Source organism: Gymnogyps californianus, chromosome 4 (genome assembly GCF_018139145.2).
Source record: "Gymnogyps californianus isolate 813 chromosome 4, ASM1813914v2, whole genome shotgun sequence".
NCBI lineage: Eukaryota > Metazoa > Chordata > Aves > Accipitriformes > Cathartidae > Gymnogyps > Gymnogyps californianus.
The window spans coordinates 30,984,186-31,128,364 of NC_059474.1; the positions used below are offsets into that span (position 1 = coordinate 30,984,186).

General features: G+C 43.0%; 1 protein-coding gene across 1 annotated transcript; it reads left to right on the forward strand.

The window, feature by feature from the left end:
- Positions 1-57,538: 57,538 nt before the first annotated feature.
- On the forward strand, positions 57,539-115,246 carry KIT (KIT proto-oncogene, receptor tyrosine kinase). Its single transcript, XM_050896333.1, has 21 exons — positions 57,539-57,605; positions 76,219-76,458; positions 80,101-80,379; positions 83,883-84,019; positions 86,673-86,832; positions 89,687-89,876; positions 90,593-90,708; positions 96,057-96,171; positions 97,390-97,583; positions 98,794-98,900; positions 98,993-99,119; positions 99,379-99,483; positions 99,571-99,681; positions 101,339-101,489; positions 103,274-103,362; positions 103,712-103,839; positions 107,085-107,207; positions 110,721-110,832; positions 110,915-111,014; positions 111,665-111,770; positions 112,930-115,246. The coding sequence occupies exons 1-21, from the start codon at positions 57,539-57,541 to the stop codon at positions 113,053-113,055; spliced, it is 2,883 nt and encodes a 960-aa protein (XP_050752290.1). The 3' UTR covers positions 113,056-115,246.
- Positions 115,247-144,179: the final 28,933 nt, after the last annotated feature.

The window sequence follows — 144,179 nt, forward strand, 5'->3', positions numbered from 1 at the left end:
CATTAGCCATAATTCTGTGAAACCCTAAATGCATTGTAATTATAATAAATCCATTGGGTTTTCTAGCCCATTAAAAACACAAATGAGAAAAAATAAGTTTCTCCCTTTTCCCCTTTCCCCAGAGGGCAAAGAGTTTTTGAACTGGGAGACAAACAGATATTTCAGGAACTCCGGGTGGCAATCTTAACGACTTTATCACTTCTGCTCGAAAGCATCCTATCGTAACAAGTATAAAAATATGAATGCAGACCGATTTATAACCAATAATACCACATCGATAAGGAAATACCTTTGTCAAGAACAGTTTTAATTACTGGCACAATGGAATTGCTTAAATGAGGAAAACCTGAAGGGGCAAAAAGGGAAAAAAAGGAAATTCAAAAGGAGAGGGAAAGAGTTACAAGGGAAAGCTGTGCTACCGTCTCAGAAAGAGATTGTAAACTAGGTAATATCTTCTCATTTCAGGGTTCACTGGAGTTAATAATCTTGAATGTTCTGCTCATTCCTGGATCTTCATGGCCAAGTAGCAAATATCTAACCAAGGCCTTTTGATGTGAAGCAACATTAAAATGCATTCTACACACCAATATTAACACCACGTCTCACTTACGGCTCCAAAGTCTCGGTCACATTTTCATGCTGGACACTGCGTAAAAGCCTTTGTCCATCCTGGCTGAACTGCTGCACTCTTTCAGCACAAAGCTTCTAGCTGTATTGGAAGATGCTCCTTACAGATCGGCTTTTGGTTTAATTAAAACAGGTGAAGCATTTGTGAATTTTGAGTGTTTGTCCTGACAATGTCAGTCTTCTGATACGCCTCTGCGTCAACATTGCTCAGATTTGAAAAAGTAGCAAGGGTGAGAGTACACCCTTGGGTACATCTCCATCTCCATATGCTTCCAGCCTTAAATTTTTCTGGGTTATGGAAGCATAGTATTTATGGAGCATGATCCCTCTGTCAACAAGGGTAGGCTTTTCCAAATGATATATGTGAGTTGTATAGCTTAGCCCCATTCCCAGTAAGGCTCTTCACCAAACTGCACTAAAATAACCAAGGTCCATCTTGGCTACCTGCAGCCCAAATGAGAATCTGGTGCTCTGTCTACAAAATAGGTTTCCTTGGGCTTGTGGAAGTATGAGAGTCTTGAAAAGCCTATTCAGAAATCTGCTTCATGTATGTAACCGTGTTTTCTGCACGAAATTCAGATACTTCTTGAATCCTACCTGGAAGTGCATCTAGCTCACCTCAAGTAGCATCCCTCAGACACCACCCTGACTTTGAGCTTGAGGCAGTACCTGGATCCCTTTGGGGAGTGTCTACTTTGCATTCATTTCTACTCAGCCGAGAAGCTGGAAGTGCATTGCAGCAGGCTTATTTCAGCCAAAAAGGTTTGGGTTTTTTTTTTCAGTTCCAGAAGCCAGCCACATGATTTATGGCAAATGCTCCTGCTTTTGGGTTGTCTGGGCTGCTTCTCCGCCTTTCGTCCAACTGTGTGAGCTCTTGCCACTAAGAGTCCTGCTTAACTTGATGTAGGTAGCAGTGCGAGCCAAGGAGGGCTGGTGGTGCCTGCAGCTCTGCAGTGGGGTGTCCTTTTGCTCGGTTGCAAACCTCCTGCATCCCTGGGTAGGAAAAACACCAGGTCCTTGCAGAACCTGGGGAGCCAGACCCTGCAAAGGAGGGCAGCGAGGGTGGGAGGCCAGGGCCTTGCATCGGTTAGCAGGGCTGGGGAAGCACCACGAGAAATGATTCAGTAGCTATGTATCATCTCCTTTCTGAGCTGCACCAGAAGGCATCTCTTTGCAGGGTTACATCATAGGGTATGATCTACCATAAAGCTGTGTACAGTAACAGCCCTGGTGATTCACGCAGAAACCCCCTCGTGGCAAAGCTTTCCCTTTGGGAGCAGAAGCCAATGGATTTTGGATGTTGTGTCATGTTGCATGTGGCAAAAAGGCTCAATGTAACCAGTGACCCTGTTACACAAGATCTTAGCCTCTCAGTAGGCATCTACTAGAATACACCAAACACTCGATGAATGGTCAATATCATTGAAAAGATAGGTGTACCTTGAGTGGCTTTTGAGGTACAGCTTGAAAAGACCAAACTCTTATAGGAAAAAAAGCAAAAGGCTGGCCTTCAAATATAGATAGCCCACATATGTAGCTGCAAATCATTCTTGTACTGGTTAGTCTAATCCCTGCTTCCATGAAAATCTCCCAGCTGAACTAAACATCCAGTTCTTCCACAGATGATGTTTCTCAAAACTGAAAGGCACTGGAGGAATTAATTATAGATGAAAAGGATATATCTAATCTATAAAAGTAAGTATTGGATACTAAGCAAACAGGCCACATTTTTTATTTATTTAAAATAGCAAGATCCTATGTTCCTGAGGGTAATAATAAATATTTTACTGCAGTGACTTTAGGTAAAATTGAAATACTCTAATTGAAAGTCACTGAGGACATATTTATTGAAAATTCACCTTCCAAGAGAGTAGCAGTGGCTTTTCATGGTGTCAAAACACACTTTTGTAATTTTCTAATCCCAACTGACACCTATAAACAAAAACCTGTCCTGCAGTCAGCCACCACTTTTTCTTCAACCTTCCTTTCAAAACCTTAATTTTCTACACATCTGTGTTGGTGCAGAGGTACCTTAGCAATTACAGTCACTTGCAGATGTGTGTTTTATAGTGTGTTGTAAAGATTTTTTTCCTAAACATCCTTTTGCTCTGCAGCATGTGTCAACCGAACTGAATGAATTTCTCAGTGTCTTACTGGGCTCAGCCATTCAGAGTAAAGGCTCTTCCTCTGTCTTCGCTGATGCTTGTGCATTGAGCATTGTTGCTGCATTTCTATCTTTCACAGATGGATTGCTAGGAAATGTGTGAAACTGCCTTGGGCACCAAGAAAGCAGGGGCATCAAGCCAGGACGTTAAAAGACTATTTCCAACAACTGCAGCTGCAACGTGCCTTGCTCCACACTGAGCTCCACTCTCCTACCCTGGCTGGCTCACTTCTCCTTTATCTAAGAAAGAGGGCACGTTTCAAGTACAACCAAGTTGGGGAATTACAGTAAAAATGCAAAATGCAATGTCCTCTAAAGCATATGCAGATTCCTCGCTCAGCGCTGAAAATCTATGTATTCCCACATGTGAGATGAGCCATGAAAGTGCTTAGACCTGAGCATCTTTCTTCAGATCCCTCCCTGTTCGTGCAGAAGTGCAGAGAAGGCAAAGAGCAGTACATAAATGCCAAAATTAAACAGTGACTGGATTTCAAATTTTTTTTAAACCCTATTTTTCGCTTTTTATTTCTCATCATTTTATTAGAGTGATGGTCCCCAAAACAATTTGAGAGGAGAAATTGGGAGCAGGAGAGCGGATGAGCCAGCTCAGCATCAAGCTGTAAGGAAAAGATAGGAATTACCATGCCATTTCAATGCTCAGCAGACCTGAGGCACCTCACAAGCGAAGAAAGCAGTTCAAATTTGGCTGTAAATTAGAAGTGTGGGAGGCTGCAAAATCAGCTAATAACAGGCTCTGAGAGGTGTACCTGTCCCTGGAGAAAAACAGAACTGGGAGATAAAAGAAATCTTGCAAAATTGTAGCTAAATGACAAAATTGCAAATACTACTTGAGCTTTTAAGGAATTCTTAAGAAAACAAAAAAGGATATCTCTGATGCCAATAGAAAAAGCATAAATGCAATCTATATCACTGTAAATTATACTGTAGCAAGTCCAGGGCATCATTTGTCTGTCTTACAATATCATCATCACTGTATTCTCTGCATATTGCAATTCATGTCATCATTCTGCATCTCGAATGCAAAAAAGCCAAGGATACCAAACTGGAAACAGATGGTATTCCCTCCACCTAGATTAATATTTACATTTCTAGCCACTTAATCTCAAAGAAACAGCAGAAATGGAAGGGGCATAGGGCAGTGACAAAAATGAGAAGAGTACACGTAAAACTGCCCTGGTAAGAAAGCTGGGTTGTAGAGGAAGAAAAAAAATATGGAAAATAAACCAGTAAATCCTGTTTCATATTACAAGGACAAGAGAGGGAGCCAATGGAACTGAAAATCAGTAATCAGAAAGCTAATTAAATCACCACGCTTTGTCTTTACACAATGCATAATTAATCTATGTCACAGATGTTCTAGAGTCAAGAGAGATTAGACGATTGTATACATAATATGAACATCTGCAGCCATGTGATATAGGATGGAATCCCTCATGTTGTACGATATCACCCAGGTACTCACTGCTGGAGTTTTGGATCAAACTTCTCTTACTAACAGGTTATTTTCTACCTCCTCTGCACTGGGTTTGCGGTATCTTTAAAGCAGCTGGCAGACAGCTGTCACACCGAGTTCCTGATGTGCTAAACTATTTGGCCTTTTCTGACCTGTGTCATTTATTCTACTTTGATTTAAAGACAAATATGTATATATATATCAACGTCACATAATAAAAATCTCTCCTGACAGAAAAATAAATATGACTTATTTCTTTGTGTGGCTTAAAGCAAAGATTGCATCTTAAAGACTTTGATTAAAAAACGTATATTAATTCTGCATATATTATACAGAATTAATCATACGGATACAGATCTCTTCCCTCAGAAGGCTGGCTGCCTTTAAGCAGCTTTTCCTTTTGAAAACCCTGAACTCTGGATGTGACAAAATCATTAGTTTGTATTTTAAAAGAATTACAATGAACGCTAAAGAGAGACACCCACTTCCCACATACAAACTTTCTAGCGATAAAGAGCCTTTTCAGACTGTATAATCCTATTTACTGTCCTTAATTGGAGAACTGTGTTTGTCAAAAAGTACAGAAGTCTTCAGTTGTTTGGAAGTGAGTCTGGCTCATCAGCTCCCAAGGGAAGAAAAGAACTATTTATCTTAACCGTTAAGCCTAAATGCAAACTGCACAATAAATCTGTCTATCCAAATACTGACCTATTTCATGTAATGTCAGGAAGAGGCTAGCCTTGCTGTATAAGGCTATTGTTGCTAATAAAAAAAGCAAACCCTATTACGGAGCCCTGGAACTAGCTTCTAGGAGGCGGCAGGGTGAATGACTGCCAACCCCACTGCCTCCCTCAGCTCCTCCACGACCCACAGCCTGCAGGGAGGCTGGAAATGAACCTCAATTACCCAGCTCCATCTAGTGTTTGGGAAACAAATCACTCCTCAAAACCCACCCTGCACATTTATATTAAATGTCACCGTTTTTCTGTTTTCACAAGGAGAAAGAGTTTGGCAGAGCGGGAGGCAAATGGTGGTGCTGGGATGGGTATGGGTGCCCACGTATGGATGAGCATGGCCAAAATCACAGTCTCTCCTGTCTGGCAAACCCAAACCAAATCCTTTTCTATGCCAAGGAGCTTACTCTGTGACAGTGGGGTTTTGCTCCGGTCTGTGAACCCCTGGATATCGGTAAAGTATTTCCAAGGTGAGCAGGCAAAGCTAGCTCATACGAGGAACATATTGATCTGGGCATGCTCAGCTTGTTAAGGGATCTGCATTTCCACTGGAAAATTTGCCAGGATCAGCGACAGAAAACCACTGTTTCACATCCAAAGAGGTGGTCAGGAGGAGATGGTTTTGAAGCTTCTCAGAAATGCACTGAGGTGTGGTCTCCAAGAGGAACATGCCTCTGGATTTCTAGACAAAAGACAAAAAGGTCCAACCCAGTCTTATCTCCCTTTGATTTCCCAAACCAAGGCCAGCCTGTAGAAAGCAGAACCCAAAGAAATCGCAAAAGAAAACGTTGTCTTCAGGCCCTCCTAAGCCCAAAGATCTCGTTTCTGAAACTGCTGGTAGTTCCTCTCTGCCTACTTTCTCTGGCTCACAGGTGATTTCTCTTTGACAGCCACTAACAGAGCTCCCAGAAAATGTGCAACAGCTCAGCTGCCAATCACATTTCTCTCGTTTGACATGTTTCAACTGTATTTCTTTAAGAAGAGACAACTTAGGAAAAAGAAAACCATGGCACATCCCTGTCAGCGCTCCAGTCTGAGCATTTTGAATAGTGCTGAGATAAAGCAGTTTAAATAAACAACACGACACCGTTTTCAAGAATGAACCAACCGTAAGGAGTTTCCAGTTGTAAAATTTCATTAAAAATTTCCATTTAAAGCCAGTTAGTTTTCCTTCTGGTCAGCTCAGAAATAAAGTTTCTTGCTTTTTTCTCTCCTTAATACTTTTACTTGACTTGATTGGCAATGCACTCCTGCCAAATTTCCTGGGAGATTCGCAGTTTGGTCCAGCAGAAGCAGGACTATCCCTCCTCTGTGGCTGCAGATCTGCAAGGCATCAGGCTGGCCGCCTTCTGAATCGGCTGCGGATGCTTCCATCAAACCTTGCCTTCATACTGCAATGGGCTTTCCTCATCGGGTGCAGAGATGGCTCTTTTCCTGAGTCATAACAATAGTTGTAACTCCACAACAGCAGTTGTGTACTCTTTGCTTCAGGGTATCTGATTTGCATAACTAGAGAGATGGTTATTGTGGAAAAAAATGGGCTGTATGCAAATCCCCATACTGCGGGAGGCCGGCAGCCTTGGGAACCAATTACAGAGGAGAGATTTGAGTAACTGCTGCACATGTATTTTTTTAGGGGTACATTGCCTGTGAGTTATTTTAAGGTGGCACAGCTACAGGCCACCAACCCTCCAGCCTTCTGCTGCGTTCCCAAGCTCTCTTCCTGGCCCTAGCCCTCATGTTGTTTAGGAAAGCCCAAGGAAGCCCAGGTTGCTCCCCAAGGCACAGCTGGCTCATACACTAGGTGAGCTTGGGCGTTTCCTTGCCGCATGGAGGAGCCTCTCAGCTCCAATTCCCAAATCCAAGAAGTGTCAAGCGCCTCAACCGCACCTCCAGGACTTCCATGCAATATTGCAGGACTATTAATGCACAAGCCTTTTGCCACAGCAACGTGTTGCTCAGACCTCCTGCAGCATGACTGGATCTGCAGCACCTCCTCCTTTACCCCCCACTGGCCCCATTGCCTCTTTCTCTACAGTCTCCTTTAATCAGCCCACAGCTAATCCCATCCATGCCTAAATAAATGCAAGGTAGTATAAGCTGCTTAGGTTTACTTAATGGCCCATAGCTCCTCCTCCCAGCTTCCTTCAAACTCTGTCAGCTAAAAGATAATTCTCTTCACTGTAATCCATGAAATAAAACACATTTGTAGTTCTTTAGTAGTCCATTTTTGCAGATCTCCAGAGTTAACATTTAGCCTCTAAAACATGAAAATCAAAAGGGAACACACTTTAAAAACATAATTTTGCACTCTTTTTCTGCTTCTCTCTAGGATTAAGCTAGCAGACAATATTTAGTCTGGTGAGACAGTAGCAGGAGAGGTTTCAGAACGGATTTTTTTGGCAGAGAATATGGAACGAATTGCATCTGGACTTGCATTTAGCATTAAACTGACCTGACATGAGCTGAAGCATTGTACAATGAGGGACAGTCAGCATTACTAAGCTTTTCTAACTATTATATTTTTCTACAGAGATAAGCATCAGTATATTCCTTTATCTAGCAAGCTACTGTAGGTATCATGAGACCTATTGACTCATGATCATTAGTAAAGTCACAAACCCACAGTCACATTTATCTACAGTAAAACATTTTGCCATCTATGCTATCAAAATATAGCAGAAGTCAAAAGAAAATATGTAAATCTTTATCAGAATCTAAATTGTTTTGTAGTAATTACAGTTCAGTGAAAACCAGATTGGAAAATGGCTCACACACCCTTAGGTTGTTGGGTGTTGACTTGCTTACACAGATGTCAGAGCATCATTTTAACATGGAATATGGTTGTTCTTGAGGACAAGTTTTTGCAAATTTGTAAATGATAGTGAAAAACGAAATGGAGGAATAAATCTGAACCTTTGACAAGAACATACCCAGAAGAATTTCACATTTCACTGTCCCCACACTGCAATTTTCTCATTTCTACACTTCCCAGTTTTGACTAGCAATCGCAAAGGCATACTCAGAGGGAAGAGAATTGGGTTTGCTGGTATTTGCTCAGAACAGACCAGGAAGTATCAGAAATCTAGATAAAAAAGAAAGTCTGAATGTAGGAGATTTCCAGATAGATTTCTCAAGCTCGAAGTTTCAGATCAGTGTGGCTAACCTTAAGAGAAGTATTTCAGCTTGTCTTAAAAGATAAGGTCTTTAACCTATACCGAGTAAAACTGAATGGAGTGCTTTGGTGTGTTTTGGATTGGGCTCTAGACTGGAGAATAACCACTGGAAAAAACTCTTCATTGTATTAATCAGCATGAAGAGTACGTTTGTTGCTATTTTAATAACGTTTCCTAAGATCCCTGCTTTTGCATAACAGAGTGTTGAGATAATGCATCAACTGAAATTCTTAAATAGAACATAATATTCTTCTGTTAATGAGAAAAGTGAGATATTACAGTGGCTGCCTGTGTGTCAGCGCAATCAGCCGGTCCGCCTGGGGAGCTGCTGGCTCTCCTGCCTGTCCCTGTCAGCCCCCAAGCCAGAGGCAGAGCATCGCTGTGGAAGCAGGGGCAGCCGCCCCAGCCCTGGGCTACCTACGTGCCCCAAGCACAGATCTCAAAGTACAGCAGCTTTTGCAACATTTAAAAGAAAATCGAGGTGTTTCTAGACACCCTGAGGGGCTTAGTCACACTCCCAGGATCCTCCAGGCAAATCCTTCAAATTCTGGCATATGGCACCATTTCCCAGGATGTTTCTCTAAGCAGAAAGGAGGGGAGTGTTCTGCTCTTCTTCTCTCCTTGGCAGGAAGGCTCATAGCTGGAAATGAGGAAAAGCATCTCCAAGGCATGGGAAGCAGCATTCCACTAACATCTGGAGAGTACCTCCATAAAGGAAAAAGCAGTTGAATTCATGCAAGAAGTAGGGGCGACCACTGGATGATATTTTACTTCTGACAGCCAAAAACTCCAGCTGTAGGTCTGATGACTGACTTCCCCTGGGTGGGTACCAGAACCAGCTGATGGGGTGAAGTTTTCTGCCGTGCTGGTGAGAAGGATCAGCAGCCGAAGCCAGAAGGCACGAAGAGACTTTACCAGATTTCCAGAGTGCTCAGCCCCTGACTTTGCGGCCTTGTACCCTCCTTCCCCCAGCCTGCTGTTCTCCTGGCTACTCTAGGAAGCTATTGAAGCAGCATGTGGTTGGGAAGTCACCAGCAAGTGCTGTGCTGGCATTGTGCAGTAGCAAAAGCACTGGAGCTTCAGCTACCACCACTCCTAAGCTCTGCCAGAATGAAACTCTTCAGTGAAAACTGTGGGTAGACTCTGAGTTTTCACATTGCCGGGAAGTCTAGGAGTATATGGGCCAGAAAGAGATACTACTCAGCGCAGTCCAGACTTTCTAACGGAAGGCTGAATTCCATTAGGAAGGCTGAATTGCACTGGCCATGAGAGGAAGTTTGTCTATAAATAATCCTTCCAACCTTTGCAGGGCTCCTGCAATTTCTCCTCTGATGCAGATGGCAAAGGGTCAAAATAAACACCCGTGCACCTGAGGATCAGCAGAAGTTGTCCATTGTGGTATCATGGCATTTTCATTTTGTCCTGGTTCATTGTACCCACACCGAGATGCTGACTGCATGAAATACTTGAGGTTCAGAATGGCAGCAGAATGTGACTTTGGGAGGCTACAAGGAAATTGGAGGTGTCTGCTCCGTGACTAATGTGCTGATTATAATATCTGCCTGCTGAATTTTGCATAATACATGGGCGAGAACTACAGAAAAGGAAGTCAATAGACTTGGATCAATTTGTATGCAAACAGCTAGGTGATCTGTTGCTGCTGAACTTACACAGCTTTGGACAAGACGAGGGCATCGTGGTACTAAGCTGGGCTTGTTCTGTACATGTATTTTCAGACCAGTGCTGGTAAACTGGAGATAGATGAGTGAAATTAATGTTACATTTGGTTTAAATGTGGGGGGGGAAAAAAGAGAAGAACTAATTATATGTTGCTGGCTTGATCTGTGCTTTACAAATTTGCGTTTATGAATTTTTTTCTCACGATTAGCAATTTCTATTTGAGAGGGTGAGGAAGTGCTTGGAAGAGTGAATTACTGCTCACCACTGCTGCCAAGTTTCATGTTTTAATTTCAAGTTTCATGATTTTTGATGCATTTCTTAAAACTTACATTCTTGGAATAAAGATTCTATAACATTTCCAGCTTTTTTAAAATATAAAACGTGAAGAAATTTCACCTAGAAGATCAGATCAGATCTAAAAGGCAAATAAAAAAATCCAAAATGTGTTATTTTAAGCATGCTTCATGATTTTAGGTCAGTCCGATGGGATTCCTGAGGCTTTAAGGAAATCCTATGCTTTATTCATATGAAAAATAATACATCAATTATACAGGTACTTTTTCAAAACCAGTTGCGATTGCCAAATGAAGAGAAACATTTGCAATGACAAGTACAACAGAGACGTTGTTTGTTTTACATTTTCATACAGTCCATTTTGGTTAGCTCTCAATTTTTCTCCTCTTTAACATGGTAAGCTATCGGAAGGAAAGGACCTGAGATGGTCAGAGAACAGCAGTTCAAGAAGTACAGTTCTGTACTTGGGCAGGCGATGTAGGACCAGTTGGGCAGAGAAGTTTTATTTTCCATTTAAGAAATCTTTGGAATTCTGGAATTTTTCATTCTGGAAGCATTTCTCAGCTGCTTCCCTCTTTTCTGTCTCAAGCTCTGTGTTCTTGCAAAAGTGGCTTATTCAGAGAAATGCTTTTGATCTGAGCTCAGGTTCATCCTGTCAATGCATAGACAGGAATTAGGCTTTTATTTTCCTTGGATCTGAGGTTTCTTTTCTCCTTCTGCTACAGATCCAATTTGCCTACTCCAACCAAGTCTATTTGTCAGTGATTACTACAATGCATCAGCTGTTACTGTGTAACTGAAGAAATTAATGCAGATTAACGAGTACATTGCCATAGGAATATTCCATTCAGTCCTAGAAAGACTAAATGAGTGTAATAGAAACAGCATCTTCAGGCCAGTCCCAGTTTCTTGCAGCTACCTTTCCCATTTCATTAAAGGTAGAAGCGCATTTAGTGTGGAATATGCAAGAATGCTAGAGAGGTTTGTAAAAAATAAGATGAAAGGAATGAATTAAAGGGAAGAAATAAGACGGGGGAGACTTTCCTCTTATCTGGGCTGATTGTGTGAACACAGCGTGGTGTGTTATAAGAGTCAAATGACTGTTAGTGTTGCAAATGTCTCCACAGCGTGTCAGACCAAGGTCAAACCCTCCGTTTCTAACAGACAGTTTGCTCTAGGTCAGCGTTGATTCTTCATGCAAGCAAGCTCAGATTCTGTTTTTTTCTTTTTATTCTTAAAGGTCAAATATAGATACTGTAAGCTTTGCTTCCCTGTGTCCTTAGTATAAAAAGAGGCTCTTCTGCTCCCCTCCCATATCTGTTTCAGTAAGCTTTTCTTCTAACTTCCTAACACTTTTTTTCCATAGCAATAGTGCGCTAGCCCTCAAGCTGGATGCAGTGCAAGCATATGATCTAACGTGATCCTTGTTCCCAAGAGCTTACAATGTAGGTAAAGCAGAATTATGATCCAAGAAATGCACTTGGAGAGCAGTTATAAAAAAGCAAAATTCAAGTTCTCCTTCAGTGAGGGATGACTGAAGTAAAAAGGACGGTACATGGACAGATTTGGTCCCTGAAATACCTCTGTCACTTTTTGCTGGCTCTCTTCTGAAGGCTCAGAAGAGAGGTCACTTACTGTTAACCAGGCTGCATTTTGCCACATGGTCAGGCATGTCCTGGCCGCTACAGGTTTCAAGCTTTTCTTATGAAAACATAGCTGTGATCTTTGAAATTTGGGACCTGAAAGAAAGGAGATACAGGTGTGATAAGAAAAAATACGGTGAAATAATGTAAATATTGAGGTTAGGACACATATATTTCATGATCACACAAGGACAAAGATGGCTCTGCTCAAACCAGGTGCAATAGTTTCTGCCCTGTTTACAGGGAGTCACCAAATCTGGGCTCTTATCTTGGAACAAAAAAGTCACCGAGCCTACAGTTATTTAAAGACCTGTGTCATGAAAGCAGTAGGGAGATTAAAACAAACAGATTTTCAGCTTGTTGGCTTCTCACCTCCTTTTGAACCCCTCTGTTAAATTATGAGGCTCTATATTTTCCTTTCTTTAAAGTCTCTTTTCAGCTCCCTTTTTTGTTGTGTGAAAGACCCACACAGAGCAACAGGGGAAAACACGCCATATAACGGATATACAAATAACACTATCTGATGCACAGATATAAAACATTATCTTTTTATATCATTTCTCAGAATAACCTAAGCTTCATGCAGCAGAGCAAGGTTTCTTAGAAGTCACAGGAGGTCCTGTGAGGGCAGCCAGAGGAGCAGAGCTACTTCTTCTGCCGTCCTCTCGCCATCCAGAGTAGGAATGAGGCCGATGGGGCTCCCAAGTCCTTCCCCTAATTTCTGAGCTCCAGCAGCAACCCTACAATGACAGGCAAAGGAAAGAGAGATAACATGGTTTGATATTCTTAATGGAGAGCTTATACAGCTAGTGTAAAAATATATCACAGAACAAAGGACCAAAAAGGAATTAAATCTTCACACCTGTCTCTTTAGGCATCATACTCACTGACCTCGGGATGCTGCTTTTTTCATCCCCAGCAAAACTTTCCAGACTATAACTTACCTTGCTAAGTGTATAATTACCATGGCAATGACAAATAAAAATTTTTAATGGAACTAGTTCAGAACTGAGCATTTTTTTTCTTTTTCAGCTTTGGTGCCTACATGTGCTGGGGTATGCGTTGTGCTTTTGAGACAGGGAAGGGGAGACCACAGTTCCTACATGGAAGGATTGCCTGTCATGTTTACCCTGATATTCTTGTCTGCAGTTTGTTTTATGTTGGGGTGTAATAGCAACAGCTAAACTCAAAGGTCACTCTGCACAAAAAAATACAACAAAAAAGATCAACCCTACTCTGATGATCCTATGGTCTAAATGCACAAGGCAACCAGGACATGGGAGGAAGAAAGCATCATTGTTACTCACGGTATATACGCGTATTTATGGAGAATACATTTTTAAATCAGTGAAATGTCAGAACATGGTATTTCTTGCTCTAAGATATATTTGACTCATATTTCACAAAGTGGTTGGAAATGTAGGGTGTCTCTCCATTGGAGTATCCACACAGAGACACCTTAAGTAAAAATGATTTTCACAAGGTAGCGATGGTCAGAGTAGCTTGAATGTATCTTCAGGTAAGCATCTGGAATAGCTCAGCCTATCTCACCAGACTTCTGATGTCTACCAGCAGTGAATATATTTCTCTCATGCCTGTTGCTACTGATGGTATTAACACTTTACTGAGCTAAGCAAAGTTCACCTTGTTTGGTCTAAGCTGCATTTACAAGCTGTTGCCTGCGTGGATGTCAGTAATGGAAAAAAAGTCATATCCTAACTTAGGAATAGTGCTGAAAACTCTACTGTAGACGTAAGCCCATGTTAAAACAGTCCTTTTGCTAGTACAGTTTATTCTGACTGGCAAAATAATACCACCTGGACTGACACAAAACCTCTTTTCTGAACATAAACTGACCCACAGCAAGGAAGATGTACTGCTCTCATAAAAAAATATTAAACATTTTCAAATATAAACAGGGTTTGGAGGCCAAATGCAGAAAGATGTCTAGGTACTTAACTCCATTGAAAGTAGGTGGGAAAATTGTTTAGCATAGTTTCTATCTGCAAAGAAGCTAACAAAGGCATGCCAAAGGTTATTTCTGCAGCCAGAAAATACCGTTAAAATAGAGATTGCAGAACACATACATGTTTAAGGAAATTCATTAGGAGACCTTAAATCTTCTGACAACATATATTTTTTGAGCTTGCAATATTCTTGCAGTATCCGCATAGGTTTCTTTGCACCCTGTTAAAGACAGCATCACAGACTGGATTTGCCTGGTGGGAATAATATCACGGGTACCTGCGTAACCTTAGCGTAGTCCTGTCGTCTCTTCTGCCTGTTGCCATTCCTGCCCTAAGACTGCGGAAGCATTTTCTCTTCTCTGTCACTGCAAGTCATGCCTCCTTCAGGGATGGATTTCTGGTAAAAACCCAATCCCCAAACCAGCATAAACCAGCAAACAAGGTGAGAAGAGGCAGCACCTGCCCGCTTATAACTTTAACCCCAGCTACATGTGGATTAGTGGGCTGAGTGGAAATGCCACGTCTGCCGGTTTCTGAATGCAGACAAGCATTTCCTCAGACTACGCTCCTGCAGCCGCTTCTGATTTGTCAGCCATTTCGCCCAAATTGCCCGGAGATCCCGAGAGGCAATAAATTCAAAACTAAGCAGGAATGACTGAAACAGAGAAATGAGAGTAATCGTGCACTGTGGCTAGGAAATCCTGGCTGAAGTTATATCTGAGTTTATCTGATGACTCTCTGTTTTCAGTGTTCAAATGTAATTTAAATGGGGAAAATCAGGTACCTAAACATAATGCCTTTGGAGATGACGGCAGTTGCTGGAGTCATCTAAATGTGTTGGCAGCTTTGACACAGGATTTATGGCAGGATTTGTGCCCTGCTGGAGCAGCAGCTGCAAGCCAGACGGGCTTCTCAGAGCATCTAAAATGACATTAGACAGCTCTTCTTATATTTAGGCACCTGAATCTCTCTAAATGTTCCTTTCTTGGAAATAAGTGTTTTAGAATCCATTCAACGCTACTTCTAAGTTATAGGAACGGTACAATTGTGTGATCAAATACAGAACAGAAAATGACTGAAAGAAGGCGCCTCAGGCAGTCTTAACATGTCTTCTTGCAAGTATGCATCTTGACACAGTCCTTAGGATATCAGATAATTTTTCCTACAAAACTCATGTCACATTCAGTCTTCGAAAGGTAGATACTTATGCAAACCTTTCCATCTTTTAATTACTGTGTACCTTTCAGACTCTGCAGCAAATATGAAATTATACATTTCCTCATGGAAAATTATTAATGAATACTAATAAATACAGCTTTACAGTGGCTCTCCCTAAAACAATTACCTCAATTCCCAGTTCACTGTGGTAGTTGTGATGTCAAAATTTTTAAAGTGAAAACAGGGACAAGTAGTGTGGACAAAACACCTTGATGCTGCACCTGTGTTGTGTCCATATGGGTCTCGCTGAGAATACACTGGAGTTCATAGATTAACAGAAGGCTTGTCTGATTAATATGTTTCACAGTTGTATGCTGCATGCTATTGTAACTTAATAAAGGTTTCAAAAGGTGTGTGTCACCTTACCCTGGAGAGGGGTACTAATAAAAGAGGATGATAAAGTTCAAGTCATTAAGTTTACATTTGCAGCGTAAGCAAATTAGGAGTGGGAAGAAAAAATAGTGTAATATAAGAGCTAGGATGGAGATAAATGATTCAGCCGAGAGGAGGTAGGCAGGGAGAGGGGAGGACAGGAGATGGATGGCTGTAGGAACACTCACTTCCCATCTCTGCAGCCTGGACGTGTTGGAGGACTCTGTGGTGACACACATTGAAATGGCACAGAGAGAGTGTTTTTAAGTGCAGAACAGCACTGTGTTTTACCTCTGATTTGATCCTGGAATCTCTGTTTCTAATATTAAAATGATTAGTCCTAAAAGCCTTAGGTCCCAAATGTGTCTTATACTTAAAAGGCAGGGTGAGCCTCAGGGAAACTGGAGATGGTGGGGTGCAGTGCCTCAGCAGCAGCAATGAATCAGCAGAGAGGAGGAAGCTGAAGAGCTTGCTCCTGGCAAAACAGGAGATCCTGCCTGGGATGGATGCCCTTCTGTTGTCCCCGCTGCCATCAGCACAGGGCATTGAGATGTTCTGCAAGGCTCTGGGTGAACCCCGAGATGCTGCAAACATCAGGTCCAGGGGAGACGGACAAGGTTAGTACGCACAAGCCTTAAATCCTTTGTAGACTCAGTCCTCAGTCCTCTAGGGCAACATTCAACTGCCTCAACTATAAGCCTGTCCTTTTTGCCTGTGAATTACTGTCTCCTTCACAATATGTCTTTCCAGTATCTTCAGTAAATGAAATGGGTCCCATGGGGCGAAAAGAAAGTGTTGTAGAGACCAAGCTATAAAGTATGTGCATAAAGGGAGTCAAATGAAGGCTGTACAGGAACTCTTAATTCTCCCATTTCCTAATTTCTTCACTTAACTTTTTTGCAATGTGGTATTTGAAAGAAAAAAAGCCATTTCCTATTTTTGCTTAAAAAATTTCCAGACAAACCACAGAAAAAAATTAATTCCATGATGTGACTCGGTCTTGACTCCTACCAGTGGGGTTGGGACCTTTTTAGATCCATAGCAAATCCTCTATCCTCTTTCTGTTTTTTGCATTAGGGTGAAGGATTTTGTCTGCCATCTGCACACTTCTGAGGCAGGAAAAGATTCAATTCCATGTCCAGGAGGGCAATACAGTCTAAACGCCTGGGGATCCCTGTATCTCCCCTTCTCCCCCATCTCCCCTACCATTCCTGCACATGTCCTGCACTGTCCCTGCCAGTGTCTGCCCCTTCCCTTGTTGCTCCTGATTAAATTGCTCTAATAATTTTTGTTGCATGTGTGAAGAAAGATTTTATGCCACATGTTGAGAAAAGACTATTTGTTAGATTTCTGTTTTCTTTACAATGTTATGCTGTTGGCTTGGCGAAAGGCACACAGTATTTGCTCCAGAAGCACATTTCCTGTGGCAAATTTAATATTGAATTAACAGGGGGCTACATCCATACAGAGACTGAAGCTTCCCAATGCTCAGTGTTGTAATGACTGACCAAATCCCAGGCTTTTCCCGAGACCCAGAACAAGGGTCCAGACTGTTTCCACAGCCCATTGTGCTCTTAGACTGTGATGGCAGCCCTGGAGTGGTCCTCCAGACCCTTGCAAGGAAGGGTTGTCTCTTCTGCCTGACATTAGTGCACTGGGACGTGGGAGGGCTGGAGGCTTTGCAGGGTGTCAGGGCCATTTACACCACCTGTAAGTGTGCATTAACGAGAGGCAGACAGACACACTGCAGATTGATCCTGGGAAAGTTCATACTGCTTCTTGCTTTTAAAAAATAACAGTGCTGGAGATATATTTCTTTGTGGCTTTTATCAGACTCCCTTTTAGGAGCTCAAAGAGCAACTGAGCTCTTTAAAGCTACTGTACATGGTGTTTGGTACCTTCCTTTTGCTCTCCTGCCTTAGCAATTTTTCACTTGGTCACGTATTTCAGTGATTGCTGGGGCCCTCCAGGGCTACTGCCAAGAGGACCTAGGAGCTAAACCACCTCCCAGTGCTTGCCTCAGTGTCACAGTATATGTAAAACGACAGTTGCAGCCGCAAGGTTTGGCATGCACATCCCTGAGCAGTTGCGGGAACTGCACTTACTGCATCCTTGATGTTAGGACCTGAGCCAGCTTCCTCGCCAGGGGTTGCACCCTCACCACAGGGCTGCACATCCCTCTGTGTCAAATTACAGTCCTTTTGATGGAAAAGGCTGAGCAAAGCCTGCTCCAGCCACCCTTTGCTTGTGGTTAGTGTGGGAGATGTGGACGCACTTCTCTCACCCAAAACAGGGTGACGATTTGAAGCTAGTGCCTCAGTGCCCCAGTGGTGCAGATAAAGTCACATTCCTTGCTGTCATTTATGAGTCACTTAAACCTACCAAGACAAGGTAGGAGAGTCTCTGCAGAAACTCTTGTTGGGATTTTTGCTGTGAACGAGGACTGGTTCTGGGCAACTTCTGGCAATTTGTACATGGCCACTGGGAAATGTAGCACCGGCAAAAGCTGAATGTGGCTTTTGACATTCATCAGCAGGCTTCAAACTAGTAGATAAATACATAATAAGATCCAGTGGCAGGAAATTGATGGTCAACTTGGTAAGACATGAAATGTGCAAATTTTTAAAGGTGAAAGTGATTAACCACTAGAAAACCTTGTCAGAGGATCGGTGAAACCAATCATAAGATTTTTATTTTTATTTTTAATCAAGAGTACCTCTTTTCTGAAAGGGATGCTCTAGTTCAAACAAGAACTGACTTGAAAATGTCTGGTAGTTTGGCCTAGTAGGTTCCACAAGACATGAGGCCAGATGATCACGACTGATCCTTGTTACCCTATGATTATTTGAGAAAGAGGCACTGGATACTTAGCTATCTCTGGTGGGTTAGACCACTTCTTCTTTGCACCTTCAATGCTGTTGTGTGAACTCAGAGAGTGATTTGAACATACGTATGTAATGTTGTGCTTGTATCTTCCTGGAAATTCTTCAGCAGTTCCTTTTGAATGTCCTTCCCTTAAGGCAGATGGCTATCAGCTACCACCAATTAAATGTAAATTTTGTTCAGTTCTTGCTAGTCCAAGTCCATCTCAATTAATGACAATAGATGAGAATTCCTCCTCTTGCCCCGACTCACCTGGCTTGTTTCCTCAAGCTCATTTCCACTTTACTCAAACTCTGTTCTATAACATCCTTCTTCCGCCAAAAGGAAGTCACAAAAATTGATATTGAAGAGCTCATGATTTTCTTCAGGCAAAAAAAGTGCAGACAGATTTCTAAATCTGATATGCTCCCCAACTTTGTATTTCTTCCCTTAGATTGTAAAACTGAAATATCTCTGTGAGTAGAGGTGAATGTGTTATAGCTAAATTTGCTACAGACCAACTGATCAGGCATCCATGTGTCATCATGCGAACCTGTGAGGAATTTCCTGAGTATGAAAGATACCATATCAACCCACATTTATTATTTTGGTGAAATAGAAGTGCGACACTTTTAGATGCCTTTTTTCAGTAATGCAGTCCTGAAGTTTATTATACAAAATGTCATTCTTATTTGCAAGTGGATAGCTAAAATAAGTTTTATTTTCCTTTTCTCTTTCTCCTACAGTTTAAGTAATTAGCTATTGCACATGCACAATCTGTCTTACTTAGCAAAATTGTACTGTATAATATTTGTAGTTCCATCTATAGAGTTAAAGCAAAAACCGAGATCTTTGTGAGACCTTTTTCATGGCACTTATGGATAGCTGAACCGTATTTGTTAATATCCTGTTAAATTCCCCAGACAACACCTTCCCTCACATTAGAAACTGTCCTACCTATTTTCACATCAGTCAGCCAAGTTTTCTTATATACTTGCAGTACAGTTCCAGGCCATGCGATAATTTCCATAGAGACCTATGCAACACCTTTTCTCCATAGGAACACTATTTACTTGAACCAAATGATTAAAAAACAAGTTGTAGCACATGTTAAAGCACAGTTTAGGAACTAGATTAAACCCACTGTCCATCTAGTCCAAACCCCTGGCTTAATAAACGGTCATCATGGCTTATTGAAAAACAGTGAAAATCTCCAGCAGGTAGTAATGGTGTAATCAGCTGATCATAGTAGTTCTCGCTATTTGGTGTTGGTATACATTGCAACGCAGGACACAGAACAGGAAGGAATGCCTGAACCATTTAATTAGTTTTCTTGCACTCATGCAATCACATTCAGAAATGTACAAAGTTCCATCTTAAAACCAGTTTCCTCTTTCCCATCAACTCAGTTGCTGATGGAGGCTGTTGGAGAACCTCTCTCTGCTGAGGATCAGCTCTCCTCACCTCTTTTAGGATCTCCACTGGCCATGCCTGCCTCAGCGAGCTGGTCTGAAGCAGTAGTACAGTTTGATGCAAATACTCTGACTGTTCCTACTTACTTTGTGTCACTTGGGTTCCTAAAGGGAACCAAAAGCATGAGAAGGAAATGATGCATGAGAAGGAACTTAAATGACAAACTCTGTAACAAATGTATTCTAACACTTGTGCATCATTGGTTCAAGGTACACATATGAACTATAGCACCATGAGATCCTCTAGGAGGTAAGTCCTTGAGAGTTCCTGTGACAGCTGATAGTATGTGCTACAGCACAAGGACCAAAAGCCACACACACTTTACTTGCTGCTGACTGCCAGACATCAACTTTTTATTGCAATCGGACTCTCTCTGTCACATTTGCCAACCAGACGTTGCACCTAAGAGAATACTTAGTCTGCATCATGCCATATTGCTATGTGGGATAAAATAGCACGTAGGCACATTTTAAATCAACAAATTCCTGTTGGCTGTCCAGTGATGGGGCAGGCTGGAGAGGCAGCCTGTTGCGTATGGTTAGATGTTTGTGTGTTACGATTCCCAGCCCTCAGGCTAGATGGCCAGCAACACAGCATGGATGAGATGCACAGCAAACACAAGTAGGATGTCCCTGTTGTGCTCAGAGGCTCCATCCAGTGCTTTGCAACACTGGAAGCAACAGGAGATTCTTGACTTCTTCATCAGTGCAGACTCCAGAAAAAAGGGTTCAATATTGCCGTGGAGGCATCTCTCTGGTCTCCCTATGTAGACCCAAATCTCCTCTTCCCCTCTTTCCCTGGACAACCCCGAATAACCCTTCCCTCCATGTCCCACCCTGACTTCCCTGCCATGCAGAAGAAGAGGTTGCAGAAGACAGTTTTGTCACCCATGGCACAGAAGGAACATACCAGTCCCTGGAGCATTGACCTCTTCACAGTTGGGCTTTTCCCAGCTCCTCATAAGAAATGGGTTTATCCCAGTAATCCCACAGAAAACTCTGTCCTTGACCACCTGGGGCTGCATCAGGGGTAGCCACTGGCAAGGGCACCGTGCCAAGTATCCTTGCAGGACTGCTGGGTTTGTGTCTCTCTCCTCTATGATGAAGAAGAGGCTGCAAAAACCTTTCTCCTATCCTTCTGTGCCTGGTCCCCATGCTGGAGCGGGCAGGAGACAGGTACACCTGGGAGTCCATCCTGGAGGGAGCACTGCTGCAGCAAGAGATGTTTCAGAGGAGGAGAGAGGGAGGAGAGAGGCAAGGGAGACCAAGGTAGAAAAGCAGCCTGTTCCTGCAGGGCTGGCAATAGCTCCTGCCTGCTTGGTGACAGACCAACAAAAGCCTGGAGAGGAGGTGTGAGGGGCAGCTCTTCCCCTGTTTCTCAGTTTATAGTCCACGTTGTCCTTCCAAAGCCCTTCCCCAACCTTAGGAGCTACGGACTACAGCGGTGCTCAGGAAATTGAGTTTTTCTTTTTGAGCATTTATGTTTGACTGTGGGAGTTCCCCCATTCAGATTTTCAGCCTTTGCTTAAAGCTATGTGCCCTCCTTGCTTGTGTGTCGTGGTGGGGCACCAGCAGGGAGCCAGGGCAGGTCGTGTGGCCCATGGGCTGGGTCTGCCATGAGATGGGAAGGCCACTCCCATTCCCAGAATGTCTTCAGTCTTTGCATGTGGGATGGGTGCTCAGGGTGTGGTCCAGGCAACTTTTGGGAAGCTAGTTCTTGATCTTTGCTTTACCGTTACAGTTTTCTTTCTTACCTGTTCCTCTTTCTTTCATGCAGCTGGAGAACCTTTTGCTGTGTCTTTTAATATGCTTCGCAGGTCTGACTCAGCTCGACTTTTGGCAATACTTTCACTGAACACGGATTTCTTTGCTGATCAAATGCTTTTGCAATACTTCTGAGCTCTCTGCTACTCTTAATATGACTTCTGAGATGCTGACTCAGTTTGCTTAGTCTGGAGCCCTTCCTGAAAGATTTTCTTTTGCTTGGGATAAAAGGTTAAGATACTATGGCACCTTTGGCTTAAATCCATTTCTTTCCATTCATGTCTTCCATATCTTCAGTTATTAGAATTCATTTCATTACACAAAAGTATCCTTTAGAAAGTGAAAAACTTTTAAGTCTTCCACTGAATTTAAGCTGAATCAAGTTGTGACCACAAACCATTTTATAACCAGAGAATACAGAGGATACTCTACAGTTTCTGACATCTTCCCTATTATCTAAGCACCTTTCCTAAGCAAAACATGAGGATCTCCTTGTAGCCCCTTCCCTCCCTTCCTTGCCCCATTGCGAGTGGTCCAGGCTCCCCTCCTGTTTCACTCCCCAGGGGTGTCCTGTGATTCCTCTTTGCTTTCCCCAGAAAATCCTGCCCATACACCTGACCACAAAACCTGATGAAAAGCCTGCTGTCCTTCCCTCTGGCTGTAAACTGGGAGCATTTGATCTCTCATCTGTACATAGGAAATCATGTCTCTCCGTAACACGTTTCCCAGTTGCGTGGGCCAGCTGCAACCCGTACTTGCACGCTGACCTGAGCCCGCTGGTCTTGGAGCAATGAGCTACATGAACCATCTTTTTCCTCCCCACAGGTCTCTGACCCAAACATATCCTTACCCAGGCTTTTCCTGCTTATTTCCTGTGGTCCAGTACAGCAAGGCACAGCCTTTCCCACCTGAGGTAGGACTGGAGCCGGGGCTGGGGACAAGTGCTCCAGCTGTAAGACAATGCCAAGGAGGTTACGACATTTTTATCTTATTTCCTGATGTGTCTACTAAGACCTGATTGAAGATTGTGATTCTGAGGATGGTGTCTCATCATTAGCAAATTAGATGCTGTAATCTGCTTCTAAATGAATCTTCTTAGGGGGCATTACTCAGGGTCAGATTAAAACTAAGTGAGGGAAAGACTGATTAAAATGTAAGGTGAGCTTCCGTCCTCTGCTTCTGGCAGGTGCGACACAAACCCCTTGAAAGGGCAGAGGTATTTTTAAACCACTTTTTTGTGGCCTGCCCCGGATCAGTCTCTAAATTACGATGCCTCACAGATCCCATGGTGATGTGCATCTGGTCCTTTCCTCTGGGTGCCAGTCCCCAGGTCTGTAGGAGACCAGGTCTGCCCGAGACCATGCCTAGAGAGGAAAATATCTTCACCGCTGAAGGGGGGATTTAATGGCTGCTGTAGACACTTGTCCTGGGGCTGCAATCAGCAGCAAGAGTCCATCCCGTACTTTTCCAGCCACCCTAGCATTATCGTGCAGGGTCGTGAGAACTTGAGCTAGCCAAGGATTTCGGCTACACTAGTGGTGTTTCCTTTAAAATACAGGATCCCAAGTTAGATGATGCATTGCTGAGGGAGAAAAAAAGGTAATTCAAGGTCTTCTTGGCCTAGTTGTTAATTTGTTCAGTCTTGCTCTGATTTCTGAGGGGGAAATAACCCAAACCAGCAAACAAGAGGCTGTGAGAGGCCAGTTGCACTTTACCAGGGACCCAGCTTATCCGGGGGCGTCTCATGGCCGCTTTTGTGCTCCCTGACCTAGATCAACCTTTATTTACCTTTTCTAATCTCAGATTAATTCTGACTGGATTCAGATGACTGGGATGCCACGCTGATGCCATTAGGGTAATGTGGAGCTCTGCAAATGAGCCAATAAAAAATATTTGCTTTTAATTTTGACTGAAATAAATGACTTAGCGAGCCACTGTATTTCAAAGCTTTGCTATGGCAGATCAAAACTGTCCTGTTAATTAACTGCCATGTTAATTAATTAGACGTGTGTGAGCTGATGTTTAGCTGCAGCCAAATAGCAGCGTATTTATTTTTCTTACGCTTTACAAATGGCATTAGCATTTCTAGTTTCTTGTCTCATATCTGCTGCCTCATTTCATGACCGAATATGAAGGGTGTTTATGACAAATAGTGCTTTAAACTATTCTGATGTGCTCTCCTTTCTTCTCCCTCCCCATCCAGTGGCACCAGGCTTGTGGGCTTCTTCTGCTCCATGCCCACCGTCCGTCCCACATGGCCCCAGTGCCACTGGGATGGCCTCACTGTGTGTGCTGAAGGAGAGCTTCCCCAAACGTCTGAATACAACCTCTTTTACCCAAGTTGATTATTCCAAGGCACCGATTCCCACCTCGGTACTAAACACTGCACTTGGTTTTTGCTTCTTCCATTCTAGCTGCTAAAGCTCCTTGTAGTCTTGGTAACTGTAGGGGACGTTGCCTTTCCTCACTGCCGGCCGGTCTGCACAGGGCTCTCCCAGCCGATTACTACTGCCTTATTTAAAGCCCTCCTAATCTAATTAGATGTCTCTTGTGAACATACTAACAACAAAGGCCACACACCCAGAACTATTATTCGATGCACAGAACAAAGCCCGACTGGTGATTTTTCCGTTCAGGGCTTCTAATAGCCGAGCTCCACATTTCCCGGGTTAATACATTAGGTTTTCATGCCAGTGAGGCATGATTCAGTTCCTACTGGAGTCCATAAAAAGGCCCCTGCTGACATTTGGCTGGGGCTCAAGACCTACATCTTTATCAGAAAGCTTTGTTGTCTGCCAGTTTTTTGAGCCTAATGCACAAATTCAGGCAAATGCAGGGACAACTGCGAGAAGCATGCTAACGAAACCAGGCAGGTATATTGATAATCCAGCTTTAGTCTTTTTACCTGAATATTTGACACAATAGATTTTAGCCTTTTCTCTGAAATCTCTGAAAAACAAGTTTAAAATCTGGCTAATTTTCTAGACATCATGACAGCATTACTATTTATTTCCAGCCTAGAGTATAATGTTGTTGCCTTTAAGAAAAGACAAATATTTGAAAAATTTCTGTGTTGTCACTTGGTCTGAAATGAGGTGTTAGAAGACAAAAGCAAGATCTTACCAAGAAACGGTGATAGTTATTCCAGATGTAGCGTTTTCTTCTTGGAGTCTGCTGGAAGTATTTATCTCCACTGGGAAGTGCCCAACAGCTTCCGATATTTCTGTTGTCTTTTTTTTCAGTGTGGATTTGAATTATATTAAAAGTTTACTGTGTCATAATCATGTACATATATACATAAAGTACATATAAGATTGGATCAAATATATAACTAGTAGATGTAGGGGTGTGTGTGTTCATCATAAGCCTCTCTATAGCTCAATTTGAAGTGTGGAAAAAAACCCCAGGGATATCAGCTATCAGGACAGGATGAGGACAGGTTCAGATGAGCCTGTGCTCATGAAAGTGGGGAATAAATGGAGGGGGACAAAACAGGCTGAACTCAAAGAACAGAAAAGTAGTTCTTGTTAATAATTTTAAACACATAAAGACCACTAAAAGCCTATCCACCAAACAAGGGGTGACATTACAAAGGTCCCAGCTATTGTTAAATGATAAATAAAGAGAAAAGGGAAAAACTCCTTCCTTCTTAGGAATGCACATATAGGCAGACACATTCAAAATCTTAAGAGACAGTAGGAAATACAGACTTTTGAAGGACACGCTTTATGAGGGCTGCAAATCAAGTCCAGGATGGGCAGTTATGTCCTGCCAGCTCTATGCAAAATGGCTATGGCTTTGAAAAAAGCCCATTTTGGATACTTTTTTAATCATATGTTTTTGTGACTATATGGAGGAAGGCAATTGGAGCATGCATAAAGCTTTCATGATCAGGGAATAAATGGTCCAGGATGAATTAATTAACTCTGGTAAATGACTGGAAGAAGTTACGGGTTGGTTTGCCTCTGATTTCCACTGGTATGAAGTAGGAATAACTGCACGAATGTCAGTGGGCTAAATTAGTGAGAATGGGAGAAGAATTAACACCTCAAGAATATTTCTCAGTTTCAATGTCCTACTACATTTCAGCAGTGCTTTGGGACCCAGTGAAATAAAATGTGCTGTACAAATGTAAATGTGTCTTATTATTAAGTGTCTGCTAATTTTATTCAGGGAAATAACCCTTGCTGCCCTGAGTTCAGCAGCGATTTGCGCAATCTCAGGTAAGTGAATCAGAGATGTCTTTTAAGAAGGAGGCTAAACACTAAAGAATTTAAAACTAGAAAGGACATTAAACTATTCAGACTCATTTGAATTGCCAGGTGCTTTTCTTTATATTTCGTCTTTCCAGGGGCATCTTACTCCAGCTGGGTGAAAGGAATGGAGGAGGGGCGAAGATAAAAACCATAAACAAAACCCAAGCAGAACATTTGAAGGAGAAGTGGCATAAATGAAGATTGAAGAACTACAAAGTAAAAAAACACCTCTGAGAACAAGCATTGTTCACTGAGCATTTTAATATGTCACAGGGAAATTACATTTACAGTGTCATGGATAGATGGAGAATTTTTTTTTGAGGCCAAAAAAACTCCTTGAGCTCCATTCTAATGCCATTATTTTTGCTTTGGCATGTTTTCTGTTTTTTAGGGCATAAATCCCCCTTGACCATCCTACCAGGTTCTGCCTCTTTCTCGGAGACGTGGTGACTAACAGCAAGCATGAATGCATGAGTGTCAGAACACTGAAAAAAAAGCTTGAAATCAAGGATGGTACTCATCTTGACCTCACTGAAGCCAGGATATCATTCAGAGAGTAAGATTACTGAACACAGCACAACCCTGCATGTACCCTGGATGTTCCTGCCATCAACTAATTGCTTTAGATTGGCTCCTGCAAATTTTACAAATGGCAAAGAGTATCTATGAGAAGCCAGAAAGGAACTATCTGGCTTCAAATTGTTCTTTGATGGTCTTTGAGCCAAAAAAAAAGTGTTTGGCGTCTAGGTGAAGAAGGGTGACCCTGTCTTGAGGCTCTAAATATGCATGGCTGCTCTTTTGGGTTAGTTTTTCCATCATTGACAATGACCCTCTTGCCAACAAAATGTGGAGCTTTCCTTTTTGCCTGTATTCTTTTAAAAGGCAAATGCAGGACACACTAGGAAGCTGTCTACTGTCACTTAGTCACAACAAGCCCATCTTAAAAACCTTAGACATCTTGCTTCCTTGCTGCAACTGGAAATATATTCTAGGGCACCTGAGGATGAGAACTTGCTTTTTAATTCCCACTCCAAATTATTCATTGTCACTTTCCTCTCATTTGTCCTTGTGCCAGTGTTGCCATCTTACTTAAATAATTCTTAATTCTTTAATGACTACCTGGTGATTAGTCATTTAACAGATATATACAGAGCAATCTTAACTCCGTATTCTAGTCTAAGCCACTCATGCTCTTTTATTCCATTCTTGTGGAATGAATGTTCCACTTCTCTCTTCTTTTTAATGACCCTTCTTTGCCCTTCTCCCACCTGGAATTCACATTTTTGAGTATGGGCTTGTACAGAGTAGTGTAGATTGGATCCTAACAGTCACTTGTAGAACACCATGAGCACGTCTCCAACTACAAGAAATATTGAGCTGATGCACCCCACAATTACATCTGTATTTTTCTGGCTGCATCACACCGATTGATCGTATTCATCCTGTGATTGCCTAAATACCCAGGACTTCATTTTCCTCAGTCTCTTTACCCTGAAAGTTTTGGTTTTGTGTGCCCAGCCATTTCATCAGGAATGACACGAGGTGTAAGCATACAGCATGCAATCATCGAGTTAGCTCCTTTCATACGTCACCTGCCAGTAATCTGAGTCTTGAGAGTTGAATCCAGCCTAAGGAGAAGCTCACCATGGAATATGGCATTGCCTTGTTGTGGCTGTACCTCTCATGAAGATCACACACAGTTCCCATTTCCTGGAGCCGTATGTGGAGGAATCACACACCAGAAGAAAATTTCTGTGCTGGCCGCTCCAGTCTTCCTTCCAGGCAGTGCAGAGGTCTCTCCCAATGTTTTTCCTGGGGTTGCACAGCAAGTGCTGTCTGTGGGGCTTCTTTGCAAGTCTTCCTTGATTATTTTGGCTCCTGCTGGGCTAGACATGTAGCTCCACCAGAATAATATTCACCTCCCGCACTTGCATGCATCGTCCCCCAGTGAAAATCTCCTGTCCATCCAGCTCTGAGTAGTCTTGTCCGCAGCCTGTGTTTGTGGCTTTGGGTCTTACTGTAATTCAAAGAGGAGGTTTGTTATTATGACTGAAAAAGGTCTGTTATGGGAAACCACAGAGGTCAGACAGGCTTCATTTAACCTTCAGAAGGGCAAAATTGCAAACTTGGGGGAAGAACCACAATCCCTTTTACTCAAAATGCTACTACCAAGCCACATGTACCTAGACAGGAACCAATGTAAGACCATGAAGAACTCAATACGTTGTAGTATCAGGCTCTACTGGTCACTTTAGAAGTTGTGCTGGCACTCAATCTGCCATCGTGGAAGTCTGGGACTTTGGGGATGAAAGTTGTCACTAGACTAAGAAATAGGAAGAGGTTCTTGACTGTAAGACACTAGCAATGAGGAGGTTACTCATACAGCTATCTCTAAATCCTGCTGCCTGATATTGTGTTCACAAAGACTGCCCAAGTGCCTCATTTACTTTGCCAGTGTTCACATTGTTTAAAAACCCCGTGCAGGCAGAGGCTGCATGCTATCCCTGTTAAAACCCCAAGGCAGTGCCCCTGGAACTGCAAGTGATAGATACTTGGTAGTTCAAATATGTTTGAGAAGATTTCCTGTTATCATCCTTCCTTGCTCCTGCTGTTCTGCTACCATGTTCTTACAACACAAGAGGTTTGGGTTCTTAAAAAATAAGGAAACCGTTATTATACTTCAGAAAATGTCCAGCATTGCTTCTGGGAATGTTATTTAGAGTGAGCATCAGGAGTCTAATCCAATCCTAGTGTAAGTAAGTAAGTCAAGGGAAAGTCAGACCTAGCTGATGCACTGATGCAAAACCAAGTTGGTAACTTGTAGTTAACAGCACACATGGCGAAGGTTGCAAAATGTTGATGAAAAAGATAAGCTTAAGTTTCTTCAGCATAAATCACAGTAGATGATAACCTAAGCAGGCCACAGCCACATTCCAAAGCGCAAATCTCAAAGGAATAGCTGCTATCTGTTTTTTATAATGTCTTATTTACCCAGCCATTATAAAGACAGTAATGATAAAATGGAAATTATAATCTCTTCCACTTGAAGCAATGCCAAGCATGAGTTTTAAGGAAGATAATGAGCTTGATGGGAAGGCCATTTTGAAAGGAGCTTATGGATGGAAAGGCCCATCTATGGGGTCTAAAGTACCTTCCAGATCAGAAATGAGTCCACTGGTGAGGACATTATGTGATCAGACGTAGATGGCTGCAGTGAAAACATCTGTATCTGAGCTGGTTGTTAAGCATATTCTTTGGAAGAAAAGAAGCACTTTGGGTGTACAATTCATTTAATCCTCAAGCAGATATATACAATGCTTCTGACCAATTACTCCCTAAAAGTCCCTCATTTTCTCTATCGACTCTTAGGGGTTCCTAAACTGGTAGCCAGGAGGAACACATCTGTATTGTAGATATAAAGATACATGAGATGAGCTTACCCTGGTGCCTGCAGCTCATTGACAGTTCAGGAAACCTAGAATAGTTATTGCTGTTCAACAGATAATCTCCTGCACTATCTACCTTGTGAACAATAAGACCGTAGAACTTGTGCAGAGTCCTTCCACTGTTTCTGCTTCTCCTGCAAAGGGACTGATGTGCTATAAGTCACCAGGTACCATGACCTAATTTATTAGCGAATTGCATCCAACACACTTTCCTATCCTTCATCCAGATAGTAATGTAATTTTACATTGGATCAAAGAAACAGACAATATGAGAAAGGCAAAAAGGAGTTTATGCTGCTTAAAATCAAAATAGATCAATACTATTTTGCTTTTAAGACATCATGTGCATTCTTTGAAAGGATCTCATGGTTCTTTAAAACAGTAAATTAAGTGTAATTTCAGATAGGGAAACTGAGGTTAAAGATGTGATTTCCATAGTATGTCAGCTTGAGTACCTCATGGAGAAGGAGTATTGCACTGGAGTCACAGAAGCATATTCCTCAGTTGTGGTGTCAGTGCGAATCTACCATAAAACTTGCAGGAAAAGATCAAGTTACTTTCCCGCAGCAGAAATCACAGAAATAGTTACGCTCTTCAGCAGACCACAGTCAACCGTTACACTGTAGTCCAAAAATGCAAGTATGACAGGTATCGTAACTGCTTGGGGTTTGCAGTGCCCCTCTGTACAGGAAGTAGCAAAGGGAAAAGAACACACATCTCCTGTCAAAAACAACGTCATTGAGGCATAATGGGAAAGGTAACACACCACAAGAGAAATCCATACTGAAAAATACTGGCTATAGCTGAACAAGGGTCCAAATGGTACATACACATACATGCTTTTGTCACAGGGAAAAGGAAACTGCTACTGTGAATAAAGCAAAGCTTAAGAGAAAACAAAATGATATTTTTTCCTCTCTTTCATTTCTTACAGATGCGGCAGGTAATGAAAGATATTTGTCTTTGAGCAAGAATGCCGCTCCATCAGCCCCAGAAGGTGAGAATGGCCTTGTTTTCTGTGCTGTATGTACTGAGGAAGCAACCTTAAAACTGAGGGTTCACAAATAATCAACTAAAAAAGGACAAAGAAACACTGATACCAGTAGCTATAAAAACATAGGGTTCCTCTTATTCGTTATCCTCTTTTTTTCTGCTCTTTGAGGCTTACAGTATATGCATGGCCCATATTTGAGCTTTTATCTACAGTCATTAGGACTGGAACTTTTCTTTTTTAAATGAATGCTGAGATTCTCACAAGAGCTGGGGAAAACATCAAATATCACGAGACATGTGAAACACATCTTAAGTTGGCAGTACTGCACATAAAAAGAGACAGCTCTTGCCTTGATGAGCTAGAGTCCAAACGTGAGACAAAGAGTGGCAGAAAGTAGCATTACCACAATTTTACAGATACAGAAAGATTAAGGAAAAACTTGTCAAAGGTGAAACTGAGCACAAATCTGCCGCAGCTGTTTAGAGCCCTAGTTATAGGAATATATTTCTTCTTCATTATACAGCCTTAATTGTTGTAGGGAAAAAAAAATATTTTGCATGTTGCCAGAGGATTGTATTTTCCTTCCTAAAACAGGCAAATTAGGCTATTGTGACAAATCATGCTAACATATTGCTTCAGTGGGCCATAAACTTCACAAATAGAATATATCATGTTATGGGATATTCGTATTTTTCAGTGAAACCAATGAAAACAATGTTATAGCACCCAGTGAAAGTAATTTTGAAATAGATTCAGTGAGTAGTTCTCAGATTATTTGTGTGAGTGTGTGTATGTATGTGTGCAAAAGCAAACAAAACCCTGCGCCCTGCAATTCCTCAAAGCATCAGGAAGGTGACAGACTGCGACCCTTCTCCTTGCATTGCTCTGCAGAATATTATCTAAGCACTGACCAGAGCATCGCACATAATAAGCCACTTTTACCCATCGCAGTCACTGCGTCATTTTCACTACGGCGTTAATTTGCTTTAGTTTGCCAGATTAGTTTAATCAGAAACCTAGCCAGTTCTCAGCTGTAGCTTATTTTGACAGTCAATGACAACAGAATGTTTCTTCAGGTTGTGGCAACATTGATTATGGTGGTTATAGAGATGAGATAAAGCTATATGTACTTGTTCTGTATTGTTTAATGAGTCATTGAAATTAATAACTGTCGTGTTCTTATCTTGCATTACAGTTGAGAAACACACTGGTTATAGCCAAGAGTAAGTTGAAAAGCTGGTTGTTTTGTTAATGGATCTGTTGCACTTGTGAGCTGTACAGTCATCACTCAGTCCCCAGAATTTTACTGTCTTTGTGTTCTTTAAAAATCTCCCAATATCCAGAGGCTATTTTTTAATTACTTGATTATACCCTGTTTCAAGTTAATGGAAGTGCATGCATCTGTGTTAGTATTAACATAATTCAATTAATCATATTTAAATTTATTTGCTGGTATTTGCATGGAATAATGAATTGATTAGCATGGCAGCATATGCCATCTTCATCAATGACTGACTTAAAAAATAAAACCAATACTGAAGTGAGACTTTGAAGCTTTAATTCGTGTAAAATCTCTGAACGTTTTATTGATCAATGATCTTACAATAAAACTATTGAATCAAATACAACCTAACGCTAATTATACTGTAGCCCTTCATGGCACTTATCACTCTGGCTTTTGTTGCAGTCTGACTCTCTTCCATTTAAGCTTTTATTTTAAGCATCAGATGATGAGTGTGTGAACTAAAACTATGTAATAATGACTTTGTGCTGCTTTTTCTTTGTTCATGTAGAAAAATTGCCTCTGAGAGTTCGGAGTGATGGTGTCAGAGCCTGTGCTGGCAGGGCGTGCTGTATGAAACGCAGAGGACATCCACTCCACCAGAAGCTTGGCCCGGGTGACACTGAGTCTGCTCTGCTGGCTTCGTTCAGGGGAATTTGATCTTTCGAAACAGGCCATTGCCATATCTTTCCTTCATGCACTGTCCTGCATGAGCAGGACTCATGGCTCCACGCTAGAGTCCCTGATAAAAGCACGCTGCGAAAGACTTTTGAAGATGATGGAGCACTTTTAAGTCCTTTCTGAGGTTGGGTTTGTCTTTCTTTTTAGACTTAATGGCTAAGTATGTCTGAAAATTGTTTCTTCAGTTGCCATAGAAAAGTACCGTAAATAATCCCCCACAGGTAAATAGATATTTTCACACCAGTGTTCACTTGCCCTCCCAATTTGCGCAGCCCAGAGCTCTTCCCGCCTCCCCGTCCCCCGCACACAGAGCAATACTCTGGTCAGTCAGGAAATCTCATTGCTACAAAGTAGGCGAAAGAATTCGCTTCCCTCAAGAAGTCAATCTGATTGATTTTTCTTTCCGTGTCTATTGATTACCAACCTTAAAGAACATTGCTATTGTCATGGTTGCCTCAATAAGCAAAGATGGAAGGGAGACATAACAACAGTCTTCAGATATGTAAGACGTAGCTGGAAGGAGGACAGAGCAAACTCTTCCTCTCGTCCCAGGTGGACAGGGCAAGAGGTTTAGGGGTTTAAACAGCAGCAAAGGTGATTTACGTTAGGCAATAGGAAAACTGTTCTCAGTGATGAAACATTGAAAGACATTGCTAAAGGAGACAAGGGATCCCTAGACATGTGCCTGGACAAACTTCTCTGACAAATTGTTTAGGGAAAGCTAAAAGTGTCTTAAGACAGTGGGGTGGTATAAATGACCTTCCAGGTTTTTTTCCAAGTCCTGGTGTCCAGTGGGAGACAGGCTCCATCCATGGACTGTCCTGAGGTTCCACTAAAAGTTAATGTCAAAAAGGCTCGCTTTCATCACCTGCGGCCAGATTTATTTTGCTGAGGTGTCACCACTGGTGGCTACAGCAAGCAGCAGCACTGGTGGCAGTCAGGCAGCATGGCAAGGAGGTGGCTGCAAGAATTTTTACCCCCCCTTTTCCCTTCCTGGGGACAACCCGCTCCTTCCACAGCACCCATCCTTACACTGTATGTTCTACCTCCCACACACCCAAACCCAGGTTCATGCCCACTGCCGCCCCTTCAGAGCCGCAATGCCACTGCCCTGCTTCCCACTGTGGTGGACACCCTGACATTTTGCCATTGACTTGCATGGACACAGGACAAGGAATCTAGTGGAAGTCATTACCTTTGTGGTCTGAAAGATAACAGAAACCTTGCTTTCTGTGCCAGACCATCCCAGCCCTCTGAGGTGGTACGTGTGGCACCAGAACCCTCTCTGAATTTTTCACTCCACTTCACAGCTGGGGAGACCTCAGCACCTACGTGCTTGGTGGCATCGGCACAGCTTCGTGGACAACGTCAGCTGGCAGCCAGGCGCTCGCTCCTTTCCTGACCGAGCATGGTGCTTTCCCACACCTGCAGCATCTGTGCTAATATTTTTCTGTATTAGACCATGGGTTGGATGTTTTCATATTCAAGGTGCCCCCGTTCTGGCAGTGAAAGTAGCTCAAACTGGGATGGTGTAGTGGCTGTTGTCAGACGTCTCAACGCTGTGTGTTGAAATGACATCTCATCATCACATGTAGACAGGAAGCAGCAAGCAGGCGAGAGAGAAAATATAACAAAAAGGATTTCTCTGTCTGCCAAGGGAACAGTCCATGCGCAAAATCCTGGCTGCTAAAAAGGTAGACAGCAGTGTCAGAAACGACAGCTTTGGATTTTTAGTGCCATCTTCTTATCTGAATTTTCATTATGTATCTATTAACTAATAACATGTAGGTGAATGCAAATGTCACTTGAATATTTTCATAGGTTTCCACCAATTAACTTTTTCTAAATAGTATAGTATTTCTACATCTGCTTCTGCATTTATGCATCTAGGTTTTAGGTACCTCTGTCACACTGGAAGCACATCACATTTTCTCTCTGTTATTCAATGGATGTGTTTTTTAAAAACTAGGTACGTTAAAAATGTGAACTAAAAATCATTCCTTTTTTACTTTACAAGCGGAATAAAAATTGCCAACATCCTCCTCCATTTCTGTTTCACCTCTGGATCTAAATTCACACATTCCTCTTTTGCTCTTAAAAAATTTCCATAAATTTACTTTGTGGCAGTTGTAGTAAACTGTAGCACTTTAGAGAAGACCTTCTGTGTTTTCTTTTAACATGGATCCTGTTCCCAGTAAGATTTATGCATAAGCAAAAAAGAAAATCACACTAGGTTTTTTGGTTAAAATTTCCCCGGTATTTTAAGCACTAAACTGATCATAGCCTGAAAACTTCTGAAAAATGAAAATCTCATGAGTTTTATCCAACTTACAGCCTTCCAAAAAACGTTGGCATTTTTTGAAGCAGCCACTTTTGCAAAAAAAATTCTATGTAAAACTCCATTTTCCTGATGAAAAAGATTTGGATGTTATGCTTGTCACCTGCTTACCCAGTTCCTCAGGCACATTAGAAAATTATTGCCTTTAGTCAGAGATACTGAGGGTTTGGGAGAGGAATAAGCAAGCCCATTGCAGGAAACACTTCATGGGCTGGGACTCAAGACTTCTGAGGAATGCTTTGTGGTGTTCTGTTGCTCTCTTCTGTATCTCAACTCTGTATCTCCCTCATTTTATTTCAAGACCTATTTGAAGAGGGGTTTTTTTGTCCCAAATAGAAGATTTTTTTCATACAGAATAGTTTGTATGGGTATGCCGCTCTTTCAGTTACAGCTGGAAGACAGAAAATGCCATTTTGTTTTACACAGAGACATTTAGACACGATGAACACACCTAGCTGGTGTGGGGCCATGGACAATATTTGCAGCAGCAGCAGTGCAGTGCACTAAGGGTGAACTGCAAAGCAAATCTGTTCTGGTGCAGAGGACCTGATATTCATGATACACAAGTTTATGGAGATTTTACTTCAGACTAGCTCTAGTCTGATCGATTCCCCCTTTTGCGGGTGGAACCCCATGGGCGTGCTCCTGATCTGCACTGTCTGGTTTAGGTTGATCCCAGAAGAACCCAGCTTGTGCTTTCCAACACTGCTTCACAAAGCATGCTAAACTGGGACGCACAGTTCAACAGCACCTTCCTGATCTGAATGGAAACACTAGGGCAGCTGCACCCTGAGCTGCCTTGGGGTACACCTCAACGCAGGAGTAACGGGACCACCAGTAGAGTCCGGTGGCAAGTATCGGCCATTTTATTAATTTAAGCTATCCTGGCAAAAGCTGTCTTCCAAAATAAGCTGTGACTCTCTCACTAGTGTTCGCTAATACACCTGTCCTGGCTGTACAGCTATGTTAATGACCCCTTTCTTACGCAGGTAAGGAGCAATCCTCAGTGAGCAGTGGTTTGGCTCCATCTCCAATCTCCAGCGACACCCATGGGAAGCTGGTATGAGGTAAGTGCCCAAGTACCTCTGTAGATCTCAGACATGCTCCCTTTGGCTGGCGTTAGGCGGTGGCAGGCAGAGGTTAGAGAACTGGAGATGTGACCACCCTAAGCCTGGGCTTTCCAGACCAGTGAAAAGTGAAATGAACTCCACGTCTCCGACCTTCATGGTGGCAACTCCCAGCCAAGGAGCAGCAACTTTTTACATTGTGATTCCTTGATCCTTTGTGTTCATTGGACTGTGGCTGCATTTCATGGGGTCATCCACAACAGGAAACACTGGTATCAGCCAGTGAAAACTCTCAGCTGAGACTGAGGGGTGATTGCTACACCCACCAGTGAATTAAATCAAAATGCAATATGACCAATTTCATTCCACGTGGGAATGTCTACACAGGATTTTAGCAAGGATTCATTCACTTTGCTCAATTTACAGGTCTGGTGAGTTTGGACCAACGTAAACCCAACACCTCTACGAATGTATGCACACAGGCTTGCTCCCATCCTCTTCAGTAAGAGTGTGACCATACTAATTTCCTCTGCTGTCTCTGGCAGTGGGGAAATGCAGCCATTCTGCCACAAATTAAATGAATCCTTCATAGATAAGACAGTCATTGCAGCTTCCTGCATGCAGCCCAAAATTTTCATCCTGTTTAATAATCAGACACTGTAAAATGGCATTTTAAATGTATTCACAGCTTTCAAACATCTGGTGCATACTGCTGATGTGTGGCAGATGACTAACTTGTATTTATTTTGGAGCATAATGCCACAGTCTGACTATTTAAGAGAGAATATATGAGAAAGAACATCCCAAACAAAGGCTTATTGGTGAACTTACCTGCCACTGCCCTTTACTTATTTGTTGAAACAGTATTTGTACATTTGCATAGCTTGAGCTGCTCAGCAGCAATCAAAGCCATCACTATCCTGCTATCATTAGTTTCTGCCTCATTTATGCAAAAACCCATTTACATGGGTGAGCAATATGGATCTTAACCTTTTCCTATGTTTCAAAATTGATAGCAAAGGAGAGAAGGTTTTGTCAGAAGTGTTTAGTCATTTTGGAAACCAAGAGCTATTTCTATAAGTTTTGGCTAAGCAATTTAAGTATTTATTTCTCTTTTTCAGTCTCAGTCTAAACATGGAATTTCTGATGCTTTAGAGTTTCTGCAAAAATAGCAGTTACGCATCTTCTCCCTTTACTTTAATAACTTGTCTCCAGCAACGGTCAGTCTCATTACAAAAAGATATTATTTTAGTTTGACAAGATCTGTTTTCCATAAACCAATTTTGATTTGAAACTGTTTTATTTCTCTCCTTAAAATCAAGTCCTATACTCACAATTCAACATTTTGTTTTGCTTCCAAATAGTTCTGATATGCTTGTAATATCCAAGCTTCCTGCTACAGGTTTTTAAGATACTGACATGCCATTGACTTTCTTCCAGTCTTCCAGGAACTACTGGAAGTTTTCCAGTATGCTGAAAATCACCATTTTTGCTCCTCATTTCTCTTCACTTAGCTGTCTTAAAAATCACAGGTGCAGGTTATCCAGACCTGCTGATTTTAAAAGTTTAGTCTTTGTAGCTGCTGTTTAACATCATCTAGCTCCATGCTTGGAATGACAGTCTCCAGAGAGAGCTGTGATATCACCAGATTTAAAGTAGCACAAATTTGCACACACACTTGACCAAAAGGCTTTATCAGAGGTAGCCCGGTTTTGAGATAAAAGGCTTAGCACTATTTCTAAGAGCTTAGACTGGGCGGGTACACTGATCTACAGCGTATACATACACCTCAAAATCTAGCTTGTCTTCCTTTTTTGTAAATAAATAAGCCTTTTGCTGTGAGAGCTGAAAGAAAATCCTGTGAACGTGAAATGGATGTGTGCCTAAAGCTGAAGGGAGCCTTGGACAACTGCTTGGAGAAGCCAGAGGTATTTTGATCCGTCACAGTAAGATGTGAACTGTGATGGTGAGGGACACTAACCCTTATCTCAGCACGGATAATGAACTTGCTCTGGAAGAGGAGAGCCCACCTGACTTTTGTCAGAGTGTTAACATAACCATCCTGGCAGTACTTTCCATGAAGATAAGCCGTGTAAGAGTTATGTCCCCAAGGTACCTGACACAAAGGTCTGTCTCATCTGGCACAGTCTCCAGCCACCTACCAGCAAAGCTGTGACTTTGAGCAGACATAGCTGAACAATTTCAAATGTCTTAATCCGGAGAGGGTACCTCACTGTCATATACCCTTTTTGATGGTGTTGTGCTTCCACCTTCTCTTCCCGCTTGCCTTTGCAGGTATATTTTCCTCCAAGACATGGTGAGGACATGGGTAACCTTGCACATGGCTGTTTGCCTCTCCAGTCAGAGTGGCCAGGTCCCTATTTGCAACATGACGTGGGAGTCAGCATATGTCCAGAACAAGAACCATATCCAGGTTTCTAGACAGAGCCAAACATCTTCTGTACTGCCCCTACTCAGACAAACAAACAATCCAGCATGTCAACAGCTAACACCCCTGCTCCCCAACACACATACAGTTTTATTTGCAAGCACATAAGGGGAGTTTAGCAAGTATATGGGTTTAAGCACTGTTCTAGACAGTCAACACTTTAGTGACACCATAGGTTATGATGAGAAAAAAAAAGATGCCTCTGGGTCACAGTTCAGGCAGTGCTAAATGTTACATGCTGTTGATGCTATTCTAGTTTAATGTGGTTTACCTCAAATACTTAACGCTGGGCATTATGTGTTGTGTACAAAACCCCCAAAATGGCTCCTTTTAACATTTTAGACGAGACATCTGACCTAAAAACTTCCCAGCACGCAGGTCTTGCCATAGCGTTTGTCTTTGAAGTGAAACAAAACTGCAGTTGATAGGGAATGTTTTGATGAAGCATTTTCTCATGAGAAAATGCGGATTCATAAACGTGGAAAATTTTCATGGAAACACATGGGGCAAGAAGATAGTTTAGGGCCAGGATAGAAATTCTAGGTCAGAGGGAGACTCCCACAATGGTTGAAGTGTTGGCTGGGATGGGAGGGATAAGTGCCTTTCAGGTAGCATCCTCAAGTGTATGAAATGGTAATGAAATAAACACTCAGGCAGAGCCAGCACAGTCAAGTGCTCATTCAGTGCTTGAAAATGGCAGTTAAAGTATTAGACGGAAAGTTTTTCAGCACAGAACTGGCTTTAGGTGTTGCCGATCAGCAGTGGCTAAATTTGTGGGTCTAACAACTGAATTCTGGTGATAGTGAGTATTACTGAGCATTTCCCGTGAATAAGTTGTTGGCCCTATCCTGGCTAGGGAAACTTACCACTTCAAGTAATGTTTGACACCTGCAACAAAGCAGTAATGCATTCCTTGTCCATGTTTGCAAGTCATTCAACTACACATCATATTAAAAAGGCTGTATATTATGGAGCTGAAGACCATCAACTGGAATCAGTTGAGTGTGACTGAAGGTGCTCGCAGAGAGACCTAAAAATTAACATCACCAAAGATGCTGTGGGAAGGGTGGTGGGAAGAAGCATCTTATGATTTTGCCTTGCCATGTCTCATCAAAGCAAGCTTCTCCTCCAACCAGGCTCCCATCACTCATGCTGGTTCAGCCCATGAGTGGCTCACTTGTAGCCACAGAGGTAGCTGAGCCCCAGAGGCATAGCCAGGACTGCACCAGAGCAAATTAGTCCATTTGAGATGGCTGAATTACCTCTGTAGCTGAGCTTGGATCTGTCCTGCCAGCTCTAGGTGCATACACAGCTAATGTGTGACTGCCCTCACCAAGCTGGCAAGCCCACAGATTTTCATCAAAGGGCGTCTGTGTAATGATAAATGCTAGAGCCATGGAAAAATCCATCTTCAAATCTTTCCTCCAAACCTTGTATCAAAGATAGTTGGAATAGGAAGCACCCAAGCCTGCACATTTGTGGGATCTTGATTCGAACAAGTCTCAGACTCCACAAAAACAGGGATAGAGTATATTGGTAACTTTTTCTCACAGTTGGCTCTTTTCTATGTGGATCTAACTGCTGAACAAACTTCAAACAGGGGTACTAATAAATGTCCATGCACATTCAAAAATCCCTCAGTCACAGGAAACTCCCATTTCCTGAGACATCTCTAATCCCTGAGATGTTCCTGAGCATCATTCCTAATCGGAGCAGCCTGAGTTGGCTCACAGCAAGGTCTCCAGGTGGGCAGGGCGGGTGGATGCAGCTCCATGTCCAGCCCCACCAAACTTGTCCTGTATCTGAATGACGGGCCCTTGGATGAGCTTAAAACACTGAACTGCTTCTGGAGGTCAAAAAATCAGTCCCCAGTTTCCGGAAGAGTTGACCCCTTTGGTCTCTGGGCCTTACAATGCAAGGGCAAAAGTATTGTCCTCTTGACAGCTTCCCTTCCTCTCTTTTTTCTGTGAGTATACTTGTTTAGAAACACAGTGTTTTTCTTCTCACCTCTCCAGACAAAGCAGTCAGCCTTTTCCTCTAGGTAAAGCCTCTTTAATTGCAAGCAGTTAACATCAATCATTGCAACTCTGTTAGAAGTAACCTGCCCTTTACCTGGCATTGGGAAGATCTGTCCCATTGTACCCTGTACCAGGTTAGAGTGTTGACTATCCATACAACCTCTTGCCTTGTTTATTTACATTATAGAAGGGAGTGAGTAATTCTGCAAACATTTCAAAGGTGAGGAATATCTTTTTTATTCGCTTAAGTCATGATTACTGCACTGTAATGTATCACTGTCCAAAACAACTACACCTGAAAATACATACCTAATTTGATATATATTCATAATAAAGTGTATTTAACTACAAAGATATGTAAGTCTGAAGGTATACTTGCTACTGGAAGAACATCTGAGCCTTATTGCCACAGGCTCTGGAGATGCAGAAAATGCTCAGCAGTCCAGTGACATAATAGTGATTAATAATACCTGCTTTTCTAAAGTATCTTTAACAAACTTCAAAAGGGGTTGCTGGGAAAGCTCTTCCTTTGAAAATTAGGGCTCCTCTTCAGGCATGCAGACAGGAACAGAGAAGAACATGTCTGAAGACTTGGCATCCTGTGCATAAAATGTATTTGTTTATTTATACTAATCATAAATGGTATCAACAATAATTCTATTCAATTCACACAGGATCAAGTAGAGGAATCTGATGTAGGGGATTTTGAAACAGCAAGAAAAATGGATGAGAATAAGCTGTGTGTCTGTCAGAGACCTGAAGGTGTTCCAAACAGCAGAATCCTGGCAAATCTAGAACTCCCAAGGGGTCAGGCAATATTGATTTGGCTGAATTCATCAGTATAGGAAACCATACTGTGATTGCGTGTCTAGAACAGTTACAGAGCCTATAAACTTTTCTAAAAAGTCTTGAGTTCTCATGTCTGGACCACAGCTCTACAAACAAAGAATTACTGTGTTTTGGAAAGTTTTTCCCATGGAGGAGGAAAGGCTTTTTGTTTGTGAAAACATTATAGATGCCCAGTTTGGTCATGCTTAAGGCTTGTAGTTTTCAATTTGCACAGCAATTTTTATGCCCAAGCTATCCTGAATTAATTTTGAGAGTAAGATTTTGCAAGGCGCTGTATCAAACATTGTTGCTGTTTTTAATTCAAATCACCGCTACCATGTTTTCTTCAGTTGCTAATTCACCAAAAGAATTAAGAGCCAATGAAGAAAAGCTATCAAGTTGCCCAAGCGAGATTTGATCTTTACGAGAAAATGCATGCTTAAGTTTCATCCTTATTAAACACTGCTGAGCATCCAAAGATAATGAAAATTAGGCTATGTCTTCCTGATTTCAAATGTGTAACTCAGAGGTGAAGGGCGCTTTGAGGACGTATCACACAGACACTGGATCTGTGAGCTTGACATTAATCGTATTTTTTATGTCATGCTTCACGCTTGCTGTATTGCTACATTATTTGCATTATGCAGTAAGCCTCAGTCGTAAACAAATATATCTGAAAATCTGTATTGTGAAGGCTCAAGAACTGCTTGAAGATGTAATTCATACTGTAACACTTAGATGCATCGGAAAACTGCTAGTAATTGCTGGAAACCTTTTGAACTTTGCAGCAATTTCACTTTTCTCCCACCTTTTCCTTCTTAATCCCTTCCCTTTGATTGAATCTCTTACTATTTTAGAGATGCCTGCAAAAAGCATTCTACAAAACCATATTATAAAGTTTTCCTCCAAAACTAGGTCTGCTGGAGACACACAACATATGCAGAGGGGAAGTTAATAAATTACAGCATATCTGAATCCAAATACGACAAACAGTGCCTGAAGAAGCTGTGAATGCCGGAGGATCTTCCCCAGCATGTTATGATGCTGGACATGTTTGAATCAGAAGTTCAGTGCCTTTTCCAAGTGGAGGAGAAAGGTAACTTCAAGTTTCTTTACAAAAATTTCTGCAGGAAATATATGCTGCAGAATCAAGCCGCCCCAGGTGTATGACAGCTTAATAGGCAGGAAAATGTAGTAATTTGGAAGCTAACCAAGCTTTTCTCAGGTCCTGTGGTAGAACAAATGCTGGATTCGGGGCTTGCTGCCTTACTGTTAAGACTCAGAGGGCCAGAGCTGAAGCTCTGAGAAGGGCTTTTAGAAAGAGTCTCTCCTCACTAGTTTCTATCTAGGAATTATGAAAAGTCTTTCAAAATATGGCCTTTCTGGTGCAGGAGTTAAGAGAAAAATGAGGAAAGACCCTGCATGGTTCACACGTAGAAAGTAATTACTGCCACCTTTCCATGTATGTATCTACGTTCCTGGCAGCAGCCACCGGTCCTACTCATTAAAAAGACTCCATAAAATTTAAATCAATTTGAGCAAATGAGATTCAAGCAATACACCTGCCCACAGGCTCCACCATCACATCTGGAGGAATAGATGTAATTATTAGCTTCCTTTATTCCAACCTTGCACCAGGGGTATGAAAGGCCAGGACAAATGATCCGCAAGTCATTTACAGTACAGCGCTGCTTTCCAAGCTTGAGTGAGCTCGCAGCAGCTCTTTGCAGGGTCACCAAACCTAGCAGAAACTCAGCTGTTTATGCTAATATTTGAGGTTGCAGCGGGATTCCCATGGGGAAGCTCCCGCAACTCTGTCATATGATATTAACAATGAAACAACGCTGCCAAAGTGCATCAGCGAGAAGAGTAGCTGCTAGAATCGTTATTTCTATAATCTGTGTCCTGGTTTCGGCTGGGACAGAGTTAACTCTCTTCTTAGTAGCTGGTACAGTGCTGTGTTTTGGATTTAGTGTGAGAATGATGTTGATAACACTCTGATGTTTTAGTTGTTGCTAAGTAGCGCTTATCTTAAGCCAAGGACTTTTCAGTTTCCCATGCTCTGCCAGCAAGCAGGTGTGCAAGAAGCTGGGAGGGAGCATAGCCGGGGCAGCTGACCTGAACTAGCCAAAGGGGTATTCCATACCATGGAACGTCATGCCCAGTATACAAACAGGGGGGAGTTGGCCGGGAGGCGGGGATCACGGCTCTGGCATTGGTCAGCGGGTGGTGAGCAATTGCATTGTGCATCACTGTTTTTTTGCCTTCCCCCCCTCCTCCTTTTTTGTTATATTCCTTTTCATTACTATTATTATTATTATTATGTTTCATTATTACTATTGTTAATATTATATTTTACTTTAGTTATTAAACTGTTCTTATCTCAACGCACGAGTTTTACTTTTTTTCCTTTCCTCCTCCTCACCCCACTGGGAGGGGGGAGGGGGAAGCAGCTGCGTGGTGCTTAGTTGCTGACTGGGGTTAAACCACGACAATCTGACATCAGTTTTAGTAAACTTTGCCTGTCTAATGTGCCCAGTGGGATTTTGCAGAGGTTAAATCCTTCTCACACACAACTGCGGCCTTGGGTTTTGCTTGCAATTTAGAAAAATGGCACTAATGTCATAGTTCCTTAATTAACAGCCTCCTAAAAATGTGAGCAGGAATTGCACCATATACAGATTTATATTAATATGATCATAATTTATATTATGTTACTAAATAGTTTTTTGTTCTTTTCATCCGATTTGTGTGTTACCACTTTAAAATGTGTGCTGTGTGTTATTAGTATGCAACTTAATCTTTAACACATTATCCGTAAGATTTAAACACAATGCATGCTCTCTTAATTTTGGTTATAGCTGCTGTGACATTTATACCTACTTTCCCTTTCTCCTACGCTGATAAGTTAAAAATGCCCCCAAGCATTCTGCAGTTTATGTCTGTGTGTTTGTTTCCGTGGAATTACACATCTTGTGTTGCAAGGAAATATATTTATCTGGAGACTTAATAGCTGGGTTTTTTTTTATCTTGCAGATATCAATAAAACCAAACCTCTCTGTTTCCCTTTTACGTTAAAAAAAAAAAAAGTAATTCTCTTGCTGTTAATGAACATTATTAGTGGTGTTTTCAGTCCCTCAATTTAATAGTCACCTCCTGTGTTTACAACTCTTTCTTCACAGAACAAGGGCACAAAGCATCTCATATAGGGAGAGCCTATAACAGATTGCCCCTTCGCTAATGGGGGGTCCAGATATATGACTGAAACATTTACATCAGAAATGGATTGCCTGGACCTAAATTTTTCCCACTTCAAAGCCTGAGGGTGACCAGATCAATTCACAAATATATCTTCCTTCTTTCATGTCCTTACTGTGTCACCATCATGTGAAACTTTTAAAGGGTTAGATCAGAAATAATTAGGAAATTCTTACTTATAATGGAGTACAGAAGCCAAAAAAAAAAAAAAAAAGATGAAAGAGACTGAAAAGAAACTGGGGGAAGTCCCCTCTGCTTAATAGGTAGGAAACAGGTCAAACAAAGAAGGCAATTCATGTGTGTCTGGGAGAGATTTCCTAGGGCTAGCAAAGATGCAGGCTTGCTAGGCATACTGGGAATAGAGGGGTTTACTTTCTCCTACTTGGATGTACACCCGTAGTCAGGATGGGGAGCAGTCTCACACATTTGGCTCACAGCAGCATCCCACCCTGAATGCCTGCAGAGATGTTCATATTTATCAGGAGTTGAAATAACCTGGGAAAAGTCCTCACTACTTCTAGCTTTTGAAAGTTATTGTCAGTGAGGCAGTGTGACAGGAGAAGGGGCTGGAGAGGCAGATGGGAGGCTGGGAATGAGAAAGGAGAGGCTAGAAACAAGAAAAATCACAACCAAGTGAGGCAGCAGGTGGAGGAGAGTAATGGGTAGGTCCTAGCCATCAGTAACGCGAAAGACTGAGCTCAGGTCTTGCCCCACCACAGAGCACGGCTCTCCGAGACAGACCCGGGAAGAGACATCTTCCTGCAGCAGGAGCTGCGGAGACCCAGAGTAGTGCAAGAGAGAGCTGAATAACCCTGTGAGCCCCCCATGAGTCACGGGTAGTATTAAAGGTAGAGATCTAAGACTATAATTTTAGGCTTTGAATATTTGACTTTTTCTACAGCTAACCAAGGACGGTCATGTGCCTCTCATTTAGCTCATATCCAGTCTTTAATCAACACTGACTAGTGCCAGAGACATGAAAGTCCCAGATACTACAGCCTTCCCCTGGGTCACAGGTAATGCTCCAGTTCTTTAATACCATCTGGGGGAGGAATTCAACACAACTTTTTTGGGGGGCCCTGAGGTCTAAGCATCATGCTGAAGACAATACTTCCACAGGGGCTGAATTTTTGACCTGGGTCATCAATGGCTGAGAAATCCACACAATTTTTGGAGGATTTTAGCTACATGCAGTTTAACCTTTCTGTGCTGGCTGAGTGTGAAAACTGCAGCGCCGGTTACAGCAAGAGACAATGGTGATATGCTGTTTCTTTGTCTAGCAAACCCAAAAAGCAAGTTGCTTTTCAAAACTTCATATTTTGCCACAGGCTTTATTCTCAGAGAATAATGATATATTTGAAGAAATAGCAAAGTTATATATAACTTATGTGTATATATATGCAATGTGTAGTCCTTTAAAGGCATGCTGTAAAGGAATTTAGGCCCAGCATGTAGTTTTGTAAAAATAACTGGAGCATTGGTCTATCTACAAACTTAATATTCTACAAGGAAAAAACATTTGTTACACATTTTCTGCATACTATTTCCATGTGTAAAACTGAATGTCACTTCTGCGCTAATTCTGTTGGTTTAAGCTCCTAATCGCAGCATTAGCTGGGTCCAAAATTTTTGCTGGAGTAATGATGTCAAGGAGGAGTCAATAATACACAGCAACACAGTCGTGTTCGTAAATGCTGCGGGGCTGGCAAAATTGTTCTCGGTATTGCTGCTTTTGTTCAGAAAACTGGAACAATCTCTAGTGGGAAATCACTATATTTTGGTGCAAGCAGTAGTTCCTCATGAGGGTTTGCCAGCATTTCTCTACCAAAAACCCCCCACTTCTAGTGTAGACAAAGACTTTGTAGTCAATTCATTTTTTTTTGCAGAGATGTCTTACAATTCTGCATTGTACTTGCATGTCTTGACTCTAATGACATTCTAGTTAAAAGTAAAAACATTCCCCGCTGCCTGGTTTGATTTAGCACAGAAATTAGATACAGTTTGTTTTAAAAAGAACTTTTAATTGTAGCTCAAAATAGAGTGAAATGGCATAAAAACTGATGTCACGGTCCAAAAGTACAATTCTATTTTGAACATCTAAACAATATCTTGTCTTATAAATGTTCAGATTATCATAAAAGTAAAAGAGAATCAGAAGAACAGTGAAACTGCTCTTTTATAGATTGGGCAAAATCTATAATAATTTGCTTAACAAAAAGATGCCCTCTAAAGATATGCTTGCTGTTAAAATTGAGATACTGTGGCATACTTGGCTAAAAAGGAGTTAGCAAACATTTTCCTTTTCATCCAGCTGCAGTCAATCAAATAGTGCAAGAAGGCTATGAATGAATATGAATTAAAGTTGTCTGTGGAAAACATAACATATAAGTTGAGCCTTTTCAGAAACATCATACCTAGGAATGTACTAAAGTCTACCATCAATTTGTGCACAAATGGTTTGTTTCCATGGTCCTTCCAAGACAGGTTTACTTCCGATGATGCTCTTTAATGTAGTGACATCAGCATAAACAGGTCATACAACCCGGGGTAAGAGCTTTCTGGTAATACCCCCTGCAAAGGGGATCATGCGGACAAGGCACAAGTAGCACTAAGGCTCTGCTCCCAGCCCGCCAGTGAGCTGATACAGTTGTGAGAGCTTTGGGCACACGTTGGAGCGCACTCAAGAGCTAGTGCCAGGAGGAAATCGCTTTTTGAAACATGTAATGCTGCCTGTCTGTTGTGCAGAGCTTCCTGAGGCCAGACCCTTGCTGCAGCTGTAGGAAAGGTAATCCCATAGTATTTCTGACTGCTTGGGGAGCCATCTTCACCCCCTCCCCTTCTCCTGCCCCAAAGTGTATCCTGCTTGGGGATGCTCTGCCCCTGCCGGCAGTAGATTCAGTGCAGATGAGCTGAGAAGAGCATTCCCTGTGTCTCCTTTAGTATGTCTGTGAAAAAGGAGCTGCAATTTCTCTCAAACATCTTTGGTAGAAGGAAATTAAAAAATCTATGTGGAACCACAGTCTAGCTGAAGGAACTGAAAACTTTATCAGAGGCAGCGGCCAGAAATTGTCAGCTCTAGGCAACAACGAAGACCTAGAAAACAACTGCATGGGCTGCAGTCCACAATGCACGTCATTGACAGTGGTGTTAATTTAAGCAACCCTGTTCTCCACCTCCCTTTTTTGTATTATAGCAATACTTCAGCTAGGCTAGTTCCCTGCCTGGATCCACAATGTGGCCACACACACTTTTGCCTAGCACAACGGAGAGGAGAGAGCCGAGCACGAGTAAGTCACAGACAGGGCGGCACAACCATTTTGAGAATATGTGGTGTTGAGACATCACAGTAATGCAGAGATGCAGAAGGCTCTGGTACCTACTACTGCTGCTGGTCCAGCTTACAAACACCCAGCTACATCCTCTCTCACTGGGTTGCAAGTACTCCTGGAGATTAAGTATGGCAGTGTGCACCAGTAGAGGAATTCACCTACAAATACAGTTGCTGGGCTTGCTGACTCCATCAGGAAATACTCTTCACTCCACATCACCTTTAATGGAAGGATGACCATTCAGGCAAGGCATTAGTGGGAAGCTGAGTGACAGGGTGTCTGCAGCCCGCAGCCTTTGTGCTATGTTGGTTTTGATGCAAAGAAAGGAGCGGAGCTTCAGGGAGGAATACACACCAGCCAGCTAGTGAGGCCCAGAGGCATACTGGAAATGAACGCAGCACGCACCGGAGATGCTCAGTAACTGCTTTGGGAGGCTAATACCTAGCTCTTACGGTGCCCTCAGCCACAGAGCACAAAGTATTTTGTAAACGAGGTAGTGCACTTTATAGCTGGAGACGCTGTGGCACAGAGGAAACTTCACTGAGGTTCTCCAGTGGGGCAGTGCAAGAGGGATCCCAAATCCCAGTGCCATATGGCAGCTGCAGGGTCCTTTTTCTCCCACTGAGCAAGGAGACCTGCAGACATGTTTAAGGCTGTGCCATTCACAGCTGAAAATGGTGAAGTGATATGAGATGTAGCTGGTAGTGATGCAAGATCTAGAGAGATCTGTGCTTGTGGCTGAGTCTCCATGTCTAAATATTTTGTTAGTATTGCTTTGGATTTATTTACAGAGGAAACTCCTAACTGATCCTGTTTGTCCTCCTTATTGTTTTTTAGGCATCTAAAGGAAACGACTGTTAACCTTTGAGACTAAATAGCATATGCAACTTTCACACAGTTGTCTAGATTCCCTCTGAGGAGGAGGAGGAGATCTCCAGAGGATGATTCATCCCACCTGCATCAGGTTGGGTGACTATCACTCCAGAGGTGCTTGCATTTCTGCACTGGATATAGACAGCACCTAGTCATCTAGCTTAGACCCAGGTGAATCTTAGCCTCAGCTGGCTCATTTCAATAGGGATCCTGTCTTCATTAAAGAACTAAGAGAAGCAAAACTCAATAAGCTGTCAATCAATAACATTTTATCTAATGTAGCTGACCACATGGCAATATGACATGAATACAAAATGAATGGACATTTGACTTGCTGATCCAGGACCCTGCTATCGCTTTCAACATAGGCTGCAGTCTTCTATTTTATTGGTGGCTGATAGCATCAGCCAAACATTAACCCAAGGGCTGTGACGTGTTAGTGGTTCTGGATATCTCCAGTGTTTGTTTGCAGAAGGATTTCTGAAGTGTTTGGAAAGGAACTTGAGATGCTAACATTCTTCCAGGCTTTCAAGGGTCAAAATGACACATGCTTCATCATATGATCGTGTTAGAGAAACTGTGAAAGAAGATGAAAAAGAATTCTAAATATTATTTACAACATTTTCTGCATATTTCTGCTTATCAGCTGTACAGTGGTTGTGCAGTGAGAATTATTAAAATGGCATTGAGGTTCTACAGACAATAATGCCCCAAGATTTAACCCCGAGTTGAGACTCTGACTCAGATTCAGCAAACAGCACCTGTTAAATTTGCCTTTGAAAGGAGCTACCCTACCATGATATTTTGACTTCTTGTCACTGTCATAAATCCAGTGCACACTGTCATAGACTAATGAGTGGACGTTTGCCACAGCCACATCCTAATTGCTATACTAATTTCATCCCCAAAGCCCCAAACAAATGATCCGCTTCTGACACATGAACTCAAGCAAAAGCTGGGAGGGAAGAGCTGCCCGCTCTCCGAGGTGTAGCGAGATAAGCAAGCTGTTCCTGGGCTGACATCTGTGTTAACAATGGGCCATATGTGGGCTGTACAGAGAGGGCTGGTAACACATCAGAGATCATGCATTTAACAGATTGTACCTATAACCAACATCTTGTATAACATTTAGTATAAGGATAAATAAAGGCGGCAGCAGCAGCAGCCCGGACTGGGCACAGAACAATCAGCCAGCTGACGTGAGGTAGGGGAAATAGCTCCAAGATAACCAAGATATCCACTCCTAGGAGGAGCAGGCTGCTGCCTTGCATTGTTTAAACTGCCCTGGCTATTTAGGTGTCCATCTACAATGGGGAAATCACCTGTAAGTACCTTCACACCTGGCTTCAGATAGAGGCATCACAGCATTTACTTTGGTATTTAACGGCTGGCTCCTGTAGAATAAAAGGGTTTGCTTTTGCGAGGTGCTGGCTGTGGCAGCAAGCCAGCGTAAGTTCCTTCTCACTGCTCGTTCTCATCGCTTTTCCTCCCTCAGTTTGGCAGTAGACCTGTTTGCAAAGCCACACAGTAAACCAGATCACGGACTAGATTAGGGTTGAAAAATAATCTTTTCTGCGGTTCCTCAAAATAGCTGTGGCAGCAAAACAAAGAGCTAGCAAGTTAAAGTACCACAGCAGGGGACAGAATTAGGGAGAAAAGGGTCAGGACCTTCCTAAGCCTATTTCACGGCCAGTGTCTTGCAAACCGATGTGACAAATGCAGGCCTGAATGATGCAGGAGTAGTTCAGGATGGAGGCAGACACAGAAACCATGCTATCAGCTGTGAAAGCTGAGTCCCAGTGGATGCACATCCCCTCAGCAAGAAAGGCCGTAAGCCTAGAGGGGTAACGGGCTCGTAAGCTGCAAAACTGACATTTACATTTGCATTATTTCCAACAAGGAGCAGATGGCAAAGGGACGCTCTGCAATTTCTTACATGAACCCCAAAGAATCCCAAATCTCAGTTTTAATTGGACACTTTCCTGTCCCAAACGAGTCCTGTGTGCTGCCAGGTGACAACTGCTCCCTCCCCAAAGGCAGCTGCCTATCAGTGGGGGATGGCTCTCTAGGTAGTTAATTAAGGAACCTGGGGCAGGGAAGAGAAGCTTTGAGATATAAACATCTGTAAGAGTTAAAACAGGCAGAAGTGAAGGCAGGGCTTTCCACTGCAGGCGCAAAGAGCTGCTGAGCTCTGAGAACACACCTTGGAGCAGCCGCTGGAGGTCACCTCCTAATAGCAGAGTCCTCTCAGCGTGGGAACCTGTACACAAGCCAGAGCCTGGCTTTACGCAGGGTCGGCAACTGGGATTAGGGGTTTGCCAGCAGTGCTCTTGAATTCGGAAGCAGAAACAACACACAAGAGGGAACTAGCTGAACATACCAGGACACAAACAGATATGGTCTTTAGAATATATTTTTTTGCACTAATGCAGCCACTTATATTGCATATCAGGCAGATATGTACAGAAAAATGTGCATAAACATCTAGATAAACATTGCACACCTGGGTAATGCATCATTTCAAAATCAACTCCCTAAAAGAACTGAGATAAAATAGGAAAAGGGTCCCAGAAAATATATGCTGAAACTCATTTGACTGAATTTGAGCACACTGAACTGATACAGCCCTACTAAACCTGCTTAAACTCAGAACAGGAGGAGAAAAAAGGAGAAGTAGCCATCCTATTTAATAGAATATTGCCTCTTAAGGTCCAAACTCACCAGCCTTCTAAAGCTAGATGATTTCATTAGTATCAGCAGGCTTTACAACACCTGTCTCACAGGGACAAATACCATTTTTACTCCCGGGCGTCTTCACAAACTGATTTTTCTTTCTGGTTATCCAGCTTGGACAAACTAAGTCATCAAAATGCAAATTCATCAAGGTGCAATCTCAGGCCTTCCCAGGATGCCAGGCAGCCAGCATCCATTGGGGAGGTGGTTGAAAGTGTCTGCAAAAGCTCACTTACGCTATGTAACAGGCTACATACAGAAATTTCCAAAAGTGACTGCTCCACCTCAGTTTGAAAACTCTCATCAAAAAGACGGAAAAAAACTTCTACAGGTGAAAAAAATAGAGGATTGGATGATAAATGTGATGGCTATGACCTTCCTAATGGGGAGGCACCTTTGACTGCCCCTTACTCTCCCAGTGGTGCGTATGTTTTTCCTGCTGTCTATCAGCACTGTGGGCTTCGGGATTCTAATATACACTGCATTTGCAAATATACATAGCTGAAAAAAAAAGCCCCAAAGGCCTCTGGCAGTACAAGATAGCTGTATGAAAATGGAATAAGACTGATAGGAAAATAATCTCTTAGAGACTTTTGGTTACCAGGAACTGCAAAGATAGATTGTAATGAAAACGTAAATACGTACATACCTGCTGTGCGGTCCCCTAAGACACCACAGCATTGCCTTGGTAAGGGTTACCTACCCCATACAGAAGGGCAACAACATCTACAGCATTTTAATTTAGTAGAGGTTACTCAAAAAGTTGCAGGGGCAGAAGTGAGCGGCGATGGACAAGCTGTTAGCTCTGTGGATATTTCATCCATCTGCAGCAAACTGCAAGCCTTGCCTTACCAAAGCTGGGAGTTACCCACTCAAAGACAGAGATGCTAACTAAAAGTGCCTTGCTCTCTAAGAAGTTCAGGTGGCCATGGCCATCCCGGGAATTGAACAAAACTGAGCAGAAACTGAGACAAGCTTTGTGGAGAAGCAGCTAGGGAGACCAGGCTTCTTGGTCTTTCTATGAAAAATAGTAAATGGGTCACATGTGCAGCCTGTTTACTATTTTAAGAACTGTCTTCTCTGAAATGCTTTGACTTTAATAAATAACAGTTGCTTTTAAGGCCAGACACTGATATCCTTGTTCCAGATGAGGTGGCAGGGTTGTGACAAATCCGCCTTGCTCTGTACAAGGAGACAGGCAGAGCGGGCACTGAGGATGGGACTGGAAGAGAGCGGGAGGCTCGTATGATGCTCCCCTGACAAAGGCTGAGCACTCCAGGCCAGACATGTGAGAGAAGCACTGGCAGGAGGAGTCAAGAGAGGCTGCTCGCCCATAAAGTACAACCCAGGTTAGTAACAAGTTGTAAAGCTGAATAAAGGGGAACCGACACATTTCCACAAACTACCCAAAGCTGTAAACAACATGGGACCTAAAGAACTTTGAAGATGCCTTGCAAGGCTAAAAAGGATCCAAGCAATTTCTGACACACCTAAATAATGATAAATTAAAATAGGTTAAAGAAAGATACTTCGAGAGATGATGCGACAAACAAGACATGATAAAACAAACAAGCTTTTCAGTTCATCTACTCAGGGAACACAGGCAAGACAAGCACCTTGTTCTCCACATCACACTTTTGACACGTACCATCTCAATCAAGGGGGTTCTTTTGCTTTTTTTTTTCGTTTTCTTCTTATTTGATCCCCAAATTCATATGCAAAATAGTGCAGTTTAACAAAAATTCCAAAGGAGTCAACTGGATCTCATGTGGCTTTAATCACCTCAGAAGAAAAACGCCTGACAAAACCCCTCTCTAGCCATTTATTTAGATCTCAGATATGGTAAAGCACTATGAGAAAACACAGAAGGACTCTTTATGAACTGCAAAGCAAAGTTAGTTCTTGTCACGAGATGCAAAGCCTGGATATGTTTTCAGCAACCGAGGCATTAATATCCTGTTGGGAGCAGGCAGAGAGGGCAAGGACGAGGCTCTCCAGGTCTGCAGCCCAAAGCTGCCATGCGTGGGAAGGCCAGGGAAGGGTGGGAAGGGCAGCAAGCTGGGAAAGCAGAATGCTTTTGAGAAAGCCACATCAGCTGTTTCTCCGCAATTATTTTGATATGTTAAACTCGTTTAAAAAAAACCCCAGCAACAAAATGAAATAAGACAAAACAACACTCGAAAAGACCTAAGTTGCTGCATGGAGTCAGCTCTTAACAGTGGCCTGTGCAAATAAAGCAGCAAGTGATAAAGGCAAGAACCATACTTGGCAGTTCATAAAGACAAATCTCTTTTCTTAGTAAGATTGCAGGCTATAAACTAACAAAAAATGCTATCAAGAAGATTAGAGCCTTTATTTTCCACTTAAGCTTGTACTGATAAGACAGTTTTTACAATTGTGTGCTATGCATGTGATAATACAAGATGTCTTTAAAAACAGCGTATATTTCAAGCTTCAATGACGATTATATCTAGGCTCTTGACATTCGATGCTGGAAAACTGTTTAATTAACTAGGATGGCAATGGTGATTTAAGATCACGGGCACAATGGGATTTAGTGAGTATTTTACAAAATTGGATTAAAAGGGAATAAGAGATACCTCCCACTTTAGTAAGACTGAATAGATGCAGTTTGAAGGCTCATATTCCAAAGGGAATGAGATAAAGGTGTCCACTTCATCTGCATTTATTTTAGTGTCATCCCTGCTAAAAATAGCGGAAGTTTCTTCGGTTAAACTGCATGGAAGACATTATAATCCTACCATCTACAGATGAAGTCTTAAGACATATGCCTGTCAAATACTACCAGTTTTCCCCACTTACCCACCCTTACATGTCAGTGTGAGGATGTAGAAGACTGGAAATTAATAAAACTAAATGCAATGGGATGTCCCGAAATCTCAAGGCTTCTAGAAAACAGGTTCAGCTGGATTATACTTTGCCGTACCAACAGTTTAGACCAGCAGATTTCACACATTTTTTTTATTAATAAACAAGAGGCTCAGAAAATTCACAGCTACGGTTTTGTCGATTAAAATTAAGATACCTCAGAGTGCTGAGTATATATTTTTGCACGGTGGTCATATGAGATTCCTGACAGCCACTCTTCAGAAATGCTGTTTTAGATGAATGCACAAGGCAGAAATTTAACCACTTTTCACTTTTAAAAAGCTTAACAAACTTTTATGCCAATGATTAGATAGCTTTTACAACAACATTGGTAAATCGATACACGTTTCAAACTCTCATAATTTCTCAAAGCCTTCAGGAATCACAGAGGAGTTAATTCTGGAGCTGTCTGGCTTGCTGGGTCTGCCAGTTTATATGGAACAGTGATGCCCCAGACTAAGATCTATCAATCTGCAATTTAGAAAAAGGAAAGTATAACCTTATAGAAGAAGTCGTTATCACAGGGTTATCAGGAGGGATTCTAGCTGGCATTGATTGGCTGTATCAGAAGGGTATTTTCCTCTCTTCTCATTAGATATGTTGTGCCATAGATAAAATAGATCCCACGGATTATTTATGCTGTAAAGATTTAGAATAAAAAGGTTTTCATAGCCTTGACAAATAAACTGATTGAAACCATCAAACTAGCTAATTTCCAAATGCATTTTCATTCAGATACAGAAATGACCTAAGTCCTTCATTAGGGCACCAGTTGTTCAATGACATTAGCTTAATCTTACCAATACTATCGATCTATCCCATGTTTACTCCAGTAAGCAGTCCCATGGATGTGTAAAAGCAATCTTTTGCATTGACTGTTCAAAGGAGCTGGTCCATAAATGTTAAATCACTTCAAGGATTTCAAGCTGAAGTGAGCTTTCCAAATACAGGGTTTCACATATTTCTCCAAGCTTATCATTCTTATCTCCAAAACTGTATCCATTGTCTGCAAAGGCTGTAGATCTCTCTCTCTTTTTGTCCCCGTCCCCCCCCCCAAATGTCAACCTACTGCAAGTTGGTTCCAGCAGACGATGAGGAGAGATGGCATTACCTGTCCTAACATACTGCCACAGTACCACAGTGATAACTGAAGAGAGGAACAGGTGAGGCTGGCTGCAAATGCAGAGAAGACCCTTTCTGGCTGAAGCTCACATATTTTGGACAAAGGTAGAAAAAAGACCTAAAAGAATCCTCCACTGCTTAAGAAACTTTCTTTTTCTTCTATAATGCAAACAGAATATGGATGACAGAATTTACAGCATTCAGTGCAATACATTGGACAGAGGTGGAAAGGGCAACTGCGTTTATCATTATGATTATTAAAAATAAATGAAGTGGCAAGGTTAAAACCAATTCACCTTTGTTTCCCACTTACTGTAGCTATTTATAGCCAGGCAAAGTACACGGAGAATATTGTTGCCACTCTGATTTCGAGACGTCTAACATTCAGCTAATGCTCGTGAAAATGCGGCACATGATGCAGGGCCATGCGGAGTTTGGCTTCATGTGATCAGGGATGTGCAGGACATAAAGGCAGGCCACTAACTGAAAGAGCACTAATCAAGAAGAACAGGGAGAAACCTGTCACAATAACAACATCACATGTTCCTTGATAATGTTTCAGTGGAAACCTCTCATAGCATATTGTGCGCTGCCTTTGCATCTTTAAGAAATTAAACTGTAACTGCTCCAAGTATTTATATAAAAAATTTCTGACTCCCTTTTTTTTCCCTACAAAAACAAAGACACCTGGAAAATCTAGGGTGTGCTAAAAATTTAAGTATTATTTCAGCTATTTTTCTCCTGAACCTAGAATTAATTTGATGAGGCTAGCACCTAGTGAGAAATATGATTTTAAAACTATGTTTGATTTTGGAATTGTTGGTGTGCTAACAAAAATGTATTCCGTTTTGCAGCAGGGGAAGGATTCACCCATCAAAAGAGACTGGCTGTCAGAGATGAAAGAGAGTAAAGAAATGGAGAGAGCCATTTGAAACATATAAGACAAGACTTTCATCTCATGCTGGACCATATGGGACAGTGCTATTAACCTTGGAAAAAATCTGTCAGGAATGAAAAAGAAAAGATGATGAAGAAAAAAAAAGGAATAATTTACCTTCAATAACTTCTCTGATCTGTACCGACACGTTTCAAGAAGTCTACATTTATGCTTTTCGACAGGTGAAGGTTTTGCCATGTGTCCTCTACATCTTTCTATACATCCAGAAGTGTTGGCATGGGTATTCTGACAGTCTGTGTGTCCTTCCCCCACCTGCCTGCTAGGGTGCTGCCTGTGGATACCTGGGCAGAGCGCAGCTGGTGAATGTATGGATGACTCCTTTGCCTGGGTCACCTATATACCTTTCTTTCACCTCAGCAGCGTGACACTGACTGACAAAGCAGTGTTAAGGACAGACATTTCTGTAGTTTGTATTATTTCTGCCTGAACAGCAGCTCCACTCCAGCTCTGCAGCTACAGAAGAAAGTGCTCCCAGATCCTCCTTGTCAATCGACTCATCGGTGCTTAAAAAACTCCCTCTGTGGGATTCCACAACCTCTTCTCCGCAATGCATTTGTAGACTAAATTCTCCTTACTTTTTGGAAGTGCTTTCCTAACATTTAAGCTATTTCTTTTTTTGCTGAGAACTAAATGGATTACTTTTTATCTTGCCCTTGAGGGACATGAAAAACAATTGCTCACAATCCTCTTTGTAAGAACCTTTTCCATGTTTAAGCTCCCTGTCAGCTTTCTCTTTTCCATACCAAACCAGCCAGTTCTTTCAATCCTTCCTTTCGTGTCACAGCATATACTTTTAAGTCTCACTTCTGGTGCTGTGACTGACCCTTAAGAGATGACAGCCCAGAGCGGGCACAGTTTGAGATCTCAGCAGTGTGAGCCAGGGCAGAAGCGTTACCTTCGGTGCACATAGAATCTGCTGTGACACCGCCAGGAGCTATCAGTGAGGATTTCAGAGCTAGACAAATGGCTTTGTACCTGCCCTTTGAGGGATGCTCTCTCTGTTTCCAGGCCCCGTGCCCAGCCTGGCTGCCCCCCCCCCCCCCCCCCCCCGACCCGGACCACGCTGCCCCCCAGGCTTACCCAGCCCCACAGCCCCGACCCCTCCTCGCAGCACTTGGCGGTGCCCAGCACGGCAGAAGCGCTACCCCGTGAGGAGGGCGATCTCTCCCCCATGACAGCCCTGCGTGCGTATTCGGCCACTGGGGTTTTTCTTTTTTAAATCATTTTATTTTGGGGGGTGGGGGGTGGGGGGTGTGTTTGGGGTCTCTATGGTAAGCGCCACCGAGGCAAAGCAGGACGCTCCCCTTCCCCAGGGGGGCGGAGGGGAGCCTCTCACCTGCGCCCATCCCCGTGGCGCCGGGGCGGGGCGGGGGCGCGGAGGGCGCCGCGGGGGGCCGCGCAGCGGAGTGCGGCGCGGCGCGGCGCGGGGCGGGCGGCGGAGGCGGAGCCGGCGGCGGCGCGGCGGGGCCGGCTGTACTCCGCAGCCCTCCCGGGGGGGCTCGGGCATCTCTGCGCGCCGGGCGGTGCGAGCGGCAGCCGCGCCGGGCCGGGCTCGGGGGGTGGCGGCGGCATGGAGGGCGCGTACCTCGCCTGGGAGCTGGCGCACGCCGTGCTGCTGCTGAGCCTCTTCCCCGCAGGTGGGAGCCGCGGGCGCGGGCGGGCGCGGAGCCCCGCGGGGCGGCGGGGCCGGGGCAGGCGCGGGCGGCTGCGGGGAAAACTTCGGCGCCGGCGGCCTCTTTCCGCGGGGGCGGCGGGGGCAGCGCCGTGCCGGCGGTCGCGGCGGCAGCCCGCGGTTTGCCCTGGCATCGCCCCGCGCCGCCTTTGCGGGACGCCCCGCCGGGGAAAAAAAAAAAAAAAAAAGTCCTTTGTTTGCGGTGCGCGGTTATCCGGGGCTGGGAGAGGGGACGGCAGGGAGAGCCCCCCCTCCCCATCTCCCCGGGCCGGGCTGTTTTGACAATAAACTATCCGGTAATCAGTACAAAATGTCCCCGCGGTTAAGCGCTCGTTGAACAATAGGCAGGGAACGAGCCGCCGCCGTCAGGTGTCCAGCGCTCCCCAGCAGAGGTGAAGCCTCCCCGGGCGGGGCTGATGGGCTCGGTGCCCCGCTGCGCTCCGCCGGCGGGTCGGTGCCCCGCGGTCCGGAGGGTGCGGGCAGGCGGCTCACCGCGGGAGGTGGTATCGGAGCCGGTCTGCTGTGGCACTGCCGATCCTCCGCGTTGAAGAGGAGGGCAAGCGGTGCCGCTCAGGCCTTCTGGAGGTCTGTCAGCGCTAAAACTTTGGCGTGCTGGGTATAAATTCAAAGGTTCCCTTCCAGTTCCTTGATAAAAGGGGTTTTCCTTGCCTAACCTCACAGCCCTAGCGCACAGGGCTAGTGACTTTAAATACAGCATCTGGCTGCAGCGCTGGGCAACTTTGCACATGGCTTTCGGAGTCGCCGTGCAGCTCGTTGCAGGGTTTGTAGGCTTAAGAGGCATTTGGAGGTCTGCGGAGGAAGGCGCTGTAAGGAGGTCGCTGCTAGTGTTTGAGGAGTTGCACCCAGGGAGGACTGTGGCCCTGCGCACCGAAGTCTGAAAGCAGATAACGTGAAAGGTTATTTTGCTACTTAGCAAGCTGAGGATCCAGGGAAGCGATGCACAGTGCTAGGTGTTTAACGTCTGCTGCCACCAACAGCGAGGAGCCTTGCAGAGCACCCTGTGTGAGAGCAGCTGGGGAGGGCTCCGCAAGTCTCTGCCCATGCTGCAAATAAAACTAAAAAACGAGGAACTAACAGTAGTGACAATTTACGCTTCTTCATTGTAAGCACTTTACTTTGGGATGTGAGAGGGGGCAGTAGTTGATTTATGAACGTTTTTGTTAATAGTTTTGTTTGGGTAACTTTTTGGGTTTGCTCCCTTTTGTTTATTGATAATCTGAACTAGAGTGTGATAACCTGACAATTTGGACTTTCCTATTTAGAAATACCCACATACGTCTGCAAAATGCTAGTGCTGTGGCCACAGGAATGGGAAGGTCTCCTACCAATGGGTTATTCCTCGAAATAAATTAAAAAGTTGAAATTATTAGTACCCACCAGCTTTCTTTACTTCATGTATTTCTTGCCTGCACTTGAAGGCTATCCTTCATCATATGGTTGGACAGTCTGTAAGGAAAGCTTGAGAAACAGGTCAGACTGGCATCTCCTGGAAGACATGAGATGCAGGCTCCAGAATACAGGAGAGGCAAGGAGGGAACCTTGTGATCCTTCCTCTGTTTCTGGGTTCAGACACTTACTTGTGGGAGACTTCACCTCAGGGGCACGTCAGACAAACTTGTAGACAAAAATACACCGTGTAGTAGGCGTAAATGACTTGCTGTTGCAAAAGACAACTGTCTTTGGGTATGTATGCGCATAATCTGTGTATCAGATGTAGGAATATTCAGGGCTAGTTTTGTGCTGGAGGAGGTATCAGAGTGATGGCTTGTGTCCTGGCAGGGGTGCAGGGGACATCAGAAGTGACAGGCAGGACAGAGCTGATCTGCTGTGCTGGATTGCTTTGGAGCTAGCATGACCCTGGGTTACTTTTGGGTTTGCCTCAGTGCAGATGCTTGGACTGGATGATCTCCCACAGTCCCTATTGAGACCTATCCTGTTGTTTATCGGTATACAAATTTATATTAAGTATCTTTCTTTGGCATTTAGTCAAGAGCTTCTTGCTTTGATTGCAAAGGAGGATGTAGAAAACAGAGCTTAACGTAGCTTCTTGGAGGGTAAACCATTCACCTCCTCTGTCCACAGCCCCTTCCTACTTTTTGTTTTTCTTGCATCCTAACATATGCTTCCACTTTTCCTTCCATTTGGGGATTGCCTAGTCCTCATTTTATGCAATATTCTGGAACGATCTTTTCTCTGTGCCTCTCCTGTCCTCCCCCAAGGCTTGCCCTGTCCCCCATCCCCCAGTACTCTGGCAGAGTCTCTGTGGTATTTCTATCCTGTGGTCATGGAAGACTGGACATGGTTCCTTTCAGCATCCATCAACACAGTCAGCTGCAGAGTAATAGGAGGCTCTCCCTGTGCCCAGAGTGAAGAATGCCTGTTTTCATGATGCTTCCTGCTACCTGTCAGCCACGAGGGAGGAGGCTTGAAGGAGGAAGATTGAACTTGATGAGGATTCTCATTGCTGTCACTCAGTCGCTGCCTTGACCCCCTCAAACCATCTGAGTATCCTGCCCTCCCTACTCCCCTGTTTTCATCTCTGCTCTCTCCCTCTCCTTTTCCTCCCTCCCCTGCGGCAGTGCAAATTCTCTTGCGCAGAAACGTGGCCCAAGGCCATAGCCAGGAACAGAATGGAAATGTCAAAAGATTGCTCAATACTTGACTCTTTTTCCTTCCGTTACAACTAGGAACTCTCTCCCAGCAAGTGCATCAGTGATTTTTCTTCAGGCTTTATAATAAAGAATGTGATAAATTTGGCAAGAAGTGAGACTCCCATTTGCATCCCGTTTAAGTACCATTCATAGAGACTGGAGGCATTTCCATTTACTCATTTTGCAAGAGAGAGCCTCTCGTCGACAGATGACTGCAGCTGTAGTACTGTTGGGTTATACTGGCTCTCCGTGGGCCTTTCACCTTGCTTCAGCCCTCCCAGAAACCTATCGCTGATTGTCCAAACAGTAATGCTTCTTTGCAGGTGCCTGGATTGATCGAAAGATCCTGAGTCACCTCCAGAAGGGACATGTTGCACCAGGACACAGGTGGAATCAGAAAGGATATGTCTTTAGCACATGTAAACACGAGCTAGGACAGATCTTAGGAGGAACATCTGAGTCATGTTCCAGTTGGTAGGAGTTTCTCGTAGTGAAACTTGTCCTTTTCTCTCTCTGGTCTGTTGTGAGAGACTCTAATGATACCTCTATATTCTTTGGATTTCTGTCTGAACTACAATTTGTTGTTAGGGCAAGCTATTCGAAAGACTTTTAAGGCATGTCTGGAGCTGTCAAACTAAATACCAAATACTACGCATTTGTAGTTTGAAGGAAAGCTGCTCTGAAGGTAAGGAATAACAAATTCTGGATGAAACAAGAACCGCACAGCATCAAAGAGTTTCAACAACATATATGTTTATCTACAATACATGACAACCGATCTAATCTCATATCAGTCTTGTAGACGAGAGGCAGTAATTGCTCCAGGTTAAGCCACTTTTCAGCTTTTTCTCTCTGTCCATGAAGATGAATGCCATTACAGAGATCAAGCGGTGCACATTGTCTTGCTCTATGTATGTGACACATGTTTTTACAGATGTTGTTTTCTTTTTCATCTAGTACAAACATCTTCCAGGATTTTGACTCATTTCCTTAAGTCTCTTTCAGCTGTTCAGAGAATGGCTAGAGGAAATGAGGTCTAATATCCTAATGCATTGCATTTACTGTAAGTATGCTCTCACTTTAAGTATAAAACGTTGTCTTTTTGTAATTTCTGAATGTCCTTCTGAGTATTCCTCTGCACAAGAAACAACTTGCAGTTGTTGCTGTCCTTCAGAAACTCAGCTTCCCCGGTTGAGGCTCTTCAGCCTTAATAGAGCTTAAGGTGTTCAGTGTAACCTTAGGCAAAAGAGGAGAGCTGATGCTAAAGCCATCTAATGAAAGTGGTGATCCAGACTTCAGTGTGTTACATCTTTTGGACATTTATTAAAAAAAATCTGAAGAGGATGCACATACAGATTACTAGGACTTGGCATAAAAGGAATTTTAAAATTATTATTACTCTTCTATATTTACTGCAGAAGTATTGTGCTTGGCTTTTTCAGTGACTTTTAGGAAACTAGAAGGGCTTTTTCCGAAAGGACCGTCTTTGACAATGAATCCTGCAAACAGTCATAAATGAACGTAATTTTAAGCGTGTGAGCCGTCTCCTTGGCTGGTTGCCAAACCTAATGGCAACCGAAGTGTATTGTTTGTCCACCGGCCAAGATTGCTGCCGTTAGTGATAAAAGCATAAGGGGAGCGTAAACATCTGTGTTTGAAGGGAGAACGCAACTCCTATTTTCTAGGGTATACCAATTAGAAAGCACAGTAAATGTTAATCTCTCAGTGGATTTACTCTTGGGGATTATATTGATTTATTCTGAAAACATAGGTTTTCAGATATACCTTTAAATGGATTTTTAATGATCTTCTTCATGTCGCAGCAGATTTTTTTGTACAGCACATAAGGCTCTTGGTTATATTGTCTTTAACAGCGAACAGGCGTGTAAATAGCAGAAAAGTTTCTAATGTTGCTACCATGCTATGCAACTCCCGGGCGGCTCCATATGGATCATTCCTGGAAATTGTAACTAAGACGAAGCATCATTTAGTAACATTATCTGCTACAGGGGGTTTTGTCACTGGGGGGCTGACAGCATTAAATGTCTATGATTTTAAATGTCATCTTGACAGCTGAGACCGTAATCATGTAACATAATCATTAAATATCTGATACGGAGAAGAATTTGCTGGTCAACTAGGCACTGACGGTTGTAAATCTAAGTGATAAAGAGGATGCATGGGCTGATTAAAGTTAAGAAGAGATGAAAACCATGGCAGGGAAATTTAAAAGTCAGAGAGATGCATCTCTTACTGGTTCTTTGGAAGCCTGGCACATGCCAGGTTAGTCCTACATCTCCTTTCTTTTCCCATCAGCAGTTATCTTAAACTAAGTAGTTCTCCTCCGCTCATGCTGAGTGAACATGCTCCTTATGACATGGAGTGGACTTCTTTTAAAGAAAGGCTTTGTGCAAAAGCCACACAGGAAAAAGAAATCAAACTTGTTGGTTATAACCTGTCATTCAGAGCCTGCATGTTTCGGGGGAGGGGAGAAAAGGTCCCAATGAGCTGTGTAATAGAAGTGTTTTGGGTATTCGCATACCTAGGCCATTCAGAACTAACTAGGTTCCTGCTAAAGGGTATCATGAGATTAAAAACTTGCACTTGGCTCTCTTAATCTGTTTTTTGTTCAGGAGTTAATGGCTGCACCGACGTCACACGTTGAAGGTTTTGTCCACAGCCCTCAGGACTGGAAACTTCATTCTTTCCTGAATGAAATCTGACTTTCTCACGCATTCACCTCCCTCCCGCAGCTGAGTTTCTAAGAGACACAGCAAGTCTTAGGAAGCTCCCACAGAACTGTAAGAGTAATGCCGGAGGAGACCTGCAGAGGTCATCTGGTCTGTCCCCTGCTCTCCCCTGGGGTCAGACAGAGCAGATCTTCCCAGGCAGACTTGTGTCTAACCTGCTGTAAGGCAGACTTGTGGTGCAGAGTCTACCCCCCATTTTTTCTAGGACATAACTAGTTGTTAAAGGTCAAAAGCTTCTCCTGATACCTAACCTAATCTCCCTTGCTGGTTGCTTAGTTCCATCCTTTTTTTTTTCCCCTGCTCTGGTGGATATAGTGAGCTGCTGATCACCATACTCTTTATAATAACATTTTACACGTTGACAATTAATATAACATCTTTGACTTCTCTTTTCTATGATAAACCATTTTCAGCCTTTTCTTTTGGTGCATCTGTCGTAACTCCTCCTCCTCTTGTTTTTCTCAGCCCTCTCCAACATGTTTGCATTTCCTCCAGATACGATGTGTAAAATTGACGTCTGACTCCAGATAAGAAATGTAGTGCTCCCAGGTTTAACAAAATAGTTACCTCCCCGTGTACTATGTGCTTCAATTTGATTCAAAGCATTGTAAATCTGATTTTAATCATGATTTAAATCAGCGAACAGTAAGCCTCATTTTAACTGTTTTGCATTTGTACTTAATCATTTTGTAAAGAAAGGTTTAACCTCCTTTATTACCATTGAGATAGAGTTTTAATTAAATATAGCCTTTACACTTAATGTTATACTTACTTTGATTAATCACTGTGCCTGTATTATAAGCAATTACGTAGCTTGTTATATATACACTTATTCTGATTCTTCATGTGTATGTTTTAGTATGAAAATAGAAAGTGTTGACATTTCTTGTATTAGATAATTGATTTTTTACTGATGATTTGCATTAATTACAATGAAGGAAACGAGAATTCTGAAATGTTCTTCCGTTAGATAAATAGCACCACATAGAAGCCAGCCAATTCAGAAGAAAAAACTCATTGAGAAATGTTTTGAAATAAAGAATTAATGTCTGAAAGGCCTATCTGTAGTCAAAACTGGTGGTTTCTAATCACTATGCTGTAAAAATTTTAGAACTAATCCATCTCATCCTCATTTTATTCTTAGAATGGCAATGGAAAGAAACACTCATGTTTTTTTTCAACTCCTGATCAGTAGCTCCTCTTTGAATGGACTAGTTGCTTAATTGAGTTGTACTGAATGAACTGAAATAAAGAAAATATTTTCTCTGCACCTGCTAGGAAACTCCAGATGCCAAAGTCTGGTTTATCGCTGCGGCACAACCTGCCTAGAGGTGCTCAGCAACTGACTTCCATAAATTCAATAGTTTGATTATCTTTAAAATGTTGGCAGCAAATGTACAGCTTGAATAATTTTTTTGCCTGTGATTTTTTTTAATGATTAGAGGAGTTGTAAGTTTAAATGTATGTTGTTGTATTTTCAAAATTACTGTTGAATATTTTTACTTTTTAAAAGGAAAATATGCATTATAAAAATGCTACATTGTTACTTTTAATGTAATATTAAATTAAATATGCAGTTTAATAGGGTATTTTAACTGAAGTAGTTCTGTTCGTATGCCTTAGATGCTCTTCTGCACTAGGACCTAGTACTGAGGCCTTCATTTTCTGCTGCTCAGTGACTGCCCAATTCTTCTCTTTAATTTTGCTGCCTAACTCTTTGTTTGCTATTTTATATGGCATGGAAGTGCTTTCTATGCCTGGATGAGCATAACTTTTTAGCTTTGAAAAGAAATTATGTTATCTTCAACAAAATAAAAGCTTCCTCCCAGTAGTGTTCATTGTAACACAAGCTGTTGAAGTTTCCTATTCCATAGCACGTCTGACTTCCAGGTATTATACATAAAATTGCTGACTTTGCAGTAATGCTAATATCATCATACCTAGGATTTGAGGTATGCAGCACAATAAAAGAGGTCAAATGGAAGGAGCAGAAGTAAACCCTGTATTTCTGGTCTCCTCCCATAAACAAGATACCATCAGAAGCGATGCTGAAATGGGATTCCCTGCTTAGGCAGGTACTCGGACTGCGCTCACAGCGCGATGCCCTCTTGTGTATCTCTCCCTGGGTAGGAAGGAGGACCACTTTTTCAATAAGCAGCTCCATATATATATGCCATGTATATGCAATTTGTGATAGGGCTTACTAATAAACTGGGAAATAAAGTACAATTTGCAAACAAAAAATCCAAGTGGGAATTCTGCTGACATTGGAGATTAAGTTCAACAGCCGAGTTATGTATCTCCTTGCCAGAAGACTGGGGAAATGAAACTGGATTGTCAGAAATATATCCAAGTCTGCGTATTCAAGGCACTTCCAAGACAACATCAGTGACAAATCTTGCTGGGTGTTAGCGTGATTACCTGAGGCGAGATTTGTTCACCCTAGGAGGTTCTGAAGAACGTGCCGATGAATCGTCCAGAAGTTGTCCTAGTCACAGTTTCAGAAAGCATGTGCAAAGATGCTTCTCTGATACTGGGTCCCCCATTAAAAACATGTTTATTAGATTTGGTACTGTCTGTAAAACAACGCTTTTACAAGAATTTTTTACCAGCATCTTAGTAGTAAAGTTTGTGTGCTAGTTAGACAAGGGAAATCTAACTTATTGCAGGCTTATTGAAAATCACTGAATAGATAATTTATATGGACAAATATGGAAATACTCCAAAACCTGCTTCTTAAATGGATCCATGTGCCATGTGGATGCATGACGTGATGCAATGACTTGTATTTCAGTAATAGAGCTATATAAACACTTTAGCTATCTTATTACTAAAACCAGCATTTTTCTCATGAATCTGTCAGTTCTTTCAGTGAAGGAAGAGAGAATAGAAAGTAATGTGGACATAAAAGATAGCTGTGTCTTTTCTGCAAAATTTGGTGAACATGTTTATAAATCTGAAAGTCTTGTTCATTGCTGTAACCTTCTAGGAAAAAGTACTGAACTAAATATCTAGAGAAAGTAAAAAGCAGTGCTCCTATTTGTGGTATTTAATGTGGTCCATCATAAGAGCAATGATAACATAATTATGCAATTATTGGTATATTTTCCCCTCTGGAGGCCTTATGTAGATGATTACCGGTGCACCTTTTAATGAAATTGCTACTATTTGATAAAATTACTGCCAAGACTTGAAATAATTAGAATTCGCATTGCCAAAAGTCTTACATCTCCTTCCTCAGTTGAGCCTTTTCCAAATAGGCATTAATTCAGATTGCAAAACGATTCACTGTTCTCCAGTTTTCTCATTTCCCTTCATTAAAACTACCTTTTCACTGCATTTCAGAAAACACGCTTTCAAGCCCATGTTGCTCATTACAAGGAACATTCGTTCAAAATAGAAGTTGAAAGATACTGCACCTTTTAATGTAAATGTCAGCAAAGAGAAGTGAGAAGAAAAAGCCATTAAAGGAATAGGCTGGATGAATGACAGCTGAATTTGAATACACTATGCATTAGTGCGCTTTTTCATTCCTTCTAATCGTTCTCCATACTTACTTTATAATTTGTTTATTTATGTGTCTAACAGCTGATAAAACTAACTGTGGGAACAGTTGGTTAATAAGTAATTTTGGAAATTAGAGGGAAGAAGGCAATAATTCAGTAGGAGTAAGGACCAGTCTAAATGTATAAATCTCAATGCTGACAACTGTGGCAAACAGTTGCTCTTTTTTTGAAAATCCTACTTATGTGTGTGTACACACATACATATTTATCTGTCCTCTGTATTTTTCTTTGAATAAGAATTAGCAGGTAGTTGTTTTAAGCTTAGATCATTCTAGTTTAAAAAAAACTGATAGGTCAGTCATGCTTTGGGTTTGGTTTTATTCATTAGTACATTGCCTGTAGATTCCTTCTGTGATGGGAAGTGTGTCAATGTGCTGTAATAAAATGAATTAATCACCTGGAATAGGTTGTTGCTCATAGTGCTTCAAGATAAGTGACTGGACTGCTGTAGTGCATATGGCGCTCCTTCAAAAAACAAACCCCAAAACAGCAGAAAAAGCCCCAAAGCCCTCACTTGCCAGAAAAAGAGGATTCGGAAGGGTATCATACGCAGCCATGGGAAGAAGCATGGCATTTGATCCTGCTGTGGCCATTTAGTAAGTGTGCTAAACTAGAATCATATTCAGCTACATGTCTGCCTTTGACAAATGCCTCTATTAGCTGCATGAGCAGTGAGGCATGCCAATCAGAAGGGGCAAGCTGCTTGGTAGACAGGAAAAGTGTCCTGTTTGCATGGCTGGAGTTTCCTCACCCCAGCAAGGGAAAACAAAGCAGCTGGGGGAAAGAAAAGGTGCGTCTCTGTCTCTGGAAGGTGGAGTTACTTCCCGCAGCCCCCTGCCTTGAGGGAGTGTTGTACTTGCACATATAGGGCAGCTCTCACATGTTTGTTTTGGAGGTCATGTGCAGAATATGCTCTGCTAAGCCTGCTTCAAAAATAAGGAAGCAAAGTACGATTAGCTACATTGCTAATTGCTGCGACAAGACCCTCTGCAGGAGGATCTGCTGGCTTCCGCCCACAAGCAGGGGATCAGCCCAGGTGCTCACCCTTGTCCTGCCTGAAGATCCTGTGAATGTCTGTCTTGGAGAGTGGGATGTGCAGGGGCTAGAGAGCTGGCTGGATTTGTCTTCTTGCCACCTGCCTCTGGTGCTGGCTGTTTCTGATGAACCACATCTTGTTTGGAGGGGTGCATAACCTCTCTTCAGGTGTAGCTGGGTGTCTCCTCAGTCACCTGAGCTGTTTTCTCTGCAAGAGGTAAGCATCGAGTGCCTTTTACTTGTCCTGTGGAGTGCCCTCCCAGGGCGTGAGATGTTTAGTAAGGCAGATCCATGTAGGAGCAATCCCAAACCATGGAGCTGAAAGCTTCCCGTGGGGCGTCACTGCAAAGGCGGGTGTCTCACAGCCACAGCCAAGGTCCAGCTGCCTCTGTGGTTCCCCACGCTCATGCCTCCACAGATGATAAAGACAACCTTTGTTCCAGCCTCCTTCCACTTCCTGTCTTGGGTTTGCCATGGGTGGGAATCGGCTGGCTGGCTCCACACTTGCTCTTTGTGTTGGGGGATACCCGTTTCTCCTTTACACCGCCTGCAGATGGAGTCGGATTGGCTGCGCCTTTCAGTGCTGGGCTGGTGAGCTTCCGCCTTCTGCCTTCCACAGTGCCCTTCCTCTGCCCCCTTCCCGTGCGGGGTGAAGGGTCTACGGTGGGGGAAGGCTGGGTGAGAAGACAGTGGTTGCCCTCATGCAGCTGGGTAAATGTCAAAGCCCCCACTAACCCTCTCCCTTGGTTTTCTGCTTAGTAACGTACAACCTCTGAGGATCCAAAACTTCCGAGCAAGTGCAAGCGCAGGAGCTCTGCATTTCTGCTTGGGAAACACATGGTGTTGAAGAGTCTGTTGGTCAGCAGATAGCATTGACTCTATTAGATGGGTTAGAAACAAACCACTTTAGTTCTGCAGGGAAGCCTAATCAGTCTAGACCCTGTAATACATGCCCGGTGACAGTTAAGTTATTTTTCAGTCTCCAGGATGAAGTTGGGGCAGAGGAGCCAGTCAGCATTCCTGTCAGCAAGGATTTGCGGCATTCGTATATGCCGAGAGTCCGTGATGCTTGCAGGGGACAATCATGTCTTTGGTCTTTTTTGGTCTATGTCTTTGAGGAAGACACTAGCATGGGTGTTGGCGTGGATGGTTTCTTTTGCGAAGTAAGAGGCTATACTGCTAGCCTTCTTTTCCCCTGCAGCCTAGCTGAAACAGGATCTGATGTAGCTTTCAGATCAAGTCATTTAAAATTGACATTTGCCATTGCTAAACTTTTCATTGAGCATAAGGGAGAATGTCTGTTTAGTGAAGTGGAACAAAACAAGTAAGCATATGATAGCATCTCTCCTTTGAAAAATCTGGGAGATTTTATACGTCAGAGTAAATTAAAGTTGTTTCAGTGTGATTAACCCGAGTTTGACACTTTATTTGTTTCCTTGGGGTATGAAATGGCAGGACAAAGAAAATACAATTGAAAAGGTCTTAAATTCATCTCCATCATAGCGTATGTCATGTGTCATAGTGGCTTTAACAAATAAGAGATAGAGTTGGAAAGATGATACTCTTCAATTAGACCAACTAATACTGTAAAGAAGACCGGGCAGACTTCTGGCTAGGACTTCTGCACTTGTGTAAAGGAGACGTTTTTGCTTCTGCCTTTCTTTCAGACCTGCAGGAGACTTGTGTGTCTGAAAACATGTTCATTTTTCCAGCAGTGCTGGGTATGCTGAAAGAGGATATTACCTCCCTGCAAGCCATGTCTTGCTGATATCCCCGGACCATTGCATCTACAACAGTGCCACTACTTTAACTGATAAAGCATATCTCTTGTTTCTGCTCTCTTATGTTGTTGTAGATGAGAAACTGAAAAATGCGGTGAGTGAGGTCTGTGTGATAGCCCTTGAAATGAACCCAGTGCCCAGAATGAGTAGGCACTGAAAAGAAAGCAGTCTCTCTAATTGTATCCAATCACCACAATCTTACACGAAAGTCATGGACATTTTGTCCCTTGAAGTTTAGCTCCTCGGTGCATTTGTCATAGAAAAACATTAACTGGTTTAGAAATCATGATCAGGATCAGGTCATGGTCAGGTCATTGTTTTCGTTGTACAGTGTTTGTACAGCTTACGTGGGGACTGCTGGTGACTGTGAAGGTTATGGGCAACCACAAGGGGAAGAGGCAGAAGCTCAGAAGAGCCTGCCGTGCGCTTACAGTGCGTCCCAGCCCTGGGAGAGGCAGGGAGAGGGGTTTGCTCTTGCTGGGTAGCAGTGAACCTGGTGGCAGGTCGCTGCCAGTCCCTTGGGCTTGGCAGAAAGGCTGGTACTGGATGGGAGCAGGTTGTGGCTGTACTGTGAAGCTGCGCTGTGCCCCTCTCTTGGGAGATGTTTGAGATAAGTTTAACGTGGAAGGGGGTGGGATAAGGCACAGGGTTTTTTTGTTTTGGTTTTTTTTTTCTCTGAAAGCAATCTGTTGTGGTGTTGTAGAGCTGCCACAAACTTCTTGTTCCTTTTGATATTTAGATAAGAGTTGAAAGAGGAAACGGCCACAGAGGGACTAACCTGTTGGCCTAAGGTTGTGCAGGAAATCTGTGGCAGAGCTGGGAATAAAATCCACAGCGCTTGACTCTTCATCTTATTCCATGGCAGTCCCACATCCTTTGTTTGCTTGACAGCTGGAGATGATTTCCAGTAGCTTGTGAGCATGATGTGGACTTGCACCTGATGTGCTTTTCCGTGCTACAGCAGTGTTGTGGCTGAGGCTGACAAGCTCCAGCATAAACCGTATTTTTTTCCCCAGGATGGTGCACTCCTTAGCCAAAGCTTTTTTTGTTTGCACATCCCTTAATTGTTACAGGAACATTCTGCTGTCCTTAATCATATCCCTGTAATTTGACCTGCATTTCCTATCAGTATTATCTAGAGCTGTTTCTTTTTCTAATTCCTCCAGCCTGGTTTTCCAGATGTTCCTTCTGCATGCAGAAGTCACAACTACTGTACTCCCCCTCTTTCCTCCTGCTCCCTTCATTTTAGGACTTAGGAAGCTGCTTGTAATATATTCATATATTCTGCTTCTTTTTTCAGTTACACAGCCTTGTTCACAAGCGATCCCAGCATTGTAGTTTTTAACTCAAATTTGTTATATTACAAGGAGAAGCTAGGGTAGTGGAAGTGACTCTTTTCAGCTGTGGGACACAAATTTAGAACATCCAAAATGGATCTTGGGCTGTCCAACTCTGAGCTTTGCCATTTATTTTATGGGGTTTTTTTGCATTGTTAATTATTAAATATTTGCCATTATCAACGTTTTGTTAGCATATAATAACTACCTGCTAGTTGCCCTTGAGGACAACTGTAGAGGGTCATCTAGAACCCCAGTGTGGTACTCTGGCTATGCAGTGTATGAGTGTTGCGTGTTTCGCAGTGGGATCCACAGTCTGTGACTGACAGTGGGATCATCTGCCCCCACTAGCCCACAGGAGCCATGGGGGCAGAGGATGGGTTTCTTCCCTTCCCCTTGTCCTGTGGGGTCCCTGTGGTCAGGTGGACTTCACTGAGGTGGGGACACTCAGCTGAATATTTAAGCAGTGGTCCACCTCCTTTTCCAAGGTGTAAGGAGGTAGAGAGAGGGTGGGGGGCATGCCCAGGTGTGGGTCAGATAACAGAATAAGGATGCAGACCCACACCTGGAAATCTGCAGGTTTTGGAGACATAACGATGGGTTCTGCCATCCTGTTGCTCAGAGAGTTTACAATCCTGCTGGTTACTGGTAAAGTCATGGTCCTGCCTGGAGTGAACATGGTGCCCTGGGAGGAGACAGCAGACGCTGTATCCTCTGGGGTTTGGCACTTGGAGATCTCTTACCATCCCTGGCGTATATCCTGCCAACACAACTGATTCCCAAATTATTAGTGTTAGTGTCATGGTTATGGTTACATGCTTATGACTGGTGTTACTGGAGTGTGCAAGAGCAACAGTGGACCTGGAAGAGCCACGTCATGCCTCAGGTGCGGTACAAATGGAGCAGTCTTGGACGTGAGGCGTTAGCAGTCTGAGGAAAGATCAACAGATAGCAGATGGACGCATGCTGTGGGGATTAGTACACTGGATTACAAGTCGTTGGTTAAACTCTCAGATTTCTGTTACTTAATTATTCCTCCAAAAAGAAGATACAAAGTCATTCCCGTCTTTCTAAGCAGCATTTTAATTCTTCTTTTTTAAAGACAGGCGATATTTAGGTGCATAATGCCGAGCACGTCTGATAGTCCTTGAGTTTACAACCTGTTGTCCTTACACTGCCATACTTTTCTTGAAGATATACATTATTTTCAGAAGGCAACAAAAAACCCCTTTACATTATGGGAATCATTTGCACAAGGCATTAATTCAATTTATAAATTGTTTTGCTGAGAATTTGTAGGCTGCATAAAAGGAACCATAGCAAGATTGTCTTGAAATATGAGTGATGGTTCAACTGGAATATCGTGGCTTTTGTTGTGGAGTGCCACAGTGTGCTTGTTCCCTCTTCACCCTTCTTTCCCCAGCTCCGGTACGTAACGTATTTCTTGTGCCTCTGGATGGAGTCATGCTCTGCTGTGTTGTTTACCGCCTTGAAAAACTTTCCAACAACTTGCTAGATAATCCTGATAATAAGTGTTGCAAAATTTTGAACTCCTAACGTGAATGGGTAGGATGAGTGCTAGGGGAAAGAGTAGGTAAAAGTCACAAACGTTGCATAAAAATATGAAATTATGTTTTTCTTAATCTTTCTGGCAATTATTATTTCCGGGATGCTTGTTTATATGTTCAGTCATGTGAGTTTGTGTAGAGGATTAGTGGACCTCGTGGAAAATTTCTGGTGGTGCTGGAAAAACAGGCGCTGGTGGGCTGCCTGTTGGGTTTAGCACTGATAAATAAATCTTCATCCGAGGGAGATGGGGAGAGAACAAGGGCTCTCTCCAAAACCCAGAGCACAAACCAAGTAATTAGACTCTGTAGGTGGTCTGACTGTCCTTTGCTTCCTACTCTGTGGTGGATTTGTCAGGAAGAGGAGCAGTTACCTGACCTGGTCTTAATCCAGTATATACCTTAAGAACAACTAAAGCTGTGAGATGAGTGAATTAAGTCTGGACTGTATAACCTCATCCCAACTAATTATCCGATTGTTTTGCCTGAACGTCTGTTGTTATCTGTGTAGGTAACAAAATTCAGCCTCCGAAAAGAGACACAGAGTGTGTTTTTGCATGCAAGTGGTGTTGGTTTTTGAGAAATGTTCCCCCGCAGCTCAGGCATGGCTATTACACATCCAGTCCAACTGTGCAATACTGTGCTATGCATTAGAGGGACATGGGGCGATGGTTATTTGGACTAAAGAGCCAGCCTTTGGAAGGGCAAGGGTTTGTTGCTGCAGCACCCGTCGGCACTTGCACGCATCACAACGATGTGTATGGTTTGACAGATCCGCACTTATTTAGTAGGTCAGTTAAGGCATTAATCTATGCACTGCTACCTCCAATGCATCCCTTTCCTCTGCAAACCTGTTGATGACGCCCTACCTTTGACCTTCATGTGCCCTTGTGCCCTAGGTGGTTAAGTGAGTTCGGGAAGGAGGAGAAGCCCGATGCCTGACTGTGCAGTACATTACAGGCTGGTTTTGCCTGGGCATTTTGGAGCCTACAGTTACCCCGTGTGTTGTTAATCCGCTGTATAAATAGCCAGGAGAGAAGTGGAGGGAGTGGTTCAGCAAGCCGTGCTGGCTTGGCGTTTCCCCAGGGGCAAGTAAATGAGTTGATTCTCCGTGTAGCTGTGGGGCTCTTTGAATGAAGTAACCCCTTGCTGCAGCGGAGAGCGCGTCTCCGCTGAGGCGTGTGCCCAATGCAGAGGCTGCAGTAAGGCCTGGGGAGGGAGCATCCCCTGTCCGTGCACACGTGTAGGTTGTGCACCGGGAGTTTCTGTTGGCTGCAAGTGCGTTTCTGTTCACGTGGCCGAGGTGTCCCGTTGGGTTTTTGTTGTTGAAAGGAGAGCGGCGGGTAGGGGCTGCGTTGGTTGGCTTTGTGCTTTCAGAGGCGTCCAGCCGTCAGTGATGCCATCCCAGCGGTGCTGCCGACCGAGGCTGCTGCTGGAGGAGGGGGTGCACAGCTCGGGCCAGCGGGCTGGTGTGCTTCCCTGCCGCGGCCTGTTCCATGCCAGGCGTTAGGAGCTGAGGCCAGGCCACCACCAGCATCATCCCTTGTGCTGGTGAAGGAGGGCTGCCCCATGGCGTGATGAGGGGGCACATAGGTGTTTGCTCCACGGCTGGGGCTGTGTGACCTGCCCGGGGCTGTGTGACCTGCCCGGTGCCGTGCTCCTCGGTGGTGGGGCTGGGGGTGGGCAGCGGGGGCCGTCCCAGCCCGGCCACACGTGCACCTCCCCTTGCGGGCTGCAGGCAGGGAGCGATGCCAGTGAAGGATGTCCCATTCTTCTCCTTTCCCAGCCTTCCTGACTCGTCTGAGGACCCAGTGCCAGAGTGGGTATACCACATTGCACTTTTGCTGTTTTATGCAGTTCATGTCATTTGTCGCTTGAAGTACCCTGTGGTCTGTGGGAAGCAGCAGAGAAGTATTCCAAAGACATCCCCGTGAAGGACCTGCATGGTCTTTCATGAGACCTTCTCAGAGGTCTTTGCCCTCTGCCTTCTCAGGTCCCAAAAGTTGCTGGCTCTGATCTGAGGGGTGTGCAAATCAGACATCTGCTTGCCTCTACCCTGCTGTCAGGCACCTCTATGTCCAGAGCAAAGGGTTTTTCCAGCTCTCCTGCCTGCCGAGCCACTGCTGGCTGGGACCTGCGCTCCTCAGACCTTGAAATTTCACTCTCCTTGTTTGAGCTGCTGTATCACAGCTCAGGCTCACACCTGCACTTTGAGGTTGCAGATTTGAAATTAAAGTGGTTTTTTTCTGCCTTTTTCTGGCAATTGTTATTTCTAGGATGGTTGTTTATGCGTTCAGTCACGGAAGTGTATATGCAGGTTTAGTGGACCTCGTGGAAAAACAGGCGCTGGAAGAATGACTGCCTGTTGGGTTTAGCACTGATAAATAAATTTTAATCCGAGGGAGATGGGGAGAGAACAAGGGCTCTCTCCAAAACCCAGAGCACAAACCAAGTAATTAGACACTGCAGGTGGTCTGACTGTCCTTTGCTTCCTACTCTGTGGTGGATTTGTCAGGAAGAGGAGCAGTTACCTGACCTGGTCTTAATCCAGTATATACCTTAAGAACAACTAAAGCTGTGAGATGAGTGAATTAAGTCTGGACTGTATAACCTCATCCCAACTAATTATCCGATTGTTTTGCTTGAACGTCTGTTGTTATCTGTGTGGGTAGGGAAATTCAGCCTCTGAACAGAGCTGCAGAGTGTTTTTGAATGCAAGTAGTATTTTCAGTGGCATGACTCTGCTACTACATATGGATGTTGTACAATCTTGTACAACTGTGCTTCACATGAGAGAGACATTAGCTAACAGCACAGTTATTGTAAGCTAAGGATTACTTGTAGGACTAAAGAGCTACTCTGAAAGCGGAAGGTTTTGTTCCTGCAAGACCACCTCAATATTTGTGTATGTTCTTCTGATGTTCAAGTAGGTCCATAGTAGTAAGAATTTATCCATACTTTCGGCTATGAACTCCATTTTGTAGGTTCACTAGGACTTTCGCATCGGGGCGTGCTAACTCAGCAATGCTTGACTTAGCAGTGGAGCCGGAGAAGCCTGAATGTGCTTCTTTCTACAAGTACACAGCATAAGTTGGGAAGTGCTTGGGAATTGTGAATTGAAACTGCTAATTTTACACAGCTTTATTTTCTGAGAACTTTTTAAAAGTTGTGTTATGGCACGTTCAGTGAAAAAGAAGCTAAGAGGTCATTTAGAGCAGCTTTGGTGTCTGGGAGATTGGTGCCTCAGTGAAACTAATTTGGTAGTGTTGGGATGGAAGCTTGAAGAATATTTTGCATGAAATTTTTTTGGAGGTAAGAAATGACGAATTAGCAGTTCAACTAAAGAAATAAGCAAGTATGGAAAGCATGTACTGATGCCTTCATTAAACTGGACACTTCTAATCTAAGAGTGTGAGTGGAGCTTCTGAATACATGAGAGAGCAGTTAAAAAAAGATAACTTGAGCAAGGAAACTTTAGTTCTTGGCAACATACTGCGTAAATGACAAAGAATGATTAAAAGTGCTGCCATGTAGAATCAGGCTCATATGTTCTTGAATTTAATTTTTAAATAGCTTGGGTCTGTTCCCATTCAAAAGCCAACCATTGCAGAAACTGGTGCATCTGAAACTAGTTTCAAATGGTTTTTTAAAGGCCAGTTTCTATCTGCAGTGGTTGTTTGCTCTGTGTGCTGAAGGTCTTACAAGTGAAAAGGTGTCTGTAGAATTTCACAGTGCCATTGCAGCTTAGTATTTTTAAGAAATAACTCCCAAAATATTAACTGCACATATACAACTATAAACAACAATTTTGCTGCAGAAAAAAGAGAGTGTTGTATTGATAGGCATTGTATTTTGTGCTTTTTTTTTCCCAGGTGGTTCACTGCCCCATGAAGAATCTTCACTGGTTGTGAATAAAGGGGAGGAATTAAGGCTGAGGTGCAACGAGGATGGACCCGTGACTTGGAATTTCCAGAACTCAGACCCGTCAGCAAAAGCAAGGAGTTCCAATGAGAAAGAGTGGTACACCAAAAATGCAACCGTCAGAGACATAGGCAGATACATATGCAAAAGCAAAGGGAGTATTGTCTCCTCTTTTTATGTTTTTGTTAAAGGTAAATATCAATGAAGGCATTATTTTTGCTTTCCCCCTCCTTTCTCACTCCCAAAATAATAGGACAGTAAATGCTGGAGGAGGGAATGAATTTGAGGTACAGAGGGAGAACACAGTCTGATAGAAGAAATCTTCTTTCCTGTCCAGGAGAAAGAAAACTCACTCCCAGCTTTGCTTGCAATGGCCTTTGTCACCACAGCAAAGTTCTGGATGAGTTTCTCTTTGCATCCCTGTTGTTTTGTAGTGAAATATACCTGAGCTCTCTTTCTAGAAGCTAGCCAAGTGACCTGAATCGGTTGTATGAGTCAGTTGTACTGTGAGGAAGCAAGCGGTATGTAGAAATGTCTTTTTAATTCCATGCCATCGATCAGTATGGAGTCATGTGAGGTTTGGCCCCAAGCTCTTGATTTGTTGAGGCAGTTAGCCAAAGGATTTGGCTTTTCGAGGCTGTGTTCTCAGGCTTTAGCCAGCAGGCAGCAATGATTCCTCTGCCTCCAGCTCCTGATCTACCTTGTGACTGATCAGAAATGTCTCAGATGGGAACTTTTTTCCTCTGTTCTGACACATTTTTGCAATCTTTTATTACCCTTCTTCTTTGTGCAATGTTTTCTTCAGATTTCTTCTCTTCTTTTGTTGGCTCCTGATCTGTGGCTTCATCAGCTGCCCTCAAGCTGACAGTTTACTGTGCCTGGCATTCCCTTTTCATTTCCAAGGAAGACAGTTATTTTGCTTCTCCTTCACATGGCTCTGGTGGTCATTCTTCCCTGTTGATGGAAAAAAGTCTTACAACATCCACTTTCTTGGAGACAGTGTTCCTTGTCCAACAGGGGTTGTCTCAAAGAGCCTTCTCTGAACCCTGCCGGTCCTTTGAGAATTACTGCAAGGTTGTTCTCCAAGACAGGAAGATACCAGCACAGCACAGCAAAGAGTATTTTCCCAAGGGAAGATATCTGACATAGTGGCCACACAATTTAAAGAGTGCTCCTTTAACTGCTCCTGAGTTGTCCAAATAGCCATGCAGCTACCGTGGATGAGTTTTCTTGACCACCTGTGTTTCTCTGAGACTATGACTAAAGGAAATCTGGCATGTATTTTACCTATATGTGGCAAACATTGACTTTATCTAACATGACTGTTTTCCTGAAGGTCGTGGTAATTATCCCAGACAGCTGTGATCATAGAGATGTTTGTGCCTTCCATTACGTGAGTGACTCCTTCACCTCAGGACAGCAGGCAACTCTCCCACTGAGCAGGGTTACCAAAGCATCAGAGAAGTTGTGTGGCCCTCATGCAACATGTTGTTAATTTCTTTGTCTTAATTGTGTGAAAAATGTGCAAGCTTCCCTTTGAGAAGTTCCTGGCAGTAAAATAAGTATGTTTGTGAGGTTGGCCATCATTTTGCAATAGGCTGTGGCTTAATGACATCTTATATCACCTTGAAGATGCTACCATGAGCTCAGCTGCTTGTGGGGTTGCCACAAGCACTCTATACACTTTCTGTTTGTAAAGCTGGGAACGAAGAGAGAACAGGACCAAGAACCTCGATCCTGCACAGTCCCAACTGGCACATAAAATGGTGGCAGCTGTTTATCTCTTACGTCCATCTGGACCTACTAAACCCAAATTTTCTATGCTTCTGTGACCAAGGATGACAGAGTGTTGACAGACTGTAGGTGCTTACCTCTTTCACCTTTCTGCTTTGGAAGAAAGTGCCTGTGTTGTGTCTATAGAAGCAGTTTGTGTCCCTATCCAAGCAAGTTTAGTGAAGATCAAGCTAGTTCAGACACCTACATAAGAGGGAAAAATCTCTTGGTTTTGATCTCGAGTCTTTTCAGACACAAACGAGGATAAGCACCACCACATCTTGTGTTGGAAACCTGAGGTATGCCCAGAAAGCAAGTGCTAGCCAAGATGTACCTGGGGTGGAAGGCCGTGAAAGGAAGAATGTCACCATGAGCAGCCTTGTTTGTGCCTGGGTTCCCTACAGGAAATCCTTTCATGTCTTCTCACCATGATGTCTCCCTTCCAGAGGGGGATGGGAGATGGGAGGGGAGCACCTCAGCAATTCTGCTTACCCCAGCCAAGGCCTTCCCTGCAATTTCAGCTGTTAGTGAAACAGGTCTTTGTTCCTTTCTTCTGTTTTCAAAGATGTCTTTTTTTTCCTGAGGTGCCATACTTTCTGCGTAGTGAAGATATTTTGGCTCTATCCATATTGGAGAAAAAGTGGACTGAGAGGAAACCAATCAGTTAAGTCTCTGTCAGCAGTGACATTTAGATGAGCTCTTCTAGTTCATGCCCTTCCAGCTCAGGAGTGACAGCTATTCATAGCATTTCTCTAAGTATCTCTGTGTGCAAAACGTCACACTTTGGTTCTGTTCAGACATGCTTTACTTTTTCGTTTGTTAGTAGTCTCCATCCTCTAGTTCTAGACTGATCCTTCAAAGCTTTTAGTTTGTGGCAGCTTCTTGGGCGACAGTATCAAATGAGGTTAAAACTACACCTTCACTCTAAGCTAGAAACCAGCCAGTAACTTCTCTGTTCAGTGATGAGCACCCTTCAACTTAGCATTTCCTAATTGCTTACATAAATGTCCCATGCTTCATTTTCAGCCTGGTACTTCTTGTCTTAGACCAAATGCACGTTGTCCATCATCTTAACCAAATTCTCTCTGTCTTCCTTTTGAAGTCATGGTTTGTTGATCTCTAATCATTCAAGTTGTACGAAGGTAGTTTGCAAAAAAGAAAGAAAACTTTTCTCTCTGTTTCTACATTTCTAATTCATGCTACTCTGTAGGGAGGGCAGATGGGAGCTGAAATAAGCTTTTACAGAGTGTTTGTCACCACACCATCCTTTATTTTTGTGTTTGCTATTAATGGCCAGGTTCTTAGCATTTCAAGGTCATCACCTATCATGGGCTTCGATGTTGGTTGTAAAAATGTTTAAAGTACTATATGTTTCTGTGCTGTGGTTGGCCAAGACAAAATGCTTTAGAAAAGTAACCTTGTGAAAGATTACATGATGATTTTTCAATCAGATATGCTGTTTGTATGCCCAGTTTTTTTCTAAGGAGGCTAAAAATAACCCCGGCTTTCAGGGAGGGGAGAGAGAAAGAGAAGTTGTTTGGTGCTTCCTCTGGTAGCAATGTGTGTTCATTTAGATTAGGTATTTTACAGAAGTGAAAACCATAATTTAGGTGCTTTTCAACTTCCATTTGCTCATAAATTTCTTCAGAATCCTCCTGTGGGCCTGAAACCTTACAGCCCTGCCACTAGCTAAAAGCAAATTATTTTTAATGGTCTGTGAAAATCTGTTTACTGTTGTGGGGGTGGAGGATGGAGGTTTTGGAGCTAAACAAGGCAAAAAAAAAAATCTCCATCTCCAAATAAAAAAGCTGTAAGATTATTTTTAGTGCACGTGATTCTTTAGCGTGTCTGGTATTGAATGCTACTGCACGTCTCCTGTTGTGCTGCTCTTTTAGGACAAAATTTAATGTCTCTTGGTAAACATGAATTGGGTAATACTCGGTTTTACTGGATGAATGTAAAACTTTCTTTGATGTAAGTGCTCAGTTGCAGAATTAGGGTCATCAGAAGTTCCCTGTGCAATGTCAGCTTCTCTGACATGTCTTTGCATTTCTTCACAGATCCAAACGTGCTCTTCCTTGTTGATTCTCTGATCTATGGAAAAGAAGACAGTGACATCCTGCTAGTATGCCCCCTAACAGATCCAGATGTTTCAAATTTCACGCTGAGAAAATGTGATGGCAAACGTCTCCCCAAAAATATGACGTTCATTCCCAATCCTCAGAAAGGCATCATTATAAAGAACGTACAGAGGTCGTTTAAGGGTTGCTACCAGTGCTTGGCCAAGCACAACGGAGTTGAGAAAATATCGGAGCACATTTTCCTGAATGTGAGACCAGGTAACACAGGATTTTTGCCTGTTGTAGAGCACCTGATTTTACCCTTCACCTCCCAGGAGCTGATGGGAAGTGCTGTGAAGCCTCACCTTATGTCCTGACCTTGTCATGGGGAGGCTGGAGGTGGTGGTCTCCTCTGGAGGCTTTTGGAGTCTTTGCCTACTCAAAGCCAGAGGTGCTTGTGCACCAGGGGATTGCTCTGTGGCGCCTGTGGCCGCTGCAGGCTGTCCAAAGGAAGGTGGTGGGCTTAGAAAGCTTGTTCTGGACAAGTTGTGTCAGGGCACTGGCTGATCTCGTGACACTTGGCTTGTGGCTGTGCTGAGCAAGTTTGGCCATGATCACTTTTATTTTCTGTTCCTGGTGTTTTTTTCACCATTCTAAGAAATGTGGGTTGTGCTGTTAAACTTTGAGGACAAACCAGCACCCTGAGGTTTGGACAGGTTTGTGCAGGCAAGGTGGAGATTTGGGTGCCTTACGTGTCTGTTGCCCACAAGTGACAGCAGGAGGAACTGATTGATGGCATTGAAGAAGAGGGATTCAGTGGAGAGACAGAGCCTGGGGGAGCAGAGGACCCTTGTTTGTCTCCATCTTCATGAGTGAGGGTGATCACAACAGCAACCATGTGCCCGGATCATGATGAGGAGTGCGTTGTGGCTGAGCTGCCAGATGCACCACTTAGCTCTGCAAACCTGTTGATGACACCCTACCTTTGACCTTCATGTGCCCTTGTGCCCTAGGGTTGGGTGGTTAAGTGGGTTCGGGAAGGAGGAGAAGCCCGATGCCTGACTGCGCAGTACATTACAGGCTGGTTTTGCCTGGGCATTTTGGAGCCTACAGTTACCCCGTGTGTCGTTAATCCGCTGTATAAATAGCCAGGAGAGAAGTGGAGGGAGTGGTTCAGCAAGCCGTGCTGGCTTGGCGTTTCCCCAGGGGCAAGTAAATGAGTTGATTCTCCGTGTAGCTGTGGGGCTCTTTGAATGAAGTAACCCCTTGCTGCAGCGGAGAGCGCGTCTCCGCTGAGGCGTGTGCCCAATGCAGAGGCTGCAGTAAGGCCTGGGGAGGGAGCATCCCCTGTCCGTGCACACGTGTAGGTTGTGCACCGGGAGTTTCTGTTGGCTGCAAGTGCGTTTCTGTTCACGTGGCCGAGGTGTCCCGTTGGGTTTTTGTTGTTGAAAGGAGAGCGGCGGGTAGGGGCTGCGTTGGTTGGCTTTGTGCTTTCAGAGGCGTCCAGCCGTCAGTGATGCCATCCCAGCGGTGCTGCCGACCGAGGCTGCTGCTGGAGGAGGGGGTGCACAGCTCGGGCCAGCGGGCTGGTGTGCTTCCCCGCCGCGGCCTGTTCCATGCCAGGCGTTAGGAGCTGAGGCCAGGCCACCACCAGCATCATCCCTTGTGCTGGTGAAGGAGGGCTGCCCCATGGCGTGATGAGGGGGCACATAGGTGTTTGCTCCACGGCTGGGGCTGTGTGACCTGCCCGGGGCTGTGTGACCTGCCCGGTGCTGTGCTCCGCGGTGGTGGGGCTGGGGGTGGGCAGCGGGGGCCATCTCGACTGTGCAGTTTGCTGTGGCAAATTGAAGAAGTCTTTTTCCTGGTGATTTGGAAACTCTGATATAGTGAACTTTAATGAATACTAAATTTCAATTAATGAGAAGAGAGCAAAAGTTTAATCTGGCATTCTCCTTTGATGACAAAAATCAAGTCCGTTCTTGCTGTCTGTTTTGTTTGTTCTGTAACAAGTTTTCTTTTCAACTGTTTTTTCAGTGATGGCCAAAGAAAGAAGGCAGTTGATTTGACATAGCTGACATTTCTCCTGACAGAGGAGAGTGCAAGTTGTAGTATTGGACTATTTCATTTTTTTGCAGGATAAAAATATGTACTTGCTCAATACAGCAGTGACTTCAGATGGGAGGGTGCTGACCTGGCATCCATCACCAGTGGCCCACTGATGGTGGGCAGCCGTAGGTGGCTGGTGGGACCTGGGCGCTCTGCCCACGTTCTCTGTCTGGGGGGAAGCATGCAGTAAGGGGAAGCATCTGCTGAAGGCCATCGGCAGCAAAGCAGCATTGTCATCCTCAGTGTTGTAATTACTGTGCTGTAGTGTTCAGCCCATTTTGAGTTCACCAGGTAAAACGCCCACTTTCTCCTTGGCTGAAGATTTAAGCGTGTTGGAGACCCTTTGGTGGGCAGTGTTTTTGTAATCATAACTGTGGCACTCAGACCCCCAGGCCTGAGCTTCTGGTGCAGAAAGACAGAAAAGGCATCCATGAAACAGGGAGCTGTGCAGGCGTACTCAGACATACACCAGCCCTGCTACGATAGCACAGGGAGTGTTTATGTGCAGCCCTTCTCAAAACAATGAGGGGCTTTATGGCCTTACGGCCTTTTTTTGGTTGTCCGTAGATGTTTCTGGCAGGTGAGAACACATCACGCCTTCTGCACCAGCTTCCTCCTGTCTCTTGGGTACTGCTGAATGCCGGGGGGATTTTTATGTGAGCCTTTATGTCTGAAGAGAGCAAACATGTTCCTTTGTTCTCTTCCATAGCCGCTTACAGCGACAAGAGGAAAACATTATTGTTAAAGTATGAATGGCTGAAAAGCGTGGCGTTTTCCTAAGTTTCGTATAATTTACCTAAGACAACTACAAAGCCTGTGTCAGAGGCAGGAAGAGAGTCTGGAAGACCTTATCTGATATTTGTTGCATTCACAGTTTGAAAGTGAGTCTTCCTGCATAAAAGCTCTAGTGGGAAGTTCACTGGAGTCTCATAAATGAGGAAAATTGGAAGAAATGATGAAGAAAACAGAAAAACAAACTGTGGAGGGAACGGAGGAAGAGCTGAAGAGCTTTGCAGAGATAAGAGACACATAGTCCTCAGATCTACTTGACTGTTGACAAAAGACACCCCGAAGCAGAACAGGGGTACAGCTAGCCCACGGCTGCTTGTAACCACCTACCTCTTGGGTGACGAACTTGTCCACAGTCTTGGCTCCAGCCACCTCTGTGAACCATCACCGTGAGCAGAGGTCGTGGTGCTTTCAGGAGTGGGTGTGCTGAAGTCCTTGAGCTGTACCTGTCCTTCCTAGGCTGTCCGTCAGGGGCTTTTTAGGGACCTGTCAGACAGTACTTCGTGTCCGCTGTAGTATTTTGTAATTAAAAGTTGCAGTTAATGCTAGGCTGCAGTTCTTCAGTGGCTGATCCTCACTGTGTTTTCGGTTCCAGAGTGCAACTTTTAAATCACTATCATGGAATGAATCGTCTCAGTGATGGTTCAACATCGTTCAACGAGTTGCTACGCTGTGACAAGTATTATCTAACTTGAAGTGTAATTTGAGGGTAGATTGAAGCAGAAATGTGCTTGTTGTAGAGGAACAACTGTGTAATATGTTAAAGAAATTTGAATAGCTCTCGGAGGCCTGAAATTTTATTGGAAAGTTAATGACTGTTGATTTTTATCCCACCATGGAAACTCTGAAGCTAATGAAAAGTAACACACTTCTAAATTGTTTTCCAGTTCACAAAACTCTTCCCGTCATCACCTTATCCAAAAGCTACGAGCTTCTCAAAGAAGGGGAAGAATTTGAAGTTACATGCATAATCACAGATGTGGATAGCAGCGTACAAGCTAGCTGGATTTCTCACAAAAGTGGGGTGAGTTCCTTTAATTGTATCATGTATGCCCCAGCACAGTACACAAACTCTCTGTAGACATTCACGTGCTTGTCTTGGATACCTGATGCTGTATCGGTTTGGATTTGTTGCATTTCCAAAGGTCCTGCATCCCACAGACTGATGAGGGGTCAGCAACAACTGTCCCGTGCCCATGCGGACGGCTGGGAGGAAAAGCATCTGCATGGGCTTCTCTTCCCCAACAGAAATTAAAGTTAGGCTCTTCAATGTGAAGTTTAGGTCACCTCTGTTGGGCTGCCTAAATACGGAAGCACGGAGTGCCTACACATCACATTGCAATCAATGGGAGCTGCAAATATCAACACATGGACTGCAAATTACATATTCTAGTCGTTATCATTAACAGTAAAATACCTGCTAATTAGCATGGGATTGTATGTGACAGGAATAGTAGTAAGCATTCACAGGAATGATTAATTAATTTAAATTACATGGTGTGCCTCACTAACTGGGAAAGTTCTGAAAAATGAACCAGTGAACTGGCTTCTGTCTGTAGTGATAGATGAAGTTACTGCCTGGCATCACCAAATTAAATTATTGGCAGAGTAAGTGCTCCAGGAGAGTTCATTGCCGGCAGCACAGCTATTCTGCAGATGAGGGGCAGAGAGATCCCCTCCCCTGGTCAGCCAGCGTGCTGCCAGCTCTGCCTTTGAAACGAGCAGCAGGAACTGGGTTGTTTTTAAGGACGCTTCTTGGTCTTCTGGGTATACCCTGAAATTTAAATTAATTAAAAGCGCTTGTGAAGACCTATTAGTAAGTCCCGCTATATACACTGGCATGCTAATTGGCTGGTCTTTTACTGCTAATGGTAGTGACCAGAATACATAATTCGCAGTCCACATGTGTATGGAAAAAAAGGCTTCTGTGATGCTGTGATGTTTGGATAAATCACATCTCCTCGGGCAGATAGCGAACGGGAGGCCCGTTCCCTGGTGCTGGGCATGCCATGCTTAGCTAATCTGCCGTCTCTGGCAGAGCTGCTCTTGCTAAGTGCTCACTGCTCCAGAAATCCCACCTTGCAGCTCCAAAGGTTGAGGAGGTCTAAATGACATGAAGGCGGCATGGGACGTGCAGATGGGGCTTTTGGTCCTGTGCAAGGTCAACTGCAAGTCCTTCATCTGAGAACTTCCCCACCCTTTTCTTTGTTACAGTGTGGTGAAATAGGGGCCTTCCCTTAAGTTTTTGTGCTTTATCATTTTTTGTTTTATGAGTAAATGCCACGAGGAAAATATTTTTGACCAAATAAGTTCGACCTTTCTGTCCTTTCTGGTAAATAGCAGGGGATGCTATCTTTTAAATATTGACTATCAAATTAAATTTTGTACTGAAACAGGATACATAAAATTCATGTTTAAATAGATACATAATTACGTTTTGTCCTGAATAGGTGAGAGGAAAAAAACCCAAACCACTTTTTCCTTATATGACTGAAGTTATCACCACTTTTGAAGATTAGGAGACTTGTTATAAGCAAGCACATCCATACAAAACAAACTTCTGTTTGTGATTATTATAGCTCAGGAGGAATCAAAATTGCGTTGAGAAGATTAAATTTATCTAGCAGCTCTTGGAACCTCCAAGAATTGGAAACATTCTTCTAGAAAATCGTAACAAGTCCAGGTCTGCATTTGGATTAATCAGTGTAAATTTATTAGTCTTTCCAACCACACCGAGCATCCTCACAGAAACAGAAGTCAACACCTCAAAGCATTTATTTTTTCTATGCATATGGAGGCATAGAGTCATGATATACTTAATGCTTTGAAAAGAGAATGAAGTTTCCAGTTGCCTTTAAGATTAATAAATCTGGATTGCTGTGGACCAAGAATCAGAGTAGGTACCGGAGGAAGGATGCTGTGTAAAGCCTGCTGCCAGCAGGTCTCTCTGCATATGGCTGCAATCAGGAGATTCTGCGGACTTGGAGCATAGAGCAACCCAGTTTTAAATGAAGTTCCAGCACCTTAAATTCTCTCTTGTCATTCACTGGGAAGCATTGCAACCGTTAGAGAGTTCAGTGATTTTTAGGCACCATTTGAGTGGTGAACCACGCTTCAGAGTTGCAATGACTTTTTACAATAGCTGCAGCTTCTGAGCATTGGGGAAGTCAAGAGCCAGTGGTCATTTTGCATCAAGCCCTACAGCTAGAAGCGTTGTTAGTGCAAATAAAACCTTCTGTTCATTCCTCACTTTCATCAGCATGAGAAATTTAGCCAGAGCAAGCTGGTTCTGACCTTGGACACAACACCCTTTTCTTCCTATGATTGAAACATTTGAAGAAATTAGAGTTTCAGCTTTGTAGCTTGGGCTGGCCTTTCCCATTTGGCTCTCTCGGGGCAGGTGAACACACACACACGCGCACTCACACACACACAAAAATGAAGAATAAAGGGAGGGAATAGGACTTAGGAGAGGACATTATCTCCCAAAGACAGCTGATCACATGCTTGTTTTGCATGGAGAGATTCTAGTGACAGGTTTGTCGTGCTGGCTTATTATTCCGATTTAAAGTTATGAATATTAATATAGCAAAGTTATAATTACTTCTATTTTTAATTTATCTAGGAAAGATGCTGCATACACAGTGTTTTAGATGTTAATTGTTTTTTACCGACAGATTGTTACAAGCAAAAGCAGAAATTTGGGTGATTATGGATACGAAAGGAAATTAACATTGAACATCCGTTCAGTGGGAGTTAATGATTCTGGAGAATTCACATGCCAAGCAGAAAACCCTTTCGGAAAAACCAATGCCACAGTAACCTTGAAAGCACTAGGTAAATAGTTCTTATAGAAATCTTAACATTTCTAAGAGCAGGAGGTGGAAAGTGAGAACACTGGGGACCCTTCTCTTCCATCTCTCTCCTTTGCCCCAAACCTCAGTGAGTAAAGTTGCTTTATTAAAAGGTTATTGCTGACTGGTACCATGTGGGATGGCTCAGAAAGTGTTGTGGTGCATATGACTACTTTAATTTCTATAACCCTTTGCATGTTATTGGAATGTGATATTAGAACAACCACCCAACAGTGTTTCCATCTCTCTGGTTTGTCTCATCCTTCTTGGTTTAATTTTAAATTTAATCCAGTCTTAACGAAGCAAGTAATTTACCTTTGCCTGGCACTATCCCTACGCTTAAATAATTTGACAGCACAAGCACAAAGCCTATCTTTTAACACCTGCCTTCCAAGCACGGGAAATTTTGCTGACATCGGCGTGTCCATGTTTTTTACGAAGAAGCTATATATGTACCTCTATTTAAAATAATGCCATCAGGGACATTGCAGTGTGCATAGACAGCATGAAATTGTTCCGGAGCTCACCCCCATCGTAAACCCACTATCCATCACTTCCACAGGTTTTGGATCGTGTCCCTTAACAGTGAATGAACTCTCTCCCTCCTCTTGTTTAATAACAGACTTGTTTAGAGTCTGCTATATATTAACTTGGGTGACACACAGTGCCTTTTGAATTTTAAAGCTGCTGAAACCTGCTAATTTGATAAATTAAGGACAATTAAGGACATGTTGGTGTAGTTAATAAGATCATTCTGAAGAAGTCTGTGTATTTGGCTACAGCCATTTCAGTTCCTTACCATTCAAGGGTGTAGTAACTGAGGGAAGTGTAGCCTTGGATCCTTTTTCCTTTTCAAATCTGTTTTTCTGTTGCACAGATACTCCTGCAACATTGCTTGTTTTGCTTTCCCTGGTAACTTAAAGAAAACAGAAGTGTTTGACCTATGCAAGTCAGATCTTCAGCAGAGCGGCAGAGGTTTGAGTGCCCTTAACCTTGCTCTGCCATTTGAGAGAGTTGGGCTCATAACAATGGGGATGTTTTCCTCATTTTTTTACAGGAGAGACTAAATTCATATGTAAATGAGTGAAACAGTGTGAAGTATGAAAGAAAATCTTTTCCCCAAGGAGAACAATATGAAAGCTTTTATTATAAGAGGAGGGAAGTTCTTAACTACAGAAATTCCTAGGACTACTACGTATGCAAAAAAGGATTGACTTTGGAAGGTCTGGGGACTAAAATAAAACATGGCATTATAAAAAGTAGAAAATAAAGTAACAAGTTTGTATTTAGTAAAATGCAAAGTTTGTACTTAATAAAAAATGCCAGAGAAAAGCTGGAATCTTCCCTTTTCAATATACTTTTCTCTCCCCATCCTCTCAAATTTGACTTAAAATAAAACAAGCTCTGTCTCCTGGATGCCTTTCACCATTCATTGTCAAACTGACTATGTTTACCTGAACTGTGCCAGCTCCCAGGGTCCTGGGAAGTGGTGTATGGCATGTCCTGGAGAGATCCTGGGATTGTATTAGATCCTAAATCGCTGTGGCTTTAACGTTAGCCAAAGGGTTTACAAGAAATAATGGATATTTTTGTTAAATTTCCTAATTACTTTTTTTAACAGTTAATTTATCTAACTGTGAACAGTTTCTAGAACCTGATTTCAGGGACTGATAGCACAATCATAAAACTTTATTTGCAGGCTCTTGGGTCCGATTTGAATCTAGGTTGCATAAGTGATCCTGTGTTTATACAGAAAATAGAAAAAAGCTCTGCGAAGGAGCTAAACATCTTCAGTTTCCCAATTTAAAACCTTTTTCTCTTTTCTAATCATGGAGAGCATTTTAGAGCATACCTGCCTGCTGTGAGTTTACTTCATCCTTTCTTCTCCAAAGCACCTGTCAAGTGCTCTGGCAGCTCCATATGCTTTCACCAAGCCCCGCTGGCTCTGGTTTTCCTGAGCTCAGGTGCCCAGCTGGCCACAGCAGTTTGATTACTAGAAAGTGGGAAGAAGCAGGGATCTGAGATTGACTTTTGGTCTAAATTCAAGCTCTCTCAGTAAATGTGTTTCCTTGTAATTGCAATCTGCCTGTCAAACTGATAATTCCCATGTGAATTTGTGTAATAGGACTGAAAAATTTGTCTTTTCAAAGCGAATAATCCTGAAGCTGATGAGTTTATTAATGAAATTAAAACCACTGCAGTAAGGATGCTGCTTCACATGATGTTTTGGAACGGAACTGTACAATGTTAAATGGTATCTGCCAAATAAAAGATTAAGACCCAGCAGTAGATGAACAGAAATGCCTTAGTTTAAGACAATTGGTATCCAGGCCTGTGGACTTAGCACATTTTTCTCTAATAACAGTTTGTAATAGCTTCATTTTTAATGTTGTTCTTAATTACACTTGACAAAGAAACCTTAGATACTCTAGTATATTGTCATAAATGATCAATTTATCTTGCTTTTTTCTTAGTGTTTCTTTTGTACCAGACAGTTAGCGACTCTGATTTTTGGAACAATATAAATACTTGAGTAGAATCAAACACGTGCTTGCGTTTTTCCAAAAGCAAATAGAGGGTATTTATCACCAGAAGATGGAATTATTTCTGTTAAGGCACTCAAAGCTGCTTTAAGTCCAGTGCCTCATTGCTGTCTATAGCTAGTGGCCTCTTGGTTTTGGCAGGTGAGGGTTCAAGTTCTGCTTTGTAGATAAGGTTTCCTGTTTCACAGTTGGATGTTTGATCACTGATCTTGAAGTAGTCTAAGTGTGGTTAGAGTACCAACAATCTTCTAAATGGCCCTGAAATTTATTTTCTTCTCCTCTTATGGCCATCAGCTAAAGGATTTGTCCGTTTGTTTGCAACAAAGAATACCACAATAGATATAAATGCAGGACAAAATGGAAATTTAACAGTTGAATATGAGGCATATCCAAAACCGAAGGAAGAAGTCTGGATGTACATGAATGAAACATTACAGAATTCATCAGACCATTATGTCAAGTTCAAGACTGTGGGCAATAACAGGTAATACGAATGACTGTAAGTGCTATCGATTTCACTTTGGAACAGCAAACTAGAGTCTGCTCTGCAAAGAGGAAAGTGGAGATGGCGAGAAAATTGTGATTATAAAAGATCTTGTAGTACGCCTGGCTTACCACAGTAACTGGTGCAAAGTCTGCTAACCTAGATTTGGAATAGCATTGAGCTAACCACACCATCTGAGGACTAGTGTGCCACATACTCACGACTCGCCTGCAAGATGCCATTCCTACCCAATAAGCAAAAATAAGAATTTAAAGCTGTTTGTGTGCAGAGACTCCCTCTACCACCACAGCAGAGCCCAACGCTCTGGACAAAAGCTTATGCTTCTATTTCTGTGGTGCACTCTTCTCTCCTGAGCCCTGGTCCTCCAAAAATCCAGTGAAGCACCTAGCGCGTGTGGTCTGAGTTGTGTATCTGGGTTCCCTCCTCAGTGAGAAAAGGAGTAGGCAGTGGTGCGTGCATGGGGTCTGAGCCTCGTGCTGAGCTGTCACCCAGGCACACATCTGGGTGTTAGAAGTGGCAAAACTTTTGGACGCTGTAGTGCAAGGGCAGTCATAATGCAAGATAAGAGTGTCTGCATGGACAGTGTCTGCAGAAGAAGACAGCGCGCTAATAATTCACTCGTTAGCTTCCATGCAGCAATTGCCTGTTCACTGCAAGTTGTGAGCATCAGTAATGCTTAATTTTTTTCTTTACAGTTATACAAGTGAACTTCACCTTACCCGATTAAAAGGAACAGAAGGAGGCATTTACACATTTTTTGTGTCCAATTCTGATGCCAGCTCCTCTGTAACATTTAATGTCTATGTGAAAAGTAAGTAAAGTGAACAGTCTGAAATATTTCGTTATCACAGTCATTGTATTTTATACAACATAATGTATGCACAAGATGTCACAGTGTGGTTCAGCATATGAGAGGCTTTCTGAAGTGAAGCACATGCTGGAAAACTATTTAAATGTCAAGATATAAAAGTGCAGAGGACTTACACAAATCCACCGACTATCCAGCGTGACCTTACATTCTAGCGAACGTATTCCAGAGTTACCAGAGAGCAGCTAGATAGTTTATACAGGAAGAAAACTGTAGCACCTGGAAACATGATCTCAAAAATAAGCATGTACCATAAATCTTTGATAATTTAAGGTGGAGCAGGATATACAGGGATTATAATTTGCATTTTTGGCAGCCAAGTTAAGCTATTAATTGTCTTTAATTTGTTTGAGTTGGATGCAGAGTTTGAAAGCTTGTCAGGAGAATTATTCACTTGTGCCTTTTGGTATCCACATGCTTTTGTATAATAATATAGATCACCATTGTTTTAGGTAAATCTGCGTAGCTTTACAAACACATGTGCTGTCATCTTCGGGACATGCCTGTCCTTAGCAGAGCCATCCTGTTAGAGCATTTCATGCTCTCAGCAGACAAATATTAGCAGATGCTAAAGGCCGAGCTTAAGGAAAATTAAACCACAAGGGAACTGCAGGCAAACTGGAGAAACTAGGTAGACAATGATGCCTTCAAGCCCAGCAGGAAGAACTGTATAGAAAGTGAATGAATGTGCTGCAAATACAGTTCTGTGTTGCTGCTACGCTTTAGCAGCAATGTGTCCTTCTCCAGGCACAGGTTTATGCAGAGGGCTATTGAGACTTCCACAAATGCACAAAATATTAATTTCTGAGTTCTTGTCGTTTATCACTGAAGGTCAAGATTTGTAGCGTCACTATTAGCGATGCCATAGTTTGGGTCTAGAAATGTCACCTGGGCTTCTTTCAGAACATGGCATTTCTTCCTTCATCTGTGAATGCTGTCATTTGTATTCTTGTGCCTTTTCCGTTTCCTAGCTGTGATTTCTGAGATGAGGGCACTGGCGACCTCAGATGTCCTTTGCCTCTGTGGCTGAGTGTGGGTTACAGTCATGAGGGATAATTCTACTATTTTACAGATTAGCAGAGCAAACTGTTGAGCCAGAAGTTTAATTTCTGGGAAGGAACGGGGGAAATTACACGTTGCCTGTGGAACTGTCAGTTCACATGAGGCTGGATGGTGTTTTCCGACTTGCAGCATCATACATGTGCTTGGACTGAGGGGCTGTTCATGGTCCTCACAGCTCTCCCAGGCTCTGCAGGCTGCTTGGGAGCAGTCTGGGCACAAGAACTAAAAAAAAAACCAAAACAACCCACAGTTTTGTCATCATCAGGTGTCAGTTCTCGGTGCAGAGCTCCATGTTGCTGCTTTTCAGGAATGTGCTACTTGATAAAAGCTGAAAACCCCTGTAGATCATGGTTAGGAAACCAGACTAGGAAGAGCACGGTGAAGCAGGGTGACCAAGGCAAGAGGGAGCATAGACAGTTTAGTTCCTCTGAATGGCTTGTCCATACAACCAGCAGTATTCAAGTCTTCTTCCCTTTGCTTCAACTACTGGTCTTGTAAGTAGTAAGATCAGTCTTGGGATGCAATGAGGACGTTTAAGGAGTCTCATAGAGCTCACGTTACCATGCACGGTGGCCCTGGGTGGACTGCAGCCATTGCCGAAGCAGATGGATTTGACACACTTGACTCAAAAAGAGTTTCTTTTGGCATTTTGACTAAGCTCCTGCAAATATTTTTTCATTTTGAAAACAGGAGATGAAATAGATTGATCCTTCTAGAGGTTTTTTTTTAAGAAAAATAACCTGTTTTCAGTGTCTTATAAAATGCTCATCATTTAGGTATGAAACACAAACTGCACGACAACATACCATATTATTTGACATAGCAGAATAACTGCCAAAGGTGAGTCATGTGTAGGTGGGTCAGATCCTGATCTAATGGTGCATCCTGACCTGGCATTGTTGTCAGGGGATTTCGCATAAATTGCTGGGGTGTAGCTCATGATGTTTACATGTCTGGCTTGGGCAAGTAATCAGCAGAAAGGAATCGAACAGGTAAAACAGGATTCTTAATCAGGAGAATGTCTTCACATAAACAAAAATCAATGCTAAAGCGTTTGCTGAAAGACGTGAAAAACCCAGTGCAGAAATACTTGCCTTGGTTTTAAACACATTTAGCAATTGCATATGCTAATCTGAAACAATACTAAATTGCTTTAAAAAAAAAAAAGTAGTAATTCATAGTAAATGTGACATAAAGTAAGTAAGTAAGGAGCTCTGAAATTAGGAGCCAAAAAGAAAATTACAACTTGACAAGCAGCATGCTGAACTGAGTTACAATTAAGAAATTGTAGAAATCTCCAGAGTGGCAAGGTACAGCGTGTCTAGCAATTAGTAGAGAAATCTTCCAACTAGTATCTGAGTTTAGTGCAAAATAATATCTGGGCTTAAATATAGTCAACAAAATATTACGTATGTGGTTGGGGCTCATGCTGCAAAGAGAAAACTGGTCACAGTATTATAGATCACGTGAGGCAAAGCTCAGCAGTTTTCCTGTCATTGGACTATGCAGTGAACAAATGAGGAGTCACCATGATATTATAGAAAGATTTGTTCCAATCCAGGAAATGTAGCTCCAAGAGGAAAGCCCTCTCTCTTTGACTGTGATGACAGACAATACCTATTAAGTGTTACTTTTTAGACATTTACTTTGTTAATGATGAAGAAAGGGAAATTGGTAATAGAAAGCAATTAAATGCACAATGTTATTATACAGAGCATTGAATTAAAATAGGAGTGACCTCTTATAAATCACCTTTGATACATTCAGAATCAACATTAATAAAAGCTGAAAAGCAGTTAACAAACTTAGTGAAATTAGAAGTTTAAGACATCTAATGACTGATTATGGAAGGCAATATGCATATAAGCCGAGCAGTGTAATGAAATGTTAAATATTTAAAGGGTTAAAGCCAAAACAATAAGCAAAGTCTGGTCATTAAGAGCCTGTCTGATACCAGGGGTAATTAGGCAGTGAAAGTCATAAAATCTAGCACAGTAAAATCTCTTGAAAAGAAGATGCTCGGTGACAGCTTGGCATCTCTTTGTGAAAGCCCGTCCATCTTTGCTCCAGCATCCCCTGGAACACCTATGCTGGTGGGTGAGGAAGATGCTCTGGCTGCCAGAAAGGGATGCAGGTGCTGAGACACCTGCGTAGCCTGAGCCAGCAAAGGGCACAGCCCGGGGGGGACGGCAGTAGCAGCCGCCTCTGTCCCCTTGGGTACTGGCTGTGGGGGGCTTGCTGCTGCAAGTGGAACACATCCCTTAATTTCTCTGAGCCAGGGAGGCTTGGTAGCCCTCCGTGCTGGGAGAGGCTGATCACGCTAATCGCCACATCAAAGCACTTCACCAGGCACATCAGGGTAGAGCTACTCTCAGGTCAGCTGTTCTCGAAGGCTGCTGCAGCTCAGCTTCCCATTGCACCAGGGCTGGACCACTCTGCCCAGGCTGCTGGTGGCATTAACCCTGCGCAACCCCTTATCTCCCTCCGCTGCTGCAGGATGAGTCCACATGGACTCGTGGCCATGTAGACAGGCTTTTATTGCACTAGGTTTTTACAGCGGAAAAGGCCTGACTAACAAGGGCATTTTTGTTTCCCTCACTCGAAGTCAGAAGATGGTAGATGCAGCCCAACTCTGGCACAATATTTTTTTCCGGGGCTTAATGGTCATAGTCCTCTTATATTTGACTTTTCGTTTCTCTTATTTCTTGAGTTACATTGCGTTGTAACGTTGCCTAAAACATAGCATATACCTAAACAAATTGCATGTGGGTAGTAGATCAGCTAATGACAATTTCACAATCCAACCATTTTGATGGGAGTTTCGGAAACGTGAATTATGTGTATTCCATGAGCACTGAGGCTGGGTGAGATGCTGTGCACTCTCAAAAAGTTCTGCACCAAATGAGTAATGCTGAAAATCCATCTGAACATTTTGCAACAATGTTTAGTTCTTGGTGGTTTGCATAAAACACAACATGCGGATTTAGAAATGAAAGAACATTCGGTTCCTGTAACATGAGTCATGAGGAGATGCTATGTGATTGAGAATATACGTGTGCTTTATTGCCTCTAATTTAATCGGCAAGTGGAATATTCATTAAAAACTAACACCGTGCAGTCTTTGTACGTGGATTTTATCTGAAATAAATCTGTGTTTTCCCACTGTAGTCTGTACAGCTTCACTACTTTCTAGAATATTAGGAGTTCATCTTACATTTCTGTGAAGTTGTATTAACTGATAATGGACTCTAACTTGGACCTGTCAGGTGATCAGCATCATTGCAGTGTAGTCTGGTTTTTCCATTAACTTCTTTTTGGGTGATTTTGCAAGGAAGCTAAGGTAGTTATGGGAAGTAAGGCCTCTAATTCAAGTTTCACCAAGAAAAACATCTTGCTGTGTTGGTGATGCCCTTGGCTGAAGCCTATGACATTGGACTAATGACTGTAAAGTCCGTCTGATCGCTCTGGTTTCCTGCCATAGTTGAAACAGCAGCTCCTGAACCGACTGCAGGACTAGCTGTGGTGCAGGATGTGGCAGGAGGCATCGGCTGTCTGGATTGCTTTCTAAACTACCAGAGCAATCGTGAATTATTGTTTGGAAAGCTAATACATTCAGCCGAATATTAGCTTCCTCTACGTGCAAAGTTTCAGAGAGTCAGGCAGTTGGGCATTTCGGTAGCGGTATCTTAGAGGGATGTACGTCCTCTGTGGGGACGGGGGACGGGGAGGTCTGCACTGGTTGCCTTGCACTGTAGTTCCTTTTCTGGCTGCGGTGGTAATATTTAATACACAGGGCAGATGTAAGAGAGATGTGGTTTGACAGATTTAGTATGCTTATAACTGTGAAGAAACTGTCATTTTTACAGGCGGGTAAAGTCATGCTGTGCAGGAACGGGAACTGCACTGTTGTTCCAAGCACACACTTCTTTGGGTTGCTTAAGCTCTGGGCTTTGCTGGTTTAGGAACTTTCATCAAACCAAATACTCAGTGGAGATAAGGAATTCTTGTGAAATCCAGCCCAAGCATTCAGTGTAAGAACTGATATTTTCACAGATGGTCAGTGCTTGCAGGACACCAATTCAGACCTGGACACCCTTGAACATGCGAAGCTCTGGTCACCTGAGTAATTCCACGGACAATGATGAACACAATTTGCTGGGGTGAAGAGCAAATGGCAATGCAAGTTCTGTGTTCGTCTAATGTGTGACTCTCATTTTTGTTTATTGCAGCAAAACCGGAGATTCTCACTCTGGATATACTTAGCAACGGTATTCTCCAGTGCGTAGCAGCTGGATTCCCAGCCCCTACCATATACTGGTATTTTTGCCCAGGAACTGAGCAGAGGTGAGTTAAGTAAACCAGAGTCTCCAAAGGTTATCCTAGATGCAATGCACCCAATTTATAATTAAAAATTAAGAACATAACATGACTCCGTAACAGTTATGTTCAAACGTTGCACCACTGTTTTCATCATTTTCGGCATTGCATTATTTGCAGTGGTTTGAGGGAAAGCAGGGGTATGTTTCATTCCCCTTTGCATTCCGTCCTTGAAAGGGGAATAATTAACATTTTCTGCTGCGGAAAAGAAAAAGCCAAACTTTCTCTCTGCTGCAAGCTAGCTAAGGTTTGTATCAGTTTGGCCCCAAATGACACATGTTCTGTATGCAATTTCACAGAATGACAATTGCAGAATCACTTGTGAATATGGCTGTTATCTTTTGTTTTATTGTGTAATGATATAATTTTTCAAGACATACAGTAATTAGATTTCTGTTCACGTGAAGCGTATGGCAAGTAAACAAGTCCAGAGTTGTTATGAATAAAACCTGATGTCTAGTTACCATGTTTCTAAAAAGATTGTAGAGTTTCACTGTGAAGTGAGCATTGTGAAGCATGTTTTAAGGTTTTGGTTGACTTCCACCGTGGTTGTAGATCTTGTACTAGCAAGTCATGGGTCTCCCACCTGTGTAATTTGTTTTATGCCTAAAATAATTGTTATTTCCTTTATTTTTTTTAAATAGTACTTTTTTTATTTTAACTGTGTGCTCCTGTAGTAAATATGTGACATATGAAGGAGAGGCAGCATCTTGAGAGAACAGAACTGGCTATTTTCTGGCTGCATATAAGCTTGGTGGTGTTGTATGTACATCATGGAGTTTTTTGTGCTGTAATAAAACACTGCTTGGGGAAAGTTTTCAAGAGTAGGTAAGAGACCACAATTGCTCGAAGCTGAAGTTGGAGATGCAGGTTGAATGATACAAAACCAATAGTGGACTTACAGACCTATAGGTATCTCTAGCCAAAAGGAAACACAAAGACCTCATGGTGTCCAGTTGGGTTAGGCTTGGTGTATGTATCCGTTGCACCCACTACATAGAAGACAATGAGACATCATGAGCAGGCTAAGTTTCAAGGATAAGATCTTAAACTGAACCCCTTTGTAGAGCAGTGTTATTTAGTTGTCTAATGGTCTGGCAGTAACTATCTGCCTCAACAGCAGGACCTGTCGTCCATTCCAGGTAGCAATCCATGGCAGGTAACTGTCAGTATTGTTTCTCCCAGGTGTTTTGATTCACCGACAATATCCCCCATGGATGTCAAAATCAGTTACACAAATTCATCAGTGCCGTCATTTGAACGAATCCTGGTTGAAAGCACCATTAACGCCAGCATGTTCAGGAGCACCGGCACTGTGTGCTGCGAGGCCTCCAGCAATGGGGACAGGAGCTCTGCTTTCTTCAACTTTGCTATTAAAGGTAACTATCCTATTAGTTTATTAAAGGTTATTAGTTTTATTATAGGTTATTAGTTATTATAAGTTGTTATAGTTATAAGTTATTAGGTTATTATAGGTTATTAAAGGTAACTTTGCTATTAAAGGTATTGGAGTGGATGAGACCATAAAATGTGGGTGCTGTTCAGCTCTTTCTGTTAGAGGATTTTAAGTGATTTACCTTTGCCGTAAGAAAGTTTACGGTACTGTGGCTGAGCGTATGATAACGTATTACACTACATGTTCTGCCTGTTAAAGCATTAGTTTAATTTTTCAATTAATATTGTGCTATCATCTTTTTACGGCTCCAGATCTGCTGCGCAGTAGGTAGCTGGTTTTCTTCTGTCTGTGCAGCACAGGGGCAAACCACCTACAGCATTACACTGGCTTTCCCCCCTCTCTCCCTTTTCTTTTCCTGTCGTTATATGTTTTGACTATTTAGGCCATCACTTTTTTTCCAAGGAAAGACTGCATTTTTTTAATGTTTTTACAATGTCTCAGGAAATATGCGGTCCCGAACTTGCCTGGAGCCTAAGGGCCCTGCTGTTGTAAAAGAAGTAACAACAACATACTGCAAAAGGGCTTATGAGTTTTGTAGCAGTATTTGTGGGTTTGTGGGGGAAAAAAAAGCACTAGAACATAGATGACTTGAAATGTGTTTGTAAATCTGTGCTCTTCTTTGCTAAGTCAAATGTTCTGCTGCTTCTTTTTTCTCTGTTACACCCAGATATAACATATAAACAAATAAGCCAGATTTGGGGCAGATGGGTTTTACTGGAATGGTATTCCTTCGCTACTTGACACAACTTCTACTTGTAAAGACTGTGCTGTAGAGATCATACTTGGGGGGAAAAAAAGAGATGAAATTAGGACTTCAGAAAAAAGCTTCTTTCTTTAACCTAACTTTACTGAGATCACGCAAACCCCTTGCATTAATTTATCTTGGTGTCACGCCTCCTGACTGGATGAAGCTGAGACTCCCGAGGCAACAAACTGGATGGTTTCTGTGCCAGCTCTGTCCCCGACAGCTCATTCAGGAAAGCCATTCTGATGTACCTGGAGAACATCTGGGAAAATCAAAATCCCAAACCGTGTTTCACAAGGAAGAACCAAGGAAAGGTTTTCACCTGCATCTTTTTAATACAGTTTTTCTTGTTCAGTATTTAAGCAGAATTTTCTCTGTTTCTTTCCAGAACAAATCCGTACCCATACCCTTTTCACCCCTTTACTAATTGCGTTTGGAGTCGCTGCAGGACTGATGTGCATTGTAGTCATGATCCTGGTGTACATATATCTGCAGGTAAAATCAGAAGCCCCTCTGCCTGAGTTAGGAAAGTGTGTGAGCTGCCTGTGGAGGCTTCAGTAGTGACAGCCGTTCTCTTTCTTTTCCAGAAACCCAAATACGAAGTTCAGTGGAAAGTTGTTGAAGAAATAAATGGAAACAACTATGTTTACATAGACCCAACCCAACTTCCTTATGATCACAAATGGGAATTTCCTAGAAACCGGTTGAGTTTTGGTTAGTTTAGATTTATTTAACTTCATCTGCAAAGTGAAACCTTCAGGTCTCATATGGGACTTTGGTCAAACACAGCAAGGTTTTGTCAAAAAGACGTTGTGCAATAATGCAAATAATGATAATTGCTCATACTTACCTTGGGACAAAAAGCAAGCAGGCGTATCTACAATAGCTTCCTTGATATCGTAAAATAAAATGTTGAACTCTTCACAAAGAAGTGTTCCAAGTCGTTACAGACTATTTTGTTTTGCTTTATTAGGTAAAACCCTTGGTGCTGGAGCTTTTGGAAAAGTTGTTGAAGCCACTGCTTATGGTCTATTTAAATCTGATGCTGCTATGACAGTAGCAGTAAAGATGTTGAAAAGTAAGTTGCTGTAATATACTGTACAATTTTTTCTCACTTCCTTCTGGTCGGTGTGTTACGTACTGAACGTTGTGCTTTGCCTTGCAGCAAGTGCCCATTTAACAGAAAGAGAAGCCTTGATGTCAGAGCTTAAAGTGCTGAGTTACCTTGGAAACCACATTAATATCGTGAATCTGCTTGGAGCTTGCACCATTGGAGGTGGGGTTATCAACAGATTATTGATTATTTCTGTTCCTTTTTTATTGCCAGAAGGAGGAACCTTGTGAAGAAGAATCCAGTGCTGCTAAGTATAGAAATCTTAAATACATTTCTTGCTTAGGGAGGTTGCAGATCATCGTGACTATCACCTGTGAATTACTGAATCTAGATTTTAGCCTCATCCTAAAAGCAGTAATGAGGCCACTGTAGCTGCAGCTAAACAGGAAGGTTGCTGTTACTCTCTTTCATGTGAGCCATTGTGCGCTTTCTTCTTGAGAGATGACAGAATGTACAGCAGAAGTTTTTTCCTCAACCACACTGTTTCTCACGAATGAGAAAAGATACGTGAACTGGTTCCCTGTTGGTATCCAAGGTGAAGTCAACAGCCCTGTCTTGTATAGTCTTCCAGACTTCTGTTTAACCTGTAAATGTATCTGCACCACTGAAGTTACAAATTCTAAGCAGCAGAAAGTTGAGAAAAAGAATTTTCCAAATAAACTATTGCACAACCCAAATGCTTCACATTTAATATTAATAAGTTTGTTTTCATACATTGTAAAAGCTACAAAACAGCTGAAGTGTCAATACAGAGTGATACAGTCCTGTATTTTTAATTTATGTGCATTTTAATATGAAAGATGGTGTTGCTTCTTACACAAATATTTGCCTTTTAAGTTTTTTGCTTCATTTTTCAAAGAAAAGGAGCTTGTAAAAATTCATAGTTTTAGATGGAGGCAAAACATTTCTCACTTTCACATTTAATGATTTAAAAATAGAGTGAAACAATTTTGTTTAAGCAGTCGACAAAGTAGACTCACTGGCCTGAGTGCATGTCTGTGTCAGCTGAAAAAATGTGGCGTCTGTAAGAAAACCCCACCACAAACACTGCTTTTGCTTTTACGAAAGCTATAATTTTTAACTGCAGAAAAATGGAAATAAACTAGTGTGGTTAGAAAACAGTGGTGCAGAATAACCTTACAGATGAAATAACACGCAGTGCAATTACATATTCAAGGGCCATAGCTGGAGTCATTCACTCAGAAAACATATATTTGATCTATAAACATCCGTGCTGGAGATGACTTGATTCTCCTTTCCGATTTCATTTTAATATTCTAAGACCTTGTGCAATGTAGTTTTCTGTAGCAGCAGGCTGTTCTGTTTGAATGATTTTTCCTATTATACTGCAGAATATAACACGCTACATCATTTCCAAAACATTACTGAACAATCGTGAAGCTCTACTGTAAACAGAAGTGAATCAAAAGGATTAATGTTTGAAGCTTGAATTACTCTAACGTTTGGAACAAATAACTTCCTTCAGGAAGTGAGCAAAATCAAACATGTGTCTGGCCAGAAACATTATCACATGAAGAAAGAGAAAAAGACTTATTTGTTTAATTTTTGTACAATGCAATGCTATTGAGGGGGGAAAAATTAATTGGGAGCAACACAGCTTTAGCTGGACCATAGTTGCTGATCTGTGAAAGGGAAGATGCTGGGTTAGTTTTCTATAACTTTTCAAGTCTAGACAGTGCTAGGCAGTGTGATTTTTAATAGCCCAGCCTGTGTGCTTGGCTGAATGCTATCTTTATGTAAGTTTTTCTGCTTTAAAAACAGTATTAACCTGCTTTCTAAACCTCATGTACATCTACAGGTCCCACTCTGGTCATTACAGAATATTGCTGTTATGGTGATCTTTTAAATTTTCTGAGACGGAAACGAGATTCATTTATTTGTCCAAAACACGAAGAACATGCAGAAACAGCAGTTTACGAGAACCTTTTGCATCAGGCAGAGCCTGCGGCGTAAGTATGACCTGCTGAAATGTACTTGTGTTTTTAGAAGATTGGGAAGGAGGAGATATCAAAGGTTATTAGGGATAAGAGATGTGGAGAAACCTTTCATGCAGCAGGCTTTGAAAATTCTTTGCTGTGCAAGGAAACAATTTAATTAAAGAGACGATTTGTACAGTGGGTGGTTTATTCTAACAGAGTACGATTGATTGTATACGCTCTGTTTTACTTCTTTATCAAATTTCCTGTAGTTATTTCATGCAACTTCTTGGCTCCAATCTTCATACGTATTTGTGTTTATCGTTCCTTTTAAACATTGGCAGTGCTCATTTAGCAGCTTGCATGACAATTCCCCCAGTGTTGGGGTGTTAATACTCTGAGCTCTCCTAAGTTCCTGCCTTCAGAAATTACTTCTTACAAAATCAAACCAGCGCCTTACAGTATCAGAGGCAAGCTGCCACCGATAGCTCGCTAGATTTTGTGATGACACGATCCATCACAATTCTGAGATTGCTCTTGTACTTTGGATTTTTTCAGTTGCTTCATCTGTATATTTTTAACTCCTCTGTTTTAGATACCAGCCCAGAGCTCTTTCCAAGTACGTTTCCAAGCAGATTTCCTGCTCGCTCCTTCCCTTTGCAAAGTGCGGGAGACATAACTTACCAAAACCTAGGGGCTCTTACAATACCTGCCCATTTTTATTTTTAGTCTGTTTATTGCCCCAGTGGGCCCATTACTTTGTGTTCGCAGACACAAAAGAACCAGGCAGACCCTTAGGACGTGATAAAGTCCTTTGTCCCAGCAAGACCTAGTACTGGTGAAGCTGCTTGTGCCATGGTAATATATGGATAGTTGGTGATGCCCCAGAGAGGTTGGGACCACTGAGGTGATGAATACAAAGCTGTGATTTGCCATTGGAGGTGTGTCCTCTTTTCAGTGAAGGAATCTCACTGTTTGAGCACGTTTTGTAAATTGAGGTATTAACGGCGGAGTATTTACCAAATTCTCATATTAGTATTTACTGTAAAGCTGCAGCTGCTAAATGCATCAGATGTGTTTCTGGTGGTGACTAAAGCTATTGGTGATCTCATTACTCCTTTCCATGTTAGCTCTGTGGCTGCATTTATTGTTCATAAACTGAACAGGTATTTCAGGCTAAGGAAGGGCTATGTTTATGAGTTCTAATGGCAATGAAGTGAAAAATGCCCAAGTACATCCATCATTTCTAAAGGTGCCTAACCTTTAGTATGAAAATCTGTACATTTGAATTATATATAGCAATAACAAGACTTAAACTTAAAAAATGTAGCAGATGGCTGTCCCAAGCCTCGGCTGATTCTTCAAAATACATACACATCCCCTATGGAACTTGGGAATCTCTGAATTTAACATTTTTTGCCATTTTTCTTCTGCATTTCAATTGCCACTTGAGTTGCTGAAGTATTCTGGTAGAAGTTGGCCTAAGCAGAAGAAGGAAGCACTAGCAGATCCTGTGAAACATCTGGATGTTAATTTATAGAGAGTGAAGTCTGTATAAACAGTATACATATGAAAGGTTTTGTTTGCTCACCTGAGCCAAACTCCAAACTTTGAGATGTATCATTAGCTGTACTAACAAACCTCTCTTTCTGTACAGGCCTTTGCTCATCTTTTTTACACACCCATGAGTTTCCAATCTACTGATCGTTTGTAAAGCATCATATTCAGAAGGTTGGCGTAACCTTGGCTTTTTGTTTGGATGGCTTTTGAGACCTTTTTCACTAAACTATGTTTCATTTCATCTGCTGCCTCTACAGTGATGTTGCCAATGAATACATGGACATGAAACCAGGAGTGTCATATGCAGTCCCACCAAAAGCTGATAAAAAACGACCGGTGAAGTCTGGTGAGTATAGTGACAAGGAATTCTGTTTGCTGGTGGGAGTGCAGAGAGAGGGGCTTCATGGATTTTTTCAGTTTTATCATACTTTCCTCTCATGGATGGGAAGAATTACAACTCATTAATTGATATAAGAAGGCTTGAGAAAGAACAATATGCTAAATTACAATGTCTTGTATTTCTCCACACTTAAATGGAGTATCAGGATTTTTTTTTGCTTTTTTGCGATGGGCTATTTATGTGACTCCAGGCTGGTACTTATTCAGATCACTGTTTTGTTTGACATGAAGACAACTCTGTTTCTAAATGATTACACTTGCTCCACTCAAAAGCTGTTGTTGTTCATATTGCGTAGGATCCTACACCGATCAGGATGTTACCCTTTCTGTGTCGGAAGATGATGAACTTGCTCTAGATGTTGAAGATCTACTAAGCTTTTCTTACCAGGTGGCAAAGGGCATGAGCTTCCTTGCCTCCAAAAATGTAAGTTAAGAATTCTTCAGAGCTGGACAGAATCAGTAGACTTCTGATTTCCTTTAGCATCACTTTCAGTGTTTTAATGTGATCCACATGTTTAAATGCCGAATATTTCTGTGTTCTTGTCAACAAGCACTGCAAACTGATATGCTCCTTCTCGTACCTGAAGCTTTGGCTAATGTTGGAGTTCTGTACTGTGCTCATTGGCCAAAAGTGGTGTTTTATATCCCATAAAACTGAATATAGGGTGCACAGTAGTCAACGTGAAGCAGTGCTATTGCGTATCCACAGTTCAGGCTAGTAGAATCAGTGGCCTTGCTCATGAACAGAAGCTAGTCATAGAAATGTCAAGAGAAGAGACAGAGGAGAGGAATTGCAGTGAAGTATGTTTGCTGCACCCCGAGGCTCCACTGAGTAATAATGTTATGTGTTGGGAGACAGCAGGTGCAGCTGAACCCTGCGTAGCTTGGGTGGTGCCTCATACAGGTTTGATCTTCAGCCCTTCCTTTGTTTCGTGGAGCACACAAGTAGTTTCATGAGAACTCCTGATGGCTTTGGAGGCAGTGAAACCCATAGGAACCCCAAGGAGTTATTTCTTCAGTCTTCTCCGGTGTATGGGAATTAAATGGAATTCAGGAAAGAACTGGAAACCCAACATGTGGACACCTTCAAAAACAATTAAATCTCAAGAGTTTAAGATTTATTCTCTGTGGCACTGTTGGAGAGTTTACAAACTAAAGAACAGTATGAAGACAGCTGCAAAGCTATCTGTTTGCATGAGTTTTAAACAATGCTGCACTTGCTACTTCTCTCATGCAGAATACTGCCTTAAACAGGGGAGCTATCACATCATGTGCTTTTTTTTTTTAGCAGTATGGCTTAATGCACAGGATATGTCTTGGTTTTTAATTTTCTGGAAAGATAAAATCAGCCTAGAGACCCACAAAGAATCTTCGTTGGCTACCCTGAGCATAATAGACATTTCTCTGGGTTTCATAGGAGAGGTATTGCATAATAGAAAGAGATTTATAAAGAAGTCTTAAGCACAGCATAATTATGATCTTCCTATGGTTGTTTTTACATTTTGTTGGAAAAATGCCATTCAACATGTAAACATTGTAACTAATGTAGACACAGGATAGTACAGATGCACCTTGGATAAAGCACAAAACCAAACTTATGCAATTTAAGGAAAACAAGGCAATCCTGGGATCCTGTGTTAGTAGTGGGAAATGTGGCACTAATTCTGCTCCAAAGGAAGTCCACAATAAAACTTGCACTTGTTTTTTTTCTCCACTGTTCCTCCTTCCAAACCCTTTAGTTTATTTTTCATCTATCAACAGCTTCAAAACAGGCCTGACAGGCAAACACATTATATTACAGATTTTAATGGTTTTCACCAGGCTCCTGCATCCTTCACTATTCAGGACATCCAGTGCTTAGCACACATATTCTTTGTTTCTTCCTATTTTCTTCCAGAATAGCCCCAGGATTCCCTATGCACCATTCCTGGTGACTGTTTTCTTTATAGTCTTTCCATTGATACAGACACCGTGGCATTGGGTAGCAAAGGCAATAATGAATGTAACACCACCTCACTGTGAGTCTGGGAAGTAACGTGCAATATCACTTTGGCAGTGCAGAATTAACGGCTTTATCACAGAATTAAGTTGCACTGCGCCAACACATTACTGTGCTTGGTCCCCTTCGGTCATTGTGTACATACACACTTTTAGCTCCAGCTAGTAAATGGCAGAGTAGTGTGGGCTGATGGATAAGATGCTTCACATTGCCTCATGCCCTCGGGGAAAGAGGATCCACACAGACCAGCAGTGCAGAGTACCCAGCTGCTCTTCTGCAACTTGTGTATCAAGGCTCAGAGGCATAAAAGTGCCTCTGTGCAGGAGTCGGGATAGAAGCCTGTCCTGGGGGGATAATTCCCTTATTAAGCACACGGTGCCTTAATCACAAGACACAAGACAGGGCTTCCTCCAATGGACAAAGTCTTTATTCAATGCAACTGCACTGATTCTGGAGGAACAAGGCAGAGACATGCTGGATGCTTGGCCATTCCTTCACTTTACTGCTTCAGTGCAGTAATTTTCATATGCAAAGTGAAGAATATGTTGGATTTGGAGGTGAAAGAGAGTCCCCTGAGACAGTAATTGTCATTAAAAATAGTTCCTCATGTGAGCATGCAAAAGGGACAGGGATTAAGTTGCTTATGCAACCTGCAGTTATCATTTTCTGAGTTTGATTTGCATAATACTTGATATTTTAAGTCATTTTTTGTAGGGAACTCATAAAAGTTTTGTATTTCAAGGAAAAAAAAGAAGAGAAAAATTGAACCATCTTCAGCTATTTTTTGGAAAGCTGTGGCCTGCGTACTATATACCATCAGTAAAGTGGGAGCTTAACGCTTTCCTTTCCAGATGGAAAAAGAGATCACTCTGTTAGAGAACTACCTCCATTCTCTAACAAATGCACGTGGGCTCCACAGTTGCATACAAAGAAAATGTGACCGCTGGGAAACGCAGGCACCCTTCTGGAGCTGCAGTTACAAACACATGCATGCTTTTCAAATGAAAACTGGAGTATAAGCTAGCTAAGTCACCAAACGCATAACTATTCATTGAAAGATACTGGCATGTGAAAATTTCCAGTATCTTCAAATACTTAGGCCTGCTTATAAAACTCTCCTAGGTACTTAATAATTCAAGTCTTCCAAAGGAGGAGTTTTGAAATGGGATTCAGTTTCCTGACTTGTGTGCTTTGAAGTTGTTACCATAATTTTCCCTATTTTCAGCTTTTCAGCACTTTCCCCTCAGCCACAATAGCTACTTAATAAAAGGATGGAATTATTTTAGAAACAAACCACATTTTCCCCTTATGTGTCCTGTGTTAGGAAACAAGCCAGTGATTTTTTGATAAAAAGTCAGAGAAAAAGTACATTAAACTTTAGCTGCAAACATGAAACACTAGAAAATTCAAAGTGACTGCAAGTGGTCTTTTCTAAAATAAATGCATAGACAACCTCAACCATGTGGATCAATGTCATGATAGTAAAGATACTAAACCAGAATGTTTAATCGTCTGAGTAAGCTTATTAACACATGGCTTCATTATGACTTTCAGCTTGCCATAAAATGCATAATGCAGTAAGTTATATAGCTAAGTAAACATGTAACCAAGCAACAGCCTGTTAAGGATATTATAAAATAGCTTTGTTTGTTTGTCTGTTTGTTATTTAGTGCATTCATAGGGATCTGGCTGCAAGAAATATTCTTCTCACTCATGGTCGAATAACAAAAATCTGTGACTTTGGCCTGGCAAGAGATATAAGGAATGACTCAAATTATGTGGTCAAAGGAAATGTAAGTATATATGATATTTTATCCACCTGTTTTAAGTTAGGGGAGTTCCTGTTGTCTTGACTTGGAAAGAAAAGTCTTTCTTAGTTAGGCAGAAACCTAGATTTCCCAATTGTGATATATATCTGTGCTGGTCAGGAACATTAGGAGGGGTGATTCCCGATGTAGGTGTGTGTGCTGATAAAAACCCTTGGTATATACATGTTATTACACTGGAGAAAAACGTGCTGGTATCTGAATGTATGTTGTAGCGGAGGAGATGTTTTTGCTGCACCAATATAACACCCAGTCTCTCTGTTATATCTGAACGTACTAAAAGTTACAGCTCTGTGAGTAATTGCAAGTTTTGCCATTGGAATATTCTGGTAGCCCAATCCAAAATATCTAAATAATCAGGGGTTTGCATCCTGTTCTTTGCTATAAGGCATCACTCAGACAATGGAAACTGGCTTCTCAAGTGTAAATTTATTGATTAGGGCATAGCGGGAGGCAAAAAAGCCTTGGTTTTCTCTGATTCCATATGCAGATTTTAACCTTGTATGTGTAACAAATACAGCTTTAACTTGCAGCTATAGTTCAAACCCTGTAACAAGGTCAGAACAAGACACTATATTTTGATGAGAAAAGTTTAAAACTTCCCATGTAGAAGAGTACCAATCACACTAGTACCTACTAGACCTCTGGAGGGGTACAAAGACACTTTGAAGTGATGCAGATTACCTTGGCAGCACTGGAAGTCCCCTTTAAAGTGCTAGTGCAGTAAAAGGAGCCCTACTACAAAAGAAAATTGAGCTTGTCTGTGGTTAAGCTGGAGAAGTGTGCTATGAAGTATAGGTATTTTGCATCTCAAACTGATTTGCGCTGCCTGGATTAGTGTTTTAAGTTTGTGTCAGTTACGTGCAGCCAGCCACTACCTTCAGAGTACACATGCTTTCACTTACACCATTTTTCAAAGGAGAGAAGATCCATGTTCAACAAGACACCCCTCCTCCCCAGCCCAGCTGAGTGCTCCATGGTCAGGGGCTGGTCGTTAGTTATAGGGACTTGGCAACACACGAACTGAAGCTTACCCATCCTGGCTTTGGGCAAACAGGCGAAGAGAGAAAATCTCACACCTGAGCATTTCTCACCAGAGTGGTTTGCCACGCTCGTTTAACCTCAGTCAGTCCATGGCACCTCAGGTATCTGAGATATCTCTGCTGCTCTGCTGTCACCCAGCAGTCCCTGATGTCCCAGGTACCTACAGCATTCCTATTTTAGGCTATGGGAGAGACGGGTTTATTGGTTGTTTTCAAAAACAATGTCGATACCAGCCACTGGGTGCCTAGAAGTTGAGGTTGGGGAACAATATATTGAGTGGCATTTGGTGTAAGAAAGCTGCTTTCAGGCTTAGGGTCAGGTCAGGAGCTGCTTGATCAGTCAAGGCTCCTAGGAGTGGGACGTGCAGACCAGCAGCTTAGGAGGGAAGTGGGCAGTAAGTAATTAAGTTTTACTTGTTTAGGCTACCCTTTAAGTTTCCTGAGTTGCCTGAGAATAGGATTTTGCGTAGCCTGAAAGGGTCAGAGGAGGATAGCATGCAGCTGCCTGGGGAGAGAGGAAGCAGTGGCTGCAGGAGGCAGCTAGTTGCATCTGGCCTGATCTTAAAGCAGATCAGGAGCGCTGGGGCATCACTAGGCATGGACACTGCTGGGAGGCAGTGCTGCTGACGGCACCTGGGGGCTTGGCCAGGAAGAGTGTGTGCTGTCTGTGTTGTTCAGGAAATAAACAACTCTGGTTGCCTGTCTGGTGAGCCAGCCCAGGGCAAATGCTGCCTTTCCTCCCCCTCATTTCTTTTCCTTTCCATTTACCTCCTTTTCTGTTGGGTCTCCTTTCCTTGCAAGGCATCAAGGCTCTTCTCTATAGCACAGTTGAAATATATCTTTGGACACATCGTTGCAAGCCCACTTAAAAGGAAGAGGTCTGGTTTCTCCTACAGCAGAGCAAATGCTTAGGACAGAAGCCTGACTGGCTCCTACAGTCAGACAAGGAAAGGGCAAAGCAGGAACAGGAAGGTAGAAGCATATCCAGAGGCCTTCTGTGCCCTTTCCTCTGCTCCAGTTAGCATTCCCGAGGGATGTCTGTCCGCACACAAACTTACAAAAAATCACAGAATCATAGAATCGTTTAGGTTGGAAAAGACTTTTAAGATCATCAAGTCCAGCCATTAACCTAGCACTGCCAAGTCTACCACTAAACCATGTCCCTAAGCACCACATCTACACATCTTTTAAATACCTCCAGGGATGATGACTCAACCACTTCCCTGGGCAGCCTGTTCCAATGCTTGACAACCCTTTCGGTGAAGAAATTTTTCCTAATAACCAATCTAAACCTCCCCTGGTGCAACTTGAGGCCATTTCCTCTTGTCCTGTCGCTTGTTACTTGGGAGAAGAGACCGACCCCCACCTCACTACAACCTCCTCTCAGGTAGTTGTAGAGAGCAATAAGGTCTCCCCTGAGCCTCCTTTTTTCCAGGCTAAACAACCCCAGTTCCCTCAGCCACTCCTCATAGGAGTTGTGCTCTAGACCCTTCATCAGCTTCGTTGCCCTTCTTTGGACACGCTCCAGCACCTCAATGTCTGTCTTGTAGTGAGGGGCCCAAAACTGAACACAGTATTTGAGGTGCGGCCTCACCAGTGCCGAGTACAGGGGGACAATCACTTCCCTAGTCCTGCTAGCCACACTATTTCTGATACAAGCCAGGATACTACTGGCCTTCTTGGCCACCCAGGCACACTGCCGGCTCATATTCAGCTGGCTGTCGACCAACACCCCCAGGTCCTTTTCCACCAGGCAGCTTTCCAGCCACTCTTCCCCAAGCCTGTAGCGTTGCATGGGGTTGTTGTGACCCAAGTGCAGGACCCAGCACTTAGCCTTCTTGAACCTCATGCAATTGGCCTCAGCCCATTGACCCAGCCTGTCCAGATCCCTCTGTAGAGCCTTCCTTCCCTCAAGCAGATCAACGCTCCCACCCAAAATATATATGTCAATATATATTTCTTTCATGTGATTTTTTTTTTTTTTTCTGATACTGAGGAGCTAAAGCAGATGTCCTAACTGTTGATTAAAGCCTTGAAGCATCTTGACAATGTGAATCTCATCTGTGTGCCTATGGTAGCCAGTCCACGGAAGTAGATTTGCATGTTTGCATAAGGAACCATGCCATGGTCATATATATTATTTTGCTCTGACTTCCTGCCATCCCTTGTAAACAAGACAGAAGGAATCACACAGTATACAGAAAATGAGAGTGCAAGGAACTGCACGAGTTTGGTAGACCCACAGAAAAATGGATCAGTAACCATGCAGCACTTGGAGACTCTAAAATGCTGAGATTTCTATTTTTGGTTGGATACGTCTATTTCTTGATTTAAGTAGTAGTACTTCTACATAAGAAGTAGAAAAGGTTAATTTTATCGTGTAAATTTTGTATGCCTTATGTCCATTGTCTTAATTTCTTCCCTTTTCCCTGGAAAGGCTCGTCTTCCTGTGAAGTGGATGGCACCTGAAAGTATTTTCAATTGCGTCTACACCTTTGAGAGTGACGTCTGGTCTTATGGGATATTGCTTTGGGAGCTTTTTTCTTTAGGTAAGCTCCTTCAAGATCTGTACTTTCATCTTGGTTTTACTACAGATGCAGAAATCATGTTGCTCACATGCTCTCTCAACAGGAAGCAGCCCATATCCAGGGATGCCCGTGGACTCCAAGTTCTATAAAATGATCAAGGAGGGATACAGGATGTTCAGCCCTGAGTGTGCACCGCCTGAAATGTAAGTGAGCAACCAGCACCTCTAATCACCAAACATCAGCAATGATGCAAAGGAAGGGAAGCTTCCATTCTTGCATGAAGGCTCATTGCACTGCCCCATTGTCTTTTTTTTAAGTTCTTTTCACATTTTAAATAATTCATGTACTCTAACAAGCGGAATACATGTCTGTGTTGTTCCAAGCAATGAAATACACTCATGCCTTGTACCATCTGATCACTTTGTTGTGGCATCTGCTCCCTGTCAATAAATTATTGACGGATCACAGAACATAATTAAACATTTTTAATTCAGATAAAGCAGTCAGTGAGATGTATCACCAGACTGTACAGCATCTGCATTTGTGCTGTACTTCCTGACAGCAAGAGGACTGGCTACCGATCTTCTGTATGAGCCATCCCTAATTCACTGTTTTGTAAATGGCAGCACTTAGCAAGCTGTCAAAGAAAACTGTGTCCAGAGACTCCCATTAGCGTTGAGTGCTTTGTTGTCACAGGCACAGGTGTTAGCAGCACTATTTCTATTCTTAAAAGTCATTTAAAGAAGGTAAACTGTGGGACTGGGTCATGGTTTTCTTTCAAATAATAATGGAGGTGAGATAAGAGCTCTAAGGATTTCCTCATCAGCGGTACTTAATTTCAGTATCTTTGCAGGTATGACATAATGAAGAGTTGCTGGGATGCTGATCCTTTACAGAGACCCACATTTAAACAAATTGTACAGCTGATAGAGCAGCAGCTTTCAGATAATGCCCCCCGGGTAAGTTATGAATCATCAGTTTTTTGGAGTCAAAGCAGTTTCAAGCAAGATGTTAGACTAGAGCTGTGAGGAACAAAGAGCCCAGGCACTTCATTAATTTTCCAGTATTATTTATGTAGCTTTGCACTGTCAGTTTGGGTGGTAGGAATGATGTCTGGGCTACTCACTTCTGCTTAGTTGTGCCATTAGACAGTAGCTGTCTAAGCCCATACCCAAAACATACCAGCTGGAGAAGGCTCTTTGCATGGTTGATGTTTCTCACTCAAAACAGACCTGGCACAACAATTTTGATGTTACAAAATGCAATGGTACTGAGTAAATTCATCTTATCTTAAACTATGAAATATTTTATTAATCTGGGAAACATCTCAGAAGTGAAGTATATTTAGCTTTTATTAGAAGAGCTTTCTGGACGAAGGGGTTGAGCTTTTGCTGCTCTTTGGCCTCTTCTCGCTTGCTTCCCCTAGCTCTATTTATATAACCTTGGAGGTATGTCGTGACAAACTGTATTCACTGCTCTTTCGACCATTCTCTAGTAAAAGCTTTTTCTGAGGGGTTAACTGGACAAAACAGTCCAAAGAAAAATTGGAGGCACGTCAGAAACTTGGATTTTCTCTCACAATAACATTGTGTGTTACTGGGATTTTAAAAAGTGAGTTTAAAACCTGGTTTAAAAATAAAGCTTCCTTTTACCTTCTGGATGCCTTGTTTGGGCACAGAGTACATGGCTTCCTGACAATTTGAGAAAAGAGGAAACTGAAAGCTGCTGGTGTTCGATTTCATCCTGTGGCGTATTTTTGGCAGGTGGAGGCATTACTAAAACGAAAGCAAGAGTGCAAAGGAAGTATTAGTGAGGTTTCTGGGCGGGGTTTAGTAATAACCTGAGCTGCATTTTTTCAAGCTCAGTTGAAATTTGGCATGCAATTGGAAGCTGTGGTGTTGTTAATAACTGAGATTGAGGTTCTTGTTTCTTTAAAAGAGCAGTTAAGCCCAAGACCTTTTGAAACTCTCTTCAGATTTGCAAAGAAACACCTGAGCTGGAACCCTTCCACAGCAGTGTGTAGTACACAGTGGGAAAAGGCTAGGAAAGGACAGCTCTCCAAGTATGTGTGAAGGGAGTGGTCTGCAGAGTATTGACACTGGTTTTTGGCTTCTGCAGGTTTATGCAAACTTCTCAACTCCACCTTCCAGTCAAGGAAACGCTCCAGATCACTCGGTGAGGATTAACTCGGTGGGTAGCAGTGCTTCATCTACTCAGCCTCTCCTGGTACGCGAAGAAGTTTGAGTGGCATCTGGAAGAAGAGGAGCCCAGATGTATTAGCTGTTTTTATTGTGCAGGGGGTGAGAGAGGGATGACTTAAATAATTTCTCTTACTTTTACTCACTACTACCACTGTGTAGCTGAAACGTTGTTGTAATACTGTCCTTTACCACACACTGTTACACATAAACTTAATCTGCTGAGCACGGTTACAGGCATCATTGCAATGTTAACTGAAGCTGTATATATTTTGCTGTATTGTGTGTATTTGCAGTAGAGAGCCAGATCTGAAGGAAAAAAAAACAACCAACAAAAGAAATCCTGAGCCAGGGTGTGGAACGAGATGACTGCAGATCAAGCCAAATCTGCAGTGATCCTTCTGTGGATCTGTGCCTGGAAGGCGTACAGTCATTTTGTAGTTAATCTTGTTTTGCTGAACTTAAGAAATAAACAAATATGAAGCTCATGGCTCTGCAAACCCCTTTCCACGTCCAGCCAAGCCTGAGAAGCTTTCCCAGGCAAGTATCATAGGTTGGAGGCCAGCAAGGGTGCTGTATGTACCTGGGCAAGACAGGTGAAGGGACCAAGACCCTTCCAAAGTTGGTCTGCACAGCAGCAAACCCTCCCGGGAGCTCTGGGGTTTGAACCAGAGGAGGGGAGAAGAGCATGGATCTTCATCTTTATTTCCCACCTGCACTGTCAGCCTTGCAGACTGGTCGCGAGGTTTCCATGGGTATATGCACTACTTCCCACTGGCCCGTTCCCCGCCAGGGACGGAGCTGCCCGTCACTGGGTCTTACCACACCACGGAGCCCGAACCGCTCCTACGCCCCCCTGCCTTGGGAGCCTGAGGGCTTCGATGCTTGTTTTGCTAATAGTCGTGTCCAAAAGTGTTCACCAAAGATAGGTGGGCCCTGCCAAGTTGGTCAAAATAGAGGAGGAGGGCTGCTTCCAGTAAACTCTGTGTCTGGAGGAGAGGCCGTTTAACGAGTCATCTTATCTAAGCAAGACAGAGGCAAAAAATTCTCTCCTGGGGGCCCTTTGTTTATCTTGTCCTACCCAGGTGAATCTTTCCCACAGGCAGGCTTGGATAGTGCTAACTGGAAAGGGCTATTTTCCCCCACCCTGAGCTGTTTCATCTTTCTATAGTAGTCCAGAGATAATGAAGAAGAGCCTAACTGGGAAGCGCTGAATTTATAAATGGGATAAAAGAAAGAATCCCTTCAGTCTTGTTTGACAGATGTGAGGCTTTGGGATCAGTATCTGTTGAGCCCAGGGTTGTGCTCAAGTATCTTCTAGCCCCTTTTCTTCCCATCGGAAACACTGCTAGTTCTTTTCTTCCTTTGTTTCTGTCCCCTAGAAATTAGTAAAGGCATTGAGAGAAGCATTTGTCAGGCAGAGTACTAGTTGAGTACCTATTTATTTACAATGCACTTAAGCACTCTGTAACTTATACTTTACCAGGATTTTAGTTGAGTTTACATGCAATTTAAATGTGTAACTAACTGCCCAAATGCAAGGTAATTGTAAATACACACACTGATAGTATATTTTGGGTTATGTTGAATACCATGTTCCTTCTATGACTGTGCATTTGGTTTATTGTTACAGGAATCTGTCTTTCAGAGTTAAGTCGAAAATTAGCCATTTGCACTGAACTTACTTAGGCTGTTGCACCTTTCCAAAGTTAGCCAGTTATTTGAAGGCACTCTTATGCATACTTGTTGTTGAGCATTTTCAGTTTAATGCTATAAAAGCTCTTTTGTAACGTGTTGGCTTTCAGAGCAACTGTAGACAAACTAATTGTTATAATTATAGATGTCTCGGTACTTTACAGACACTTAGCTGAAAGAGGTTTGGGTTTTTTCGTTCTTGAAATTTATATTTTTATAATTTGGGGATTTTTGAAACTTATTTTGCGATGGCTTGCTGTTTTGAATGGGTTTATGCATTGTTTTTGTAAATAAGGAAATGTAGCAATAACGTCCTTTTGACTATTCTCAGTCCTTGAGTCTCAAAAATATTTTTTTATATATATATATGCAAAAACTATATGTATAAATATGTAAGTGTTTGAAAGTTTATGAAACACTTATGGATATGTTGCTCGGTTGTAGAATTGCAGTTCAGAAAAGTTCAAATAAATCTGTAAATATGTATTCAAATGCTACCGATGTGTACTATGTTAAGATGGAATATTTTCATGGAAGTCTTAATAAATTCATGGGTTGAAGCAAAATCTGCATCTGGCCACACAGAGGTCAAGTATGGCAGTCTGAAACATTTTCACAAATGTGTGCCAGAAAACCTTAATGTTTATTTGTTATGAAAGTTCTTTACCTGTGAGTATATGGGACATACTGGGAACCTTCGATGCAGCTTTATTCTGGAAAAAATCGCAACTAGAAGATTGATCCTGTAGACTGTTGATACAGTCTATATGTCGTGAATAGTATTTAAAACTGAAGAAAAATATCTCAGTGTTATTAAGGGTATGGTTGCAGAGGCAGTTGGAGCCACTCAAAGGCTGCAGCGATGCTGAATATTCCCCCTTTGCTCAAACACGTGTACGAGCACACGCTCTTGTCCCCTCCTGCACGCTAGCACGAGAGCTCCTACTGGGCTGGCCGAATGCAGCACTGCAGAGGAGGCAGCATGAGATGTCTAGTGCTGCTTGCGTTGGGAGGGTCATAAAGAGAAAACATAATGCTTCCCTTGCTGAGCAGGTAGCCTGCATCTTAGTGGGAGACCCTCTGCTTTAATTACTCCAGGTTTGAAATCTGTGACTTGCCTGCTCACACTTGTTCCTCTGCTGCATAAAGCTTTGCACCAGCATGGTTGGTGCATTGTTTAATAGTAGGTACAGAGCATATAAGCAAAAGTTTCTAGAACTATCCTACCAAAACCCCCTACTAACTCATATGAGAGGCAGACCTCGACTGTTTTGGTCCTTAAACATTTCTGTTCTGTCAACAGACCTCCTTGAAGAGCTCCCCTCCTTCAGAGTTTCCTTTTTAAACAGCTTCCTTTTTTTTTTTTTCTTTTTTGCTTCCACCCAGATCGTGGCTCTGTTTGTTAAAACTAATTAAGGAAATTTAAAACTAATTTTGTCAGGAGGCAGGAGGTGCAAGCTTTGCCACAATTGGTATTGTCATTGTTTTCTGATAATGCTTCAGAAGATACCAAGATGTGGCTGATTTTGAACCATTTTTTCTCCTGTCATGTCCACGCCCCCATTCAAGCAAAGTAGACTTCATACTGAGGCATCCCAGTATCTGAATTGGTACAAATAATTCGTGAATTCTAATTTAGCATAGCCAAAGGAGCTATTTTATGGATTTATTTGGTTAGCACGTCATTAATTTTATTTTCCTGAAATGTTTCCCCTTCTGAAGCAACCTAGAATACAGCATCTCTGCTTCCTGAAAAAAACTTTCTCCTATTTTCTTATTGCAAGGCTCGCAATGATTACCGCCTCCATTCCTGTTCGTGGTCATACGGACCATTTCCCCCTGAATTATTTTCTTGTGCCAGTTCTAAGCTATAGCTTACATGGAAAAGCACATCAGGAAGGCATTTAATATGTATTTTAGCTGTCCTTCAAAGCATAATTGTACCCAGATATAAAGAGAAACCAGCACCATGTTACCAGCATGGACCATCGGGACCATGGACCATCATGGACCAAATATCTGGAGGGAGGGTGCAAAGGGGACAGAGCCAGGCTTTTTTCAGTGGTGCCGAGTGACAGGAGCAGAGTCAATGGGCACAAACCGAAACACAGGAGGTTCCCTCTGAACACCCAGAAACACTGTGTTTTTACTGTGAGGGTGACTGAGCACTGGCACAGGTTGCCCAGAGAGGTTGTGGAGTCTCTATCCTTGAAGATACTAAAAAACCATCTGGACACGGTCCTGGGCAATTGGCTCTAGGTGGCCCAGCTTGAGCAGGAGGGTTGGACCAGATGACCTCCAGAGGTGCCTTCCAACCTCAACTCTTCTGTGATTCTGCAATCAGCAAGGGCACTTTGGAGAATCTCAGCTGTAACATTCACTTGGCCAGAAGTAGAAAAGAAAATCCCCTCCTTGTACTGAACACTATAGAATGATTCTTCCTCTGTTCTCTTCACTAGCTAGAGAAGAAAATATTTGTAGGTTCTGTGGGAGAAAAGAAGAAAGATCGTGGAAACACAACAGTATACATGGAGTTAGTGACCAGTATCATATGCATCACCACCACCAGATTTTTTTGTTTCTGGTTCTCCTTCACATCTGTATGCTGTATAGGTCTTTGGGGAGGTTGTCTGTAAATGGAGACACGATGTGCCTGGCCAAGTCACCACCCTGGACTGAAATGTTCACAGCGATCACCGGAGAGGTTGGACAACAGCATGCTTAATTCTACTGCGTTGTAGGCTGAAACCGAGAGAGTGAAATGTTTCCCTCTTCCTGTAAGTGGATTAGGAAACTTCCTACTTGTCCTGTGGGGAGGTCTGAGTCTCAACAGAAGACAAGGAGCAGTTAAAATAGCAAAGGAGCTGTTGCATAGCCCTTTTAGCCCCTGGTTTAGAACTGAAGCTATAACAAAAATATGAAAACCTACTCTGCAGTTCTCTTGTGGTTTCCAGAAACTTCTGTAACTATGAATAATGGTTACAGATGACCTTCAATTGCCATGTTTCCTGAGCAGTAATTTCTTAAAAGATTACTCCGTAACTAATTAGTTTATGTCCAAAAATTGCTCTGAGGCTATGTTCTCTGAAAGATCATCCATATTTCATAAATTGATTACCGGTCACTCTTTTTGGTAATAACGATTATCTGCCAGCTGCCAACCAGGCAGCAGAGATGATTTACCAGCTCCAGTGACTTGATTTCTCTGTTCATGCCCTGGAAATCATTTTAGCTAGGTTGTGACAGGCAGTAGACACCAGCTGATCCTGAAGGGCCTGTTCGGCTTTGAGCCTGCGCTCCTCGATAAGCAATGTCAGCAGCATCAGATAAGGGGTTCACGTGGCAGGTTTAACGCTATCCAACCATCAGGTCGCCACGTGGGAAGGCACAGCGTGTAGCTTCCCCTATAGATCAATACACATCAGTGTGTAGTGCAAATTACCCCAGTACTTTCTCTAGCTGCAGAAAGTGAAAAATAATCTTTGACTTCTCCCAAATATGTGCATTTTGAGAAGTACCAGCACCAGTGGCTGGCTGCACTTCTTCTGTGAATTATACTGCACGTGCTTTTGGCTGGTCTAAGTATCATTACTGGGCAGGAGGCCTTGCTCTTAAATGTAGTTGGGGGGGGGGTTGGTGTGGTCATCAAAAAAGAAGTTGGCTTAGTGGCACATCTGAGCACTCAGTTTTGGTGACTGAAATGACATGTGACATTTGACTTGCCTGCTCAGGGTGGGAGGAGGGCTGCTGAGCAGGGCAGCTGACCAGGGTCTCGCTGCCTAGTGGGCTGGGGATGAAAGGAGTGAAAGACATTCCTCGTGCCTCCAGGCCATTCCGTGCATTAAAAGAAAATTTAAAAAGGGCAGTAGCAACCTCCCAAATGCTGTTTTTGGCATTTCCTCTTTTAAGTTAAAATAGCAAAACAATTCAAGCCCATTTATGAGATGAAAAAGTTTATGTATTTTTCCGTTCAGTCATTTTTCATTCAAAAATGCAAAAAAAATTTGCGTTTTTCTTCTTTTGCTGGGACCAAACATTAGCTAGTCATGTTGTTCCAGAAATTAGTATTATTTGCAAATTTCCAGAGTTCTTGTCCAACATGTTTTGGGTTTCAACTCACTCTGGTAGACAGGATATCTCTGAATCAAAGCACCAAAGGAAAGACTTCTCCTTGGACTAGAACCAACAGATCAAAAATGGCAATTGCTCCACCAAAAGCAGTAAGCAGGTGCACAGCCCCTTGCCTGCCTGAGGAGAGCCTTGAGCTGCTGCATCGCTAAGTGCAATGAGCCTCTCATGCTGGGTACCAGCACGTGGCCAAGCCAGGCAGCAGCGGAGGAAGAAACATTGGCTTTATCCCTTCATAACTCAGGCCTTCAAAGGTGTCCTCAGTCATCCCGGTGTTTGCAAGTGGCTTTGTTTTGAGGGAAGGGGGGGAAATTACTGGTGTAATACATTTTAGCTGTTCAATCTGAGAGAACTAAGACACTAAAGGGGGGGGGGGGGGGATTAAGTATCTTTTAGAATACCTTCTCTTTTAATAATATAAATAAATGTTTGTAGAGCATGTTTGTCAGCATCCTTTGAACTATCTTGAAGAAACTAATTAAGTAGGATAAAATCAAATCGCTTCACTACAATCAGTTATATAACTCATTTTGGAAGTTTTATTCTTTTCTTTTAGAGCTTCTGGCATTTGGGGGCATGGAGAAAGTATACAAATATGAGCAGTACCAATAAAAATTCCCCAAGGAAATTAATGGAATCCCAGGATCATAATTACTTTTCAAAAGCTCATTGTTAAGCCACTGGAGATTTCAGAGGCCTGGGGCATTACTGGGGAGTGCCTCAGCCTGGCGATGGGGAGCTGCCGCGCAGAAGCACAGCCCTGGGTTACAGGGAAGTAGTTCCAGCAGCAGCCCAGAGGACACGGCTGACTGGCACCTTTCTGCGTCCCCTCCCGCCATTGACTGTCAGCTCATTAGAGACTTCCTAGGATTTCTCAGGCTCCTTTGAATGGCAGCAGTTGTTCGGGTTTCACTTCACCATCATCCCCAGCAGCGCTCGCCATGGGCTAACCAGCCAGCTTGACGGGGGACAGGAATTTTTCTAGGAGCGGTAGGAGTTAACCCAGAGGATTTGCCTCTCAGGTGGCCTCTGTTACTCTGCCAGTTAATCCCAGCAGGAAGCATATTACCTGCTTCCTTACAGCAATTTTTTTTATTTTTAATATTTTTTATTGCTCCTTAATAAAGTCACCTCACCAGCCTCGGGTCTTGCTGTGTTCAATATTTTTTATTTTTCTATGAAGGCCTATCAGTACAACATTGGGGAAGATCCTGTTTTTTAGGCAAACTGCTCAAGGCCTCTCTCTAGCAGCGGGGAGGCTCCAGCTCCTTCCTTGGGTTGCCGGTGCGTGTGTGTTTGTTAGCGTAGGGCAGATGCAGAAAGCACTGTCCTGCAGGCAAACACGCTGCTGAGGCAGGCGGTGCAGTTTGGCACAAGCCCCTCTGGCCTCCTCTTTAAACAGCTTTAGGAACAAATCTCCTTTTAATCATCTTCGTAAACTATTGTTGCAATTACGTAGGATCCCAAAGCCGTGTGACGGTCATGTGTGCCGATCACCACCCCGGCACTTTTTCTAATTGCAAGTAATAGATGGATCTACCTCCTCGGGATCAGACCGGTGCTGTCGGCTCTGCCCCGAGCAACGCCTGTGCGAATGACCATGTGACGGTGGTTTGGACCTGCTCTTGTCATGTATTCCAAGCAAAGAGCATTTAAAACATCAGTTCCTGAAGGGAAGGGGGGGAGGGAGGGGGAAGGCTGAAGGAGAATCATGTTTTGTCACATTTTTCAAGGCAGAAAATTATTTAGGACTAAATAGGACACCTGCTTTCTCACACATTACCCTTAGTTCAGGGTTGGGGAGAAAAAAATGAGGGTCCTGATAGAAGGTCAAAGTATTTTGCATTGTACAGCGCAGGGCCGTTGTTAGTAATTTAATTACAAATGATGAAGAAAATACCTGTTAACCAGTTGGAAAGTAAAAATTTCAATCCCCTCATTTACCATCTAGTATCTGGACAGTCCAAAGAGCCATTTATATTACATGAGAAATATCTTGACCCACTTATATTACATAAGAAATATCTTCAGAAATAACACCACAGTATCGCCAAGGATATTTTCTGGCCTGATGCCTGCAAGTCTTGTAGCGCAACACGCGGCCGGTTTCACCAGCCCAGAGAGCGCGCGTGCAGATTCGTCGTCTTTTCAAGATTTCTTCTTCTGATACCGAAAGCCTCTCTGGAGCAGAGCCTAAATCTTCACCCGAGTGCACGGATGTGCACAAATTAAGACCATGGATGAGTATCAGCGCACCTTGCTTGCCCACCCAAGCCTTCTCCTTCCAATGGCAGAATAGATACGAAAAGGTTGCAGTTTTATACTTCCATGCGGCCAGTGCGAAAGCAAAGAAGATGGCACAGAAAACTGTGGACCCCACTTGCACTGCGCTGTGAGATCGTTACAGTCATATGACGAGCTATCTATCTAGATTGTTTGGCACCCAAATTGTAATCTGTGGTTACGTACAAGCCTAACCACAGCGATACCTGCAAATATGGTTAAAGCTGATCTACAACATATCAGCTGGAGACGGAAACGTCTCTGCTCCTTTGCACAAGGAACTTGAACAAAAACTGTTTTGTTTCTCCTCCGTGACAAAAAAACAGCCTCTGGGGCTCAGTGGAAGTTTTAGAAAACAGGCTAAAACCAGCTTTCCTACGCTGAAGCGTTATTATTCTCTGGGATGGCTCTTTCTCCAGTTACAACTACTAAAGAGCTCGACCATCAGATAAATGGTTATTTTAAATTAAAAAGAGTAATTTTTCTGGTGGCAGATTAAACTTGAATTACACACTGGCACACATTTGTCTAGGCTCAAATTTGTATCAAAATATGAAATCGGGCAACGCATCAAGAAGTGGGAAGAAGAGGAGGGAGGAAAGCCAAACTTTGTGACATCGGAGCCGACTCACTGGCCTAGGCTGGGCTGGGCTGGGCTGAACCTCCCCGAGAGGGCAGCAGGGATCCTCTGCGAGGAGCGGACAGCTGGCCAGCCAGACAAGCAGCCAGTACTGGGGCAGTTTTGCCTCCCGCGAAATGCAGTGTAGCTGAAGGTCATTCCCACCCAGTGGGGAGGCGGGGGCAGACTTTTTGTAAACTCACGTGGAAGGGGAAGCCAACACAGCAGCGGTTTGCAGGAGTGAAGGAGGCCCGCAATAAGGCTGAGTTGTAAGAGCCATACTGAGAACGGGGTCTGTGGTGTCAGACACCCCACGAAGACCCAAAACATGGGGAGATGCAGCCTCAAAGCTTATCATCTATATAGACAGGTTACAGCGACCATGGGAGGGGGAGCAAACTCAGAGGTAAGGGGAAAGGCTTTCCCAGCATCTGGGAGAAAGTTAGTGCTCCCGCGCCCTGGGTGCTGCTGGCTCAGCCCCTGCCAACAGCAGCCGCCATCCTTCAGGGTGGTCACTGTGAAAGGTCAACCAGCAAGAGTAAATAAAGCAAAATCAGGCAAGGCTGCGCTCGACATTTATACGGGCAAACATAGCTGCAGATGGTCACTAGGAGCTTCAGATTCAAGAGCTGCTGCAAGGGCTCAGGCTCTTTCCCTGGCTGCATCCTACTGCTCTTTGCACTGGGCTTGGCACCGCAACAGTCCTGTGCTTCGTGGTCCTCCTTGGCCTCTGTAACTCATGACAGCGGCAGAAACTAATGGAAATGGGAGATTGTGCATTTGGCTGCTAACTCCAGCAATCTACAGCGCATGATACTGAAAATAGGGAAGTGTTAGAGATGGGCACCCTCTCAAATGTTGGATCTTTGGATAACTACCCTTATCTGCATCCCTCAAGAGCCCTCGTGGCTGGGAAGGAGGGATGGTCACATCGTATGACACCAGGACACTTATCTAGCAACGTCTGAGGTTCCAGCCGTTTCCCTGGAAAATGAATGCTGGCATTTAGTGCTGCAGTCTTGGGCAACAGCCCCATCAGCTGCTTCGGGGGAGGTTGGAAACAAGTCGCCCATCACATGCGCCTCGGGAACAGCTGCCTTATGGTGGGGATGTGTCTTCTTAACCCAAGGCAGTGACTGACGGTTTGTACCCGCCAGCATGAGGCTGGATATTTCTCCTAACTTTCCGTCCTGCCCAGTGTCATGGTGGATATTTGTGATGAATATCTTCCACGAACTTTCTTTTCTAAGAGACCGAAAGTAAGCAAAGCCTTCTTCAAAAGAAAACGATTCAAATATTCTCCTACTTCCCTGAGCAGTTTTGTGCAGACTTTATGCAGTTGGTAATGAGGCTCCAGGTCATTTCTTATTTTGGGTACCATCTGCTGCAGTGGGAAATAACAACCAAATGTATTTTATAAACACCATATGAATACGGTTCATTTTGCCTGATAATGTCCAAATCCCCTCTCCTGGCTAAGTATATGCTGAACTTGAAAAGACCGTTCCTGAACATCAGTACAGCTTCAGGAAGTCTATCACTTCCAAGCAGACACACTCAATATAATCCTTTTGCAATAGATTTTAGCATTTTAACCCAAGTGTAGAAAGTGGGCTGTACAGGGCTGCTATGACAGCCAGCTATAAGTCTATGTGTTATGACTTATGCATATTATGCATATTATGACATGACTATGCATGACAGACTTACGGTGGAGACTTTAAAAGAAGAAGAAATATTTCAGAATTCGCATTATTCTTCCACCTAGCCTTTGTGCAGCATTTTTCATCCTGCTGTCCAGAGGCCTTTTGTCATGAAAAAAGATGTGATTATTTTTGAGAAGTCAGTCAAGAGAACTGTTTTACCAGCTGCCTGCAGGTGCAACTTGCTAAACTAAGTGGTTGCCTCTGAGGATGCTCACTGTTACTAGGATGGCTCCTGCCAAAGCATCTTCTTCATTACATCCCCACCAGTGCTTTCCAGCGCCCACCTGTAGCCCTTGCGCATCTGCTTCCCTTCTCCTCCATGTCTGCCCCAGAAGTATGTGGGAAGAAGTATATAGAAAGGATAAAAGTAGATAGGCTAGATGTGCTGAGGGCTCGGGAGGCACAGATTCTGTACTATTTTGTCTGTGCAGTCTGAACAAGCAATTTCGAAGCACAATCACACAGCTCCTGAGGCAGCCTGACACAGGCATCGCCATCAGACATACAACCCCCTTGGGAGGCACCCCTTAGGGTCAATGGCACCCAGCTCCACACCTGAAGGAGTTGATCCAAGGACAAGGAGACAGAGCAATTTGGGGTAATTGCACTGCTAATTTTGGCTGGAAGGAAAAAAATCTTCCAGGCAAAGAAACAGTTGACTTTAACTACTGGCAGCAGCATAGTAATGTACCTTCCAGTTTTGTTTTTTTCTGCAACTGTAATTAATTGTCTCCTTTGTAGAATTCTAGATCATGAATAATGAAATATATTAAATAAAAACAGGCCTAATACTGATGCCTCTGCCGTTCCATTAAGGGCCTTATTGAAACAGAGGTAGTTCCCATTACATTTTGTTTAAAGAAGGTTTCAATACATGCTTAGACACAAAACAAACTAGCATCTGGTCCTTTAGCAGGTAGGATTTGGTGCTGTATGGTGAAATCAAGAACTATCATAGCTTTTGCCTCCCACTTCGTTTCCTAACCTACATTTACCTGTTGTTTAGGGAACAGCAACCTGTGGCTGTGACTAGAGGCAGATCACTTAAGGAATTTTTTTAAGTATATTTCTTTATATTCTAAGATTTGAAATCAGGTAGATAATGACTGCAAAAATCACCTCTTAAATCAGGTGGTTAATAACTGCACAGATTGTCTCTGTTTTTTCTTAATTTTTTTTAAGCTTGTCTCCTAGGATTTACCATTTTTATTGAAATCTTTCCCATGGTCTCAGAGGACCAGGCAGAGGCCGCACAAGGAGGAGGCACCGCAGTGCAGCCAGGCTGGGAGAGATGCCCGCAGGAGCAGGAGTGAGAGTGGCTCCTCCTCGCCTCCCACCTGAAATGTACGGGGTCATTTCTGAGCACTGACATCTTCCACCTGCCACGCACAGATTGTCTTTTTGATGCTCTTATCTTTAGTCTGCATGCCATGACAGACCATACCTTATGGGGTGTTTTCTTCTTTTCCACCCCCAGTTCCCATTTAGAAACAGATTTAAGTAGCCTCTTGCTAACCAGATTGGCCACTTCTTTCTTGCATTTTCCTCTCCAGTGCAACATTGCCTTGTTTTCATTTCGATGTCTTATTTACAAAAAAAGTGCTAGAACAAGGTCATTCTCCCTCTTTTAGTCTCAGACATTACTTCATCTAATTGCAACACCCTGAATGAGGGGGGCTGAGTAGAAGGGAGCCCATTTACACTGCCGGCTACATCTGGTCACGAATCTCTTTCCAAGCCCTAAATTGCCTCCTACCTCAGGCCTGGCCATGGTGAAAATACACTTGAATAAAGGAGAAGACAACTAGAAAATGATGTACCTATACGCAAAAAAAAAAGCACTTTTTGCCCATTGTTTAAAAACAAGTAGCTAGCAAAACCAAGCAGGACTTGCCAGAATTCAATAAAAAATCAATGGCCTGTGGTGCAATCTGATTTCCAGATGGCCTCCTCCTTGGGGCAGCAACGACCGTAGAGGGAGGCTCAGCTTCCCCAGATGACATATCGGCCGTGCTGGCCCTCAGCATGAGGGTGGATGTCTTCTCCAGGTGGGCTTTGCCCACTGTCAGCGTGCTCTCCTTGATGCTCTTGCTGCGTGGCATCAGACCAGTGGTGGGAAAGCTTCTTCTGCAGAGAGCTTCACCCTTGAAGTCGAGCAGCGAAAACACACCTACGCACTTAAAAAGAAAGCTGGTCTGGACAAGGCAGTAAACTGGGGCATTCACCAAGCCTTGGTCATGTTGCTACTGAAGTAGGTGGAAACAGTCAGTTCAAAGGTGATGACTTTTGAAAACCTTAGGCAGAGTATCTTTATAACAACCCAAAAAGTGAAGCAGATAAGCTAACCAGCTGTTGCTTTGTCCTGTTTCTACTGCTGGATTTTTCCCTTTAGGGAAAAATAATAAATTTTTATCTTTTTTTTTTTAGTACTTTTTTATCCCTAGATGTATGTTTGGATTGGTCCCATTTTGGAGGTCAGGTTTTGCGTAGTCCATTACTTTCCAAATCATTACCCAAACAAGTTTTCAAATACATTTCAGCCTAGCCAAGATCACAACTTATATTTATTAGCTTTTATTTAGTTATTTATTTACTTATATTTACTTATATTTATTTATTTACCTTTATTTATTTATTCACTTTTATTTATTTATTTACTTACTTACTTTTATTTATTTAGTGAAATAGGCATGTACTTAAAAATCTTACATAAAATACTATCATGCCAGGGCAAAGAAGCAGAATCAACATTTGAAAACCAGATTTGAAAGACAGCACATGTTTTTGCATGTGTGTGTGTGCGAATGTATATTCTCTGGGTGCGTAATTTGTCCATTTTGGCAGGGTGTGATGCTAACTGCAGTGTGCTGAATTCTCTGAACATGGACTTTGTGTGTGGATTTTCCCCTCCTGAGTGTAAGACCATTTAGGCTGCATGTATTTTTAAAGTAAAATTAGACGCCTGTGGAAGGTTTACAGTAATTCACTTTCAATTTAGAGCTGTTTTTTGAACAAGAACAAATAGATGAGCATCTGTTGCTCTGAAAATGATACAGAATGTAGTCACCAGGCAAAAATCAAACATCTCTGAAAATGATTATTTTGGCTACATAATCAAGCAAGCAATTATTGCATTATCTACAAAGTATGATCATACATTATTAATACATTTTCAGAGAAAAAGGTTTTAGTAAATGCAGTTTTTTCTGGCTTTTATGATACTCGAGACCCAAACATAATTCTAACTGATAGAAAATACTTCATGGCTTGTCATTTCCCAGTTCAAGATGCAGTTTGGTTGAGCACGAGAGACAGTAAGGAGGGAGCAGGAAGAACAGAAGGATATGGACATTTGTGTAAGTGATTACAGACATCCTTCCTATGTGTCATGCATATCCCAAGCCAGAGAGTCAATTTTCCAGTGGAAAAGGATTTAATGAATGCAAACAGTATAGTGCACTGTGCTATATATGGGACATTGTATTCACAAGTTTAGATATACAACCAGGCAGGCATTTTTCACCGAGCACCAGAGTTTCATGTGATGCAGAGAGAACATTTTCAGAACTGGGAAAAGAGCCCAAGGAGGTGCTCGCTGACCTTTGATGTTCTGGGCTGTTGTGACTTTACAAACTAATTCCCATCTTCAAAAGCATCTTAAAGGGGGATTAATTTCAGTTAATTTTGACTGTCTGAAAGTTAGGTATCCTGGCCAAGTTCCCCCCCCGGTTTATTTCTGCAGCCGACAGTGAGACTCTTTCACCTGTCTTGGATGCTTACCCTGTGACGGGATGAATCACTCAAGCCTACAAAGCCGGCATTTAAACTGCTGAAGTTATGGGAGGTGAATCCTTTAATCATTAACAGTTTCAGTTTGTAAATGACTTCTAGAAATGCAAACTAGGTTTCCAATTAATTTTGGGAAGTGATTGTTACCTCAGGCCTGACGTGACTGAGCTGTACAGTCTTCTTGTTGAGCTGCATGCTATAATCTAATGCTACCAGCTGGAAGAGAGATTTGCAGCCCAGTTTTGGGGCAGGATCTCTCCGAGTCCTACTCTCCTTCCTTTTAGAAAAGATGCTTGAAAGCATATCCTAAAAAGTCAGCAGAAAATACTTGCACCTTATGGACAAATAGCCCAGACTGCTTGGGGACTCATCAGTCAAGATTGCTTTACAGATAAACTTCTTTAAAAGAAGACATGAGCAAGACCTAGCTGGGAAAGATCTGCCCAAAACTTCTGCTAGTGCCAGAAAGTCTACTAGAAAGAAGTTAACGTAGAGTATGTGCGTGTGTGTGTGTGTGTGTGTGTGTGAAAAGATTGGCAGGCAGGCCTCACAATAATTAGTTATACAAATTACCACTAATGGGTGGCAGTACCAAACACCATGGGATAAATTAATCCTTGGCATGAGGAGGGGTAATTAATCCTAAATGCACCCTTGTGATATAGGTAAGTATTATTATTACCCCAGTTCAACAGACACAGAGAGGTGGTGTTTTGCCCTTGGCAATTCAGCTTTCAGGAAGACTGACTAACGTAATTTATGGTGGAGGATTACGCTATGCTCTTCAGATGAGATTTCTTGTAACATCGCAACGCTATCACATGAAGAGATGCACAGGGTAGTTAGAGTTTTTGGAAAGCTGATCCCCAGCTAGAAAATTCAGCAGTCAGGTTCATGTTGAGGTGAGCTGGAAAACCTTTTAATACACAACACGGCAGTGTATGTGCTGGCACAAATGCCTCAGCAAGGAAAACTTGCTCTTCAGCACCGGAAACTTTCTGAGTGTCTTTTTTCCTTTGAAAAGTCACACTTTTGGTACGTAAACACCAGCTCTGCTCAGCTTTTGAGGTTTTCTATAAAAAGGTCTCTGCTGGGGCTACAGGGCTTTCCCTGCAGCTTGTAAACCATGCTAACACAGGGCTTGAGCCTGTCCCCCTTCCCAATTCATTTGCTGGTAAAGACGGAGACTCAGTGACCGTCGTCTCAATGTGCCCAGCGAAAGAGTGCTGCTGTGCATTGGTAGGTCTCCCAAGCAAAGGAACATTTTAAAGTCATGCCTTCAAAGATGTGCTATCTTAAAGGCATTAAGGGAGACTTAAACCATTTACCATATGCTTAGCATATAAAGATTTCAACACATAGCAAGTTACAGCTGGACAGACAGATTGTATGTTGAAGGAATTTCCTCTGTGGCGATCTGTAAAGCCCACAAGCTATCTGCATTTCCTATATGTTTTCATTCAGTGCAAATAATTTTAGACGATAGTAATAATCTGCTAGAACACAGAAATCTAACTTTCTTGGCTGAGAATGAAACTTGGGAATAAAAAAGATCAAACAATCTAAATTGGCTGGAATTTAAGCAATACTTTTGGTATATGTTTTTAATGCTAGGGTGTTGTGGAAAAAATAACATTTTATTACAAGACAAAAACACAGCCTGAATTATGGCTGCACAATCTTTATTTGATTATACAGGGAAAAAATTAAAAAAAAATAGATTTTCTACACACAGTTTTAACGGATCTGAGTCAAAGAGTTTATCCCTTAAATTTTTAACATCCTCAAATTTTAAAATTACTTAAAATGTAAGAAAATACAAACTGCTGGTTTCTCTTCTCTGAGAACTGTTTCTTGGGACCATTCTGAAGCCCTCAGAGGCAAATAGTCTTGGAACCCGCTGGCATTAACTTTATTGGACACAGGGCAAGCTTCTCACAGAAGCCACCCCTGTAGCCCCCCCGCTACCAAAACCTTGCCACACAAACCCAATACATTGTCTTTGAATGCTTTCTTAATTTTCAAGCTCCAGATACAGGATACTAGTTTTTTGAACTAATGTGTATTATTAGAAAAGGTCTTACCAAAAATTAATAAAGAGACACACCAAGAGACAGCTTATCATGATGTCATCATGAGTATGTTCCCTTCTGTGGAACAGTGTGATGGTCTTCATGTACAATGCAAAAGAAGTTTTAAATTAGTCTTCAGAGGAATCTTAGAAGCTGGAAGCATTTAGGTATGTATTAAAATACATTAAAATAAAATGCCTTTTTATACATGTAGGTATCCTAACACACTAAACCCTGGCATTATACACTTGGACAAATGCCCATGCCTAAAAACAACCCCCCCCCCCCGCCTTCTAGGCTCTCCTCTCTCCCCAGAAGGGCAGGGGCTGAGAGCCACAAATTCAGGCTGGGGCAGTTTAGCGTGATGAGCAAGTGCCAGGGACTATTGGAGATGCCACCTGCTGACACCTTCCCTGTGAAACACATGGCTCCCAACAGGAGTGCCTGGGCTGGCCGTGGTGTCCTACAAGGAGCAAGGCAGGCGCTGGTGCCCAGGGACCACATCACTTAAGGTTTCACAGATAAAACCTGTCCCTCAAATTTCTCCTTAAATAAGCTCCAAACCAGGCTTTACGTGCCAGGAGAGAGCACCTGATGGAAAGCAGTGAGGTTTTCCCCATCTCCAGCTGGGGTACCACTGCCAGCTGCTGCCCAGGGCAAGGTGAAACACCCCCATGTCGAGAGCCTGAGCAGCAAAAGGCAGCCCACCTCCACCTTCTGTGATCCCCTCTCTGAGCTCCCTCAAATCACAGGGAATGGAGACACTCCAGTGCCATTTCTGTCCCTTTCTGAGCCCCTGTGGTCATGCGGAGGATGCTTTGCAGTCTGCGATATCAAAGACTCCGAAAGTGTTGGCTTTTCATCCACACTCAGAAAAAGCTGGGATGCAAACCACTCAAATGTCTTCAGAAGCCATTGAGAGCAAAATAATTTAGAGTCATTACTTCTCTCATGGAGGCAGCGGTTGCCTCTCTGATTAAAGCTTGAGCTGTGTTGTGCACTGAGGAGAGAATAAATGTCTAAATGGTCTGGTAAAGAGAATTACAAAAGATTTCAAACTGAGAATCCTGTGAAAAATAACATAGGAACTGGACTGTCTCTTCTCAAAATTATATACTGACACTGAGAAAAACACCGCTACGCTGCACTCTTTAGGGTGTATTTGCGTGCATACATGTGTGTGCACACGAGGAGAGAGGGAGAAGAGAAACCCCCCAAACCAGGCGGTTTCAGTTTAGCCCCGTTGCAAAATGTAGGTGGTTTATTATACTTTCGTCTCGGCAGAAAGGAAGCAAAAGGCCTTCACTGGGAAAGCCGTGAGGCCTGCCCGTCCCGTGAGCCGCAGATGCTCAGGAAGTCGAGGCGCTGGTGCAGCTTGTGCATAGGAAGCGCTGCCCTCCCTGTGCCCCCCCTTGCCCCAACCCACGGCCCCTGGCCCCTGCCACTGTGCCAACCCCTGCCGCTTATCTAAGGTACGACCGACTTCCTCGTACCCCGCCTGGCATGTGGCAACCTGCCACTGTTTAATTGCATAACGAAGCAGTTGCATAAGAGGATCTTAAGAAAGGATCAAATAATTAACAGCAAATAACCACCACTGTGTGTTTTGACAATCTGAACCCGAACAATAGTTACGGGGGAAAAAAACCAGCACGAGAGAATCTGTTTCCTGAAACGGTGCAGGGCTGATTTAAATCCCGTGTCACTTTTCCCAGCCAAAGACTCAGCCTTAATTAGTCCAGACCAAACCAGCTGGGGCTTAATCATTTGCCTATTTTAGGAGTTGTTCTCTGATCTTCAGGGATGGGCTTTTATCTAATGATGGGTTATCTTTCACAAGCCCAGGATAAAACACGGCTCCTTACTGTTGCAACCTCTTGCACATCTTCTGGGTCCTGGCCCAGTGCAGCGTGACGTGGCCCCATGCCATTCCTCACCACAGGACCAAAGTGATGCTCGACTGGTCCACTGCGAATATATTGCACTAAGGGGACCGAAGCATGACTTGCCCAAGTACGACTCTGTACCAGGTAAGAGATACAGAAACTTGCCCAGAGATGGGATAAATGGCAGAAGGCATCAGGAGGGTCTTCTGCCTCTGAAGTAGCTCTAGATGTAAGCTGCCCCTGTACCTGCTGAGAGTGTGTATGGGCACAGGGGACATTCCGCAGAAAAGCTGGCTTTGCAGTTAAAGCACCACGGTGGGGTCAGCAAGCAAACGTTCCCTTTTGTGTCCCCACCCAGGTGACAGAACTGGGAACAATTTTATTAATTTCTCTGTATCACCATTTCCTAACCTCTGTAAGAGAAAGAATAATATCCCCAAACTTTGTGAAATTAGACAGGTGAGTTTGCAGGCACTCATAAGGCAGTTAGAAACCCTGGAACAGAAGACATGTCGGAAATAAGAAGATACCTCATACATGGGCATTCATAAAGACTTGTCCACTACCATGTTACAGCAACTTCCATTTGTAAAGCAAAAAATATTTCTCACTGCAGAAAGCAGTCTAGCTCCTTGAACAAGGAGTTTTAGCTCACACGGTTATTGATAATCACTGCCAACTTGCAGCACAAAGGAGAAATGTTTTTTTCTGCTGATGAAGTCAAAGTCTTTGGATGGGCTGGTCAATGGAGTCCATCAGTAGGAACCCAAAAGGCTCTACCTGGGAACCCAAAAGCGCAGAGGACCAGCATACATTTGGGATCTTCTTCAGCCTTTTGGGAAGGGTAGGGAGAACTCCATAGAAAACTAGCACAGGATGCTGCCCTTGCCTCAGTGCGAGGAGGGAGCCATGCGCCCAGGTCTGGCCAGTGGCGCTGGGCAGGATAAGTACTCCTTCCTGGGTATCCTAAGGTAAGCGCTCAGGCATATAAAGAGAATGTTCTGTTATTATTCATCACCCATAATAAAATGGCATTAAGTCAGAACCTGCTATTAACTCTTCAGTGGCTGTACTCAGATTCTTCCAGCATGAGTTACATGCTAATGCAAGATGCATTATGCTTTTATGGTAAAATCCCACTGACTGCACCAAGAGGTTAATTAAACTGGAGAGAAGAAAATAAAGAGGCTTTTAGAATGAATTATTCAGGAGATCATTAAAAATCAGGCACACATGAGAAGCATGATACTTAGAAATCCTAAACGTAAACACACATTCCTGGCTTAATGTAAGATTAAGAAAATAAATAGAAGTTATCTATGCATTGCTACTATCTATTGTTAAACAGCAGAGTTAGCCTGCATGCCTTTAAGAACCGCTTTTAATTGTGAACAACATTTTTGGTGCAGAGGACTAAGGAGGGTGAGATGGATGCTCTAAGGGGAGCAGTATCAGACCCCAGAAAGCTCCCTCACTCTGTGCTGACCTCTTGGGTCTCCCTTCCTCACGGACCTCCTCCTCCCCACTCCAGGTAACGCAGGTTGGAGTGCAGCGAATGCAAACAGGATCCTAGCTCTACTGACGCCGAGTCACCAAGTGCCATGATCCTTGGGGCACTGCCTGGCAGAGCAGTTGTGGGGTGTCAGCAGTCACCGCCTGCCTTTGCCCACCACTGGTCCCTTGGTTGTATGGACTCAGATGTTCATGCAGCTCAATGGCACTGGCTGCTCCGCGATAGAGAAAATCAAAACGTCTGGAAGCCCAGATTTTCTGGGGGAGGCAAAGAAAGCGGCGACAGCCTCCCCGCTGCCTTGGCCCCAGCCTGGGCTTGGGTCACGCAGCATGGCTGTAACAATGGGGCCATTTCTCTTTCTTCCCGCTCATCTCTCTGCTCTCAGAGCTGGTTTTGACTGAAGTTGGCCAGCTTGACTCTACACCAGCCCTCCAGTGTGTGAGTCACCTCCTGAGCTGTCAGATGTGTGAGAAGTCTCAAACACAGATGCTTTTTTGCTGAGAAGACTTTGCTCGACGGATGCTGGGGAGATCAGCAGATTCACCGAGACTGGCCCTTGTGGTATTTTCTGAACACTGAATGCTTTATTTTTCTCCTCTTGTGAAGCTATAGTGCTGCTACTGGGATTTTCAGCTGCACAACTGCCACTTTACACTTTGAAGAAATAACAAATGCCTGAATTAATGTGAACTTTCTGGGCCTGAGTCTCATAGTTAACAAGTCTCCACTGGGGCAATGAAAAGTGAGGTTATAGTTTGTATAAATTACACTTATGCCCCATTTGCGGTCCCTTTACACAGTCAGAAAGATATCAAAAGGTACATGAACATTAAGCCTCCAGTCTAGATTACATCTATTTGAGTCAGGCAGGAGATGGAAGGAATTTGCAATGATAAAACATGGTGCTTATCTCTGGCTCTGTGAGACCCTTTGTCTTGAGCTGTCTTGAGGTGCAGTCTGCAGATCACTTTTAAAGCTGTAATAGAGGGGGAACAGGGATAATGCTGTATCACTGTCCCAGCCGGGAGCCGTGCTCTGCAACCCTTCTCTCTCTACGTTTAATAGAAGGATTTGACAATACAAACTCTTGCATGCAATTTCTTTTCATTATTAATCAGCTGAAAACAATTATTTCTTTACCTTAAAAGTAATTTTCTTCTATTTCCATTGAGAAGTGGCTACTGTGGAGATGAAAAGATCCTGCTTTCTCCAAGTCAGCTCAGATATTTGAAAATAAATACTGCAAAACATTTACTTGAATTCTTCTGAACAGACTGGATTTCAGGTTGAAGAACAATTAGAGAACAAGGCTTGGGGATCCCAAGGATGTTATGAACTCTTGTCCCAACGCGGCAGTTCAAAATGACAAATGCTTTGCAAGTTCAGGCATCTATGTCAAGTCTCTGCCATCGTGAGGGAGGCATTCTTGTAAGGTCCGCTGCTGTCATGAGATGTTTACTGTGATCCTCCCCCTTAAATGGATTAATGTGGGCATTTCCTCAGCCTGGATTTGGCCTGGATAAAGAGCCAGAGGGATAAGTTTCTAGGGGAAACCTGAACCTAGTGTCTCCGATGTGAGGTTTTAGGATTTAGCCTTCTCTGATTTATGATAGTGTTTCATGATGTTTCACAAAATCTATACTCCACAGAAGAATAATTACCTACTGCTAGAGAAAAACCTGCTTCTCCATCAAGCCAGAGACATGACCTTTGAGTTTTGAAGAGTCTTTCTTTCTGATCACCTTTTCTGGTTTCATCTGTAATTTGCAAGACGAACTTTGTGTTTGAAGCCAGCTAATGCATAGTCCCTGCTGCCATGACCGACACTGTCATCTGGGAGGCAAACCACTAAGTGCCAAATAATCTCCTTGGAAAACGCACTCTTTGCTCCTGAGTTCAGTCTTCTTTGCTAACGGCAGCCACACCGGCTCAGCAGCCGCTGCTGCGGAGCTGGCAGGCTCCAGTCGCTGCTCTGTGACCGACCATCCCACACATGGTCCAGCCACCCCGCAAGCCACCCAGGCAGCCTGAGCGGAACTGAGGGGTGTGCATGGGCATGGAGGGTGTTAGGGAGGATTTATGGGAGGCGTTTTGGTGGCCGCTGCCTGGGCTTCTCCCAGGTGAGCTGGGTGAGGGGGAACACAGCACCGCCAAGCACTTTGCAGGTCTGCAAGCGAAAGCGGTGGACAGGGAGGGAAAGGGGACTCAGCTCTGGGTGAGCTCCCCTAAAGCTTTGAAGGTGTCCGCCACACTAGGCAAAGATTTCTGGATTAAGATGCATAAAAGCTAGCGGTAACTGAGATGGCAGAGATTTAATAATGCTCCTAAAATTGCCTATGTGAGTTTCCTGGCTGTTCGTGCCTGGAGGAAATGCTTTCTAGGACCAGGCTGGTGCGTGTGAATCAGCAGTTCACATCTGCCAGAGAATTTGTGGGGGGAGCCGTGTAAAAGTGGGATGTGTTTGGGAAGCTGTGGGGAGAGGTGGCAGGCAGGGTAAGTGCAGCAAGAGTGGATGGAGGAGTGGGCTGTGCCAGGCTGGCCAGGAGACAGGGAGGCTGGCAGAGGAGCGAGGCTCCTTTTCGGAAATAACTCTGAGGTGTAGGTCTTGGTGGGGCAAAACAACGGCTTTGTTAGTGCAAAGCAAGGGCTTTAGGGGAACTAAAGCCCCCTACAAATTCTCTGGCAGGTGTGAACTGCTGATTCACATGCACCACCCCGGTCCTAGAAAGCATTTCCTCCAGGGCACGAACAGCCAGGAAACTCACATAGGCAATTTTAGGAGCATTATTAAATCTCTGCCATCTCAGTTACCGCTAGCTTTTATGCATCTTAATCCAGAAATCTTTGCCTAATGTGGCGGACACCTTCAGTCTATGCAATGCTTCTGCCTTAATCCATGTGACTGTGGTCTTAAGACTCCCTGGTCTACCGAGGGCATGGCACAAAGCACTTGGTGAAAATATGCCCTGGGATTTATTTTTTGAAGGGCACAGTCATCTACATTCCCTGCTATTGTGGCTTTAAATGCAGATGTCTCACAAATATGCAGAATATTTTTGCTCTTCCTCCGAAAGAAAAAAGGCAAGTGACACGACATGTGCTGTGTGCCAGGGTTTGTTTTACGGGAGAAGACAGGGACATGTGCCAGGACAAGGTGTCACCGTTTAACTAACTTTCCTGAATATTCAGATGAAGCTGGTGGCACATCAGGTCCCTGCTCGCTCTTGGCATCGAGCTGTCCTGCTCGGTAGCTCCCCATCTTCTGCTCATTTGCTGCCGAATTGTCTAAGCTCATTTGTCCCCTCAAGACGGTGTGAGCCACACTTGCACTGTTTTTTTCTGTTGAGATTTAAAATCTTAAAATGAGATTTTAAAAGAGTTTAAAAAAATTCAGCTATTCCTTTTCACTAGTGTCTACTGTTAGCATGGTGCAGTAGTTAAGCTAAAGCTTTTATGCCTCCTTACATCACTGACTATTGCAATGGCCATAGTGATGATGGAGTGTGATGGAGGAAGGGTTGAAATTCAGTCCCTGAAAGAGAGTTTTGTTTGTTCTTCCTTGTGGGAAGACAATTAGTCCAGTTTGCAGGCAAAGTGAGATGGACTTCTCTCGCTCTTCCAAAGTGTGGATTTCCAATAGTGGTGACTCAGTCAAGTCCGTGCAGAGCAGTGGATGCTGGATGCACTTGAACATGTTAGAGTGTAGCATAGCTGGCTCTAAGCTGTTTGGGTGTGCCACGTGGCAGTCAGTTGCACCAGCGACGAAGCAGAAAGCTAACGTGGTTCCACCAGGGAGAGGAGTCTGCAGACACTGAGGGGCTGAGGATGCACCTTCCCCTGAAACAGCTCTGCTGGAGTGACTGCCTGTGGCACTGCAGCCGAAGGCTTTGCTGGAGGCAGGCTGCCACGTCAACACAGCCGCTCTCCCCCGTGGTGATGGCCGGGCTCTTTTCTCTGGCGGCTCAGTAACGGTGTGAAACAGCATCAAGTGCTGGGGACTGCACAAGGCAGGCTGCTCGACGTGAGATTTGGAAGACCCATCACAGTGCCAATGAACAATATGGGTTTCTCTGGGAATCCCTTTTAAACTGGGATAGCGGCCCCATTTCTGGTGTGTGATGGGTTATAAAAATGAATGTTAGAAAAAACGCTGAGAGCTCATCCAGTCTGTTCTTCTACTCCCAAGCAGAATCTGCAATTCCTAATGCGTTTCTGGGAGAAATTTGCTAACCTGTCCTTAAAACCCTCCAGGATGGCGTTCCCACAGCCTCCGACATTAGTACTGCAGTACTTCACTGGATGGGCAGAAAGTAAGGAATAAAGTTTAACCTCAGTTTCCTTTGCTGATATTTCTTGTCCTAATCATGAGGCATTTGGAAAGTAGTTTTATTATGGTACCTTTTGCAATGATCTTTTATTTGGCGTTTATTTGCCATTTAACTAAGCCAAGCAAAATCTCCTCTGTGAAGAAATACAGTTAAGAACCAGTGTGCACATGCAGTAGTACAGTCTGCACAATCTGGAGGCAGTGGGCTCACTGCATTTCAGTTAAAACTGGCTCTGAATGAGGTTCCTGCCATTCCTGCATTGTCTTGTCTGCTTCGGGTTTGCTATTCAGACTGGTGATCAGTTTGAGGCTGCTTTTGGGAAAAAAAAAAGGTATGTGACCACTGAACCCCTTCTGTGCAGCAGCAGTCCTCACTCAGCTGCCGGGTTGGTCATGTGTGGGGAGCGCAGGGGAAGGGGGAGAAGATCTTGCCACTGGCTACAGTGCCTGCTCCTTTCCTAAAGGAGACAGTTGCAGAGAACACATGAGTCCAAGGAACCCTGAGGCAGCAGAAATGCCTTAAAGGAACCTGTAGGCGAGGCTCGCCTCTCCCCAAACTATCACTGATGTGAATCTAGAATAGCTTTGAAAGAAATTTCACTTACCTTGGTATAATCCAGCTCCTAAAATACGAAATATCCTTCTTGGTGTTAAATAGATACTTGTAATTTCACAATAAATGGTTCCTCCACAGCACTGTGTGGGCTTGTAGGAGAGACATGAAGGAATAATACCATTGGATATTTGTAACGATAATGAAAAGAGATGTCTGGTGCACTGTAGAACAAAAGAGAGAAGCTTTGCCTCCTCTATTCCAGTATTTATAACTAAATCAGATGTATTTGAGTCATGTGAAAGCAACTTGCTAGGCAAGATGTAGCATCTACAGAGAAATAGCACACGATCCTATCCATAGGGTCAACATCACAACACAGAAAGAACTCCCTCCAGAAAATATGTTGTTTTAACTCTGGCATTTCTGACCTTTTGGATGCATAAGTTTGCCATCGTAATAATGCCATTTAAACATGGTGGGGTTGTGTGTGTGAAAGTAAGCCATTATTTCAAAGCATGAAGGCAATAACTTTTCTTGAGGGACATCATCTCTTTTCAGTAAGAAGGGCAAGCATTTGCTCTCTTCCTCCAGCCTCTCCAAATTCCTTTGAAGGAGGACTCTCACTCTGGAAAATAACATCCTCAAACTGACTGAAATTCAGCAGTCTTTTAAGCTACTGAAAACAGATATTAAAAATACAGTTCTTGAACAGCCCCAGTAAAAGCTCATGCTGTGGGCTGTAAGTGTAATTTAGAGAACAAAATCAAGTCTTCAAGTTTAAGAAGAGTGGAAAAAATCACCTTAAGACATAAGTATCATGTTAATTGCTAATTATTGCATGTAGTCAATGCTGGTGGGACTGGGAAACCCAAAAATTCACTAATACGTGAATTCACTAATAAAGGCTGTGAAATCATAAGAATGATTTCAAAGCAGGAAGTTAAGAAGACAGTATCTGTGTCCTTTTTATCAGTCCAGAAATGTTTTAATGCTACCACATCACCTTTCCAAGTCCAACTGCAGCTCCAAGAAAAAAAAGTCAGAATATTTAATCCAGGTATTAGAAGATTCACAATAAAATTAAATTTTTTTATATTACTCATGATGGTAGAAGTCTGCACTGTGGAACACTGGAGTAAATTGATTTTTAATAACTAGCTACTGATTACCTCCCATGCCTTACATACCCATGTGATGGGATCATTAAAACAGCAATATCCTGCTACATTTCAACCTTACACTCTGCTGAAGCACAGCTTGCAGTCGTAGATTTTCGAAAAGTGCTGCACAAAATTAAGCCTCTGGGCTGTTTGTTGTACATAAACCCCTGAAGCAGCTGATATAATAGTTCCGAGTCAGCTTGAGAGAGGGAGCCAAGAGAGAGATGCAGTATCTTAATAAATATTTCATTGCATGTTTTAATTAGTATACAACTTTGCAAATAACACATGAAATATTTTTGAAAATCTTTGAAATAGAAACCTTTGGGTAGTAAGCATTGCTGTTTTCTTCATGACAACCTCCTCCTCCTCCTTCTCCTCCCCTTTGCTGAGATCACAGATGTTAAAGACAAGATCTTAATACAATATTTACATTCCTGTTCTTTAGCACAGAAATACAGACTTTTCCAGGCACTGAGCCTCTCAGCTTCCTGAGTCTCAGACAACACCCCCATCCAAGGATCCTGCTCATGTACGTTACTTGAGGACATCTTTCTTACAGGAGCTGCACGGGAAGAATCTCCAGTGGAGGTATTGATGGAGACTTGAGAGTGCTGAATGAGCTGTAAGGCACAGGTGCTTGTGTTGGGATTTTGCTAGGGCAATTTAAGTCATTTTGGACTTTCTGAATTCTTGAAAAGAAGAAAGAAAGAAAGTAGAGAGGTGCTGTCTTGGCCCAACATGTGAAGAACCACACTCAAGTTCATGTGTGCCACAAGACAATGTGAGGATCTATGCATGAAAGCATGAGGCAGACACAGAGAAAACTCCACTCTCAACCCCTCCACTGCTCGTGAGTCAGAAATCTGCAACAGAGCCACATAGAAGTGCTAAGCCCTGCAGACTTTTGTTGACTTGCTGATGCTATTAGCTAAAAGAGCAGAAGACACTCCCATTAACAGGATGTTAGAAAGGCTCTGCTCTACTTGGGTCTGGGCCAGTAACAGTGATGGTGAATAAGCTCCAGGAAAGCTACTGAGCATCTTCGATTCCTGCTTGTCCTCTTTAGAGCATGCCTTACATTTGGCTATATTTATAAAACCCTGTTTTAAAAATAGCTGGTTTCCTTCCTGACAGGGACACAATAACAACATTTATTGGCTGTCCTGCATGTTTTATGTTTATTTTCTCTAGTCACGTTCTCATCAAGTAAATGGGTACGCATAGGGTGTCAGGGTGATCACTTCCAGAGAGAGTGTGCTTGTGTTTCTGGGAATACATTCGTTCATATGTCAATACATTCATTTGTGTGTGAATAATACATATTCATATAAATAAAAGACTTCACAAATATCTAAACAAAGAAACAGTTCCATGAAAGCAGGTGAAACGGATGCAAGCATGGCTGATGATTGAATAGTGAGTCCTTGGGAAAACAATTTTCCATCAATCACCCATCTCCATCCACTCAATAGTTTGAGAAGCATGTAGGGGCCTTCTCTCGAGTACACCAGATGCCATGTGGTACAACTCCATTAAGCTGCTCAGTATCACCAGAGCGTTCAAGCCTTGGTGCCTCCATGCAAAGCTGGAGCCATGCAGCATGGTACCACCATCACCGGCCGTGGGCCCGATGGGATCTCATACAGCGAGCTCCTGACTGTCCCATTAGGAAGCTCTGTGGTTTCTCTTGGATGGAAGACTTGCTCAGCCAGAGCATGTATAAAAACATTATTTTAATTTCCCATACACTGCTCTCAGTCAGAAGTGATTATTAAAACCATTCATCTTGATTCTTCAGCGCTGTGGCTACCGTGAGCTCTTTTACCCCCAAATAAAGCACGCACAGCATGCTCCTGTTCTTACCCAGCTGTTAATTGTTGTATTACTTCTGGGAGGGGAAGATAGTTGAGAAGGAGGATGAGCAAAATGATAGCATCGAGGTCTGTAGTGAGATGTCACTTCAGTTTTTATTAACTTGCAGAGTGACACAAGCTTGGTGCCCCAACCCAGAGAGCTTGTAGACAATTTAAGTTCAGCCCAGGCACAAACTGTGCCTAAAATTTGAGAGGAGGGGAAACAGGCTTAGCTGTTCCTTAAGCTCGTATATGTACCTTTGACATTTTTTAAAGGAGAATTATCATTGTAGAATAAAGATTCCCACTAACTAAAGATCGGGGAATAGGTAGGCTCTACCATTGGTAGAGCAGTGCAGATTTGCACCATTCCAACCTCAGACTTCTCATTAAAGATCTGACACGTACCAAAAAATATAAGGATCCTTAAAGGATATTGTTTACTTTTTGTAGCATTTTAGGAGCAAAAGGGAGTTGCGATGGATTCAGCACAATTTGAATTAAAAAGCCAGGTGAAGCCTCACAGGCCTTTCAGACTGATAGCTAATCCCTGTGAAAAGGGCTATGAAATGAAATGATAGTTTCAGGGCTAGTTCCGTTTGTTTACTTAACCGAAAAGCCTTGTTAATGCCTATTAAAATGAAATCCAGTGAACAACAGGCTCTCGTGTTTACGGGCTGTCAAGTTAATTTCCATATAGCTGCGCTGTCTTCCGTGTCATTGTTGGCCAAGGGTTAATTCACCGCAGGAAAAAGTGCGACAAAATACATCACTTTAATCCCTTTCTTCTGTAAAGATGAAGCAGTAGAAAAGGAAAAGTAACAACTGGGAAAATGTTAAGATCCGGAATTTTTAATGTAAACTTGTCAGCCGTTCCTGACATCCGCAGTAATAAACACTTGACAATAAACAGTGGGGACTTTTCTTAAACATCTATAAAGTAACAACTTTAAGAGGGAAAAAAAAAAATTGTTCAAAGGCTTTTTCTGAACACATTTGCATTTCCAGGCTTTGTTGCGTTATCTACGTAAAATGAAGCAGTTGCTCTTTCACCACTTAACCCTTCACAGGACACTCCTCAGCACCAAAGCAGAGTCTCATGGCTGAGCTTGGCAGAAGTTGTCGGAAACTGTGATATCCTGACTGGTAAAATCCTGGCTTTTTGGAAGCTTTGTGCCAAAATCATCCCAGACTTTTTGAGTCTGCATTTCATCCTCCACTTATTTCTTTTACCCCTGTAGTCTTTTTCTCCAGCATTCCTGTACTTTGTGCTGAACTGAGGCTCTCGATAAACCAGTATTTCCAAAACTGCTGGCATTCCCTATCCCCTCCATAATCCCAGAGTTGCACGTCCCAGTTGTCCTCCCCCATACTGAATCTCGTCATACTTCATATAGCCTCAGCCCCTGAGGGGTTCCTGTTTTCCGAGTCCATGTGCTACCGAATAAAAGGCAAAGGATCTCTACACCAACATTTGCTTTTTCTATTATTAGCCGAGACAGGCTGCTAATACTTGGGCAGCTTTTGCACCAAATAAACCAAATGAATGAATGAAATGTTCAGAGGCCCAGATGTTTTCAGAATAAGATGGGGCGTTCGGTTCACACAATTGTTCTGCCTTTTTTTTGTTTTCCTGCATGGTTCTTTCCTGTGGAGTGTAGGATATATTAACTTGCAGCCGCAGAGTACTTGAGACGCATCTACTGGATCAGCCTAGTACATCAGTGAAAGATGGCTAACAGTCTTCCTTTTCCTGTGCAGCTGTTGTTTGCAGAAAGGGATAATTTTTAAGTTGATTTATTTACCTTAGACTTTTTTTTTCCTTCTTCTCTTAATCAGTGAACATCAGCATGCTAGTTGTTACTAGTAGCTTTGAAACAATGAATAAACCTCAATGATACAGTTAGGATTTTAACAGAAAAACATCCTTGACTTGCAGGTGGAAAGCTAAGGACTTTTGTCCTCAGGAATGTTGATATCACAGAGTTCCCAGTTAAAAAAAAGGAACAAAGGTCCATATATTCAGTTAGAAAAAAACCCAGCAAGTCCTCAACTTGGTCTTTTAATATAAGGGACAAAATTTATATATGGTTTTCACGGTTTTAGTAAATCCCTACCTGCTGTAAATTATTGCTCATGCTCTCTTTAGACTGCCCACCATGCTAGAACAGTGTGGTCTCCACTGGCAAGGTCCCTTGGTTGCAGAAGGTGGGCTCAGGAATCCCCCAAGCCCTTCATTGAGGGCACAGAGACCATCAGGATAGGTACCACTGCTGCCCCAATCCGGAGAACCAGCTGCTGCAAAGACACCACTGTCATTTCACACCAGATAAAACTTCTTTTTGCCTTCACAGGTTAGGAAAACTTAACCTTGTTACTGTATGTAAAACAGCTCACTGAAGTGCTGCCTCCATCCACAGTACAAAGTGCAGGGGCACTTCGTGAGCAGGTCAGGCACAGCCTCACATCCCGACTATACTGTCCCTATTTTTCCATTTACTGATGCTTCCTACAAAGCTCCTTTTTCCCATTCACTTTTTTTTTTCCTCTTTCTGTCTTACTGGCGGAGGCTGCCTCTCTGTGGCAAGAACTTGTATGCAAGGAGGTTCTGCAAAATCCCCCTGCCTGCAGCCTCTGAAACGTGCGAGGGCATTAGTATGCTCTTGGGACAGTTTTCATGAACCTGCAACAAAACATTGGAAAGCACCTAAGAAACTCCTCATTGTGCTTTAAGGAGCTGAGGGCTTGCGCATTGCCTGGTTATTAACTGGGGAGAACTGCCCCGCATTGTGTTTGCCACAAAGACACAGTATGCACGGGCTTCACAAGTATGAAGAGGGATTGAGACACGCATGGCACTGAAAGCGAACAGAAGAGAATGAGCTGGAAGACAGAGTTCAGGCTCTGCGTGACTTTGGGTGAGGGCAGAGGAATGGCTACGGTCTATCTGCAAGGTGGAGAGGGAGGCAGGAGCAGCAGAGACTCTCCTGCGGGGCAAATGTTGGGTCTGCAGACTCTGACCTACAGAGTGGAAATGCAAAGCCCAGACCTCGGCACCTACCCTCCCATTTTGTGTAGGGGGGAAAGTGAGGTGCCTTAGAAGTGCAACCCAAACCCAATCATACACAGACTGGGGAGTAAAGTTTGGGAAATGAACTTTCATTCTGGCAATTAAAGTCCTGCCAAGCTTTGCTTTGAGCACTTCAGTCTTGTTTTGGCTATGGCCCTGAACCTCTCTGGGGCTATAAAACCGATAGAAAGTTTTTTGGCTGCCTGAGATCACAAGAAACATTGATGCTCTGGGGAGGGATGGAGCCTCCTTTCTCCACCCACTGCAGCACATTTCACCAGCAGAAGATTTCAGAGCAACTAGACCAGTGAAGGATCAACATTTTGCCATTGCAATAGAAACTCTCCCGACCAACCAAAGCTTTTTTTGGCTTTTAATGTACATCTGCCTTACAGGGATGAGTTTGGCTGTAAACAGATATGAATCAACTTTCCACTGAAGCGTCTTGCGTCGGAAAGTGCCCCAGACATCAAGATGGAAGGGCTTCTCAGGAAACGCATCCGTTCTGAC

Excerpts from the sequence above, each read along its gene's own strand:
- KIT (XM_050896333.1), top strand. The coding sequence starts at position 57,539 with ATGGAGGGCGCGTACCTCGCCTGGGAGCTGGCGCACGCCGTGCTGCTG. Across the intron at positions 90,709-96,056 it reads ATTTAATGTCTATGTGAAAA|CAAAACCGGAGATTCTCACT; the intron begins GTAAGTAAAGTG and ends TGTTTATTGCAG. Across the intron at positions 111,015-111,664 it reads GAGTGTGCACCGCCTGAAAT|GTATGACATAATGAAGAGTT; the intron begins GTAAGTGAGCAA and ends GTATCTTTGCAG.